This window comes from Lytechinus pictus, chromosome 3, assembly GCF_037042905.1.
Source record: "Lytechinus pictus isolate F3 Inbred chromosome 3, Lp3.0, whole genome shotgun sequence".
Lineage (NCBI taxonomy): Eukaryota > Metazoa > Echinodermata > Echinoidea > Temnopleuroida > Toxopneustidae > Lytechinus > Lytechinus pictus.
Window position 1 is genome coordinate 43888000 of NC_087247.1, and position 144179 is coordinate 44032178.

At 35.4% G+C, this 144179-nt stretch overlaps 3 protein-coding genes across 4 annotated transcripts; all 3 read left to right on the top strand.

The window, feature by feature from the left end:
- The first annotated feature begins 13416 nt into the window (after window positions 1-13416).
- LOC129257172 (collagen alpha-1(I) chain-like) lies at window positions 13417-72608 on the top strand. Its single transcript, XM_054895441.2, has 71 exons — window positions 13417-13612; window positions 22279-22497; window positions 23290-23479; window positions 23842-24095; window positions 24473-24916; window positions 25525-25968; window positions 26683-27108; window positions 27576-27998; window positions 28841-29287; window positions 29727-30158; window positions 30390-30821; window positions 31663-32085; window positions 33017-33027; window positions 33998-34051; window positions 34479-34526; window positions 35081-35134; window positions 35616-35774; window positions 36281-36325; window positions 36796-36849; window positions 37123-37176; window positions 37844-37897; window positions 38473-38526; window positions 39232-39330; window positions 39535-39588; window positions 40078-40122; window positions 40544-40597; window positions 41612-41710; window positions 42741-42785; window positions 43160-43213; window positions 43806-43850; window positions 45434-45487; window positions 46036-46089; window positions 46833-46886; window positions 47252-47305; window positions 47689-47742; window positions 48392-48436; window positions 48859-48912; window positions 49440-49484; window positions 50214-50267; window positions 50722-50775; window positions 51221-51328; window positions 51849-51947; window positions 52407-52505; window positions 53182-53235; window positions 53543-53596; window positions 53944-53997; window positions 54417-54470; window positions 54832-54885; window positions 55195-55248; window positions 55915-56022; window positions 56463-56516; window positions 57486-57539; window positions 57848-57901; window positions 58421-58528; window positions 59107-59160; window positions 59688-59741; window positions 60332-60439; window positions 61870-61977; window positions 62499-62606; window positions 63029-63082; window positions 63596-63649; window positions 64156-64209; window positions 64476-64547; window positions 65171-65242; window positions 66196-66213; window positions 66534-66593; window positions 66915-67086; window positions 68135-68250; window positions 68928-68999; window positions 69712-69933; window positions 70503-72608. Exons 1-71 carry the CDS (start codon window positions 13519-13521, stop codon window positions 70647-70649), a joined length of 8385 nt encoding a protein of 2794 aa, XP_054751416.2. The 5' UTR covers window positions 13417-13518; the 3' UTR covers window positions 70650-72608.
- A 14795-nt stretch (window positions 72609-87403) lies between these two features.
- Window positions 87404-93411, top strand: LOC129257171 (uncharacterized). 2 transcript variants are annotated; one of them, XM_064097140.1, is made up of 2 exons: window positions 87404-87543; window positions 92032-93411. In XM_064097140.1, exons 1-2 carry the CDS (start codon window positions 87489-87491, stop codon window positions 92784-92786), a joined length of 810 nt encoding a protein of 269 aa, XP_063953210.1. In that variant the 5' UTR covers window positions 87404-87488; the 3' UTR covers window positions 92787-93411. The 2 variants fall into 2 exon arrangements, with proteins under 2 accessions (XP_063953210.1, XP_054751415.2); XM_054895440.2 differs by lacking the exon at window positions 87404-87543 and adding an exon at window positions 89687-90019.
- A 370-nt stretch (window positions 93412-93781) lies between these two features.
- Window positions 93782-119611, top strand: LOC129255582 (uncharacterized). Its single transcript, XM_054893927.2, has 20 exons — window positions 93782-93978; window positions 94553-94803; window positions 96386-96545; window positions 97276-97353; window positions 97675-97793; window positions 101005-101172; window positions 101523-101852; window positions 102141-102439; window positions 103050-103207; window positions 103874-104014; window positions 110161-110280; window positions 111035-111276; window positions 111639-111798; window positions 112547-112624; window positions 113612-113730; window positions 114535-114702; window positions 115074-115403; window positions 115797-116089; window positions 118617-118774; window positions 119477-119611. Exons 1-20 carry the CDS (start codon window positions 93879-93881, stop codon window positions 119524-119526), a joined length of 3522 nt encoding a protein of 1173 aa, XP_054749902.2. The 5' UTR covers window positions 93782-93878; the 3' UTR covers window positions 119527-119611.
- The last annotated feature ends 24568 nt before the right edge of the window (window positions 119612-144179 follow it).

A 144179-nucleotide genomic window follows, 5' to 3' on the forward strand; every position in this document is an offset into this window, starting at 1 on the left:
GCCCTCAAAAATGAAAAGTAAAGTCACACTCCTCGTCAGTGCCCAAGATGTGACCAAAAAAAAGAGAATTCAAAATACGTTTCTGAAACAGTGGTGAAAAACACGTCTGTTCATGGGCATACGGATTGAGAAACTCGCCTTTCAAAGATGGCACCTAAATATGTTCCATATATTCATTTAATACATTTCATTTATATATATATATATAGAGAGAGAGAGCTATGCTCCTTTTAAAATGTATGATTTTATTTATACGGCAATTACTAAACTATTTGTGATTATTTTATTCCATATGCCGAAGCTGACTATTTCTAAATTACGCACATACTTTTTACTGCTAAACTTCGACTGTTGGCGTTGAGGCCCTTTGTTTCCTGTTTTCCTGTTTTGGAGCCGGAGATTTGCCATTGTCATCTTGCAGTCATGGCAACGCGTCTTTAGATGCGTCTTTTACAGTGCGCTTCCTCCATCTCCAGCGCATTGATTTCTTTGAAAGGTGAGTTTCTCAATCCGTATGCCCATGAATAGACGTGTTTTTCACGACTGTTACAGAAACGGATTTTGAATTCTCTTTTTTTGTCACATCTTGGGCACTGACGAAGAGTGTGACTTTACCTTTCATTTTGAGAGCTATGCTCCTTTTAAATCTACGATTTTATTCCTACGGCATTTAGTATAAAAAAAAAAATATATATATATACACAACTAAAAAGTCCCCCATAAATCAAATTGCTGTAACTTTTGAACGGAATAATTTTGAAATATGATATTTCGTAGGTATTTTTTTACACTCATTAAGCAACTCCTGGCGAAAAATTGACCGGTTGGATCATGCATGAGTAATCAAATATTGAATTGAATTAAAAATTACCATTTTTGAAAGTCACAAGAGTCGTTTTACAAATTGTGTAAATACAAAGTTGGGCAAAGGTTGTTTTTAGGTGAATTCTATGGTGTTATTGCTGTTTAACTATCCATCATTTAGCCACCTCACACAAAATTTTGATATCGTATGTTTGTGGTTGAGTGAGCACAATGTTTTGTGACGTATCATCATAGGGGTTTATGGCAGTATCCCCTACAACTTGTTGAAACATGTTAATTTTGTTTGCTCCCCCAATTACACGGCCCCTCCCCGTTTTAAAATTCTGGATCCACCACTAATTCAACTGATCCTGAGAAATTGTTAGGAAAAGAATACATTTAGGCAGTAAAAAGGGTATTCATTCCCAAGTTTTTGAATGTGCTCGTTCAACCATGAAAATGTAAAAAGTTCAGAAAATATTCACTTTATTACCCCTCAAAATGAGTCTGTTACATTGAAAATGCCCCTTTTCCCACTTTGATGCATGCTCACCCATCCATAAATAAACATATCGTTTTCACTTTTGCACAGAATTCTGCCCGTAGGTTAATAAACATAACTGCCAAATGACATTGCTTAAGACAGCCTTGAGAAAAAGTTCCACCATAATGAATAAGGGGTCACCTATTCTTAAACATATGCAACCATAGTGTACACAATGTCTATGAGAGAGGAAGTCAAAAATGAAATGAGGGTTTGTTTCATGGACGGTTTTTGTTACTTCTGCCAACATTTTTTCATGAAACTTCGCACATGGCTTCAGATTAATACCATCCAAAAGGCGCGCACGCCAAAATAATCAATCGATATGGCAAAGAGTGGGGCCAAGGCCCTAAACTTTCTCCTCATTTGCAAAATTTTCGAATATTGTGTATTAAAAATATACTCACTGAAGCATTAGACATCAAATCAAATTAACTATGCAAGGAGGTTTGTGACAGATATCCATAGTTAGCAATTGCATTTTTTCCAATAACGTAAAAAAGAGCTGATCATATTCCACATGTTCATTCAAGCGTGAATGTTTAATTAAGCGCATTTGAATCATTGAAGCATGTTAATTGGTCATGAACACAACGAAAAAAAAGTTGAGAAAAGATCATTTCAGTTACCAAAATGAAACAATACTTGCTTATGATATTTGAAATTCGCATTTTTTGCTTTCATTAAATGTTCATTGATCCGTGAAACGATGAATATTGTTGAAGTAACTCTTCCCCAAAATAACTGTCATATTTGATCATTTTTATCGATAGAAATGTGTAAAAAATCAAATTATAGCAAATTTTAACTTGTGTTTATTCAACCGTGAAATTTAGCCGAAAAACTTGTATCGTCTTTTAGAAAGTACCTTTTACAAGCCTTCTGATTATTTTTCATGATGATAATGTGGAATTCGTTCCAATAAAGTGGAATCAAAATCATGATATTTGGCTTGTGACTTTTGAAAAGTAACAATTTTGCCTTCTGGCTGTGCTCACTGAAGCACGACATAAAATACGTTCATGACATTTACTCAGAGGGTAGCTTAGGAAATTACCTACACGCTCGTGTAAAAATATATTAAAAACTCGCTTTGGTTCGGAAGTTATGGATGTTTGTTTAAGGGGGGACTTACTTTTTTGTGTGTGTATATATATGTCAATATATAAAACCGAGATTTATGACCTATCATTGTAAAGCTTAGAGTCATTTGAAATAATTTGGCTTGAATTCCAATAATTTCTTAAAAATTGAGAAGTTTGACAGAATAGCTTTTAAACTTACTCGACACTCGGCACGTTTTGTTGACGATCAGCCATGCATTGAGTCTTTCGTTAACCGTGCGATAGCTTAGGTGGGAAACAGGTAAAAACATGTTTGTTTCATGGAAACAAGCATTGTTTCGAAGAAACATCACTTTGTTATTTCTTGACCATTTTCTGCGATTTAGCTATCAAATTAAAGAGCAGATATTGAACTTTTTAGGCGTGTGATTTACTTTTTGAAATTTTAATACCCCCGCCAATTGACTTTTTGCTATCATTTCTTAAATTTGTTGTTTCTCGCTCATGCGTGGATAAAAAATATTGTATGTCATACCAGCTGAAAGAAGAGATTCTAAGCTTTACAATGATTGGTCTTTTGTCTATTGTATTTTTGATTACGTTATGATAAATCATCGCTAAACCTCGGTTTCGTTTTTTTTGTGTGTGGGACGCACTGTATGTATATATGTATATATATATATTCGAGATCAAGTGTATGGAGAGGGCCGTAGCAAGGTCAATACCTGTCTTCATCAAGCTTTCGGGCACATGCCCTTCATCAGGATCTAAACCAATAAAATACAAAATATAGGCCTACTAATAACAATGGTAAATACAATACAATGCAATACATAACGGAGATAAGTAATTGTAGTCCATAAATAATAACCAATTATACATGCAAGGTAATGGTAAGTCAATATGTAACGAAGTATAGAATATATAGTTACCGTAGGGTCCGTAAGTATAGTGTGTTGTTTATAGTAAAGTTAAGTGTGAAGTGAGGTCAGGTGTGCGGGGGTGAGTTCATTAAAGGGTGAAGAGGGTCGTTTATTGGTCGGCGTTTATACCACGTGGTCTTAATGTTTTGAGTTTGTGTATCCAATGAGATTCCCTTTTCATGATGGTGTCGTGTTTCTTGTTTTTTACTATTTCGATGGCAGTGATGTTAATGTTGTGTACTGTATGCCCGGGAAGGTTGAAATGTATGGTGTACGGGAGGGTTTTGCTGTTGGGTTTGTTTTTGTTGTAATTGGTTACTTCTGATCTAGTGTTATTTAGTCGTGTGTATAGTGTTGTTTCAGTCTTTCCGACGTATTGCATGTTGCATTTAGTGCATGTTAGGAGGTAGATGACCCATGAGGATTTGCAGTTTATGTGATCGCGTATGTTGAATTTTTGTCCAGTGACTGAACTTGTGAATGTCGTTGTTTCTTGGATGTGATAGTGGAGTGAACATTTTTTTGCTTTGCATTTGTAGAACCCTAGTTCTAGTGTTGACATGTCTGTGATAAAGGTGCATGTCGTGTCACTGGTGTTATGATTATTTGTTTGGTTGTTTCTGTTGTGATTTTCTGTTTCCATTTGTGGTGATTTAGCGTTTACTAGTAAGTCGCGTAGTGATCTATTTCGGCGGAAGGATGTCATCGGGGCTCTGTGAAAGATGGTTTTCAGTGTGTCACTCTGTTCGATGAGTGGATAATGTTTATGGATGATGGAGGGTATTGTTGATGTGCCTGGTGTGTATGTGACAGAGAAGTGGATATTCGTAGAAGTTTGTTTCTTGTTTTTGATGAGAAGTTGTTCTCGAGGTATGATGGAGGCTTTTTGGATATGTTCCGTTACCAAAGTGGTGTCGTACTGACGGCGTGTGAGGTGTGTCTCTAGTTTGGTCAGATGGTACTTTGTACTGTCATCACCAGAGCAAATTCGTCTAACGCGGGTTGCTTGACTGAATGGTATACTGCGGAAGGTGTGTTTCGGGTGGCAAGAAGTTGGTAGAAGATAACTGTGTGAATCTGTCGGCTTGTTGTATAGTTCTGTATGAAGTGTGCCATTTTTTAGTTGAAGGAGTGTGTCGAGAAAGCAGACTTCTGAATTTGAGGATTCGAATGTGTATTTTATAGTGGAATGTCTAGTGTTGATGGTGTCCTGGAATTTCGCAAGAAGTCTAGGAGAGCCAGACCACATGAACTGTATATCGTCGATGTATCGTCTCCAGGAACCTGCAATGATAGCATGTCTTGAGTTGGTTAGTATATCCGTCTCAAGTTCGCCCATGAAGATGTTGGCATAGGATGGAGCGAGTGGTGTACCCACTGCAGTGCCCTGGATTTGGATGTAGTGTTGTTCCTGAAATTTGAAGTTGTTGAGTGTGAGGACAAGTTCAAGAAGGCGAATGAGTTGGTCTGTAGGTGGGTGTAGGTGTTGTCTCGAATTCAGTGCATTTTTGCATGCTTGTATTCCTTCATTGTGTGGGATGTTGGTGTAAAGGGATTTGACGTCAGCTGTTACTAGTATGGTGCGTTCTGGGAGTGGGGCGTGGGATTTGTTGAGGTTGTCTATGTGATTTAGGAAGTCTGTCGTGTCTTGGAGGTAGGAGGGTAGTCTTGTTACTAGTGGTCGGAGATGGAAGTCTAGGTATTTAGATATTTCAACAGTTGGGCAGGAGCATCCTGATACAATGGGTCGTCCGGGGTTGTTGGGTTTGTGGATTTTGGGCAGAAACTATGTTTGGGCAGGATGCATTGGTAGGGATAAGGTTACGTTTTACTTTTTTGTCTTCGTCCAGGGTGTCAATAGTCTGTTTAACGAGTTGTAGGTGTTGGTCAGTCAGGTCCTTGTCAAGTTTCTGGTAGGTGGTCACATCGGAGAGTTGGCGTATGCCTTCGGCAATATAGTCCTTGGATGACATTACTACGATTGCTGACCCTTTATCCGCAGGTTTAATGACAATGTTTGGGTTGGATCTGAGGGATTCAAGGGCTTGACGTTCTTGTCGACTCAAGTTGTCGTGATATCTATTGGTTTCGTATTTGGTTGCTGCTTCGTTTACATCTCTTTCCACATTTTCCATGAATAATTGAAGGCGAGGATTGTTGATATTAGGAATCCATTTATTTCTGCCTGATGGACAACGGTACGTCTGTTGACTATCCGAGGGAGCGTCCGTGTCTTGTGTAGGTATCATTTGTGAATGAGGGTCTTGTGTGTTATTGGAGTCTTTCGTGGGATGTATTGTTGTGTTGTTGAGTTGATCTGCCTGTGATTGTTTGGATGAATAGTAGACTTTCAGGTACATCTTTCTTTTTAGTTCGTTGAGGTCTGCTTGTAATTGAAAGTGGTCGATCTGTGATGGTGTTGGGCAAAAGGAAATGCCTTTTGAGAGCAGGGAGATTTCAGCATCTGACAGGTTGTGGTCTGACAAGTTTATTACCGTTGAGGGTTGACTCTGGTCTTCTTTTGAAGATGACGTAAGGCTGGAGGCTGTATTGTTTATGTGTTGTCTTCTCCGTGTTTTGTACTTGTTTCTGTTGTATCTTCTGTTGACCTTTTGTCTCGTGGTGTGATTAGTCATCATTTGTCCAACTTCATAGATTCCAGTTAAGTTCTTGATGTCTTTACAAAGAGTTTCATCCCGCTTGAGTTTCCGCTCTTTGTAAGTGTTAAGATCTTTGAACTTTCTTTCGATCTTGTCTTTAATAGAGTTCATTAGACCGTGATAGTGTTGTGGGGAAGTATTATCAAAAAGTTGGCTTTTCAAGTGAGCGATTTCCTTTTCTTTTCCATGGATCTGATCGATTAGGTTGTTGATTGTCATATCCCGGAGTTCACAAGAGGCTTTCCATAGAGCTATGGTCCATTGGCGGTTGAAGGCATCGCTGCACTTAAATGATTGCGTTTTGTCCAGTAAAAGTCCTTTTGGAACAAAACCTTTGTCTTGGTATATTGAAAGGTATTTTAAGTGTCCTCGAAGACGAAATAGGGACTCAGCTTTTCTGTGAATAGTATGTGATAATATGGAGGTGTCTTCGTCGTTAATTCCATTGTGATTGCTGTTACCATTGAAGATATTGGTTCCCTGGTCGATCATGTTGGTTGAGGTATCTCTGCCAGCCATGCCGCCACGGATCCGGGTGAGAGGACTCACAGGATGCACACCAAGAAGAAGGATGAATATAAGTGTGATCAATCTTGGCGATGTACGTGTACGGGTCTCCTTCATAATTATATTCGAGATCAAGTGTATGGAGAGGGCCGTAGCAAGGTCAATACCTGTCTTCATCAAGCTTTCGGGCACATGCCCTTCATCAGGATCTAAACCAATAAAATACAAAATATAGGCCTACTAATAACAATGGTAAATACAATACAATGCAATACATAACGGAGATAAGTAATTGTAGTCCATAGATAATAACCAATTATACATGCAAGGTAATGGTAAGTCAATATGTAACGAAGTATAGAATATATAGTTACCGTAGGGTCCGTAAGTATAGTGTGTTGTTTATAGTAAAGTTAAGTGTGAAGTGAGGTCAGGTGTGCGGGGGTGAGTTCATTAAAGGGTGAAGAGGGTCGTTTATTGGTCGGTGTTTATACCACGTGGTCTTAATGTTTTGAGTTTGTGTATCCAATGAGATTCCCTTTTCATGATGGTGTCGTGTTTCTTTTAGACATGCTATCATTGCAGGTTCCTGGAGACGATACATCGACGATATACAGTTCATGTGGTCTGGCTCTCCTAGACTTCTTGCGAAATTCCAGGACACCATCAACACTAGACATTCCACTATAAAATACACATTCGAATCCTCAAATTCAGAAGTCTGCTTTCTCGACACACTCCTTCAACTAAAAAATGGCACACTTCATACAGAACTATACAACAAGCCGACAGATTCACACAGTTATCTTCTACCAACTTCTTGCCACCCGAAACACACCTTCCGCAGTATACCATTCAGTCAAGCAACCCGCGTTAGACGAATTTGCTCTGGTGATGACAGTACAAAGTACCATCTGACCAAACTAGAGACACACCTCACACGCCGTCAGTACGACACCACTTTGGTAACGGAACAGATCCAAAAAGCCTCCATCATACCTCGAGAACAACTTCTCATCAAAAACAAGAAACAAACTTCTACGAATATCCACTTCTCTGTCACATACACACCAGGTACATCAACAATACCCTCAATCATCCATAAACATTATCCACTCATCGAACAGAGTGACACACTGAAAACCATCTTTCACAGAGCCCCGATGACACCCTTCCGCCGAAATAGATCACTACGCGACTTACTAGTAAACGCTAAATCACCACAAATGGAAACAGAAAATCACAACAGAAACAGCCAAACAAATAATCATAACACCAGTGACACGACATGCACCTTTATCACAGACATGTCAACACTAGAACTAGGGTTCTACAAATGCAAAGCAAAAAAACGTTCACTCCACTATCACATCCAAGAAACAACGACATTCACAAGTTCAGTCACTGGACAAAAATTCAACATACGCGATCACATAAACTGCAAATCCTCATGGGTCATCTACCTCCTAACATGCACTAAATGCAACATGCAATACGTCGGAAAGACTGAAACAACACTATACACACGACTAAATAACACTAGATCAGAAGTAACCAATTACAACAAAAACAAACCCAACAGCAAAACCCTCCCGTACACCATACATTTCAACCTTCCCGGGCATACAGTACACAACATTAACATCACTGCCATCGAAATAGTAAAAAACAAGAAACACGACACCATCATGAAAAGGGAATCTCATTGGATACACAAACTCAAAACATTAAGACCACGTGGTATAAACGCCGACCAATAAACGACCCTCTTCACCCTTTAATGAACTCACCCCCGCACACCTGACCTCACTTCACACTTAACTTTACTATAAACAACACACTATACTTACGGACCCTACGGTAACTATATATTCTATACTTCGTTACATACTGACTTACCATTACCTTGCATGTATAATTGGTTATTATTTATGGACTACAATTACTTATCTCCGTTATGTTTTGCATTGTATTGTATTTACCATTGTTATTAGGCTGCGTTTATGCGACCTCAAGCCAGAATCATGATTTGAATCATGATTTGAATCATGATTCAAAACACAAACATGAATCACAATATCACAGAATCAGCGTTTAGACGACCTTCATTCCAATGCTGTTTCTCCTCAGATTCGGGCCAATCCAGTGCGCATCACTAGTGCGCAGTTTGACAGAGGAAGTTTTTCGCACGTGTTTCGGCTCTCGAAAAATCTTTTGCTTCCAGAATTCAGTCTATACCTCATTTTGTTTACTTCTATCATATAGGGTCCATATGCTTCTATTCATCTTGTTAGTTTATCCAAAATGGTGTTCGGAAGTGAATTTCAGCGTAGATCCAATTTAGTATTGATACTGTATACTCAACAACTGAGATCATTGTCTGTCCAGTTAATTCATTTACTAGAACTTGAAGTTGAAGACATGACCAAAAAATGAAAAGTAGTGGACGATGCGATGACCAACACAGAGCTTGAACAAGACAAGAAATGCATGCGTAGTACATATTCATGAACATACAGCGCCTTGAGCTAGGCAAGAGCCCGGGGCAAGAGTCAAACCGAAAGTAGACCGACACAACAGTGAGGTCATATAATCATGATTCAAATCACGATATCGTTTATTCGAACATTGTCGTACGTGATTCTGCAGAAACGTCTTTCCAAACGCCCCTTTTTTCGTGTTTCATGTTTGTGATTCTAATCATGATTATATTCAATTTCGACTAAACGCAATCGTGATTCTGCAGCATCATGATTTGAATCATGATTCAGATCATGATTCTAGGGTAAAAAAGTGGCGGATAAACGCACCCTTAGTAGGCCTATATTTTGTATTTTATTGGTTTAGATCCTGATGAAGGGCATGTGCCCGAAAGCTTGATGAAGACAGGTATTGACCTTGCTACGGCCCTCTCCATACACTTGATCTCGAATATAATTATGAAGGAGACCCGTACACGTACATCGCCAAGATTGATCACACTTATATATATATATATATATATATATATATATATATATATTTATATATATACGTAGATTAAGGCTAAATTAAATTGTTAAAGTCAATTACGTTTTGGCAGGCGCTTTATGAAAATGTATAAACAGATTTTCTGTGAACGATTATGTAATTGTAATATACAGCATGAAAAATAGGTTTATTATTAAGGATATTGGTTTCTACTATGTAACGTTCATATCAAATTCACATAATATAAGTACGCACACTTGTGTAAGCACGTAGTTACTCTCGCGATCGCACATCACTCACCCTCGCGCACAATTTCACATACATATTAATGCACACAAACATACACACATACACGAAGTATCAATCCTAGATATACTTCGTAGAGCTTCATATCTAGTAAAACTCTGAAAAGAGTGAAACGCTAGATATACAAGATTTCAGTATTGGATTAAACAATGCTGTTATAAGAACAATTCATATTCAGACGATGGCTCAAAACTGCTTAATTTACAAAAATACTTTCGATTTTTTTGTTCATATTTTTCACTCTAAAATAGCCCATGATTTTCTTAACATAAATTTCAGCGTAAGTAATGCGCTTTAAACACAAATGTGCTTAAGACACATGAACTAAAAGTGCCTAACAATCAAATTTGGCTATAGGATCAAAGTAAAGTTGTTCCAAAACACTGTTTATACCTCAGAAACTGCTTTCTCACCCTTAGGGAATTTGGGTCACGATAATTTATGCTGAAAGAACAACATATCATTTTGATAGTCATGAGTAACTGCAGGGGGAAGTCAAGTGCCACTCTGCAGCAAAGAAATATCTTGAAATCATTCTTAAAGGTGAAGAGGTGATAGAGACAAACAGAGTTGAGACCAGCATGATCGATACGCAAAGAGAAATACAAACAAAATAGATACGAGAGGAAAGAAGAAATAAACAAAAGAGAAAACATAAAATAGCAGGATCAGCAGCCAGAGAATGAGTGGTGATGAAGAAATGCTGTTATGCTGAGTTCAGCTTCTCAAGTGACACAACGGCGCTTCGTTTTTCGTCTCAAGATGAAAAAAAACTCGATTACATGCAAAGTACATTAAAAATAAATCACCAGAACTTCGGAATGTCAACACAATCTTGATTTAGGGTTCCGAATATCTAAACATTAAATCTAAGCATAAAAATACATAGTTTTATAATACAAATTCGTAAATTTTGATTGATTTTAAACTTGGTTAAAAAAATGGAAAGAGAAATGTGTAACAAATAAACAAAAAGCTGAACACAGTCATCCGATACTGCTGCTACTGCTGCTGCTGCTGCTACTACTACTACTACTACTACTACTACTACTACTACTAGTAGTAGTATTACTGCTACTACTACTACTTCTACTGCTACTACTACTACTACTACTACTACTACTACTACTACTACTACTTCTACTACTATACTCCTACTACTTCTACTACTACTACTTCTACTACTATACTACTACTACTACTACTACTACTACTACTACTACTGGTTGATATTTGGGCCTGGGCTTATTTGACTTAATAGTTCAGCCATTCATTATCCATCCATGGTTCAATCATGCTTATTATGAATAGTTGGATTAGCTGTGTATAAATGGGAAGAACGATGACGAAATGAACCAACAATTTTGAGGGGGTCAAATATGGCAGATAGAGCAACATTTATTAAATTTCTACATTTTAAAACAAAAGTCTTATTTTTATATAATGTGCATAAAAAGTATAATATGCCACTCTTTCAATTTCCTTTTTCTCCCTTACTCAATTTTTGACTCGGTCATTAAACATTTAGGGGGCATGGCCCTCCAAGCCCCCTTTCTGTACGCCAGTGTTGAAGAATGATAAATCATACTAATAAAAATGAACAATGAATGCTAACAAACTAACGGTTTTATCTGCCAAGGTTATCCTGTCAGTATCAATTTATTTATTCAAACATAATCTTATAATTCATAAAGGATAAAAAATAATCAACACAGACCCTGTTTTACATCGCATCCCTGTGACGTAATACAATTGATAAAATAAAAATTGAAATCAGAGCTGATGGAATAATAGCAATTAAACAGAGCAGAACAAAACACGTATATAAAGGGAAATATTATTAAAATCTTTTTGATTCGACGGCTGAAATAAAAATTAATTTTACCCTGTGTGACAAGAAATTTTTAGTACTGTTATTGGTTATAAATACATCTTTAAGTATTTATAATACATCCATTTTACTGTCTATATATCTTGTACATGAATATTTCCTATTTGATAGATACGTCTTTTACTTAAACTTAATTCTAGTGATTATCTGTTTCAAGAGAGATAATTTGAATTTGGAATCAGTAGTTCCTTGGATTATAGCCCCATCACTTTTCTATTTGGCATATATAAACGCGTTATTTCCCTTCCTTTTCAAGGCGGGGAATCACGATAATGAAAAGATTGTGACGACAACTTAGCGCCCGCGGCAATCACATCTTCTGCGCATCAGATGATTTTCTTTGACTCCTAAACTCTTTAAAGTGACTGAGACGAATGAAAATCTTCTCAGTCAGCAGTGTCAATTCTATTCAGTATATGGACTTGACTCGTTGAACTTCACGCAGAACAACCTAAAGGAACATCTGCAATCCATGATTGCACACCAATGTCATTTTAATCACTTTGTTTTATTCCTTGAGTTTTTCCTCATCGAGAAACCAGCTAATATGCTGATCAAACCTCACGTTCTGAAGACTCACAAAGTTAAAGGGGAAATATATATGAGAGCGGTAAAAAAATATGAATACATTAAGAGAAATAGTGATAAAGTGATAATAGTGATAAAGAAATAATTTGATACAGATTTATAGTTAATAGTGATAGGTCCATTAACATAACGCAGCTACTAAATGCGTTTACTCTTACTACATAAAGGTACTATAGGCTACCATGTATACCCTGGCCATCGCTGAGCGATATACAACAATAAATATCATGCCGGGTATCCATTCACCTCATCTGGATTAAGTTCCGCGCAATGTGGATAAATTCATGCTGAATAAAAGCACGTCATTCGAACCAACGACCCTCTGTCTGAAAGAGGGGATTTAAAACCATCAGTTTATTCATTTCAATTTAACAGAAGTTTAGAAATGATAGATATACACACATTTCATCAAAACCTCATGAATCACGCATGACGTCCCCTGCAACCAAATTTTTTTTCCATAAAATCATTTAGGCCTATCTTCCATGTCATCCATTAATATCAAAATTCATATAATTTACAAGAAAGTTTAAGGGAATGCCAGCAAAATAAGATGTAGGCATGTTAGGTAGGGACAGATAGAGATAGATAGACAGACAGATAGATGGAGGGAGAGAGAGAGAGAGAATGAGTGATGGAGAGAAGAGAGAAGGGTGAGAGAAGGAGGAAGAGAGATGTGGAGAGAGGGGGGAGTGGGAAAGAGGGTCGGGGCTTAGTTACTTTACAATGATTTTAATCTGATTCTTTTTTTCATCTGGGTTTTGTCGAGTAATCTGGCTGATGTTACTTTTAACATGATCTCTCTTTCAAATAGCTAAAAATGACAGTGTTTTCTTTCCTAATGTGCTTCATCAGCTTCCCAAACCTAAGAGCAAGACAAAAACAATAGGAAAAGACAAGAAGATGGTGACTGAAAGGGAAAATCATCAAGGTGATACCAAGTGCGCCTCCTGTGCAGGTTGAAGAAATAGGGTGTATAGGTGGTAGGGTTAACGCTATTAGCGTAACTACTAACTCTAAGTGACAGCTGACACTGGACCAACAACCGTGTTTCATCCACCCATCTTTCCGTCTACGAAGTACTTTTTTCTAAAGGGACAGCAAAGCTCTTTAGCGATAAGAGTAAAAAATCAGGCAGGAAAAACTGAAGATTTGATTCAGTTGGGCTTGTACTGGTTGGAGAGAGCTGGTGTCCTAAAGTGCGTCCAGCTTTTTAAAGGCTCTCCTCATTTTACTCGGTCCTACACAAAGATTGTACACCATGTATAGCTTTGTTGACCAACTACGCCAGCATAGGCGGAAGCTTCTAGTATTGGTGGCCCTGGCAGCGTTTGCTGTATCATGTCAAGGACAAGGTAGGGTAAATCATAACTTGTGTAGGTGTGTTTTTAGTTAGACTTCGGGTTTTTGAGAAATAATAACAAATATGAAATAAATTTAATCAAAAAACAATAAGAAAATCACGAACCGATTTGATTAAGATTTACTTTGTGTTCGTGGTATTGCAAGTATTTTTTGGGTTTCACATGGATGATTATCTGTGGAGCTTTAGGGTTATGGTTTGTGTTATAAATTCGTAGGGGAAAAGAAACGAAACATATTGGTTACTAATTGGATCAATAATCTAGACCTGTTCTGTGCAGAAGCTTGCTTGTGTGTCCATGCAATCTCCCCTCTCTCTCTAAAACATCAACAAACATTGAAGTTATTATTTTATCTTGTTAATCAGTTGCCACATGGTGAAATTGAGACAATAATTCATGCAAGAAATGCGTCAACGTAGTACCGTCTCAGTTGCGTAAGAACGTTTTTCTTCACATACATCGCTCAACATCCATGTTTACAGTCTCCGATGTGTGTTTAAAATTTGTTCTGTATTTAAAAAAATCATGCAATCTACTGAATGCTATAAATAAAACAGCCACTTGTTAAGTAATACTTTTATGAGTATATCATAGGTTTCATACGTCTATGAATATACACTTGCTTTGATTTAATGTGAATTAGAACACTTCAGTCGTTATTTGTATAAATGGTACTCTAAGTTTCGATAGTGTGATAATAATTTCATAACTTGCTCGTTTCGAAAATTTATATTTCCTACCCATATTACCCATGGGTTGCAAAGTATGATGGAAATCCCTGAAGCATAGTAAAGACATCCTTCATTAAGTATAAATATGTTTTTTTTAAACATAATTCAAACGAGAGACATTCAAAGAGCATGGGTTAGTGATTAATGTATTTCGAAAAACTTGACCATTGAAAGCCATAACCCCTTGGCAATAGAAAAAAAAAATTCGTCAAATTGACCTAAAGAAATCATGACTTTTCATCAAACCATCGTTATATAAAAATATGAAATCAGATATGCAGGCCCTATATTGTGTTGTATTCAACACTGACATTGACTTAAATGGGATAAGGATGCCGACTTAAATCCCCAATGATTAATTCAAAATCTGACAGAAACATATGTAAAATATTTTCTATAATCATCGCTGTTTTGGGGATGTAGATATATTTGCTTGAAAGTAAATTCAGAGACTCGGCAATGTAGCTCTAAGACGAAAAAGAAAATTGTAAGGAATTATTGCATGCTGGATTGTATTCCAAATTATGAAAGACTTTCAACTGCTCCATAAAATATAATGATATGTATAGAGAAGGTCACTTTTACGATTACTAGTTAGATGTCAAAAGCTATCATCTATTTTGGGGTATTGGCCTGTAAGACGATTTCATGATAATATGTATTTAGGATAATGACTTGTACGCTAACTACTTAATATTTTTGTATCATTATACAGATAAATTCTAAAAATAAAAAGGATTTTTTTTCCAAATGACATTGAGGTATTTAAATTAATGTATTAGTTATGTGGATATTGTTCTGGATAGATTGAACTTCCTGTTTACAGTCAAACCAGTAAATGGTGGTAAAAGCCTTTCTGCAAATTCAGAAGTAAAACTTAAGTTATTTGGAATTTGATGTTGGGCCTTGGTTACAGTTTTAAAATCAAATACAAACACAAAATATGTTTGATAACCTTTTAAATATATCTTAAAAGACTAATATAAATGATCAAGAGTCATATATTATATTTACAGTCACTGTAGAAAGTGGTACGTGAGAGGCTGTTGTGCCTATGGTCAAAATATAAGATCAAAAGAGGTTACTTTACTTATACTACTACTAATAATAATAATACCCAATATTTATAACGCACTTTTCCCTAATGACCCAGAGCGCTCACAATTTCAATTTACCTAATACATATAAAAACAAATACGCAATAACAAACATACAAAATGAAGGCAGTTGCCTCACACAAACAAAAAGATTTTAGGGACTTTAATTCAATTGTTGGATATTGTCTTTTTGTGGGAGGGAGTTTGTTCCATTTCATTGAGGATGCAACAGTGAAGGTTCTATTTCCATCTGTTTTTGATAAGCTGGATATGTCAACTTAAGTGGGTCCTCAGAGGATCTATCAGACATATATTTTGGGGCTAGATTATTAAGTGATTTGTGTACCAAAAGAGGTAGCTTAAAATATTTCGTTTTCTAATATTTTTTCTTTGACTCAATTCTTTTTCAATATTAATGAATTAAAAATATCAAAAACACGGAATTAGCTGATTGGAATTCATATGCATGTCTACAAATAAAATGTATATGTTATTATTTGTAAATATCGAACTATTAGGTAGGTCTCTGTAGGAAAAATAATTTTAAAGCCAAAATTTTGTTAGCAGTCTTGAATTGCATTATATACACAATGACTTTAAATAGCACACTCAAACGTCTTATCAGCTCAAGAGTGGCGGCATCGAAATAGAATAAACTTGCTTCTCGCCAGGGGTACTAGGAAATACCTAAAATAAATTGATCACTTTTTCGACAATCTTCTTCGTAAGTAAAGTAAAGTTGGTAGTGATCTTTGTCAGTCCTGAATTGACACCATGTTATGGTTTGATAGAGTGAATCAAGCATGGCAATTTTCATTTTTATGACTTGAAGTGGGAAGGTGTATAATTTGACAATCAAAGAAAACATCCGCAAAAACGATTATTTCTATAGTGTAGTCTTCATGGAAGTGATGAAAAAGAATAACACAAAGTTTTCCCCTCACTCTACTGAATAGTTTTTCTATAATATATGAACATTTTATCTTTACATTTCCAGAGAACGCATACTTTTTTTTATCCGGTAATTGACTAATTTATAATTTTCTGAAATGATTCACAGTTTTTCATAAAATAAATAACCCGAATTGTATAGATACTGCCCGTAATCATAGTTGAAAATTGCTAATATTATTAAGCTGTTCTTTTACAGTACATTGCGAAAATGATAAAGTACACAAAATGTGCACAGTGATATTTATTTGTAATTCTTGCCATTCAAAAAGAGATAAATAACATTTTGTTATGTATGAGGAGACACAACTAGAATCTAGAATTCACAGGAAGATCGAAATTGTCGACGCAGCTTTTTTTTGGAGGTATTCGTTGGGAGAATTTTCTCTTGACTATTTTAAAAGATTAGGGTGGGTCTAGATTGTTGATAGGACATGGTGTTTTACTATTGATTCGCAGTGTGAACAAATTTTATTCTGTGAATGTCTCTTTTTGGTGTCCCTCGGGACGTCATGCTAGGACCACTCGTGGGATTGGACTTCTCGCTAACAAACACCCTGCGTTCTCTGTCAAGGCTATTACCAATTCTGTCAAATCCACAGATTCCGCATCTTTTCTTTTCTATCAAGCCAACAAGCTGTTTCGACAAATTAAATCAGTGTATTTGTCGGGGTATCGCGACGTCGAGTTAACTCATTATAACAGGACAATCGGATGACTTTTCCATTGTGTCTTAGACGTGCTGAGAATAAAAGTGATTACATTAGCATGCAACTTCAGTATGGAGTTAAGTGAAAATACTTTGACACATGCCTACCCAGATGTATTTCTGTCAAATTAAGATTTGTTGGATTAGATTTGATTTGATTACAATTGTCTTTTATTTGACACTCTTTAAGTTTATATCGTCATAAGCACGTGCAAGTTATATTACCTCATGCTGTAGATATATGTACATAATATATTCAATAAAACAGTTAAAATCGTCTTATCGTATTACATTAATCTAAGAAATATAAATGTGTTGTACTATGGCATAGTGACATCTTAAGTTGTCCATGGAAACCAACTGATGATTTTTTTCATCATTCACACTCTGATGAAAAATAAATTCAGACGGATTTCTGTAGAGAAGTGTAGAGTATGAAGGTCTTCTAGTTATTATTCACATTTAAGTCAATTTTGTTCGCAGATGTGTACCTAGGACGTAGGAAAACAATATATTCGGCCTGTTTAATATCGGACGAAAGTCATACGCTCATATAGACATGATAGATTTGGCGACTATTGGAATTATTTCCCTTGTGCAACCTAATGATCCCACACGCACATGCCAGATTTGATCATGGTATTTCCAAATGGATTTCTGTTGAGATCAATAATAAAGAAAATTATATTGTATTGACATTATTTTTGTGAGTAACGTAACGGAGTAAAATAACCACGGTGATCATTATCTACGATGGAGGCGATCAATTATGAACAAATATGAATAGGGTAATTTGATATGTTCAAGTTTCCTCTCCCTTTTAAGAAATACACATGGTAACAATTTCACTCTCTAACAAAACAGGGAAGTAGTCTGCATTGTAGATTGTAGCTGCTATTTACCTAGAATATATTTGCACGAGCATGCATGCCTTAAGACATACAAGTAAGCTTCGCACTAGTGGCAGAGTCTAAGATTTCAAAAGTTAAAAATACGGCACGAAGACACCGTCGTTTCAATAGCGCCATAAAAAAAGATTGTGTATTTTTTTTCACCAGTCACTGAACATTAGTTTCTGCAAAGAAGTTTCAAGATTCAATTGCAATCAATCAATAATCCATATTTTTACAGTCATCTTTAAGATAATTTTGTTTGTGCAACGTGCCATCAAATATCCTTTATTGGGCTGATTTTGCTGGAATATCCAGCGCAGTCATCCATGGCATTGCAGAGAATTCGATGTATTTTTCTTTTTATTTTTAGTAGAGAATTAGTAACAATCCAAGATGATGATACAACATTGACTTGTTTCTTTTATCTTCATTTTCCTGTATAACATCGTCTCATTTGCATGATTGTGCAAGTTGCATGAATAGTATTATAATGTTTAATGAAAGGCTGCCAAATCATGTATTATACGTGCTTAAATAATTAAAAAAGAGACTTAAACAGATCTTTCGTCGGTTTTCAAATTAGGGAAACAAAATTCCATTTGATGATAGGTACAAAAATTTAGACATAAATTCAGTAATACCACTTATTCAATGATATGATTCTCCTCAATTTGAAATCTAAAATATTTGTTGTGGGTAAAGATAACTTGAAAGGTAAAATAATAAAATACACGAAGGGTAATCAAATTAATGCCATGGGAGGCTACTTGGGACCCGAAACTTATATTCCTTTTACCAGTCCATTAAAATCATATCACTGCCTTCTGTTTCGAATATTACCATCTGCACTTCCCTCAAATTGAGGGGGGGGGGGGGGGCTCATGCAATCAAGGATTGAATCTTTACAAAACTCATGGAGTCAGGATATAAAAATGCAAAACGTCCTTTCTTTTGTAAATGGATATAAAGATACAAAAAAAATTGATAAAATAAACCCCAGTCACTTACATGATTTTGTGTATATGCATGATATACCATCAGCGTTTGCATGATCTTTCCCTCATTTACTAATCATCCCACTCACTAATCATGGAATGAATTTTCATCTCATTACTAATTGAGTAGAATTCCCAAGACCTTAATGATATATTGGCACTCGATAGATGGTTGAACATACCCATGGAATGGCTCCTCCCACGACTGTATCTTTAAACTTCAAAGCATGTTGCGCGGAAATTGAAGTGAGTATAAGTTTAGAACTTCTAATTATAATTTTTAATTTCCCTTCTATAAAAGGATGTGTGTATCATAGATCAGCAATAGCATTCAAGCAAATGCATTGAATAAACCCACTGTAAAAAAATATAATGCAAGTGATGCTGAACGTGAAATGTAATTTTTCACACAGAGAAAATTTTAGACATAATTATTTCAGTAAAACATTGATTTTACGTGATATCATATCCTTAAACGTCACGACGTTTGTTCTCCCACCTTAAACTTAGATAACGTATTTGTGTTTAGTAAATCGGATTATACTAAAGAAGATAATGAAGTGATATTGAACAAATAAAATTTATAAAGCAGAATGTGTTGCAATGCATGATTGTGTACACATTGTGTAGATAACCGAATAAGTCTCTATAAAAAATATATTTCCCGAGGGAAAACTCATACAAACCTTTCCGCTGATCAACCAGGTCTCTAAGTTACAAAAGAAAAAAAAGATAAAGCAAAATTGATTTCAAATGTAACGATTTGTCTTATGTACATGTATGTATGTAGATAAAACGATAATCTTCCTGTATGATTCCCTTAATCCAACTTGTTTTCGTTGTAGCGACACTGGGATGTACCCCAGTAATATAGTATACATGCATTCAGTAGAATTGCCTGTTCAGGGGTTTGTTGCATAAAGAGTTTAAACTCAGGTGAATGATTAGACGCAACTCCCATATATGCGAGCTTCTGATTGGTTGAATATCAGGTTGCGTTTAATATTTTGAGTTGCGTTTGATTTTACTTTGATAGTATAACTACTTTTGCAACGAGCCCGAGATTGCATGAAACCTGTTTTGAGAACGCATGGACAAATTTGCAAGAGAACACATCATATTCTGCACTTGACAGTTAAGTAATTATGTGAGATGGTTTTAAATTATTTGTGCATTAATAGAGGAGAAGGAAACTAAAAAGAATAACTTCGTACCATAGATTTCTGCAAGATTTCAACTACAGGGTGTTTCTAAAAAAGGGTAATCAATGTTCAAAGGTCAGCTTTATCAACAATACATGGTTTTATCATCTACATATCTGCTACAATACTTATTAAGTCATCAGCTTTAATTTGATACATTGCTTGCGTTAACACTGCCATAGTCCACGTAGTTATGGACCTTTGCAGGTAAAGGGTACAAACCTACCTTTTCCGATATGTTTTTTAATTGTAATTTTGGGGTTCATTAGGTTTTCAACACATCACAAGTTTCAATGAAATGTAATGCCCTCTACTAACTTTTTGCGATTGGATGTAATGTTACATAACCGGTGTTTAGCTGCAATTACTGCACTTGCAGGAGCATATTTGGCATGAGATCGATGTTTTCTATCATAATCTCACAATTGTCACAAAATCAATACAAGACATACAGGATCGACAGGGGAGGTAAACTCATTGAAAGTGTTGGTGCAAAAGATTGGGATAATAGTATGTTCACCAGAGATTAATCTAGAAGTGAACAATGTATATCACAATCACTAAAAGTTAACAGAGGGTATTGCCTTCATCAAACCAACGATGAAACAAAAAAAACTTTACAGAAAAGGTAGTTTCGTACTTTACAAACCAAAATCATGGGGGGAAAGTAGATTTGTACTCTCCACCCTCGGAGGAGTTTCATTTTGAAGTTGATAAGTTTTACAACTTGTAGTAAATATTCCAAAAGTATAACCCTTAATTAATGGCAAAGCTGACCTTTGATCTTCAGTTCCGTTTATTAAAAAAAAAAGAATAGAATATATTTATGTAAAGTAGTTCTGAAAAACTGTAAGAATATTATTTTGTGCATGACTCCCAAGTTCGATTTGCGTTTGAGTTCTGCGTCATATTTGTTATTTTCTAACTCCTACCAAGAAACTCAGAACGTAACAGTTTTCCCCGACTCAATTATTTACATTTAAACGTCACATCTTTAAGAAATTCCTGGATGGAAATAATTTCATACATCTATTACACTTTGCAAATTTTAGATTAGGAAGTGGATATCATCATCCATTGTAATGTCACACTCTTCACACAATATATTAGTATTTTAGTTGTCACGCATTCTGATTTGTAACATGTGAACGTTTATGTTCATATCTGGGCACATTACAAAACTATACTTAGTCATTAATTTGGAAATAATTGATAATTGTTTGTACAACGTATTACCATGGCTCATATTGGACACACAGCTCAGCGTCTTTTCGGTCACAATCAACCACTTTATGCAAAAAAAAAACAATGGGGATTCGGAAAGCCAATGACGAATAAATTATGATGGACACTACTTTTGTTGAGGTACCAAAAACGGTTTGTTGAAAAAGAAGAGAGCTTCTCCTAATACACACCCTCATACATACACACCCACAAAGAATTACTACAAGTCCTATCCAGTCTTCACTCATTGTATTATCAAATGCACCGTGTATTAAAGGGGGAGTTCATCCTGACCAAAAAATGAAATTGGCAAAAAAAACATAATACAATACTGGAGAAGGTTCGAGGAAAATCCATCAAGATTAACAACAAATATTATAATTTCATTATTTTTTTTGTCGTCATATGCGAGCAGCTTCCCCATTTATCTTCTGGTGAAAAAGTCAAAGAAATGTTATATTCTTAGCAAACGAAAATGTTTTATTGCACCTTCATTATATCAACATACAAGTTTTCACACCCGCCCCTAAAAGAAAAAAAATAGTCATCATGAAGCATTAAAACTGACATTTATGCATTTAATATCACATAACATTGTGTGATATAATCTTGGATGGATTTTCTTCAAAGCTTCACTAATACGTTTTACTATTTTTTCTGGTATTCTTACAACATACTTCCTTCAGAGTGAACTTCCCCGTCGATAATGTTAATTAATCAAGAAACTAAGTTAAACTGGTGTCTTTTTATCTACAAATTTCATCAATAGAGATAACTGTTAACTAACAATACCACGTTATTATTAGAAGAGGACTAAGTGATAATAACTGTATACAAATTTTGTATTTCTTCTAGTTTCATCAATTTCTGTGAGTTTTTCATCTTCGGAACCTTTGTTACCTTGCGTATACAGAGGAATCCCTTACCTTCACGGTGAAGAATGGAAAGTAGATGAATGTACGACGTGTAATTGCGACAATGCTACTACAACATGTGTGATTGAGAGTTGTCAGCCCGCCTTCTGCGCTGAGCCTATAAAGCCGGAAGGAGAATGTTGCTTTCTTTGTCCTTACAGTAAGTATCCAAACTTCATACGGTACTAAAATTTCGATATCCTGACATGGAAGAAACAAAGGGCCTTTACACACGTGAATCTTGAATCATAAATGTATTGATGATTTCAATTCGTATTTAGAATCATTGGACCTTTCACACGCTCACTCGAAAACTGTGATTTGAATTCGAATTCCCGAGCGAAGGGGTATGTGGCATTGGTGACTTGTCAATCAAAGCACTGCATCGATACGATGGGCGCATGACAATTGTATTATCTACGGAAGTGCTTGAAAGGACACGTAAGCTCCACCCCCAAAATATGTTTTAGAGGTCAAGTTTTTCACACGTTACATTCGTACCGTAATCTGAGTGAAACTTAATTGGAATTCACCTCCGGAGTAGAATTTGAATTCGTGATTGTGTTAAGCTTTCGTGATTCTAGTTTGGTTTCACACGTGCTAAAATTCGTCATTAGCCTTATTTTGCACTGGAATCATCATTCGAATTACAATTTTTCACCATGTGAAAGGGCGGAAAGTTATTCGAGTTACTATACTTCAAAACGACCGACACATCATTGAATATGTAAGGCAATATACAATTCCAAAAAAATTTAATCGCAGAGGCTATGATCGGGTTATATGGGTTACAAAGGATTTTTAAAAAATAGTAGGGAAATTACTCATTAACTACTGTTATTAGCATTTGACATCTGAGTAAGACAGATAGTCGAACTTTGCTATTCGCCTCCTCCCTCACCCCACCTATCTCTATTAAAACTTATACCCCTTTCATTCCCTATGATCCCAGATGTAAGGGTGAGGAAGGTCACTCCTGACATCACGAGTTCAAATACCATCGCAGAAGGAGGAGACAACAGCCTCGTTCTTGATATTCCTATCAAGTTCCAAGAAGCCCAGGATACTACAGGTGTCCTAGGAGAAGGTCTCTGGAGACTCAGTATGTGGGCTTCCGCGACTCCTGATGGCAGAGGAGCAAGGTAAGCCTTGATTACCAATTCTTTTTATGCCTTGATTAACGTCTTGAGGAGGCTATAAAGACTATGCGCACGCAATAATACGTAGTTGATGGGTATTTTGACGTTGACATTGGCCAACTTTAGGTGTCGTGGGAGGCATGTAGGGTGCCACAATAAAACTTAATATTGTAATGGTGCATGCAAACATAAACGAAAAATCGTTTTGTAGTTTCTTTCACCAATACAGAAATATATATTTTTTCCAAATAAACAGCTTACCTTACCTTTGAAAGTATATGAATTATTAAGATTATTCAACATGCTGATGATACAGGGTTAAGATCAATGATAATGGTTTTGTGTGTATGTTTCTCCAAATATAGGTTTGGGTATCAGAGAAATGTTATCGACGAAACCCAGATGGCACAGTATTACAAGAAGAAGGAACCTTTCTCTTTCCGCGATGTCGAGTTTAACTTCAATGATCCCTTGGCGGAATGTTCCGATATGGCATATATCTGCGCCCGTATCGACAGAGGAGACAACCCAATAACAAAGGGTGACTTGGGTTATGAGTTCTCAGGGTGGCCCGACGAATACGCCCAAGTCGGTTGCACCGGAGCGCCAGAGTGTAAAGGTATACAAACTTCCGATTATCCGAATTACAAATATTCTTCTTTGTAGCATGCGTGCTATTCACGCCAGCATACAAACGATAAGTTATCTGAGAACACTCTAGGCACGTTCTCCATATTAAACTGATAGCATATTTAAGATATAATTTATTTTATTTTATGGGTGTTAAACGTTGTTTTCTCTCCAAACGAACGTTCGGAACAAAAACATGAAACGTGCGGTAGAATGGACGTTACCACCAGTTAATTCGTTACAGTGATAAGGATAACGTTTTTAAATTCGTTAGCGATATTGTTTAACAAAATTGTTACAAACCCTTTTGTCGGCGTAGGACAAAGTTTGTTTAAATAGTTATTGTTTTGCCCTCACTATATATAGGAATTGTCGCTCAGGAAATGGATTGGTCATTGGAGCCTTTGGAGACAGTTGTTCCAGGACTGGCAACACCGGTCAGCATTAACAACAACATCATGTTCCGAGAGGGCAATCCTACTTTGTCCGGCAGCGGTTTGTGGCGAATGGGTGTCTTCGGCAGTAGAAACCTACAAGGTTCTGGCGATAAATTTGGTTACGTCTCTCAAACTCTCAGTTTACCTCAGCAAGGTATCACCTTGGAAGAGAATAGTTATCTGGAGGTCATGGATGCGGTTACCGATTTTGAAATTGGTTCTGTCGGTTGTAATGACTATGGGTATATCTGCGTGGAATTTACCGGTGGTGACTCTCCGAACCCCAACTACTTTTTCCGTGTAGCTGGAGCAATTGATTCATCTCGAGCGGCTAACACACTAGTAACGTGTAAAGAACAAGAGTGTCTTGCAAGTGAGTGTCTTTCGTTTTTTTAATTGATAAACTGAACGTTTTTTGTATCCTCAATTCAGATTATAGAAACAATGTTGTATTTTCAGAATGTTCAACCATGCCATAGGGATGGAAGTAGGATAAGAAAACGAAAGAGATTAGGGTATCAAAGAAATCAAATAATCAACAACATACAGCTGTTACAATATGAGTATCGATTGCCAGAGTAATAGTAAAAGGTAAACAAAATCAGAAGGGTCTTAGCTTGATGTTTTTTTTTTCGTTTAGCCATTCATACTGTCTTTCGATACAATTAACATAATTATATCTTGTAGATACATTTAGAGCATACCAGAAGTGTAAATAGGAGAGGAGTGGGACATGTTTACACACAACAAATGATTTCGTTATCAACCGGGATGGGTTGAACACACGACCCGATTGAACAAACTCGTTCTATTCACTTATCTCATAAGATTTCATATCTGCACTATTTCGTGTAAAATTAAGAATATCTGCACTTGTAGCATCAACAAAAAGGAAAACGTAGGTGAGAAAAAAATACGATAAACAAAAGCTTTAATCGCGACCTGCAGTGTGACCAAACTTGTATAATTCTTTTCCTCTAGATCTTTGGGCTGAATCTCTGGATTGGTCTATAACTCCTACGGGCACGGTTTTGCCCGGTCAAGAATCTGAGATCAGCATCGACAGCACTGTCATGTTTGAAATGGATAACAGACCCGTCGAAGGAGAGGGACTGTGGAGACAGGGAATTTATGGTAGCAGAAACCCCGACGGATCTGGAGAGAAGTTCAACTACAAGACCCAAACCCTTGACATGACTCAGGAAAACATCCCTTTGGAACAGGACAGTTCATTGGAGATTACCGGGGCAATGACGGAATTCGAGATTGGCACAGTTGGTTGCAATGATTTCGGATATGTTTGTGTAGAATTTACTGGTGGAGATGACCCAGAACCACTCTACTACTTCCGGGTAGTACGATCAGCAACAGCGAGGCCCGAGGACAATACACTCGTTCTTTGCAAAGAGCAGGAGTGTTTGTCTAGTGAGTATATCCATAGGATATATTTATTCATTGAAATAATGCCAGATAGCAGTCAGAAACACATTTTTAATTTCAAATAGGCAATAATGATTAGCCATGTATTACTTCTCTTCCTATTGCAAAAAATGGAAGAAAGTGAAATAAATAATCAACATACTGTAACTGTTCATTATTGCAATGATATTTTGGAAACAATTGGTAAGCATTAAGCTGTTGATTTGATACTAAGAAAGAAAAGAATCGCTACAACACAGCCTCATATTGATTATATAAAGGAAAACATTTAAGGAATATTCTAAATTTACATTTAGGCAAGCAGTGAAGTTTTGAGGAAAAGTGATGAAATCGTCCCACTTCCAATATATTAACGCCGGTACAAAAGCCAAGTCGACTTATTACTCCGGGCAAGCGCTAAAAGAGCAGCATCTTTTTCATACGTCTGTTACCTCTTTCAGCGTTCAACAAATTACAAGAAAAAGCTCTATGAGACTTGTGAATGTCCGCTAATTTTGCCCTTTTGCGCCCCTAGAGCAAACACGTTCTCTTTCTTCTTAAAGGAAAACGCCACTGTATACGTGTGCATTTTAATGAACCATGATAACATGACGTATTAATAATAGATATCTGGTTTTTTATGCAAGATTATTATACTACTTAATTCACTTGAAAATTGACACTAAAACATTCTCATTTTTATACGGATTTATCCTACAGGGGCTGTATTTACCGACTTAGAGGCTGATCTCGGTGACCAATTCATTGTAGAAAACAAGAACAACCCACTCACTGTGGACCTGACTGGAATAACGCACGACGATTCTACAAACGTTGTCGGAGAGGAACTCTGGTTGGTTGGTGCCTATGCCAGCATGAATCCTGATGGCTCTGGAACAAAGACTGGACATGTAGAACAAATTTTAGAGCTTGATGGGTCAGGTACACCTCTCATGGATGATGAAAATTTGGTTATGGATGGCCGAAACTTCGAATTTGATATGACGGGAATCCGTTGTGCACAGGCTCCTTACCTCTGTTTTGACCTGAATAAGAACCCCAGAGCCAGTGTGAGCTATATATTTGAAGCTCGTCCAGACGACTCAGCTACAACCACGTGTATTGACATGAGGGAACGTTGCAAAGGTAAGCTGGTAAGGGACTATACCGTCCATGAATATGCATATTATTTGATACACATGGCGATTATGAGTTGTTTTTATATTGATACTGCAGTAAGGACATACTACCAGTTACACATAACAAAAATTGGTTTCAGCATGTCAATCCTGTTTTTAATTGCATCCTTTTTTAAATTTAAATGCCAATAATGTACTATACATACCGAGTCAGATCTGGTTATTTTCAAAAGGGAAACTGCACACTGTCTTCTCCCCAATCCCTCAATCACTAAAAGTGACATAAGTAGAGTAATTTGAAATATAGGAAAGCTGCTGTGAGCGGCAATAGTGGATTCACGCGGAGCAGGACGCGGGAAAGGTTTTTTGTTGAAGTGCCTGATAATAGACCAATATCTAAACAAATTAAAAAAATAGATTACTGAAGAGATCTTAGTTGATTAATGATTTAATCCTATTTGTTCAATGGTACAGGTGCTGTTGCAACAGACATTGAATTCACGCCAACAATCGGAGATGCGCCGTTTGGACAACCATCTCCTCTGACCATCGACGCAGATGTATTGTTTGATCCAGACAGTCCTGACGTTGCCGGAGATGGTCTTTGGCAGTTGGGTGTCTTTGCGGCAAATGATCCCACTGGCTCCGGGCCACGTAGACATGAGGTTACACAAACACTTGATCCTTTCAACCAAGCCATGCCTCTAGAAGAAGGTGGTCCTTTGGAGTTTGGCGGCATCGACGTTCCCAATTTCCCTATCGACGATCTTGGTTGTGACGAATACAGATGGCTCTGTATTGAATTCAAGAAAGGTGTATCACCCAACCCTGATTTTGGATTCACAACCGAGGAAGGGGAAGACTCGATCATTAAGTGTGTAGAGCAACCGTGTAGAGGTATATATATATACAAATGTTTAACGTTTGGCTTACTCTTCTAGTAATTTTTCCCTTCATTCTGGTAATGAAACTTGGCCACCAGCAAAACTCAATACCCCGAAAGGCAATGGCTATAGTTTGTTCTTTTTTTTCTAACCAAATATTGCAATTTGAATGTATTCCCCCTAAATGACGTTATTGCAGCTTTAGGTTAGGTGTAAGGCGAACAAAGATTCCCGCCAGCATGGATTTGGACATTCCAATACAAGATCCGATGGTTGAGTCAGGTCAAAGGAGCCGTATGGCTGTCAACAAGAGTAAGGGGAGCAAAGTTTCATTCTGATGTATTTATGAACTAATAACATCATTCTATTTGCTTCTCTAACACCTTTCTCACCTTTCTCTACTTCTGCCTTTTTCGCACAGACTATGCCCTGTATTAGCGAGGTTAGTAGAGAAGGCTTTATAGATAGTTTGAATTACACATTATTAATATAGCTGCTTGATATGCTGTATCTCGGATTGTAGTTAACATTTCATTATTCTTAAGTTTGAAAATAAAAATTTCATTAAAGGAAAATACTAGTTTTTACTAAGCACGGTTGATCTTTCATGAATATTGTCGTTTTTTTTTGCTATGCAAAGTTTCAAATATATAGAACATCTTATTTTGAAAGAAAATATAGATATTGTCAATATTTTGAAATATTACAAGAATACTTGAAATTTCCTGAATTAAAAAACATGTCAAGTGAGTAGCTTCATTTATTGTGTAATCAAACTTCTTAAGGTCGTCTCTCAAGCTCTTGCAAAATGTGAATAAAAGTATAACGTTTAAATATCTATCCTTATTCTTACAGGTGTTGAAATTAATAGCCTGACATCCTCTCCAACTGATATCCTTACGGATCTGATGTTACGTGAAGGCAACCCAGAAAACCCTCTGACTTACAATTCCGTCGCTACCACCACCGATGAATCAGGTTTGGTGCGAGGTGTGGATCTCTGGACCCTTAGCCAATGGGGTAGCGAGAATGAAAATGGAGATGGGCCACAGAACAACTATCAGGAACAAGTCCTCTCTGGATACCACGCAGCTCTTCCTGTTATGATGTCAGGAGATACTCTCGATTTCGTCCCACTTGTCACAAACTTTGACATGACTGGACTCAAGTGTCCCCAAGTCAAATATATCTGTAACGAAGTCAACCGAGATCCAAACTCACAACCAGAGTTTCAATTTGCTGGGGTCCCAGATGAATCTGTGTTAAGAAGTTGCTTTGAAGTGCCAGACGATGCTTGCAAAGGTGAGAAATCAGTACACCAAAAGTGTCCTCTTCAGATTTACATGAATATTGCATTAAGTAAATATAAAATACATATTTGATTAAAACTCTCTGTGTTTTTGAAGAAAAATGCTATCAAAAATAACCTCGTAGTATTCTGGACGAGGATGTAGTAGGGTTGTAGTGTAGTTAGCACACAAGGTGATCGAATCACTTACAGAGAGCTCAAAGTGCGCTCACTAGGCCAGAGGCCCAATAACACACAATACCATTTTAGGGACCATATTTTTGCATAATATTCGGCTTTTCAAAACTTATGTGTCTAATCTGGCTGTATCCGCGCTTGGCAACTGCCACATAACCCGTGACTATGCGGGTCTTTCAGCATATTTTAATAACAAAATATGAAATTGTTCTCAAAGTGCTTTAAAACATGTTGACGTATGTATTTTTTTTACAGGAGTTATATTTGACGATTTGGATTGGGACATGATTCCCGTCGGACCAGTCAGGGCTGATGAACCTGATGATATAATCCTCAATGTTGACCTCAGTACGTTGCCGGACAGTGGATCAGCCGATGGGGATGGACTCTGGCGAATCGGAGTCTTTGGCGCTCAGAACGTCGACGGTAACGGACCCCGTCTTGGCTACCTCCGTCAAGTCTTGGATCGTAGCGAAGCCTCTACCCCTGCGGCAGGAGGTGGAGAACCGCTTCAGCTGACGAATCTAGCCACAGAATTTGATCTCTCACAGATTGGCTGTGACTCAGATTATCGCTTCCTGTGCCTTGAGTTCTCCAAGGGAATGCGTGCAAATCCCGACTTTGAGTTTGAGGTGCAAGGTGGTGGCGATGTCATAATCAAATGCAAAGAACAGCCTTGTCGCAGACGTAAGTATATATATATATATATATATATATATGACATTTCTTATATTCGCAGCAGATTGATCACTGTCAGATTGATTACATTCTTAACATGAGAAACACTGTTTCTAAATAAACAAATGAATAATTTTCAGAATGATAATGCTCATGTATAGGCCTCTTAAAACATGAAGTATTTTGAGGACTATCGAAATAGTAATTAATTGTGTTTGATCGTTTCTCACGCATGTTCAGCTGTCATTGTAACTGACGTAGAAACCGATCCTATTGGCAATCGCGTGAAAGAAGGTACTCGCACCAATCGTATCCTGTACGACATGACTGCCATCGCCGACCCTTCAAGCGGTAAGGCCATCGGACAGGATCTCTGGGAAATGACTACTTTCGGAAGCACGTTCCCAGATGGCCGTGGTCAACAATTCAACCCTCAGACGGCGTACACGTTCAGCCAGTACCAAAAAGATAGACCGGCTTTCCCTGGCGAGAACATCAATTACGGCGCTGTGGATACCAACTTCGACATGACTGGACTGACTTGCAATCAGGTTCAGTACTTTTGCTCTGAACTAAGAAAGGGTGAAAACCCTCCTCCCTTTCCTGATTTTGAGTTTATTGCCAAACCAGATGAAGACGTGCTCCTCTCTTGTTTTGAACTCGACTGTGAAGGTTAGTTTCAAATTACATTATTCTTGAGAATACCATGTTTAATTTGTCTTCAAGAGATTGTCAATAGAGGCGGAGATACGGGGGCGCGGAAATGTTGTTATAACACCTTTTCTCTCCAGTTATGAATGTGTTTACAGGTCAATACTGTTTATCTAGTAATTTTTAATTTTATGACTGATGTTGTAACATAATATGTCAGGAGTTAATAGCGATCCTTACTGTTATCTATCTAATCATTTTGTTCTTTTGAAATGGATTCTTGATATAGATACAATGAAAATATTTATCATAACCCGACCCCGTCAAAGAAAATCATTCATGTCGTAACACATTTGACCTGCCACCCCAAATCAACAATAAGTCATCAACATTGATATTTAAGTACTTTTCAAAAACACATTTTAAGCTTTAGAATTATACATAATTTGTCAAATGTAGATCAACCCACACAATTACCTGATAGATTGTGGAAGAAATAAAGAGCTCCAAACATAATGGAGAAAACAAGCTTGAAGGTTTGGGATTCACTAAAGCATGAAATGTGCTTTCTGTGCAAGTTCAGGGAGACTTCCAAGAAGTCCAGAAAAATCGGTGTCAAAGAAACTCTTTATCTCTTCTTTTATTTAACTTTACACCTTCGAATTCTGACAGTACAAAGAATAAGAATTATTCATAAGCTAATTTCATAATGTATACTTTTTGATGATCAAAATGCAATTTTGGCTATTTACCATGTTTACAGTAAACCATTCCTGGCGACTAGTCACAAATAATGTTAGGTTGTTTGATCTGTTCAAGATAGTTTACAAAGATAATCTGTTGATTTTTTTTCTATTCGCAGGTGTGGTGATTGACAATACACGTATGACCCTAAATCAAGATAATGAGCTTGAAGATGGGCCCAACGAATTGAGCTTTGACTTCCGTGTTGACTCCAATCCCAATGGTGGCGACGCAGATGGAAGCAATCTGTGGCGTCTGGAGACATTTACCTCCAACAGCCCAGATGGAATAGGCCGCCGGGATATTCTTAAGCAGCAGACGCTTGATCCCGTAGATGCTAGTCAAGACCTCAGGGGTGGCAACAGCATGGTGTTCCGCAACCTTAACGCCATGGTTGACTCCGCTGACGTCAACTGCGATGAGCCCTCTTACCTTTGCGCCGAACTCAGAAGGCATGAGAGCTCTAATCCAGAGTTCTCTATGTCAGGCTCAAGAGAAGATTCGCTTACAAGTTGTAAATTAATAGACTGTAAGAAAGCAGGTAAGCCTTTTTAAGCAAGAAAAATGTGTCTTGCTTCTTAGCATATGTTAGTAGCTACCAGGTATGTAGTGTGCGCCAGATATATCCACATGAAATTGTGTATGGCGAGTCCTTGCTTATGAGTTATAATTCATAATCTACTCCGAATAGATCATTGTTATTATTAATTGCATATTATCGACGTACATGTAGAACAAAAACCCTTAGAAAATGTAGTTAAAATTAGTCGATTTTATATTAACTTGCCTTTCAATAACTCTTGATAACATTTTTTCACATTTGTTTGTTTACTTGCAGGTTGAGCATCCCGTGTGGTAGATAGAACCATCTTCGACGATGTGTTTGCTCCAAGCATGTAAAGTAGTGTACAGACTAGAACATTCCATACTACCCTGTATGTGTTAGACTGACCTCTCTATTCAAGTATATTACGACCCTTTGATCATGGATCATGCATGCCACCAAAATTCACCCGTTCTTATTTTCACTCCCCCACATCCCAAGTTACCCTTGTTATAGAATAGACCATCTTAATCATCTTCCAACTACATGTAGGTCTTCTTCATGTTATACTAACATCTACTCAACCCACACCATCTTTAATCAACTAAACCACAAAGTAAAACAGCATGATTATCGCATTGAAGACTTGGCTCTATATTCTTCTCTTGTTCTATGTTTTTTGTGGCAAGTCTCCAATGAATTCATATCTTGATGTTAAAAGTTTCTGTTCGGTCATGGATTTCAAACTGAATGGATAGGATGTAGATTTGAGTAAGTATGATATAATTATTTCGTTTTTCATTCGTGAATACCATTATATTCTTTGAAAACGTTGGAAGATAAAAATTAAAGTACTTTTGTTGCATTCTTTTATTTCATCTCTTCTGCTGCACGATGGACACTAACCTTGATTGATGATCAATTCCAGAGGCTCCTCCTGTGAGTTTACCTCTTCATTCTCAATGAAAAACTCTATCCCAATACCACAGCCACACAATCGAAACCGTCTCCCTCATTACAATCAGAGTTGATGCATTATTTTCAATGGCATACCATTCTTCACTCTTAAAGTCAAATTGACTAGACCAGTAGTCAGCTGGGTGGAACTGACATAGCAATCACTGATAATCACATTTCTGACATATATTATAGTCAGAAATAACTCTGTTCTAGTAAAATACGACTAGAAAATATGACTAGAATAACAGTTGAACCAAGCTGACCCTATCAACCAGTGATTTTTACTGATTTGTTTGGAATGGTTTGTACTCTGTTTCATTGGTGTGACTGCAGCGGAAAGTATAGTTAGTTTTGATGAAAGCAAACAAAATGGGGGGAAAGAAGTTGTAAATTAAGAAATTTCTCTTTAAAAATTATTTGTAACATCACGCACATCTCTAATATGCAATACAATAGAAACTTTATAAAAAGTCACTTTCACAGGTTCATGACTGACATGACTGATCTATGACTAGATTTATTCAGATATTATTATTTATTCAAAATATTCACAAGTCTCGGCTTGGAAATAAATATTAAGGAAACCCATACAAGTTGATATCCATTGTATAAACGGTTAAAAATATATGGCAAAATTTAGACAAGAAAATAAAAAGGTGAAATATCAAAGGCAGGTCGTAGATTTGAGTTAAATGTGATGAGTATTTCAGGATAGCATATATATAAGAAGTATCGTAACACGGTGTGTGTTTCACAAAGAATTGTTTGAATGTCCATATTCACGGTATTCATGATATCTGTAAATTCATTGGTATGTGGCACCGAGTGTTACACCGTGAACATGCTGAAACGTTATAATTATACAATATAATTTCCAACGGCTCTTCGTTAATCATTATCCTATATATCAAAGACTAAACTTTCCATTATTCCTTTTGTTCTCGATCAGGCCAAAGGCCGACCTGGACCCAAAGGTGCTAAGGGAGACCCCTTCGAGATCCCAGTAAGTAATTTCTCTCAATATTTCAATTGACAATTTGTCCGTACTAAAAAAAAAATGAATGCAAATCTACCTAAAACTGATTGAAAAGTGAACATGTTTGAAGATGAATCATAATTTTGTCCAATATTATGGTTATATGTGTTTTATTGGTACTTATCGCAAAACAGCTAAAAGCCTACACTGCATGTGGTATTCATAATCATCTTTCTTCCATGATTTTTTCTAATTGTTTCAAGTGTGTGTAATTGATGATAATAACAGTTGCAGTAAATGTGGTGCAGTAATAACCACTGTAACTATTTTAGCATAGTGAGAGTAAACATTATAACATAGTGAGAACTTGTACTCATACGTGGAGATGTATTACATGCATCATTATCGTTAACAAAACTGTTGAAAATATTATTTGGTTTTCTTTTCAAACTAGCCTGGTATGGTCGGACCTCCTGGACGCCCTGGACTACCCGGAAACACTGTAAGTCATCAATATCACTATTATTATTATTATAATCATCATCATCATCATTATCATCATCATCATCATCACGTTCATCATCAGTGTGAATTTCAAGATCAGTAATGTAGCGATTAAATCATTAGCTTTTTAATATATAATTAAATGTTTTGTATTTTGGTCAATTAATAAATGTCACAGCTAAACGGTGGCAAGGTATTATCATGTCCATCCACCCCGTGTGAAAAAGGCCCAGAGCCATTTAAGGTGTGAGATATAAGTGACGTACAATTAATGTAATGCTTACCGTAGCATTGGGAAAATTTAATCATTACCATGAATTGGAAAAGAGAAGAGAATTATACTGATTGGTTTGAAAGTGGTGGGCTTGCTTTATTCCGGACCCTGTAAAAGAAATAACCCTTTTAATTTTGATTAAATTTTATTTCATTAGAATTCATCTTGAACTCCCATCTTATGCTCACATCATAGAGATGTTATAAATTTCTACGTTTCACATTAGTATTTAGGGCCTTTCCTATTCGTAATATTTCATTTTGATTCGTTTCATTCAGGGATACCGTGGACGCCGTGGACCCAATGGACTTGGTGGACCCCCCGGGTTCCGAGTATGCAATTACATGCTTTATATCTTCAAATTTTAGCAAGTCAAGCAATTAGTCTAAAAGCTTGGTATCATATTGGTAGACACAAACAATGTAGGTAGGAGTTTGGGAATACAAATACTAAATATGATCAAAAATTTTCAATGAAGTTTGTTCTTTTTTAATGATTACAGAGTAAGACAAAACAAGATTGAAAGTTTATGGTAATTGTGAGACTTAATTGACTATACTTGAATGCAATTTGAAAAGTGATTTGTAGTTTTGTCTTCTCTGTCTTCGTTACTTTCCCTTTCTTAGTTTCTTTACTAGTTATCATCCTTAATTGTTTACAATAGTTTGTTCATGTTCTTCTCCTCGATATCTTTCTTTCCCTCTTTCCTCTCATTTTATTCTTTCTACATGCATGTATCACAATTACCATGTCTACGTCAATTTGTTATCTATATTTTCATTTACAATGGAATCTCTACCCCTTATTCCGTAGGGAGGAGATGGTCGTGATGGTAACTCTGGAGGACGTGGACGCCCTGGACCCCCTGGACCCCCCGGACCACCTGGTGAAGTAGCTGCTCCTGCCCAAACATCAAAGGGACCAAGCTGGAACGCAGCCGCCTTCCCCTACATGCAAGGCAGTATGGCACAGGTAAAGAATGCTGATTGTTTGAAATAATGATTTTGAGAATTGGGGGGGGGGGGTGGTTATAGCGTAGAAATCAAATACATCTTCTTTACGTTTAACCCTATCTTTGATTTTCATTTAAAGCAATTTTATGATTTCACTTTTATTTGGTTATGCATTCTAGTATATTATCTATGTAACAAAATATTTACAAGTCATACTTTACCATGTTTACTCGGCTATCTGATGCCTTTGACCACAATAAAAATGAATGAAACAATTATAAATTATTTTTGTAAATCTTACTACTAAGCAGAGTTTCGCTGTCGTATTCAGAACAGTGAACCGTTATTTTCTTCCTACAAGCAAAGTGATGAACGTAAACAAATACCCTTCATTGAGATTCTCTGTTACATCCTATCGAATAGAACTGTCGTCTGTGTTTTTTTTACTTGGCTAACCTTTAAAACATTTCCTTTTTTCCTGAGTAAATATTCTAAATTTTAATCTTTTCTTCTGCGTATTTTCAGGGCCCACCCGGTTCACCTGGTTACGCCGGTACCCGTGGATCTCGCGTGAGTAACATAAACTACCCTCTCTATTCTATTTGATAAGACAAATATATTTAGGTTATTTATGATCACAGTTTTTATTCAAAAAAAGTGTCCATGTAATTCTTAGCAAAAAAATAGCAAAAGCAATTTTGCAACTTTTTGACAAGCTAATCATTATGTCATATATCAAGTTAACGGAATGAGATAATGTTGCTTCTATTTAGCCATCCGAGAGGAACTTTTCATAAGTGATTGGTTGTATGAACTATTTAAATGTATTATCGCATGCAAATCAATACAGGAGTATTTGAAAATTATAAGCAAAAGGCTCATTTGTTACCGCACAAAACGAGGTCGGATTGGTCAATATTGTTTTTCAGATTTCTAATTTCGCAGTCAGCATTAATATAAAGGTCGACATAATGAGAGGGCGCGATATCATGTCTTGGTCTTTGATTTTAATATCGAATGCAACATTTCTTTTCTAACAGGGCCCTGCAGGTATGCGTGGACCCCCTGGACCAGTAGGACCCACTGGACAAATTGTAAGTATTCATTTATTTATTAGTGTCGTGTCTTCTGTTTATTTATTAAAAGTTGATATCCAAATTAATAAAGTAACAATGATCTGGGATTCGTTTTTAAAGGGATATTACTGAATGGCAGACACAAACCGCACATCGCGATAAAGATCAGAATTAAATCAATCTATAGTACCTTAATTTTGATAATACACTTGATGTTGAGCATGCAAAGACTTTCAATATCACCCTCACTGATGAATGCTATTATTACTGTTGTTTTCTATATTTGTATAGGGATCAGCCGGAGGTCGTGGACCACGTGGTGGAGACGGCCCCGATGGAAACGATGTAAGTACCAAATAAAAATCATTTTGATATTATAGTCTTCACAAACAATCTGGAGAGCGTTTCATCAACATTTCTGTCCGACAAGTTGTCAGGTCTGACAAATTTCCTTGATTATGATTGGCTGAGAGCCACTGTTACCATAGTTACTGTCGGACAAAACAATACTTGTCGGATAAAACATCTGAAATGTACTTTCATAAAATGCTCCCAAGATGTTCACTAAAACGTTCAATATTCCAAATGTTTTTCCACATTGATTGAGTGGACCTCGTTATCTTTATATTTTTTTTCTCCTTGACCCACCGTCCCTCTCCTTAGACTCTCTTCTATCTCTCCCTCAATTTCCTTAAGAACTATGTTACATTTAATTCAAATTCCAATTGCAGCACCTATCGTTTTATCAAGATGAAAGAATGTGGATCAATTAATAACTTGGCCATTCGATGAAAATGATAAATATCAACAAGATTTCATGAGAAAATATAAATGCTATCATTCACTTCTTGCACCACCTTATTACTCTCCATGAATCAAAATATGCAATTTCTCGTACGATACATCATGTAGATTAAACATGGGCAGTAAAGTGTGAACGGGAGTTTATATTCTGTGAAGGTAGTATTGCACTTATTTTCAAACTCTTGTATTATTTTTGCTCGCCCAACAGGGAAAGAATGGATCACCTGGACAAATTGGATTCCCTGGCGAGCCTGGTAGAAATGTAAGTTTTATGTCTATATCAATAATTTTGAACGTAACAAATGGAATAACCCGTGCAATATACCAATCATCATCGTATGACAGATCAGATGTTGATAGGTAGTGCTAATGTTCTCATGCAAAGTCTATTTTTGTTAAGTATTGGGAAGCATCCACCTGTTTATAATATTTATCAAGGTAATCATATCGTGACTTAACAATATACATGTATATTATTTCGTTTTAATCTTTTTAAATTTAATCTATGTATTCGTAGATAGTGATATATTTTATGTAATTGACAGTTAAAAGTGTATGTATTAATTTGTTTCTTCACTCTTTGCCTTTATCTTCCGTAAATCTATTAGCTTAGAATATTGATTTATTATTCTAAATTACTTATCTGATTGTTTATCTATTTTGAATTTCGTGAAGTTCTTATCTATTAAGTCATTTTATTCATTTATTGATCTACTTACTCATTTTCTAAGTAACTTACTTATTGAATAATTAATGTGTGTACATTGGTAGATTGGTTATTCATTGACTTTCATATCTATCAAAGTAATCAGAAACTTGACCTTTATTTATCTATAGGGAGCTGCTGGAACGCCTGGAAGAAATGGAGCTGTTGGACACAAAGGATGGACCGTAAGTAGAATCTAATGAAGATATGAAATAAGTTTTCTTTTCCGAATTCACTAAAGGCGCTTGCATTTTGTAACCTCAACAAAAAGTTTCTCAAAGTTTTTGAATGCTCGTTTAGGTGTTGCAGACAGAGATAGAGTATGAATTGACAATTACTCATTGCCGTTAACATCAAGTTTTTCCTCGAAAAGGAAAAGGGCTGGGGTGAAAACTCATATAGGTATAATGCTTGTATATCCGGATTGGGGTAATATGAATATAGAGTCATTATTTGGTCTGTTTTGTTATACATCTCAACATTTCTCTAATGTTCAAAATATATATTTTATGTTAAACTTAGCTTGATTAAACACAAACTATCACTCTAAATGAATAAGATGAATATTAAACTTGGATTGATTAAGCACAGACTTTTACCTGAAATGAATGATATAGATATAAATATATGATAACATCACAAAGATGAATACCTCACTGAGGAAAATGAAATTATAAAAGCCAAAGCGTTTGTTAATACACAATAAAAATAAAATGCGCCAAATAATAATGAAGAATTGTTCAGTTTTCAGAAGTATAGAGATCTACATTAATGAAGATTGGTAAGCAACTTCGATTTTTGAAGTTTTTTTTTCTCAAGATTATAGTGCTCACTGTGACAAATCATATTTGGCTTTGGAATATTTAATCACATGATTTATTTTTTTCAAGGGTACATTTGGAAGGAAGGGTGCCCGTGGAGACAGGGGTACAGCTGGTACAGCTGGACTCGATGGAATAGGAGGAGCAGTTGGAGCAGTTGGAAATACTGTAAGTATATATTTCGTCACAAATAATTACAAATCACCGATCTGTCTATTAGCATATCAGATCAGATATTTGTTGTAAAATAATGCAAATAAACGCGATTGAAACTAGGATGATTAGTCAATAAACATTTAATGAGTTTATCAATACATTTTTGTAAGTTGCATGATCTTGATGTATTTTGCGTGTTTTTCATTCATAACGCAGGGTGCTCGTGGACTTCCTGGAGCAACCGGACAGACTGGAGCGAAGGGACCTGTCGTAAGTTTCCATTCTATCTCATTTACATATTCAACTCATTCAATTTAGATGGGTAGAAGTCCTGAGATCCAATGACAGGTTCTCTCCATATTCTTTACGAGGAAGCTTTTGAGAGAAGTGAATGAGGTGGTAGATTCGTATAAATAGCGAGGTTTACGCATGTTTAGTACTATTGATGTGATTGAGCATTAGTAGTTCTTCGTCCAAATGTTGCCCTCGTTCGTGTGTGGGGGAAATAATGATAGTTTGGGCAATATATTTTCGTCATTGATGGAGATGATCTGTATATACGAGGGAAGGACAGTTTGTTTTTATAATCTATGTGGAGTGAGGTGAATGAAATCTTTCAAAATCGACCAGCAGTTGCGGACTTGCGGCATAATATAGTTATACTTACAAGTCTGTACGTCAGTGTCGATAAATGGGTTCACCCTAATGTCAGGTAATAATCTTGTTTTGATCTATTTTCTATCTTTTTTATTTGCACAGGGAGAACGCGGTAGCACTGGTGAAGTTGGAGACAAAGGACCTTTTGTAAGTATCCGTTAACATAATGTGTCATCTTTGTCGCTCTATAATTATTCGTGCTCATGACAACATTGCGGTAGTTATGGATAATGAGATTCGTGCATCTTGAAATATAATAGCTTGCATCAAAAACAGCTCCAAAAAATCTAATATAGTTGGCTTTATTTTTTTTTTATTCTGGAAGTTTTTATGTCAGCATATAAATTGCAACAACTTTAAAATATGTATTGATTTTAAGTTAAGTTAATCCTTGTTTAATGCTCTGCGTTCAGTCACATTTCATATCATAAATCGCCATATGGACTTGATAAATTGACATGTACACTTCCCGAATATCACATTATTTTCACATCTGAGCCCCAAACTATCTACCATTTTTTGGGTCATATGATTATCCTTCTCCACTCCTCTCTTTTCCTTCTATCAGGGAAATACCGGACCTATGGGTGTTCCAGGAGCAGTTGGATTAACTGGAGCTAAGGTAGTATTCTAATCCCTTAACAAAAGGAATCGAAAACATATATTTTGGGAATTCTTGTTCCAATACGAAATATGTTCATTCTAAAGAAAATGGAATAATAATATGATTTAAACAGATGAAGAAAAATCAGACAAACAAAACACTGAAAATTTGATCAAAATCGGACAACGAATAACAAAGTTATTTTAAAGATTTGCATTATTCCGGTGAAACAGTTATAGGTATGTCTTCATGAATATTCAATGAACAAATTGATGATGTCATATCCCCACTTATTCTTTTGTATTTTATTATATGAAATTAGGTTTATTCATTTTTTTCTACCAAGAACTGAACAAATTGGATTGACAACTGATTAGTACATTTGATATTAATTGCTGCAACTTATTTCATTATAGAGGAGACACATGATTCACACATGTATGAAAAAATGAAACAATTATGATTTCATGAAATAACATAAGAAAAAGGAAAGTGGGGATGTGACATCATCAGCCCACCTAATGAATATTCATGATGACGTGCATATGACTATTTTCACAAAATGATGCTAAATTTTAAAATTCAATAACTTCGTTATTTGTTATCCGATTCTGATGAATTTTTCAACACTTTGCTCTGTGAATTATACTTTATTTATTAAGATATGAATGTTTTCAGCCTGGAGTATCCCTTTAAGTACATTGAAATTTGAGTAAGAAAGACTTAATTCGAATAAGTAAAGGAAAATATTACTTTTGAAATAAAATCTAAATAAAGTAAAATAAAATCACAAATGTTGTTGTTGGAGCAGTAGTAGGAGTAAAAGTAATGGGAGTGATGCTCTTATCAGTCTTATTATCTAAAATAAATTTTGGATGAATGATACTCGATTTGACTATTCAACCCGTATTTATTTTTACCTAACTACTGTACACATTTTATATTATTATATGAATCTGGATGTGATTCGATCAGCAGTGGTATCAATTATGTATCTTAATCATATAATAATATATTTGTGTTCGATTGCAGGGACATGTTGGAATTTCTGGTGAGCAGGGAACCCCTGGTGCAGTTGGTATGATTGGTGAGACTGGAAAACGTGGAGCTGCTGGAGCTGGTGGAGCACCAGTAAGTACTACTACATAATACTCCTGGTGGGTGTTTTATAAAGCTGTTCGTTAAAGTTATGAGCGACTTTAAGAACGACTGGTGATCCTTTCTTGTGGAAAATGGTATATTCATTGGCGATGGTTTAGCGCGTAAGAAAGGTTCACCAGTCGTTCTTAAAGTCGCTCTTAACTTACGAACAGCTTTATGAAACGGCCCCCTGACCTGGTCGGTTTTTATAAATTATTTTGTTTACTTGCGCATGACGATATGAGAGCGTGAAGTGTAATGTACCAGAATTTGAGGCCTATGCATTGTGAAATTTTGATAAATTATGGCTCTATATCAAAGGGAATCATTTAGATTGTGGCAGATGTAGCCTGATTTGTAATCAAAATCTTGTATCATCATTATAATCATGTTAAATACTAATTGACCTTAAACGCACCTAGCAATCCATTTTGATTTATTAAAAAAGAAAATAAAGTCAAACACACACACACACCCTCACACACAGTGAAAATTGATTAGTATCCATTCCAGACAACGACGATAACCTCCCCATTTACAATGAATGTGAGTTGTGACAAAATGAAACGAGGAACAGACAATTTATCTAGTAGGACACAGAGCAGTCTTGGAGGCGCATAAGGCATTTTAGGCTCTATATTCGTTGTTCCTTTTTTTTACATTGCCATATGATCATTTTAATCCAAAAGAGCTATCACCGACAGACTTCGAGGTTTCGCCAGCCCGTCTAATCTCTTAAATTAATGTTATTTTGTATTTTTGTAATTTGCGTTATAATTAAATTCAGTTCATGTAATATCCTCCCTTTTGTCTCAAGATTATTTAATGTTTGTGTATTGTATCACAACATTATTTGTTTTACTTCATATATTTATTGCTGTAACTCCCTACACGTGAATGTAAGCATTTACTTGTATTGTATCGTTGTTTATTCTGTTTTCACCGAATCTTGATCACTTTTTCAAAAATTGATATTCTAAATGAGATTTTTCGTACTATTTTTCCCCTCAATTCTTTTTAGGGAGTACCCGGAGTAAATGGAGATAGTGGAGCAACAGGAGAAATTGTAAGTTGTTAGTATATATATGTTTCGTGATCTATTATCAAAGAGAGAGTAGGCCTAATGTATGTACAGATTTTTCACAAAATCAGACATTGCATTAACATGCTTGCAATAACAGTTATCACGTGATTTTTTTTTCTCTTCCAAGACGTGGAACCAATTTATGTAATGATATTAACATTTAAACTATTTCACAGAACAAATGATATAAACCAATTGATTATTACGTCAGACCTACCGCCTGATAATAAAAAAGATTATAATTGGTTTTAAAGTTTTGAATGCTTGCAAGAATAAATCATAATAACAAGCCAGGTACATTCCATCATAGTTTCTCAATTTGAAATTCATGTTGTTTTTCTTGTGTTTGATTGCAGGGACCTGCAGGAGATATTGGTTTGCCAGGTCGAGGTGGTGCACCCGGAATCCAGGTGAGGCTGGGGATCATTCTCCCACTTGCTTCAGACTTGAACATTTCTGTGTTCAATTTTTAATCTATAAAAAGTTTACCCAATATTGGGTAAAATGGGAACATGCATGTTTGCTGGATAAAATGATACCAAATACTTTGTAAATTTTACGCAATGTTGCGCTGAAATTTACCTTTAGAACATTACATGCATTTCACCCAGTATGGGGGGGGGGGGGAATTGCACAGAAAACATGCAAAATCCCATTCTACACAATATTGGGTAAATTTTTACTCAATCCTTTTTAGTTTCTGAAATTAATACATGTTGTATAGTGACACTGAAAAAGATAAATTTGGCAAAGATAAAACAAATGAATGAAAGACTGAGATAGAGGTGTTTTTAAAATGTTGTTGGGGGGATGCTCGATACATAACATGGATAGAATAGGGTCTAAGGATTTTTTACGTGATTAAGTTATTGTCGTATAGAAATGGTGAAATAAACACAAGGCGTTGGGTTATAATATTTTGCATTTCGGTGGTTAAGTAATTAATCAATATCGGCTCTCACTATATATTGTTATAAGAGTATACAACATTCTGTCTTCTAGGGCCCAACTGGTACCGAAGGAATCGCAGGTGAACGTGGAAATCCAGTAAGTACTAATAATTTGATAATGAATTGACTTAGGTGAAGCCTGGAATTCAAATTTACATGTAGCATCACATTTATCCGATATACTAGAATATATATAATCGTATTGCCTCACAAATTGGTGAATGAAACAGTACAACGTATTCCAGGTCCCTAGATACTGTATGAATACGCAGTATAATGCACTGTAAAATATATCGGGTGAAATTTTAACCAGCACGAGGGTAATTATGTGTCCAACCAATTTTGGGCAGTATTTTACCCAATGCAGGAAGCATATTGTCCAGTAATGTTAAAAAATAAGCAGCAATTACTTTAGAATTGGCAAAATTTTCATCACATTTGATAAATACAGATGCCCAAAAGAAATGCCCATGTTGGTTGGACACATAATTACCCTCATGAAGCATTTTTACCCAATATTTTTTAGAGTGTACAGCCACTTTGAATACCTCCAGCCCAATACAAAAATAAGGATCTGTTCACAGGATACAACACGTTTTACCCACCACAAAAATAGGAAATATCAGCTTCTCTTTACAATATTCATATCAAACTATTTTTAAGAAATGAAATATTTACATTAACATCGAGTTTTCAATTAAGATCAAATTAACATCATAATTTCTAAAGCATTTTTCACGATAAAATATTTTGTAAATGTACGAAGACTGTCATAATGCATGCGACCATATATGACAAGATTTTTGTTGTGTACTAGATCGTCATGTTCGTTTCCCTTAAAAGAAATTGACTGTATTTGTGGAAGCTTTTTTATAAAGGGTTTCCTTTTTTTACATTTTCGTATTAGTAAAAATGCATTTTTTTTTTATTATGAAGTTACCAATACTATCGAGACATACATGATGAAATATCGCCTAAATTAAATTATTTAGAATGTATGCACTGCGGATTGCCTGGGATGAAGAGCAATATCAATATCTTGTTCAGTCATAAATTGATCATATATTATGCATGTCAACAATACGCTAATATGAAATTTTGAAAAATAACATGATTAATAGAAGACTGTAAAATAAAGAAAATTTTTGTTTTCATCTCAAGAATGATAATTGACGTACTTGGTGAAAATTGTTTTATTTCTTCGTTGAAGAGTGAATGAAATGTATTAAGCAATGGACAATAGGATTTAGAATTCAATCACTCTAATGTCTAGTATTTAATGCAAAAAAAATCAGATTCCGGTGTTTGAAAACCAACCATTTTCAGATGTTTTATGATAAGCGCCAGGGTAGTTTAAATGGGGCAAGGCGGTCTAAAAGTGATGTCATTCTTTTTTTCTTCCTGGAATTATAGGATTGTATTATAGTTTTACTTTTTATCACCCTTGTTTATTTTTAAAATTTTCCTTTCTTCATGCTCTTTATTTCTTCCCTTTATCTTTTGATTTTCTCCTCCATTTGAATTTGTTAACAAATCTTTTTTTTTTGGGGGGGGGCGGTCACCCCCGCGTGGCATTGCTGACTGCGTGTACACGTACGAAATAAACACACTTTGTAAGAAAACATAGGAGGGAACCTAAGTAGAGCACTGGACTTACTTTTCTATTATTTTTCTTGAAAGGGGTTGATCGGATTTGTTGGTACTCCTGGTAACCGTGGACTTGCAGGATCTAGAGTAAGTACACTCCAAATTGTTTTCCGTCTGTTCGATTGGCAGTTTGAATAATGAATGATAATTCTTCAAAATAGTTCATTATACATGCCTATATTGACATTATCTATTATATATTTCCATTGAAAGTCATGTTCATTGTGATTTTAGCATGATGATAATTATAAGCTCAATTTCAACATTAGATAATTATTTGATATATAAGACTATAATATTTATTCATTCAAACATTAATTGTCATTTATTTGGTAATAGATTATTCAGTTGAAAAAATGTGAAAACTTTGATTACATAAAGGGAGAATGATCCCGCGATGTCTAACCAAGTTTTTATTATTTTCACGCATTTCATGAAATATAGGCCTATGTCCTCCAAAGAATAAAAAAAAATCACACTTGATGTTCGATTTTTTTTGTGTGTGTCTCTTTACGACTACAATAATAATAGCCTACACACGTATATTATTGTGAGATTGTGGGAGAAAATATACAATAATATACGATAAGCTAGAATGGTAAGAAGTTAATTGGTATATTTTATTTGTTATACAGGGTCAGCCTGGACCAGTCGGAGAACCTGGACGTGTAGGAAGCCAGGGAGAAGCAGTGAGTATAACAGAGGCCAATGAATAAAAATAGATTATGATATTGAATCCATAGGGAGTTTAATGGAATCATTAAAAATAAAGATCAGTCAGTCATTAAGTAACTTCTAATATACAGTATATCTTTACATAGTTGTCAGTAAACTATAAGCGAATTGATATTTCATCATGGTATCCATTAATGATTCATGCAAAATGCTTTTTTTTTTTTTAAAGATTAAAACATGTTAAATATTGTTCTCTTGTCACTCATTTCAGATTCATACAAAATGTTAGGTATGAACATGAAGAATTAGATTTTTCCCAGGTGTAAAATTTTAAGAAATATTGATTCCCATGCCATAGTCATCATTTTATACAGATATGAAAATTCCTTGTGCTTTCGTTTAAAACGCAAATCTTGTGAAAAATTTGATATCTTCCCAGAAATTCTGCATAAGTTAAGTCATATTATTGGACGAATTATGCTTTTGTTTTCTAACAAAACGATATATTTATTATCTGATTATTTTTTCTCTCATTATACATTGCAAATTATTTTTCATACAAATAACAAACGCTTAGATATGAAATATAGGCCTAATTGTTTAGGCCTATCTATGAAATGTCCCATTACGAAAGGGTTTATATTTTGATACATGGATTTATCAATTTTCAATTTGCTTGTAATGTGTAGAGTTTATGATATAAACAACGTTTTTTGCCTTTTTTAAAGAAAAAATTATATATTTTCATTTTCTACAGGGAGAGCAAGGTGTAACCGGACAAAGTGGATCTCGTGGACTTATGGGAGAACCTGTAAGTTCTGCAATTTAATATAATAAGAATAATACAATTGATAAAAAAAATGCAATGATAATTATAATGATAATTATTATTTTGACATTTAATCACTGAATGAACAAAACAGTTTATCAGGCCCCCCCCCCCAAGAAAAAATACTGACTTTGACGTTTTCTGGCGAACAAACTTTTTAGCGTAGACATTTTGCTTAAACCTTCAAAAAGGGTAAGATAGCTCTGGGAACTTTTATTCAATTTATATGTAAATCCATACTCGATTTACCTTCAATACCTTTATCATACTCGACAACAACTCTATTAAAAATATTTTAAAAAACACAAAAAAATTATATCTAACAATTGATTTTTCTTCACTTTCAGGGACCAAGTGGTGGTCCAGGTCTTCTCGGTGCTGGTGGTTTGAAGGGACCTTTGGTAAGCATTCTAATACATCATAGTTTCTATTTAAATCAATATGAATTGAACTGTTAATATGAATCAAATACAAAAACATGGTGAATCTAAAATTAGCTGAGGGACGAATATCTCCTCTTTTCTGGTTTGAAAAGATAAATTAATATATATATTATTAATAGCTTCTATGAAGCGTTTGTAAATCAACGAACATTTTCACTTTTTGTATGATATTGCATGGTATCACAGTGTAAACCACATAATTATACTAAAACAAATACCGTACCATCATAACCAGAATAACTGCGGTGCCCTGTATATTCTATCTACACTTCACTAAACTATCAAGAGAAAATATGAAATGTTATGAACGTTGCTTAACAATGATGTTTTTATTTTTTTAGGGAGACAATGGTGAAGCAGGAGCTCCCGGTACTCCCGGAGAGGCAGGAACTAGGGTGAGAATCATTTATGATCAGTGTTATCCATTCATTGATCCGCCCTTCTATCCGTCTTTCTATCCATCTATTGACCCATCCTTTATGTCAATCCACCCAATTCTATATACACCTATCTATTCATACATCCTCCATCCATTCATCTATAATCAATCCATCTGTTTTACCTTCATCCATTAATCGAGCCTATGATCAACATCTCTCTCTCTCCCTCTCTGTCTGTCATCGTCTCATGCAATTTAACATTTTCATAATCATCTGTAGTTTGTAATATATATCTTTTCAAATTATGAATTGTACTGATTTTAACACCTTTCAGAAGAATCATGCAATGAAATTAATGGGTACATGCTATAAAAAATTACACTTTGTGAAGCTTAAAAATGTTGAACATATTTAAATAATGCAGTTCTCGACAGTAGGCCTAATGATAAACGAAACATTTTATTTTTGCTTTGTATCTTTAGCATGGAAATCTCTCATTATCATGATTATGCTAAAATGTTTCTTTTAAAAGCATTGGTGAACCTAACGATTGACTCTAGGCATATTTTAGGCATATCTAAGATTCTTGCAACACATTTACTTTAGTTATATATTGGAAATATGAACTTGTTCACTGTAATTAATGTTTACTTGATCTCTTCAGGGAACACCAGGTACACCCGGAACCCCAGGATCAACAGGAGAGAATGTAAGTACTATGTTTATTCATTTTTAAAACTATATTTTGCTCTATTTTTTGGTAAAATATATCAACATAACACAGAAGCAATGTCTCAGTTGAGATACATCTGTACTGTGATCAATATAGTATTATGAAAAGGGGTAAATAATATGGCCAATTAGACAAATTTAAACGAGTCACATTTTAGCTATTTATTTTTGCGATATGTCTGCCCCAGAATATAGGAAAGCACAAGTGATGGAATATTAACTCTTTAGGATCTTTAAAATTCAACATGACCTATATGTTAATACATCGTTAATATCAAATTCAAATTTGTTACTCAATAACCAATAAGATAATTCTAAGGAGAAATTTCACTTTAATAAGCAATTATTTTAAACATTATATTAAATCATGAGTATGATTCTTGTTTTTTCTTTATATAGGGTGCCCCAGGAGAACCTGGTTTGTCTGGCAGTGATGGAAAGACTGGATCAACTGTAAGTGGATAAGTGGATTCTATATACTTTTTTTTTGGTGGGGGGGGGTATTATTGACGAAAATGATAAAGAATTTAGTAAATGAAGACTATCATGGCGGAAAATAAATCAAAATGGAATACATGATTATGTAACACCATCTTAAAACAAACATTTAATTTCAAATACATGAAGAGTATTTTCCTGATACCACTATTGCTGAAGGATTTACATGTCACATGATCGATTACAGATTTGATTATGGATTTATTGTATGATTTATAATCATGTTTCAAATAATTTGTACAACTTGTTTATTAAATTTGAATGTGTATTTTGATTTGAGAGAACACAATAAAAAACATCCTTAAAAATATCTAATCAAAGCTTTGGTAATGTAACGATTATTACTATGTCTTATGTTATAATGTCGAGAACGTGTATGTAGTCACGATCAATTTCGTTACAGGACTTTTTTCATCAAAATTTCTCGTTGCAAACCTCTCCCCTAACATGCCTAAACTTTCGTTTTTTAAATCTCATTGTAGGGCTCACAAGGAAAGGATGGAACACCTGGCGCGACCGGAGAAAGGGTAAGTTATTTCAGATGTAACCAAGTCAAACTTCATTTTATTATTTAACAAAGCATGGAAGGTCCCCCTCCAAAATTAAAATAAAGACAAAAGCAAAAACAAAAGAAATTCAGTAAATGCATGCCTGCCCTCTATAATGTGACTTTAATCATACTGTAATTTATGATTTCTATAATTTATGAAAGTTTGTAATGCTTTCAAAGGGGCCGCTAACGGGTCTGAAGGGGGTGGGCAGAGCCAAACATTGGGCGGAACATGCACGAAACCACAAATTTATTACCATTTTCACATTAATGTACATGGTTAAAAAAAGTGGGGAGGGGTCGCCCCAGTCCCAGATCGGCGGCCTTGTACCATATGAAGCTCGTAATTGATTGAAATCAGCCCATATATGGAAACGTGCCAAAGTCAAAGGGAGCGAAACTAATAGATGAATTAAAAATTACATAAATCTACTGGAAGTGTAAGAACTGTAAAAAGATCATTGGTGTCTTTGGTGAGACCGTGATTTCGAGAAATTTGCAAGCAATATTTCATAAAATGTTTGAAGACTATCAATTACAAAGCACAAACCTTCGCAGTATTTGGCGCTATCTGAATCATACATGCAAGTCGAGAAAACTTAGAGACAAAGATGATGTATTATCTGTTTTATGTACCCTGACATCGGACGGTCCATCATCCCAAGTACGGTCAATTGAGTTCTTGTTCTTTCCTTTCATAAAACAGGGAGCTGTTGGTCCACCAGGTCAACAGGGACCACCTGGATTGAATGGAGAAAATGTAAGTATTTTTTTTTTGCTTTAGCAATACATCTTAAAGGACAAGTCCACCCCCCTAAAAATTGTTTATTTGAATAAAAAGAGACAAATCGAATAAGCATAACACTGAAAATTTCATCAAAATCGGATGTAAAATATAAAGAAAGTTATGACATTTTTAAATTTCGCTTAATTTCACAAAACAGTTATATGCACATTCCGGTCTGTATGCAAATGAGGGAATTAATGACATCACTCACTATTATTTCTTTTGCATTTTATTATGTGAAATATCCTAATTTTCTCCTCATTATCCCGTGAAACAAAGTTTTATTTCTCCCGGAACATGTGGAATTACAATGAAATGTAATTCAATGCATATTGCCATGAAAATGTGACTTTTCATAGAGTTGATAACATTGTGTGTACTTACAATGACTTATGTGAACTATTTGAATCAATATTTTTTCTTGCAGGGCTTTAGTGGATCCCGTGGTGCCCCTGGAACCCCTGGTGCCCGTGGGGATGCTGTAAGTTTTGCCTTTAATTTCAATAAAAAAGCAAGTTTAGCATTGTCACACTTGGAGCACATCTTTCATATCTTTCTAGTCATATACATACAAAGTGTCACACCTATTAGGTGTTTCATGCAGTGTGCCATTGTGTACCATTTAGATTGAACATTATTTAAGTGCCAAGTTCAACAGCATTTAGGATGTATCAATAACCATCATAAAAATCATTTTTCTTTCAGAACCAATATTGACACTGGTAAAAAAAAAGGATTATGCTTTTGCACGTATACAGTTTGCCTTACAATTCTCTATCACGATAATTATATTCCCTATTCTCCATTTAACATCAAAGTCCCATCCATCTTCCTTTCTGTACTCTGATATTTTCTCAATTTCTCTTTTGCCAAGTTTCCTATCTCTCATATATCTTTTTTTTTTTTTTCCATTTTGAATCTACCAGGGAGAAGAAGGTGAACCAGGAGCAGCCGGACAGGCTGGACTTCCCGGAGCCCCAGGAAGGCGTGGAGATGACGGGGACCAGGGACCAGCTGGCACTCCAGGACTCCAGGTACGTGACATGCTCCTCACATTTACATTTCACGTTATCTTGCTGCACGATTGGTCAAAAGTTAGTCACGTGATAAAACCTAGATCAATCTCCAAGATGGGTTTGATGCAATGTGGCGTTTGTTGCCTTAACCGTGTGTTAAACGGCAAAAAGTACAAGCACTTGCGAAACAGAATTGCATTGAACCAAAGTCACTGTTCAAAAAAATATGCAAATGTGTTTCCACACGAGCTAGTAAAATCAAACTAAAACAAACAAGAACAAGGGAAAAAGTTATCTCTTCTAAAAGGATTAAAGATTTTATGCTTCTGTATGCTTTACTCTTAAAAATCATAACAATATCGTTTGATAAACATTGAAAGGAAAGTAGGGCCAATACCAACAAATGATCACAAATTGTCTGAGAAAGTTCATGTTTATTTCTTGAGTCGACATACAACATATACTAATGATAAATGTCCAAGGCTTGTCAAATCACATCGGATGTCATACTGTAATTTATTTTACAATGACATAACAGGGATCACCTGGAATGGACGGTAATACTGGAGCCCGTGGAGCTCGTGGTGACCGTGGACTCCCTGGACCTACTGGCATGATGGGACTTACTGGAGAAGTTGTGAGTATCAAGAGATCCTTTGATTTCTTGATGAGTCCCTTTTATCTTTCATTGTAAAATTATATTGAATTACAGATAAACAATCTAGTTGTGACCTCTGGATTAAAAAGAAAATCACGTCCGCTCCTAGAGTCTTGGATAATGATATTTGCCAGTCAGTCTCCGAATCATACATGTGATGAAAAATCTGGGATCTTGTAACATGAAAATTAATGACTGTTGTGATTGATTGCATTGACCGTCACGTGGGATCAACCGAATATAGCAAGTGATCAATTTTGAAGCTTGACTCTCTAGCATACGAAAAGGGAAAAACTAATGTGTGCTTGGAACATGTTAAAAGTGTATTTTCATACATATACGCTGATTTCGAAAAATGAAATGACTTTAAAATGATGATTACTTGAATGTTTGAAATTGGTATTATTGTTTCTTACTACTTTCACCAACCATTTGTAGGGAGAGCAAGGACTTCGAGGAGCTGCTGGACTCCAGGGCCCCAGCGGTCTTGTAGGAGAACGTGGAGTTGATGGACGCGCCGGACGACAGGGAGAAGTTGTGAGTACAAACATGACTGCATGATGAAGACATAATTTCACATTTACCAGAAGAGCGTGATTATTTTGTAACTGCCCAAGAGGCAGGCAAGGTAACAACACTTAAGGAAATTAAAAAAGTTGAGAGCAGTTCTATTTAATAATATAGGGTATTTATATTGCGCACATATCCACCTTGTTAGGTGCTCAAGGCGCTCCTATATTACCCGGCTAAGCTAGGCGTTCATAGCGCACACAGCTTTTTAAGGAATTACTTCCTACCGGTACCCATTTACCTCACCTGGGTTGAGTGCAGCACACTGTGGATCAGTTTCTTGCTGAAGGAAATTAACCCATGGCTGGGATTCGAACCCACGACCCTCTGTTTCAAAGTCCGAAGACTAATCCACTGGGCCACAACGCTCCACTTTAGTATTATTTAGTATTCATCATCATGATCATGTAGGCCTTTTTAGCTGTTACTCGTTCAATAGTTAGAGACGAAAATGCTCTAATGGCATTGCTCACTGAAATGATAAAGAAATACCTTTAAGCCTTCCAAAATTTGTTTATTCTGAAACCGTTTCACTTACTTTTATAAATCCTTTCCGCCTTGGAGAAAAAAGATACGTATTTCATCTGTTAAAAAAGTGGAATTCAGTATCTTTACCTGTTGTTATTTTCTCCCACCTTGACAGGGACCCACTGGTTCAAGTGGTGTAATGGGACCTCCTGGACTTCGCGGACTGCAGGTAAGTTAGCCGATGCTTTTTTCATTAAAAACATGATATTAGGAAAAAACATAAAATACTTTTTGGCGAGTAAACGTAGTACCAGAATGAAGTTTAGAAGGAATATACACAGTCCATCCATTTTTGCTGTACGAAGACTACATGTATGTGAATTACAGAATCGGGGCATAGGGGGTAGTGAAAAGGGTTAGCTAGGAACCTGAGTAGCTACTATACAGTTCTCTCCATCGCTGAATATTTCAATGTCTTGTTATTTTTTTTTCTGCCTAACTTGATGATGTGCTTTGTTTCATGATTATTTTTCCAGGGACCTCCTGGACTTCGTGGAGGAGTTGGACCTGGTGGATCAATGGGAGAAGATGTACGTATTTTTAACTTGGTGTTGTGATTAATTCAGTTTTCAGAAGATATTTTCACTGACAGTTCTAATTCTAGAAGTGATCAGTTAATGCATGGAGGTGAAAGATAACTTTCCTACTTGTTATATTATGTATAATGAACACTATGTTGATTTACCATTCACCGTAATAATTCGTTTTAAAATGGTAGAAGCTTGCCACCCTATGGTTCGAAAATGGTAAATGGGATGCGGTCAGTCGTATTAATAAGACACCCCAAAACGTCATCTTGATATTATGTTTCTTTAGTTTATGCGTAAGATACTGCTAAAAATCTAAGTTTGAACAATTTTCCTTGCTTACACCGTAGGGTGATACAGGTGTTTCTGGAGTTCAAGGATCGCCAGGAAGGACTGGAGAGCGAGTAAGTTCGATTATCATCACTATCGATATTTATGTTTTCATAATGAAGCGTGGTTTCTCCTAAATGTTCATAAATTAATTGTGATGGTGATCATAACTAAAAGATATCATAGACCTAAGGGATAGGATGACGATAAGTTATTCTTAAAATGATAACGACAACAAAATAAAAAATGATTGAAATGAACTGTTATTTCATATGTAATTTTGGTATTGACGATTATTGGATTGCATGTTGCAAGAAGAAGAATGAGAAGGCGAAAGAGGAGGAGGAGGAGAAGAAAAAGAGGAAGAAAAAGATGATGATGATATTGTTGTTGTAATTTGTAATGACAATATTAATAATCATGATGGCGCGATGATCCACTTTTTTGTAGCGATTAAAATAATCATTCACTAATCTATTCTTATTGCGTTTAGGGAAGCCAAGGACCACCTGGACCAATCGGACCTTCTGGAATGCGAGGACAAAATGTAAGAGAAAAGTTATAATTTCTGGACCTTTTTCCTTTATATGTAAAATCTTGACATGATTGGTATGCCGAATGGTTTCTTACCAAACACTTATAGTTAATGATTCATGTGTTATGCACATAATGAATTTGATTGGGAAATACTTTTCAGATGGATAAATCAAATCAAAGAAGAAGAAGCTTCTAGGAACCCCGGACAAGACATGAACATTGTGCCTTGAACATAAAAACAATCACATCCTCAACCGAAGCCTGCACGAATTTAAAATAGATTTGATGCTTAATAGTTAAGTTAGTATAAGATTGAAACTATGATGTGCTCTTTCACAGATTCCATTAATTTTATTTTCCCCGTATTGTAGGGAGATGCTGGAGGACCTGGACCCAATGGACCAGATGGGGCTACGGGAACACGGGTAAGTTTCTAATAAAATCGTTTGTATTCGACAGAAATTATCAGAAGCAAATGACAATCAATTGCAAATTATTAGTCTTTATACCCCCTTAAATTAGAATTTGCGACTAATTTTGAGCTTTACCACTGGCAATTGTAGGAGTAGTTAGTAAGAGTAGTTGAATATGATGGCACTCATCCAAAGCTCCTCTTTTGTCACGTAGAGGTCGCTCTTACTTGAAAGGAAACCAGAGCCATTGAAACCTTTGAGCAAAACCAGTGTTAAATTCAATGAAGACATTTTCTAAAATTATTGCTTTCTGTTTTCTAGGGAGCCCTCGGAGAGAAAGGATCAATGGGACCACGCGGAATTCCTGGAAATCCTGTAAGTCTTTCTGCATCATTTCGAAGGGAAATGGTTAATATATGCAGCACTTTATAAATGTTGCATATAATTGCAATTATTATTATTAATCAAAATGTTTAGATCTATGTGACGAAAAATAATTATTTTTAAATGTTTAATGCATTCGGTAAGGATCTTGAGTATTGCCTCTACATGTATAATGGAAAGAAATGAATATGATAAAGCCCATTTACCTGAACAGTTTTAAAGTCATTCCTATGACAGATTTTCTTAATGAGGGTAAGGATACATACATGTACTTGGATTATTGCAACAACAAAAATCGTTGGTGGAAAACTAGTAATTTGTGATTATTACTTCTCTTAGTAGTATTCTCCATTGGTTTGCTTATCATATCCTAACATACTATATTTTAAAGTGCTTAGAATTTAACGAATTCTTAAAAAAGTAACAAATTTGTCCCATATCATGGTCATCATCAAAGGACGTAAAATGCTAGTATTTGAGAAAGAAAAATCCGTAGTATCAGTTCTGAATCGAATACATTGTGACTTATTTTGTCGTAAACCCTTATCATGCAAGAGAAAACGTGGTAATATATATTTCATGTTCATTACGTGGTGGTAATTGCAAACGTTAGCATGCTAGTAAAGTACTTAATTATTATTATTTTATATGACGTAGGGTGCTGGCGGAGCCCCCGGTGAACGTGGACCTGCTGGTAACCAAGGAGAGAAGGGCGAGGCCGGACCCTCAGGCGCTCAGGGACGTGTTGGTCGTGTTGGAGGAGTGGTAGGTTTGATATTCTCGAGAATTATGATTTCACTTGAACACAATTTAGTTGCAACTACGTAGAGAAATCATTTTAATTGCATTTGTATCTACGATAGTCATCTGCCAATGGGTAAAGGTTTTACCTCACACTAGAGAAACAGTGTTTCTTCCAGGTTTCTATGCCTTTTCGCATTCTGCCAATTACTAATGAAATCAACATTAAAAAATATAAGATTCCCGAGGCCAAAATCAAACACAGCAGTAACAAATTAATAAACAATTTAAATTCTTTAATAGCGTACGTGATTAACTTGTTTCTTAATGATATACTGATGACGATATTAGCAATATGAAAATAACTTGGCTACTCAAAATGCTTGTCTTCTAATTTCCCACAATTAGAAATCCCTTTTAAAACTTTGAAAAAAATCTATCAATCTTATAACATTTTTTTCTAGGGTCTCCCCGGTGCCCGTGGATCTCGTGGAGAAACTGGTCTTGGAGGAGCAGTTGTAAGTATCGTGGTTCTTAAATTGTTGGTTTCCTCCAAATATTCCCTAAAGAATTTAAATGGAGGTATCGACTATAGTGAGTGAACTGTAAAGGAAAAGTGTATGTATAAGTCAGCAGCATCTTGATGTGTGAATATGATAAGAAACATGGAAAAAAGGAATCGCGAACATCGAAAAACAAACAATCACTTTGTGTCATCCTGAATGTATAATGCGATGACTACATTACACGAACGGTATTGTATTTGTTTCAAAAATCGTACCTCATTTACAATGTTCATCACTTTTATGTAGGATTCTATGACAAATTGATGACAAAACTTGTATACAATAATTGTAAGTTGAGGGTTCCAAGTTCTACAAGAATTGTATTTTGGTGGATCCCTCCATTTATACAAACGCACAGGAAAAATATAGCTTTATTCCATGGGCCTATTTCAAACATCCTGCTATTGTACGAAAATGTTAATACTTATACTCACCTACACACTCATGTCAGTTTTCATTTGTTTTCTGAAAAAAAAAACTCTTGAAATCTCTCTTGAACTTCAAAATATGATTAGATCTATGAACACTAATTTCTCTATTTTGCATCACGTATGTGTAAAAAAGCCAATTTTGATCATAAGGAAAACAAATCTGTCAATACTTCTTAGTTGTTATTTTTTGTTTACTTAATAACACAGTAATTCTCTAATTCTAATATTCTCAATGCACCAAAAAATGAGTGGAATGAATTTTCAGGAAATTTAATTATTTTAGAAAATTGACTAGCAAGCAGGCCCCAAAATGTATATTTTGTAAATCAATGATTAGTTACATAGATAATTCGATGTGCAAAAAGCAATGATTTTGTCAAAATGAGAGTGTTTGGCGGGAGGGGGAGGTGGAAAATAGCCCTTCAACCAAACCAGTACACCAATGTTTGCCTGTTTACTAAATTCGTTTTTTATTTTGTTACAATTCAAGGGACCTCTAGGAAGCCCAGGTATGAATGGACCCACAGGACCACGTGGTGAACAGGTAGGGTATCATCATAATTATTGCCATCAATAAATCAGGAATTTAACGAGAGTTTGTTAGTTTTAAGCTTACAACGTTCAAACATAACTTAGTTAAAATCTTATTTAATTCGTTTGTTTTAATAAAAGAAAATACATTTTGTTAGAATAATTGTTTCAATAACGTCATTTTCCATGAAGCATAAAACTGACTTTATCTCATTTAGTTTTCGTTTGTCAATTAATTTAGTTGATACTAATATAAACAATTTATCTATCTTATCTCGTGTATTTTGTATTGTGGGTATTTTTCTTTCTTTCTATTTTTAGGGACCACCTGGAAACGCTGGTAATAATGGAAAAACCGGAGATATTGGACAACAGGTAAACAACTCTTACGATTCAGTTACTGTCCCGTTCTGAATATTAATATCATGTTAAACAACAATGAAAATGTTTTAACATCATTGACGAATTTGGTTACACATTTAGAAGAGTCTGCAAATCATAGCTGATAGCTTTCGTCACTAGTTTAACGGGCTTATACATCTTTAAATTATCATTTTCCCTTTCTATTTCTTTCTCCTTTATTTTTTTTTTCGTCGTCCTCGAACAGCATTTCTCTTTAAAAATTATGGCAATATGTTTTTTGTATTTGCAATAAGAACAGCGTAAATCCTTATTGCTTCAAAATTATGTTTTAATTACATCACGAATATGAATGTCATCAAGATTGATCATCTTCATCATCCATGTTATCCAATTTACTGTGGCTTTAATCTGTTAAACCGTAAGAAATGATGCAATCAAAATGAGTGTAAGTACGGTGATTATCATCATCGCCACCATGATCATAATCATCATCGTAATCATCCACCTTTTGCTTGCTCATATTTTGTGTAGGGAGCTAGAGGACCCCAGGGTAATCCAGGATTGATGGGAGATCGTGGAATCGAAGGACGCCAAGGACCACAGGGCGCCCAAGGAGAAACTGGCCGCGATGGTCATATGGTACGTGGTCGTTGTCCATTTATTTCCGAAACGATTCTTGGGCGAGGCGGGTGGAAATTTAGGGGGGGGGGGTTGACGTATATCAAAGTTACAATGACAGTGTGCCATTTGCTTCTTCTATTTCCTAAATGATTGATTGATAGATACTAGTCATGCTAGTAGATGTTGGCGAAGGATCGAGTTGTAGGTACAGATTGTAAGTCGAGTAAAGTAGTTAGTAACGCGTTTATAAACTCGAGCTAGGATGAATTAAAACAAAAATGTTACTCCCATTTAGGGGATCCGTTTTCAGATGATGCTCGATTATTAATACAACGTTCATTCTTTTATAAAGTTTTACAATTTTCATGTACGAGCAATATGTTGGTGAATCTATATGGAATACTCGATTGTATCCTACATCAATATAGTACTTAAAATGTAAATTCGGATTCGCCCCGAATCAACACACAATACCTGTGGACAAGGAATGTTCAATCTAAGCAAACTCTGCTGCGATGCCTTTGGGATTTTTACTTATTTTTAAATTGATGAAACAAATTAATATTTGGGCTTATCATATGTTGTTTCCTCCCCAGGGAGCTCGCGGACCTGTCGGACCCGCTGGTTCTCCCGGTGTTCTCGGATCAGGCGTAAGTAACTTCATCCACAATTACTCACCCCCAAAATAACTCAAATTGATGGAATATTTTGCATTAATCTCTTTAATTTGGTAATATATACAAATGTTTCCTCTGAATCGGATCGAATAATGATGTAATCACGAATTCGTGAAAGGATGTGCTTACTGGAATTAACATAGTGCTGCAGTTAACGATTTGAAATAATCAATATGTATTATTACATAGGATGGATTTGTATTGGCTTCGACGAAATGTCATATATATATAATACTACATTAACACATTCATGTTTGGAACAGATTTACATTAAGGCTCAAATCAACTCTATCAAATCGCATCGTCGTAAGTTTCTTTTTTTTTACGTGAGTTATCGCATGGCTAGCCTTATGCGCACGTCTATAACTTAAAACGATTAATGCTTGCAAATTCAACACCAAGAACGTGAAAGGGACTCGCATTTTTACGTAAGGGTTCAGTGTAGGTGTCGGTTTAGTATTTTCTTTCTATTGTATTTGCTTGAACTTTATATTTCCTAGGGTATTGCTGGATTGACCGGACCCCCTGGACCAGCTGGACCTTCTGGAAGACCTGTAAGTAATTTTATTTTTCGGTTTCACGATGTAAGAAAGACTAGGCCTACTACACAACACATCTTAAAGCCTTTATTACCTCTTTCTGCATGTTCTGTCAACATGGTCAAGGAAACCTGGAATGTCACATTTGTCCTCGTGCATTGAATATCCTTGGTTACACATTACTTAACGTTATTAACGTTTTGATTGAAATTAATAGTGAGGTAGTCCCTATATGGAAAATAAAACAAGTATCCATCAAAATGTAAAGAAAATTGTACAAGAGTCATCAATGTAGGCCTATAATAATATTATGTCTGTATTATAAAATAAACATGTTGACAGCCTGTTTTGGTGTGGGTTACTTTCCTTTTTAAATTAAAAAATAGTGACCTAGAATTGTTCATATTAGCATAATACCACAGTGGAGATATGAAATATTCCAAAAAATAAAATTGCACGTAGGACTGCTGTACAAATCCAAAGTCGCCCCAACAAAGGCCATTGGGAACTAATCAGTTTCTTTAGGGAATCTTCTCCAAACTCTATAGCGTTACCAACAAAATCTAGAGCAAGCCAATATATATATATATATTTTGTATACACAGGGAGCAGAGGGAGCCTCAGGTATCGACGGTACCCCAGGACTTCGAGGAGATACTGGACCCAAAGGACCACCAGGTGCCCAGGGAGCTCGTGGACTTCCTGGAGCCAATGTAAGTATCCAGAAAACCGATGGCCTAATTTTGGTCGGGAGGGTCGAGTGAATGGTAGCCATATACGTCTATTGAGCTGAATTTTCATGGTATCATTTCATTTGTAACAAACAAATTGGCATCGTACTATTACACATGATATACATGTAAGTGGGTTAGGTATTTCTCATTTTGATATGGAGTTTAGGTGAGGTGGTTTTCGATTGATCTCGATTGCTGCATGACGAAATACTAATAATCCTTCATACTTTACAATTGGGTTGGTAACCATTGCATATCAGGGTGTGAGCGAACAATTTTTAGCAGATTGAAGGCTGCATGGTGTCAAATAATGTATTTTGAGGGGGAAACTATGGGATAATGAAAGACGCTAAAATGTTATTTCATCTAATATTATTCCGATGTATACTTGTTGAAAATATTGGGGTTAGTGGCCAGGGGGAGCAGAGCGACAGAGATAAAGGTTTTCGCACTCTAAGTATTCTAAATTACAGAATTCAACGGTGGAGCCATATCTCAAGTCTTTCTTGTAAAGGGTGTTTATGTGTACAATATGAGGTTGTGTGTGCACGGTTGATGAGAGATTTTGTACAGGCCACCCCCCCCCCTCCTCCGCGAGAAGTGCGGTCAATGTACCACGACATCGATATTAATGCCCGTTTAGCCATCAAGGGGTATCTTTAGATGGAGATCTACGACAGTAAGGATGACACAACGATCACAATAATTACATTTGGGCCTACCATTTATTGGGGAAACATTGTCTTTACAACACGGCGCCGAAAAAGGGGCGAGGAATAATATTTTGGTAACGAACTAGCTAGCTAGTGTCACAAGGTGGCGCTATAACACATCATATAATGGCGCTACATCATCTACACTGGCGTGTAAAATTGTAAAATTGCCATTAAAACAGAAGTGTGCCAGCCTCTTTTGAAAGTGAAGATATTTTTTTTGGCTAGTCAATTTTTTGCGGGGATTATATATCCTTCATTGTTTGTTAACATCCTTTTTTCTTAAATTTTTTTGTTAGTCTTTGGAAAATCCTGGATCCGCCCCTGATTCATCTACTCTATGTTTGTCCGTATCATCATAAAACATCATAAAAGGGTTTCATAATCAAACACTTTCCTTCACGATAGAAAATAATCTGAAATTCATCATTGCTGAATGCATTGTTTTTATGACAGAAGTGGTATACATCTGACACAAGAGATTGTATACCATGAAAAGTAAAAATTGCAATACGTCCAGTGCTTTTGGGTCGATTCAAACTATGACAGTTTAAATTACGAGTTCAGCAATTAGTACTTAAAAGTGGGCTTTTCTGTCGTTTCTAAATCATACAACGCCTCACATCCCCACACGAAGTTGTCAGAGAGAGAGAGAAGAATTAGTTTTTAAATGGGTTTGTTTATGTTCCTTTGCAGGGACGTGATGGTAAAGATGGTAAGCTTGGACTGACGGGACTCAAAGGATCAAGGGGAGACGCTGGAGCTAGAGGAACAGAAGGCATACCTGGCATTTCTGGACCAAGGGTATATAAACAACCCCCTTACCCAACCAAGAATTGTTTAGATTTTTATTGTTTATTGAATAAAAGCTTACGAACACCCCATATTTGTCTTTCAATATCATCCTTAGCTTAGGTTATCTGTCCCGTGAATCCAGTATTTTCATTTTTTTTACGTTTCACATTCCACAGAATTTCCAATTTATATATTTTTTTTCTTCAAAAGGCCAATAAGATAAAGCAAAGCGGCATAAGAAATTATGATACAGTAAAATGACACAATATTGACATGAGAGAAACTTATTCAAAATGAATACCTGTATGATATAGGTTGCCGATGCTTGTAAATGATCATTCATGCTTGTTTTTAGGGTTACCTCTAAGATTTTTTTTAAATGTTGCTCTGAGTTTCTCCTCGTTAAAGTAGATATAACATTGTAAGGGAAACATTCACTATACAAGACATTTACTTATATCTGTTTAAATATAAAATATATTTTCCTGCTATTGTAATCGAGAATCATTTATTGTGTACCTTGCTGTCAGGGAGCCCTCGGAGCCGTCGGAGCTCAGGGAGAACGCGGTCATCGTGGCAAGATCGGATCCCAAGGACCCGTTGGATCTGCTGGAGAAGATGGATCATCTGGCCCAATGGTAAAGAATTCTTTTTCCTATCCACATTTAGTCTGGATTCTGAACATCTTTTGCATTGAATTTCCTATAGGCCTACACATTTTACTCTTGTCTATTTTCACCTTTGAGCTACCGTATTGCTGCAAATCCAAGATTGCGTTCTATGCATGGGCAAGCTCTCGACATTGAATTTTAAATATCATACGCTACTTCTTGGAAAGAACTTTTTTGCAGTTTTACCGTTCTACCGTATACACACACCCCTCCATCCACACCAACACACACAAAACGAAAATAACAATTGTCACATAAAATATGAAAATGAAAGATCAGATAATAGTGCCAGCAGAGACTTTAACACACTGATCATGTAATTTGTCTTCCTGTTAATGATGGCCATGAATAAACCTCTTATATTTCGTTTGTTTTGTTTTTTACTCTAGGGTCCAGTTGGACCTGCTGGACCTCGCGGAGAGACCGGTTCTGCTGGAGCCCCGGTAAGAATATTATCATCCTTGAAATACAGTATTCAGATATTTCATTTTATACTTGATATTTCTCCTTCAAGAATAGGCATAAAGTTTAAAGTGACATTGCTAGTGAAATCATTGAAGACACTCTTGTACATGCGCTTATTTCTCTGTAATCGTACACAGTTGTTAACTAAAACGAAATGTTTCACGAATGGAAAGGTCATAATTCGCCTTCCTATGCCACGGAAACCTTTCAAGGTAATTTAGGCATATAATATACTAGTTTGAACAATCGTACAGATTTGTTGATTTGGTTAAAGGAATTCTCTTGTATTTCAAAACGATGAAATAGCATAATGTAAAGTCACAAGAAGAATGTACTAACTTTGTGAAGCTGAATTATTGTAGATGTATTATTATAGTGTACATGGTATTGTCACATTTATTCTTTATAAAAAAAAAACATATTTTGAAATAATGTTTATATTTATCAATGAAAATAATTTAATTTGTTGTTTTCATTTTCTCTATATCTAGGGACACAAAGGACAATCCGGTAGGCCTGGAGCACCCGGTGCTGGCGGAAAAGCTGTAAGTAATCTTTTGTGATCATAAGACGTTTTATGCAATTCTTACAAATTGATGTAGATGACGTATTGAAATTTTTTAATGCCAAAAAAAAAAAATTGATATACCTCAGCACTATAAATTCAGTCCTCAAATGAGGCCCATATAATTTTTTTTTCATACCCTCCTTAATAACCTAATTTCAAGGAACTACAGTTGTGATTTTCCTACCCCTTCCATCCGATTATCTTAAATAAAGAATTAGATAGCGCATGACTTGCAATTTTTTTTCTTTTTCACTGCATGAAATGCGAAACCAGTATTTTGAGGAATGGGTTTTATCACGTATCAAGCTAATCTCTTGAGTTATTCCCAGATGTCCCAAAACATTGAAAACATTATTTCACTGAAAATTGATTCTTATCTGGATTTTTTTCTTGTTGGAGTGAAATATCGCAACATATTATCTTATATTAAAAAAAGATTATTCTATTTTTTGCTCAAATTGACATGTTCCTTTCTTTTTGCAGGGAGAGCCTGGATCACGTGGAGATCAAGGATCTGATGGAGTTCGTGGTCTCCCAGTAAGTAGTGAATTCAAAGAATGGTCCATCTTTCTTTTGGCATAAAATGTAACGATTTCATTTTAAATTTAACCTCCTCTCCGAAATTCATGCATTGAAGTATTAACATGATGATTCTAGAGGTGCTTCATCTTAATATCATTCTTCACAATAACAAATGCCCATCTTTTACAAAAACACATGTCCGGCCGATCATTATATAAACAAAAATACACACACACAAATCCATGAATATAGGAATAATTTGTTTTCTTTTATTTTTTTAGGGAAACAATGGAGCAAATGGAAAGAATGGAAAGGAAGGACCCCGTGGACCCCCAGGACTTCATGGAACACATGTAAGTTTTTTTTCCTGTCTTCAATACATATTAACTGCCAATATTACTCTGCGATTTTACTTTTAATCTGAAACTCCAAGTTTTTAAATTGTGAAATTATTAAATGAATAACTCAATGTCTCCCATATATAATATGTAAAAATAAAGAATATTGAGTGCCTCCAAGTAATTTAGGTAGCTATATATTAACGATCTGAAAAGAATGAAGTGAAATATATTGCAGCCCCTATGAAAAACTGGAAGTATTTGTAATTGTTCATTTACTTGATGCAAAAAACATAACAATATCGGGAACAATATTCGTGATATTAGATCGATTTATTCTGTACTTGTTTTTTTTTTCTACGAACAATTTCGATAGGCAAAAACAGTTATCCATTTTGAAATAATATTGTCATATCAACATAATTTATTATACCGCCACTATATGTAGTACATATCATAATATTGAGCTATCAGTCAGTATTTTATTTTTAGTCATGCCCTAGAATGTAATCGTATTGTCTCACATTGTGTCATTCACAAACAACCAATGAGTGAATATATTTTATTTGCCGCGAAGTTGACCTGACCCTATCATCAAATCACGAAGATCTAATATCTTTCTTTTCCATATCGTGTAGGGTATGCGCGGAGAACGTGGAAATATTGGAACCGCAGGACAGCCTGGACCCCCAGGACCACCCGGACCTCCTGTAAGTAGACCATAAGAACAAATTCTGGTGCTTCTTTTAAAAAATAAAAATGCTTCATGAGGTTTAAAGACAATACAATTGTAAGAATTTAAATAATTCATGACAACAAATGGTATGTAATAGATCATACCGATTCTTAACGTTTCCAACAGTCCAAAAATGTACACAAACAGTCATACGTGTATGAAATCCAGCAAAAAAATTATTTATTGATGACGTCTCGAAAATGTTGCTGATATTGATAGTAATTGGCAGTCAAAGCAATAATGTCAAAGTCCAGATAATTTGATTCAATATTCAAACTAGTAGTGTTAAAAATATTCACACGATATGAAGAGCATTAAGAAGGGCGTCTTTCCAATGTATTATTTAATTGTGTTTAATATTTTAGCTTGTAAAGTGGGAACATATTATATAGTACAGGGGTCGCGGGAAAGTTTCGAAAATGAGGCAGGGGGTGGCCATGCCAGAGTCGCAGTTAGATGTTGATTTTTTTTTACACAATAGCCCCTCCCCCCGGTTTTGCGGCCCTTGTAGTTTATAATTAAATGCCTTTGAAATTCAAGAAAGCTTTCAAGGACTGATATTCATGTACATAGGTTATTCAAATACGACTTAATAACGTCACAGAATATACATTTATAGGTCTATTGTTTTCTATCGAGTATAGTACTTTTTTTTACTTTTAACTGCATTATATTTGAAACTCTTGAATAAAATTTACTACATCAGGAGATGTAACATAATACAGAATTCAGCTTACGAATGTTTTAGATGATCATTCGTTCTCATGTGATTTTTTGTAGGAAAGAAAACTCAACAGGTTCAAATTTTATCCTTTTGCGTATGAGTTTTTGAGTTCCGTGAAATTAATGACAAATTCATTTTTTTTAGCTGCTGTTTAACAGAAACAAATTACATCATGTTTTTTTTTCATTCCAATTTTGCTACAGGGTGAAGTCCAAGTTATGGTGAGTTGATATTATTTTGTATTAGTAATCGTTTCGAATTTATGTTTGAATTGTTCAGGTAATAGAAAACAAGTCTTACTGAGATATTAGAAGAACGAGCCTAATTATTTATTGGGTTGAGTGGCCTTTTTCTAAGCAATAACATTCACGTTTTCATATCTGTTGGTGACTGTCAGCGTACTAAGTTTTAGTCTAAATTCAATTATTTAACATAATTCGGCTTATGTAAACTATGTCAAAACTCACTAAATATTGCATTTGAAATCAATAGACCATAATTTATAAGCATTCATCTGCTATTATTCTATTTCATGCCACAGGGATTTGCCTACCAACCACCATCGCAGGCATCAAAGGGACCAAGCCAGTATTCTCATTACGTAAGTAATACACTGAAGTGGTATTCAGATCAATTTAGTTGGAGTCGTTATTTAAACTTTACTTATCCAAATGGTGGTCATTTGTATATCTGATGGAATGAAGACATCCAATGTCAATAGCATAGAATTAGATAATTGGAATATATTTCAGAACTAGGCATTTAGAAACTCAACAAGCATGTGGAAACTGTTGGGATAACTCTGTATCTCATTAATACTTTAAGGACCTTAAGCGCCCATCTTGGGTAGATTTCCGTGCTCATTATTTCGTTGTTGCCTTTTTCTTTTATATCATTTTTTGTGGCATTCATTTATATTTAGTACCGTGACGAGATCCCCAAGACAGTGGAAGAGCTGGATCGTACTAAGTTTGAGATGTATCTCGCCAAGTTTGAATTCCAAATCCAAAGCATGTACGCCCCCATCGGCAGCCGTGAGATGCCAGCACGTAGCTGCAAAGATCTATTCAAATGCTTCCCAGATGCTGTCGATGGTAAGGGTGATGATTTTACCATCATTCATCATACAAACATGGTATCAAGTTCAACAACATGTTCTATTTTATTGCAGATATCGTGCGAATAAATCTTCCTTCATAATTTCGAATGAAGATAGGATCATTGCATGGGCAATTTTATTGATTTATTCAAAGTTCTGACACCAACAATTAGTTTTGAAAAAAATGCAGATCGATTACAAAAACATTTTGAGTATTTTGTTATGATATGGAGAGATATTAAGGTTTAAGATTAAGAACTTATGTAGTTAGACGTCGTAAGCCTTCGTGTTTTTAAAACACACTGGCTGAACTTATTCATCATTTCAATACTCGCCACTGATCTTTAAATCTAAGACATTTAGAGTAGCTTTATAGACTATGACTTAGCATTAAAAGTTACAAATTTCAAATACCGACCATTAACAATCGTTTGTAACAGTTTTTTCCAAATATTGTCTCGCCCCGATAAAATATATGCATTTCAATTATGCCATATAAGACTTTCAGATTAACATTTTTTATTAAAATTATTTGAAATCATAACATGAAATGATTCGGTTTTTTCAAAAAAAATTTCTTGCTGTTTGAGCTGAAACAAAATTTCCATTCGATATTTTTTTGCCAAAATTGTTAAAATAAAAATAACTTTCAAAATGAAATATGCAAATTTTAACATAGTAATAATGTTGTGTGTAGTTATTAGATCCTGAAAAGGGATTAGTCATGAATTGATTGCTTAGATATAACATGAAATTTAATTTTGACAATCGTTAGGCCTACTGAACAAAAGATTATGCTTACAACTTTATTATAAGTGAAACGCTTCCCAGCAAAACATGTATTGCCTGTCACATTGGTCACATTGGTTTAAGAAATCAACTAGATACATCATCTATTGGGGAGAAAAACATTAATATTCTGTAAAATAATGTATCATCAGTGGTATAGAGCGTGTCACTTTCATGGTTATTCACTGGAGGATTTAATTGAATGCATATTTAAAGAAAACGTAATCAAAATGGTTGTGTGATTATACACCTAGGTGATTATTGGATCGATTCTAATGAGGGATCTGTGAAGGATGCTTACCTTGCTAGGTGTATCAAATCAGGAGAAGATGGAAACCCAGAGACTTGCATCCAACCAAAATCAGCTACAGTAAGTTATTTCCCACAATTTCCACTTGAGTAACCATGAGAACCTGAAAATTACGACATGATAATTCAAATTTTAGTAGGAAAGTTACCATAACTTTGTCACCAAATCAGCCACAGTATGTAATTTTTTAATGTTTCAACAGCAACAATTTAAGTAGGGAAGGTAGCGCAACTTCATCAAACCAAAGATAGTCACATTAAATCGCTTTTGAATTATACACAGTAATCAATACAATCAATAACATGAGGATCAATGCAAATAGAATTACTATAAGAGGTGCAACAAGTGCATCAAACAAAGATCAGCCACAGTAATTCATTTTCCAGAGTGTTCGCAGTAACCAAATAGTTGAGAACAAGAAAAAACTATAAACGAAACCACATAAGTAGCAACTTCCCTTCAAAACATGAAAAAGGGAGAAGAATGATGAAGCAGGTCGACTGATGACGACTTTGCCGAGGTTCCAGACTACATGTGTGCTTCTAGTTTTGTTGAGTTCAACAGCGTCTTTTTAAAATGGACCCCCAAAATAACCTCACAAAATTATGAATACGTTTCATCTCGAGTGATTATGGTTGAATGAAAAATAAATGTTTGTACAAAATGTATAGATTACATGGACTTCCAAAGTTTGAGGCAAATTATATAAATGGTATTTTTAATTTCTTTATTCGCAGATCTCTGGTGCCCCATGGTATCATGGTGACTCAGGACACCACTACATAAGCCAGATGGATGGAATCGACAAGGTATGGTTTATCAACAAGGAAAAGTTTGGATATGTAAAAATGCAGATGCAAATATTACATTAGAATAAGCATAAAACACAATGAAACAAATGAGAAATATCCCATAGAAACTTGTAAGATTAAGTAATGATTAATTTATTAATTACATATTTCCGGATAGTATAGTTAATCACATGGACTAAACCAGACAGGGCTTGGATACAAATTGAAAAAAGAAGAAGTGTGTGATGTTCATCAATACTAATTTCCATACAAACATCACAAGGTTTGCATCGTTCCATCCTTTAAGGGTCCTCTGATGATGCTGCAATCGGGTTAGGTAATGGCTTAGTAAAAGACTTGCTAGCGTTGTATTGGACATAATAGAAATTGAATTCATGGATTATCACTTGGGCTGTGGTAATGCAACTTTTGGGCACAGGGAACTTGTGAAAATGAAAATCAAAATCCATATTTTTGTTTTCCTGAACAGAAATCTGCATTAGAAATCAATCGAAAAATCATTTTGCCCGATTGATCTTGGGCCCGGCAGCCACTGCGCAGCGCCAGATCGACGTTGCTCTATCTCTTAAATTATTGAACGCCAAAACAGGGTAGCAGCAACTCTAATTTCTTTTCGTCTTTGTGAGGCGGACACTCTACCAACTGAGCCAATACCCCGTTTCCGTCTTGTAGCATGGTCCTAACATAATTTCACTGTTTTGATTTGCAGTTTTCATATGGCGCCAGCGAGGTACAGATGACCTTCCTGCGTCTGTTGTCTAACAAGGCCCATCAGAACGTGACCTACCACTGTATGAACTCTGTAGCTGTAACTGACAGAACTACTGGATCCACAGAGCAGGCTCTGAAACTCATGACCACATCAGATGTAGAGTTATCATACGATGCACCAAGTCAGGAACAATATCAGGTTATCGAAGATGGATGTCAAGTAAGTTGATATAGTTGACATATTCCACTTATCAAGAAATCATTTTTGTGCACTTAATGAGCGAAATTATATAATTCCAGTTGTTTTTAACTATTTCAATACTTTGGTAAATTCTTCCATTAATTTTGTTGATTGGTCAGTCCAGCAATCTAAACGTTATCCTTTTATTGCTTTATTCCGTTTTCGCTTTCCAGTCTTAAACAAAGGAGTACTTGTTCAAGTGGGCCTATATTACGTCCTTAAGGTTGCATTATGAGTTAGGAACATGGCAATATTTCAGTAGTTCAGGACTAGAGGTGGCGCCTTACTAAACTGATGATTCTTATTTGCCTTTCCCTGGGCTAAGAAAAATATGTGTTATCCATAATTTATATATGGCAATAACGGATGATATGCATGAATTATCATGCTCATGTGCTAAATATATTTGGTTTGAAGATGAGATCTTAGTCTTACAAAGCAAGATTAATAGATGTTTATCGCCTAATTGTTTTAAACACATTCATCATGATAACATCCTTCTTATGTAAACCTTCATCCGTTACCTTATTTTCTTCTCTTTTACACAGCTCCCAACAGGAGAATGGGGGCAGACGGTTATAAAGTATTCCACCAGGAGAAACACCCGTCTTCCAATTATTGATGTTGCTCCTTCAGATATTGGAAGAGCTGACCAAGAATTTGGTATCACTCTGGGGCCCGTCTGTTTCTCATAATTTAAGTCTCCCTTCTTCATTGACAACATTCTTTAATCTTGTGTGAATCCCCATCCAAAGAAATCATGAAACGAAAATCTACTGAGACTGATGAATTATCTGGCGATAGCGCCAAATTTCTGCTGACAGCCTGCCATTTGGATACGAACTTGATAACATTATGGAGATGACCTTATTTTAAAATCTACACGAAGCAATATGAATTTTGTAGGGAAGCTTCTATTCTAAAAATTAGTCTCCTAAGAATAAAAAATCCTACATTCAACGGGCTGCTCAGTATGATAAAACCAGCAATATTTCAAAGTGCCTTCTGTGATTGACATTAAAATGATCATGAATATTTTTAGGTTTGCTTGAAAGAATGTTTGCCGCCCTCTAAGACAATGTTTGTTGATATACCCATTCGACTAATTGAGCATCCTCCGTTATGTTTTGTGTTTCATTTGGGTCTATGTGTGTGATTTTAAGTCATTCCTGTAGTATGTAGTCATCACCCTTCTTCAGATACCCCCGTTTTCCCTATGATTTCATGTAGATATTCATTTCCAGATATAGGCTTAATCATTATGACCATTCCATATACACAATGTAGATAACAGTGCTATGCCCATTAGATGACATAGTATTACTCTAGATTTGAACATTTCCGCATGCCATTAAAAATGATTTAGATGAGAAAATCATTTAGATTCCCCTAGTTTTGCATGTATATACCAGCAAGATGTTAAGGAAGTAGGCTACCCTGTCATGCCCATTGTTACGTCTTGTGTAGTACCCCTCCCGTGTTCTGTAGAATCTTACCAATTGCATACAATACGCACGATTGATTCTCTATTTGTTGATATTGTACATAGTATAGGAAACATTATTATCGAAATCGATGATCACACTATCGGGTCTCAAATATGAGAAGTGCATGATGGGTTAAGTAACCATAGCAACAACAGATTGATGAAATACAGTACTGGGACTGGCGTGGAATGCTGATGTAAGAAAGTTTTTTGGATTGTTTGCAATATTGCGATTTCTAATGTTGATGATCATTTTAAAAATATAAGAAGAAATTATATATTATTGATGAATGTATTAAACAAGGTCAGAGCTTCCCTACAAAATAACCAGTGTCGAGTCTTTATTCAATAAATGTGTTATTATTACATTATTATATATGTATAAAATAGCCGCTTCTATAAGAAAAAAAAATAGTCATCAAGAACTATTTGAATAAATGGAATTTATGGATATGCTCGTAAAAGACATCACAAATCAAAAACATACAAAAAATAAACTTATTATTTGATTGATTTTGATTGAAACATTCATTAATATATTCTATTTTTCTGCGTTTCGGCAGGGGGATTTGAACTTCATTTTAAGTGTAACACATATTAAATTGGTGATGATAGGGATTACTTTGTAATCATGATTGAGATGGAGATGTAAAAATCCACCCACAGTCAATTTCCTCTCATGAATTTTAAATGTTGATTTAAGTTGCTAACTTTTTCATAGGAATAAAATAACATACATAAAAGCAGAAAAAGAGAGAGTGATTGGGGATAAAGATAAGGAATAAGAGGCAGATAAAAAAGAGATATAGTAGATGAATAGACAGTGAAAAGAGAAAAAAGAGAATGATGTGTTTGTTAAGGTGTATGTGTGTGTATGTTGAGAGGGTTTGTGTGAATGTGTGTGTGTGCGTGCGAGAGAGAGAGAAAAGGATATACATGTACTGAAAACAAAACCAAGGTCGGAATGAATCCCAGAAAGTATAAGAAAGGATAAAATCAATTTCCACAACAATGCAAGAAAGAAATGGGAGAATAAGAAAAGCTATTATGAAGTAATGATATGGCTTTTGAGCAATAAAAACTAAACGGATTTTACTTTAACACTCCTCTAGCATGTCTAGTATGTAAATATCCATTGCCTGTAATAAATGATTCATTGAAACTGTCAGTCTTATTGCCTTCCTCCAGTCTGTATCAAGGTTCATATAAAAAGAACAATTTAATTTCATTAATCAATTAATTTTTTTTATGTATTTATACATTATGTATCAGAACATAAAATTATTTCAAAAGAAATTGAATTTTATGAATTAATTGGTAAATAGACCAAAACATATTATTATATCCGGATATAATTAGCCAATTTCATGTCCACTTGATGGTAAATGTTTATTTATACCATTCAACAAAGAACACCTCATATGAGAAAACACTGTGCCTGTAACTTCTGATTTCCTCTTACACTCTTCTACTCTTTCTCTCTGTCACGCAATTATAAAAACAATAAGATAAATGTTACACATAGTATTACAGTATTACTATAATTACTCTAATAACAAATAAATAAACGGTTTCATTATATTAATTTATACAGATATATACAATTATAAGATTACATAATCAAAAGTACACATGTATTAATTCCATTCCCAACTGGTCAAAGCGAAAAGAAATTTACCGGATTGTGACCACTGGTCGAAGCAGAAAGAAATTTACCGGATTTTGATCACTGGTCAAAGCGGAAAGAAATTTACCAGATTTTGATCACTGGTCAAAGCGGAACTTAGTGGATTGTGACCACTGGTCGAAGCGGAAAGAAATTTACCGGATTTTGATCACTGCTTGAAGCGGAAAGAAATTTACCGGATTGTGACCACTGGTCAAAGCGGAAAGAAATTTACCGGATTTTGATCACTGGTCAAAGCGGAAAGAAATTCACCGGATTATAATCACTGGTCAAAGCAGAAAAAAAATTATCGGATTTTGATCACTGGTCAAAGCGGAAAGAAATTCACCGGATTGTAATCACTGGTCAAAGCAGAAAAAAAATTACAGGATTTTGATCACTGGTCAAAGCGGAAAGAAATTTACCGGATTGTGATCACTGGTCAAAGCGGAAAGACATTTACCAGTTTGTGATCACTGTTCAAAGAGTCAAACGTTTACAGTATATATACCGGTTGTCGTAGATATTTGCAAAAGGCAGTCGGATGTCGGACGATAAACACTTAAGGTTAAATTCAAATTCTGCAGACAAACAAAAAATAAGACTGGATGGATCCTGAATTAGTGTTCATTCGATCGATACAAAGCTGAGATGATTCTGATAAATCGAGCGAGCGAGGCAATAATAAATTTCACGCACTTTTTCAGTTTTGGCGCCGGGCGCCGCCTGTGTGTATTTCTGTGTGTGTGTGTGTGTGGCCATGCAGTGGGCTGCGCGTGCGGTGCACGGTATATCGCACGTGTACCGGGCCGAGGGGCGGTAGTTCCGGTGTGCCCCCCATCCCCAGCCCCCCGCCCAATACCCTACACACACGCTCACATCATTCCTCCTGGATCACGTGCACTTCCGGGTCCATTTAACCACCAGCCAATTACGTAATCCCTTGCAAGGGGTGTACATCTACCCTATAGGGCGCTTTTGCGTCTACCCGAGGGTACCCGAGGGTTTTCGAGGGGAGAGGACGGGGGTGTCTGCCCGTACCCTCAATCACCCGCGTCCCAATAATATTGGCCGTGCCCGCATTTACCCTAGGGTACACTAGCATTAGGTCTACATGTACTTCGTTTTCTTGTGATAAACCATTATGTTTTCAAAACTAGCGTGATCGGAAAATGTTGTAGATTTCATTTTGAGTTTTAAATATATAGATGTTTTCTTTTCTCTCATTCTTTAGTTTCTTTTTCCCTTTTAATTCTTTTCCTTATTTTTTATTTTCCTCCCTTCCTTCATGTTTTTCTTGTTGTATGAAATAATTGTGGTTTAAAGTAATGTAGTCAACGATACATTCTTTATCTTTTTTAGATAAGTTTTTTCTCCATACGTACACATCCCCCTCCCTTCAGCGTGAACTATACACCTACAATCTCATCTCAATAAAGGAAACAACTAAATATGACAAACTTAGGATAAAACTGAATTATGAACATTATAGGCATTTGCGAATTCACATTATGCGAAAACGTGCAATCAATTGAGATCATCAATTCTTTGATAAAAACAGTTATTTAAAAACCTAATGAGGGGAATGAAAGGTTGAAATGAATACTACTTGACCAAGATCATACAAAGTAGACGTGCTACAAAGCGAACACCTGCAAACTGGCTGTACTCATCGATTTTTTGTGTTCTTTTGTTATTGTTAACAGTCTGGGATTGTCTTGCTCCTCGTTCACCCACCCATCTCCTTTGATCACATCCGCCTCCCAAATCATTACAGGATAGAAATGGAGGGGGTCATTAATTTGCTGATGGGTGAACAACAATAAGGATGGTGCCGGGTAAAAATGGCAGAGGTAATAATGGCAAAGGTAAAAATGACAGAGGTAAAAATGGCAGAGGTAAAAATGACAGAGGTAAAAATGGCAGAGGGAATAATGGCAGAGGTGAAAATTGCAGAGGTAATAATGGCAGAGGCAAAAATGACAGAGGATCAGCAAGGAAAAGATAGAGCCTTTCCAGTTAATATCAGTCGTAATCATTGACCTTGAATGGACTCCTATTATATCGACAAAGGAGTATTATGAACTGATGAGATATTATTTGGATCTTTAAAAATCATTTTAGGTCTATACTTTATCGTTGATATGATTAAACTCAAACATTTTCATGCCAAAATGATTTCAATTAGTTAGTGATAAAAGGATTTATCTTGGCCAGTTCGTATAGTAGAACAGCACTTCATCACATACATACCAAACGAATTGTAATTTAAACACCAATGTGTGCTACCATTAACACACTGAAATAGACGAGTTCGGGATTTCTTTGAACCACTTGCATAACTTGGATAACAGAAAAATAACTAAATGTTCTGTAATAAAAGTAATTTTTCATATTTCAACATCATAATGGATCCGAATAGATATTAATATGATACGTATATAGTTTGATGTAAATGATATATTAATAGCAACTAGTGTTCACTTTATTCAGAGTAATACCTCATTGCAGCTAGTCCAAGTGGATATCAGGTTCCTTAACTTGTTTCTATGGTAACGGTTACCGCATGAATTTTGAAATATGTAGCGAATCAGGGATTTAAATTTATAGATGTTTCTTAGGTACCATTCTATCGACCTGGTTTGAAGGGGAAATTCACCCTGGCAAATGGTTTACTGTGAAAATAGCAGAAAAAAATATACTGGTGAAGGTTTGCGGAAAACCCATCAAAGATTAAGAAAGTTATTAGAAGTTTGAGTTTTCGATCTGTGACGTCATATACTAGTAACTACCCCGTATTTTATGCACCAAAATGTCTACTTTTCAAATTGTTTAATCAGTGGTTCATGATTGCTAATAAAAAATCTTTCAGGAGCCGCTTTTGTATGTTAATATACTTAAGGTACAATTAAAACCATTTTCATTTTTTTCTAGAAAATGACATTTCATTAATATTTTTTATCAGACCATATATGGGGAAAACTGCTCGCAAATGACGTCCCCATTAACGTAAAATATTAGTAGCTTTTAAAATCTTTGATGGATTCCCTAAAACCCTCACCAATATCATTTTAATAAACTTTATGTCAGTGTGAATTTCCCCTTTAATGAATCAAGTACAATTTTTGGGATTCAAATTGTTCTTCAAATTTGAATATTAGAAAAGCGATTTGACATGAGAAGGTCGTGCATGTAAGTCCAGGAAAAAAATAAGAAATACCAACTCAAGTGTTATCATTTTTACCCCAGCCATTATTACCTCTGCCATTTTTACCTCTGCCATTTTTACCTTTGCCATTTTTACCTCTGCCATTTTTACCTCTGCCATTTTACCTCTGCTATTTTTACCTTTGCCATTTTTACCTCTGCCATTTTTACCTTTGCCATTTTTACCTCTGCCATTTTTACCTTTGCCATTTTTACCTCTGCCATTTTTACACCGAGCCATAAGGATATTCTTTTCATTACCGTTCAAAGCGGGTCTCTAACAACCCCTCCCTTTGAAACCTTTAAAAAGAAAATAGGGAATGGAAGAGAGAGAATTAAAAGAAATAGAAGAAAGGAAATATAAAAATGGAGAAGGAAAAGATAGGTAGGGATCGAGACAAGAAAAGAAAGGGAAGAAAGGAAATGGAGAGGGGTGAAGAACGGAGGAGGATAAATGAGAGAGAAAATGGGAACGGGAGAAATGAAGGATAGGAAGGGAAAGAGAGATGAAGTAAAGATTGAAAAGAGGGAAAGATAAGTAGAAGAAGGAACAGGGAGAGGGGAAGAAAAGAAAGGTTAAACTGTTAAAAGGAAGAAGAGAGAGAAGATCAAGAATGGAAAGGGACGAATGGAAAACATATTAAAGAATAGCTCGAGAGAGAAAGTAAACGATGAATTAAGAGAAGGGTATAATATACAGTATAATATATATAAAATGACGGATAATGAAAAAAGATCGTGAAGAGATGAGAGTAGTGGACAGATAGGGGAAAGGAGGGAGGGGGAAGAGATGAACAAAATTTAAGAGGGTTCCAGCATTTTGATGAGAATAGGAATAATAAATATATTCAAAATAAATATTACTTTCACAACGAAAGTATAACTCGGAATATTCTCTAATTATATACATCTAAACATGGGGCATGGGTAAAGACGAGTAAAAATGAAGTTAATTAGTTACAAATTAATTAGCATTTGTACTAACTATTGCTCATGCCAACACATAAGCATTGTTATATGTCTTTTAATACCAATGTAAAGGGCATTGATAAAATTTAGACTCTCATACATATATATTTATGTGGAGGAGCTTCGAATATATGTATTTGTATTTGATGTAATTTGGTAACAGTTAGTGGTGTATTATTATCTTTTAATTTCTTAAATATTATAATCTATAATATCTATGAACATGGTTTTTGACTGCTAACTCTTCTAAACATTTATCGTAAACAAGTGAGGCACTTGAGAAAGAAAATAAATGAATTCATTGTAAATGATGATGAATCACATAAAAAACATTGATCTGTACAAATTAGCAGATAATATGCAAATTAACGACTGGTTTCAATTGGATCCAGTTGGGTAACTGGAAAATTTTCCAGTTGGAAACCAATTGGAAGTTATTTCCAGTTACCCAACTGGATCCAGTTAGGATTTTCAGTTACCCAACTGGTTCCAGTTAGAAGTAATTTCTAGTTGGAAGTCATTTCCAGTTACCCAACTGGTTCCAGTTAGAAGTTCATTTCCAGTTGAAAGACATTTCCAGTTACTCAACTGGTTTCATATAGGATTTCCAGTTGCCCAACTGGTTCCAGTTAGAAGTCCATTTCCAGTTGAAAGACATTTCCAATTACCCAACTGGTTCCAGTTAGGATTTCCAGTTACCGTAACTGGTTCCAGTTAGAAGTCATTTCCAGTTGGATGACATTTCCAGTTACTCAACTGGTTCCATTTAGGATTTCCAGTTGCCCAACTGGTTCCAATTGGTTTCAATTGGAAATTGTTACATTCCAATCAAGACCAATTGAAACCAGTTGAAAATCCAGCTGGTTTCAATTGGATTTTAGTCCTGGGTGTGGATTTGATGAAATGAGAGGGGAGCTCAATAAATAAAAAAATAATAAAACCAAGTTACCATGGTTCCAACTTGTTATGATATAGAAGACAGCGTTTTGCGGCAAATCGAAATATGACAACTATTGAACATTTTCTTGATATGTTTTGCTTTCAACGCTTAAAGGGATCGTTTAACTTTGTGAGCAGCTGATTTAAAAAATTCACAAACTGAGTTGAAACGTGCGTATGAGTGCCTGTATTTGTCCTCAAAAACCCTGAAACAGACCACAATATAGGATGAAAAACTCTAATTTAGACACAAGTTGCAATTTATTAGCCTGATTTTGAGAACCGTCTAGTAGACGGGTTCAGCTTATGACCAGTTTTCTCCAATTCAAAAAGTCCGTTGGCTATTTTGACTGCCTTCTGTTGTGTGTATCTCCTATACACACACTATTAGCTGCACTGTACATTCAGTGTATACCTTATACACACTGTATGTAGGTCATGCTGTGTTCATCTAGAATTAATGTGTTGTGCACAGATTCCCTGTATACACATAGTCATTGAAACCAACTCCCAATTATTTCAAACTTTGGTTTACATCTCCAAGGTTTTAAAATTGATCCTGTAAATATAATACTTTGAAACTTTTGGGTTGGTATTTTTACACTATAAGCCTAATGTTTAGCCCATTTTCAGGAACCAAAAGGAGAATTTTTTAAATCAGAACAAAGTGAAATGATCACTTTAAACGTACTATAGTGTTTTGGAAAGCTACTATATCGAATGGGTACTTACGACATACCCCGAGTCGAAATAACGCATGTCAATTATCATGCGTGTGCCTAACTGAGTAAAAATCCCTGAGATTGGAGAAACTGTAATGTAGGCGGATACTGAAAATATAAATAAGTTCTTCCTATCAATAAGAGTTTAATTCAGTGGCGTAATGAGCCAAAAACATTTGAGGGGGCCAAATATGGCGGATGCAATAACAGTTCTAAAAAGCCGAGAGCGAGCAAAGCGAACGAGCAAAATTTTTGGCATTTTTAATACAGAAATCGAATATTTGGAAAGATTTTGACATAACTTGCACAAAATAATAAACTATTTCACCGTTTCCCTTTCCTTTCCTTTCTTTTTCTCTTTTTTTTTTTCTTGGTCGTGAAACATTTGGGGGCCATGGCCCCAAGCCCCCCCTATCCTATAATTTGCCCTAAAGTTACGAACAACTTGACCGGTGAACCTAATTTATTATGAGTTCCCCCTGGCGAGTTCCCCAATTATTCCCTGCTTTTTTTAAATATGAATATAGGATTACTTTCGATAGACTCTAACTTAGCGAGATCTAGTTCTAATCAAATCCATTCTTGACAAAATGTATTCAAATACTCGTTAAGAAAATAAAAAATTGAGATCAGAGGATCGGATACTAGTAGCTAATTTTGGACAATTTCATGTTGGATGATCATCGGCTCGATCGCTATATGCGCTTGCAGAGATACATTACGTAATAAAAGCTAAACGGTGATTGGCCGGTGTTTGAGTGCATGCGATCCTGGTGTGATGATGTGAACGTAAATGTTGTATGGTAAACGTGTGTGGGGGGTTTGGACGGGGGGGGGAGGGGGTGATTGGAGGTTCGATCAACAAGGTACGTACGCCTATCGTCCGCCGGTGTACCGGCGGATACTGTTCTAGGCACCAAATCCGCCGGCGGATCGTGTTCTACTCCGGCAGATTCAGTACCAAAAAGGCCACTCTCTTCGGAAGATATCGTTCTTGCGCTATCGCGATATCCTTCCTTCACATGCTCAATATACATTAATTCTTTCAGTTTGCGTAGCTGTTAGTGTTACGTCTTTGTTATTATTTGCTTTAGCTGCATTTTTGCATGATTTCGGATTATGTCTCTGTTCTGATACAATTTGTCTGCTATATGTTACAGTGTTATTTGATTTGAGTATTCACAGCTGCAATTATCATTTTGTTTTTTATATTTCCTTAATTATGTATGTATGAAATTTATTTGAATGAATAATAAAGATCACTACAAAACAAAAAAAAAAGGTCGCGAGGTACTTGAAAACTATATAGTCAAAAGCGATAGATTTCATCAATTAAAGCTTGCAGAAAAAGATATTTATGATATCTCTATATGTGATAGAAGTGAAGAAATAAAATGCGTAATCTGAAAGGGGAAAATAACCCATTTTCTTGTAACAACTCTATGGAATTACACCACTTCTAACACTACATGACGTCACGGTCTCGGTGCGAGGCCGGTGAAAGCATTTACAAGAAAGAATATTTTCGAAACCCGATAATTGGAGTTATTCTTAAGCAAAATATTCAGCTGTAAGCGATGACTGCATACAACCTGCATTTCTGTTTTTAGTTTAAATTAATAGCTTTCGTCGGATTTGTCTGATTGGTCAATTCAATTTTGGGGTCTGGTCTGGGTCTTTAAATAGTCCACATTTAGTCTTCATTCAACTGTCAATGTCTGCTGCACTATAGTATACAAATAATTTACCCCAAGATGTGATCATAATGCTTGTAATCAAATAACATGCATTTGTTAATTTATTTTATACCTATTAATTTATTGCAGTATGAAAAATTCTTCTTATCACAATTTTAGGGATAAATTGGGCACAATATGCATCAATTATGATTAATACAGAGTATTGAATAAAGGCAAACAATGGCAGTTTCGATACTTAAAATCAGTATTTTGTAATAAGCTTTCTAAAGTGAAGTATAAATAATGATCACTGCAAATGAAATTTCTGATTTACGAAATTCCAATGTATTACTATTATTTTCTCCACATTTTCTCGTATATTTTTTATATTTTCTCTCCCTCCCCTTCCTCGTTCTATTTCTCCTTTTTAGTGCTATATCACCCACGCGTATACACCCCAGATATATTCATAATGTGCCAGGTTAGGAAACTGGGAAAGAGGCGAAAGGGGCGAAATGAGCAGGGACAGAAAGAAAGGCAAAAAAAAAGAGATGAAAATCAGGAGGGGGTATAGTGAGAGAAACAAAAGATCAGTAAAGGAGAAATTATATTTCACTAAAGATCCCATATTGATCTTAAAATTAGATGACTGAGAGGTAAATTAGGGAGCACCAAATAGTACGTGGCGTATCTAAAGTCTGTCAGGGTGAACTTCCGGTCCCCTTTAATTAATTCAGATTCCTTAACACTGAAAAAAAATATATAAAAAAACTAATAAAATAAAATACATGAAAAATTAAAAATGGGCCTACAATAAACTACATCATGTTTTGACATTCTTTTTTTTAATGTTTGTTAGAAATATAAAATTTATGTTTTCACCAAAAACTTAGCATTCTACAAGTAATAATATGAGTTAACAGCAAAACATATTTTCATACACAAAAATTATTTGCATAATTTATTTTGAAATATGAAGTTTTAACTTGTTGAATTTTTTCTAAACATTTGTAGTTTCAAAAACCTATAGGCCTATATGGGGGTGCAAATTTTCGCCAACCGTCTGGCAAACTGACATTAACATGGTGTGAAAAAGCACAGTTAAAGAGATCGATGCATATACTGCGGACTGAGAATAGTATAAAAATTCACAAAACAAAATGATGAAAATTTCATTAAAATCTTATAATTATATTTAGTTTTAATTGGCGTATGTGCCAGGTCTATGTAATACATGAAATATCGAGACATAATTTATCCTATTAATCCTCACCCCATCGAGCCCTTTGTCAAAAGCTGTATGGATCCGCCCCTGAATAAAAATTCACTAAAGGCGGACGAAAATCCCACCCCCCCCCCTTTGCGTTCGACATTGCCAGAGCCGCGCATGCGCGCCCTGCCGAGGTTGTCTGTCCAAATCAATATTACACGTATAGTCAATAGAACCAAATCCGCCGAGGAACCAAATCTGCAAACATCAAGCCGCGTCAAACCCGGCGAATATGGTTCCGATTAAAAACGATATCGGCCATTTAGAACGATATATGCCGGCGGATACGGTATCCGCCGGTGGAACCGAATCCGCCGCTACACCGGTCCTATATTCGCGTCGAAGTACGATATATAGCGGGCATCGCACCACGCTAACTGGGCGTTGTGGCGTGCGCCTGTAATCCAAGCTATGCGGGGAAGTTACAAATTGATGCAGAGGTTCGAGCCCTGGTCACGTCTTTCGGATGGTGACGTTAAAGGTCGGTCCCAGACGTAAATAATCATATCTGATTGATACACGTCTGACAAAACTCAAATACACACACACACACGCTGATCCCACTGACCACACACACCCACACACACCACATAGATCGATGTACACCCCTTGCAAGATATACATTACGTAATACAACTAAACGATAATTGGCTGGTGGTTAAGTGGACCCGGAAGTGCACGTGATTCACGAGGGATGATGTGAGCGGAGGTGTACATACGTGTGTGTATGGTATTGGTCGGGGGGGGGGGGGGCAGGGGTGGGGGGCACACCGGAACTACCGCCCCTCGGCCCGGTACACGTGCGATATAGCGTGCACCGGCCCACTGGCCACACACACACACACAGGCGGCGCCCGGCGCCAAAACTGAAAAAGTGCGCGAAATCTATTATTGCCTTGCTCGCTCGCTTTATCAGAATCATCTCGGCTTTTTATCGATCGAATTAACGCTAATTTCTTATTTTTTGTTTGTCTGCAGAATTAAAATTTAACTTTAAGTGTTTATCGTCCGACATCTGACTGCCTTTTGCAAATATCTACGACAACCGGTATATATACTGTAAACGTTTGACTCTTTGAACAGTGATCGCAAACTCATAAATGTCTTTCCGCTTTGAACAGTGATCAAAATCCTGTAAATTTCTTTCCGCTTTGACCAGTGATCACAAACTAGTAAATTTCTTTCTGCGTTGAACAGTGATCACAAACCGGTAAATTTCTTTTCGCTTTGAAAAGTGATCACAAACCGGTTAAGTTCTTTCCGCTTTAACCAGTGATCAAAATCCAGTAAATTTCTTCCCACTTTGACCAGTGATCAAAATCCGATAATTTTTTTTCTGCTTTGACCAGTGATTACAATACGGTAAATTTCTTTCCGCTTTGAACAGTGATCACAAACTGGTAAATTCTTTCCGCTTTGACCAGTGATCAAAATCCGGTAAATTTCTTTCCGCTTTGATCAGTGATCAAAATCCGGTAAATTTCTTTCCGCTTTTGACCATGTGATCAAAATCCGGTAAGTTTCTTTCCGCTTTGACCAGTGGTCAAAATCCGGTAAATTTGTTTCCGCTTTTGACCAGTGGTCAAAATCCGGTAAAATTTCTTTCCGCTTTGACCAGTGGTCAAAAAAAGATCCGGTAAATTTCTTTTCGCTTTGAAAAGTGATCACAAACCGGTTAAGTTCTTTCCGCTTTAACCAGTGATCACAATCCAGTAAATTTCTTTCCACTTTGACTAGTGATCAAAATCCGATAATTTTTTTTCTGCTTTGACCAGTGATTACAATACGGTAAATTTCTTTCCGCTTTGAACAGTGATCACAAACTGGTAAATTCTTTCCGCTTTGACCAGTGATCAAATTCCGTTAAATTTCTTTCCGCTTTGATCAGTGATCACAATCCGGTAAATTTATTTCCGCTTTGATCAGTGATCAAAATCCGGTAAATTTCTTTCCGCTTTTGACCATGTGATCAAAATCCGGTAAATTTCTTTCTGCTTTGACCAGTGCTCAAAATCCGGTAAATTTCTTTCCGCTTCAAGCAGTGATCAATATCCGGTAAATTTCTGTCCGCTTTGATCAGTGATCACAATCCGGTAAATTTCTTTCCGCTTTGACCAGTTGTCAAAATCCGGTAAATTTCTTTCCGTTTTTGACCAGTGATCAAAATCCGGTAAATTTCTTTCCGCTTTGAACAGTGATCACAAATTGGTAAATTCTTTCCGCTTTGACCAGTGATCAAAATCCGGTAAATTTCTTTCCGCTTTGATCAGTGATCAAAATCCGGTAAATTTCTTTCCGCTTTTGACCATGTGATCAAAATCCGGTAAGTTTCTTTCCGCTTTGACCAGTGGTCAAAATCCGGTAAATTTGTTTCCGCTTTTGACCAGTGATCAAAATCCGGTAAATTTCTTTCCGCTTTGACCAGTGGTCAAAATCCGGTAAATTTGTTTCCGCTTTTGACCAGTGATCAAAATCCGGTAAATTTCTTTCCGCTTTGACCAGTGGTCAAAATCTGGTAAATTTCTTTCCGCTTTGACCAGTGGTCAAAATCCGGTAAATTTCTTTTCGCTTTGAAAAGTGATCACAAACCGGTTAAGTTCTTTCCGCTTTAACCAGTGATCACAATCCAGTAAATTTCTTTCCACTTTGACTAGTGATCAAAATCCGATAATTTTTTTTCTGCTTTGACCAGTGATTACAATACGGTAAATTTCTTTCCGCTTTGAACAGTGATCACAAACTGGTAAATTCTTTCCGCTTTGACCTGTGATCAAAATCCGGTAAATTTCTTTCCGCTTTGATCAGTGATCACAATCCGGTAAATTTCTTTCCGCTTTGATCAGTGATCAAAATCCGGTAAATTTCTTTCCGCTTTTGACCATGTGATCAAAATCCGGTAAATTTCTTTCCGCTTTGACCAGTGCTCAAAATCCGGTAAATTTCTTTCCGCTTCAAGCAGTGATCAATATCCGGTAAATTTCTTTCCGCTTTGATCAGTGATCACAATCCGGTAAATTTCTTTCCGCTTTGACCAGTTGTCAAAATCCGGTAAATTTCTTTCCGTTTTTGACCAGTGATCAAAATCCGGTAAATTCATTTCCGCTTTGAACAGTGATCACAAACTGGTAAATTCTTTCCGCTTTGACCAGTGATCAAAATCCGGTAAATTTCTTTCCGCTTTGATCAGTGATCAAAATCCGGTAAATTTCTTTCCGCTTTTGACCATGTGATCAAAATCCGGTAAATTTCTTTCCGCTTTGACCAGTGGTCAAAATCCGGTAAATTTCTTTCCGCTTTTGACCAGTGATCAAAATCCGGTAAATTTTTTTCCCCTTTGACCAGTGGTCAAAATCCGGTAAATTTCTTTCCGCTTTGATCAGTGGTCAAAATCCGGTAAATTTCTTTCCGCTTTGACCAGTGCTCAAAATCCGGTAAATTTCTTTCCGCTTCAGGCAGTGATCAAAATCCGGTAAATTTCTTTCCGCTTAAATTTGATCAGTGATCACAATCCGGTAAATTTCTTTCCCCTTTGACCAGTTGAGAATGCAATTAATACACTGGTACTTTTGATTATGTAATCTTATAATTGTATATATCAGTACAACCTAATTAAATGAAACCTCTTTATTATTTGTAATTAAAGTAATTATAGTAATACTGTAATACTATGCGTGACATTTGTCTTATTGTTTTTATAATTGCGTGACAGAGAGAAAGAGTAGAAGAGTGTAAGAGGAAATCAGAAGTTACAGGCACAGTGTTTTCTCATATGAGGTGTTCTTTGTTGAATGGCATAAATAAACATTTACCATCAAATGGACATGAAAATGGCTAATTATATCCGGATATAATAATATGTTTTGGTCTATTTACCACTTAATTCATAAAATTCAATTTCTTTTAAAATAATTTTCCGTTGTTCAATCTATTTCGTTATTTATTTATTAATTTTTATTGATTTTCATATATATATATATTTGTTTATATATATATCTATTTATTAATTTATTTATTAACTTATTTATTTATTTATTTATCTATTTATTCATTTATCTATTTATTCATTTATTCAAATCAGTTTAAACACTTGCTTCCAATGGGACCCTTATCAGAATTGAATTCCAGCTTGTGTGCACAGTTTTCAATCTTACATGTACCTTCCGTTGTACAATTTGATTTCATTTGATTTTTATCTCTACATTCCAATAAAAACAGTTTATACAAATAAAATCATGTTTAAACATTACATAACAAAAAGTAAATGACATTATGATTAACATACATAATAGTATTTTTATTAAAATATGAATTATACTTAGCAATTTTCTCTTTTTTAATCATTTAAACATTTATGTATACTTGGAACAAATATATTTATATATAAAAAAAAATCGTCAATTGAAATATGGGAGACCACTATCTCAAGTCCGGAAATACTAATCAGAATAATGATTTAATGCCCTGAAATATTTGTTTTAATAAACATCCGAACTTTTTCATCAGTCAAACGATTTTCAATTTACTTATATGACAATGATGTATTTAAGAATTACACAGTAGTCAATAGAACATACCCAGCAAAGGGTCTTATAATTCAAGCGTGTATTATACCGGTATTTTCTACCACTGCCTTGTGAGATTTTATGTTCGTTTAATTTTGGTCATTCAAGACTGCCATATATGTTGTTAATCTGACAACGAATATAGAGAAAACTGATTGCTTTTTCATTTGGAATAGCTATTAACTAATCTACTTTCCAATCAATCATATCGAAAGGACAGAATAAGAGGAGAAACTCAAATTTCTATACTATATAAATCTATAAGAGATGGGGATAAATGCATCGCATTAATTTGGTTGATTTAGTCGACATGAACCCTCGTGCGATGATCAGGATGCAACTAAACCTCAATCTTTTGATTGCAGAAATGGCATTAGGGCCTACCAATAATTGGTACATGCTGCATCGATCGATGTCAAACTTGTGGTAAAACTATGCAAGCAAGAAGCAAACACTTGTAAGCAAACGAAGTCCTCGTATTTTAAGACAACTCCTTTCCAATAATATTTCGTTCATCACTCGAAGGTCCATGGTCATCAACTTGAGATGACGTCTCAAATTTCAAGTCACATCAATACGATTTATGTCAGACTTTGGAAAACAAAACATTAAAATGAATGGCCGATAGCGAATCTCTTTAGAATCTACTTTTGATGTGATTGGGTTTTTTTAGGACGGTTGATGTGTATGTTACCTTGAGCATGACAGTAACCTAGGATCAAGAATGTAGGATGATAGATCGTTGAGGTCAAACCATCGGGTCATATCCAGGGTTATTATCTGACTGAGGAAATATAATGTGAATCCCCTGTTTTACGAGATGACGTAGGCATCCGAGGGATACAAAATCCACGTAGCAGTTGGTTTAAGACGTTATTGATGTCCATAGACATGATAGAGGAATTATTTGGTGGCTTCTTCATGCTGTGCCCGAGAAAATACAGTGTCACAGTCTTGGCCCTTGGTTCCTGTTTAAACAACGAAGTAATATATAAGATTTACCCACACACTAGAACTGGATGAACTAGAAAGAGATGGATTATTTTGAAAGATGCCGGCCACCCAATAAAGTTTTAACAAAGAAACAGAGTAAGTAGAGATCAAAAGAGGGCAATATAGAGTATCGCTATGTGTATTGGTGCAGAACAATGCAATGATTGTTATTTTACATGTTAATATTTCATTTCAAACAGGAAGAATAATGGATATTTTAATCGATATTTAGTTTACAATTGATAAATATCCAAAATGTAAATCAATATGAGATTAAAAAAAAACACTAGGACCAGCATAATGGAAAAAATGTTACACGAAATGTGCCCTATATGGCTTTTCATGTACTTGTAAATATATTTGTCTCAGACAAAAACCAAACAATTATAATAAAAATCTAGATAATTATATAAATGGAGGCATTGTACAAGAATGTAAGGTTTAATTGTCCAATATAAATATAAGTGACATACAAGTCTAAATTGGGTACACACAAAATAAATATTGGAAGAAAATAAATGTAATCAAATGAAAATAGAGGGTAAAGCATGCCCCTACCTCGTTTTTCGTCTATTGATCGGCAAATGTACGTTTTTTTTTGCTCGGTGCATGTACCCCCATTTCAACTGACTTTCTGCTAAAAGACGAAGTCATTTCTAATTAATCATTAAGCTCATATAATTGCATTAAACAAATCAACTGCTTTACTTCACTGTTGCTCGGATACCAGTTTGTAACACTCTGCCCATTCGAACCTGTTAATTAGGAAATGGCTTAGTCCCTCACCTCTTTTATTACGTGAATATAATAGTCAAATTTTTGTTATCAAAATTTGTAGATTCTGTTTTGGTAAATTGCCAACAAAGATGCATGTCACTGTTCCATTTTATCACTAAATACTACTTATTTTATCAATACATGTGCCCGAATGTATAAATTTACTGAATTTACGTCGGGATTAAATTTGATCGGCTGTGCCCGATCAAAATAAAATATCTGCGTATTTTTGTCTTGTTTATATAAAACACTGCAGGGCATGATATTCGTCATTAACTTTATAATATTCAATTAGGGGACGGCCCTTCATTTGGGGTAGGGGCAACGGCCCTTATGATTTTTACGAAGTTAAAAAAGAAACAAAAAAGAGACGAAACAACGAGAGCATTTCAAAATAATTTTAAAGTTGGTGTAACTCTATATTTCCCCTTTGATAAATAAGAACAAAAGTAAGTCGCTTGTCCTCTGCCTGAGTATAATTATGATATAAATCCTTTCGTACCTAACCTAACCTACCTAACCCAATGTAGTCGACGGTCTGATTTTCCTAAAAGACAGACATCTACTGTACCCCTAAAAGCGTCATTTTATTGACATGGACCACTTCAGAAACAGTGCTCAGCAAACATGGTTCAGTCCGATATTTAGACGCTTTGACTTTGCTAGAGACTCGTAACTGTGGTAAATAAAAAGTCAATAACTTTGTTGCTCCGAAGGCGAGTACACTTTGTAAATAGACACAACAGATGCAAATATATAGAACGGTCAAGAAATACTCTGACGATATCAAGTGCTCTTTCACTTTTAATTTGTACTTACATGTATCTATGTTATCGAAATACATAAAGATAACGACTAGATTCACTCGAACATGCTGAATGGCGTCTCTCTTTATTTCTACTCATCTTCAAGAAAAAAAAACTTACACCCTATAATCACCTATAATCTTACTAATGAATATCAGCACGACAATGATATGATTTATTTCATTAAAAATGACATATCGTGGACTATGATTGTATCAGACTGAAGTTATTTTTACCTAGAGAAAGATACAAAAAAAATGATACCATTGTTGCTATGGTGACAGACTTACAACGATGAAAGTCCCGATTTGTTTCAAACAAATTGTTTCTTGTATATTTATACCGAGCACGGTACATGTAGCTATTAATATAGCGATGGTGTATCATGGTAAGTGAAATGATATGAACGAGGAGAGAAAAAACATATCTGACGACTATCATCGTGATCATGTATAACCCTACACACAGTCCAAAGAGATCTTTCTTACCTGCGACAAGGACTGTCGCACTTTCTCTTCACTCAGCGGGCATCGTAACATTTTAATCAAGGCTGCCAATCTTCCCCCATTAGTGCCTTGTTATGAATCCATTGGTTCCCTAAACTAGGCACACAAACAAATCAAAGTCTGCTCCATTTCGATCGATATTTTGCTCTTTATTCGAGTGCTTTGATTGACCCAAGCAGTATCCCATGCTATTGTCATCAAGAGGGATTCTCAGACCTTTGAAGAGAATGAAAAGATCTGACTATGCGATAGGGCGACGTAGACAATCAAGGGTGTATCAGACATAAGACAACGTTGAGAAAGGATTCCATGAGTTGTTAAACTAGTTGTGGCGTTAACTCATCATCTTTATTACCATCATCATCAATGTATCAAAGCACACGCGATTCCATTTCTAAGGATGTGAATATTTTCTAAAGTTTTACGGAGATGATTAAATAATCATGTTTGGTGGGAGAAATATCAAACTGGGAGAAGAAGAAAGTAAGTAGAACGCGAATTACTATTTAAGATTATTATTAAACAATCTGGACTTTGGGGCCCATCTGACATTGCCCCAACATCTGTTCTTAACTGGTTGAGCGCATATTTGAATGTAACAGAATTTCTACATTAAAAAAATATATTAACATTGATATCAATATAGGCCTAATTCCAGTTATATGCAGAATGGAAAGTATACATAATTTGTTTGTAACAAAAATATAACATTTCTTTTAGCACCTTCACTCTTTAGTTTATCAAAAAATATATAATTTCGTGGTAAAACTATAGAAAACTGTTTAAAACATGACTATGGTCAATAGATATGCCAGTATTTATATAAATGGTAAAATTATGCTGTGGTGAAATTTGTAGAAAATTATTTTATATGGTTGATTCCGAAAAACCAATTATTCAGTTTTATATTGTTGTTTATTTCAAAATTCGTTTTTTTTTTTTTTTTTTTTTTTGGGGGGGGGGTATCTAAAGCTATCATGATATTTTTGTTTTGTCATCCATCTTTCTTTTTGTTATGATATTTGTAGGGCCCCGGCTATAAGCACTTTTGCTTCTTAGGGGTCCTGACCATTAAGTAATTTGTAACCTGTTTTATTTTGTATTAGTTTGTTTGTATCATGTTATTTTTGTAAATATTTTGATGTATTTTTAATGGTCAATAAATTGAAATTGAATTGAATTTAAAACATTTAGACTCATGGTTACTACACATGGTATATAAGCCTACCTCTTGTTAAACATTATGATTGGTTTACCAGTTACTTAATTTGTTCTTGGTCAGCATTATAATTCACACGGATTACCGTGCGGGACTGCACTGTCAAGGGCAATAATAATAAAAACAACATATTACTTGCTATAGGGAAGTAACTTTCTGGACACTTACAGGACATGGTTTCACTATTTGTATTGAATGATTAGTCTACATGTATGTGACTAATGGTGCTTGAAATATCCTAATCCTATCACTCCAAGACGACAGTCATTAGTGCAAACACTATTGTCTGAGGACGCCCTCAAGCCCGTTTGCTTGGTCCTATGTTATTTTGTATTTGTTTAAAAGAGTCTATTTAGATGTGTTCATGTAGATACATCAAGGACGATACTGAGATTGCAATGGAACAGAGGAACAGTCTCGCATAAAGCAAATAGTAGCGGAGACGCGAATTCTCCCCCATCACTTTTCGTCGTTGCCATCTTGAATATCGTCGAAGGATGAGATACTTTCCTTCCAAAAAAAACCACAATAATAATAATTAAGAAGGCCGATGGCAATGATACATATATATATATATTACTTAGAAAGTTGATCATGAGAATAAAGTTCACTGTTATTTGTCCTCCTCATCTTGTGCACATTCTAAACAATCACGTGGTTCATTAGATTCCCTTCTTTATTGCAGAAGAGAAGCACATTTTCTCGACATACTCTTACTATGTGAGATGTAAATTAATGTAAATACGTGCAAGAGAAAAGTGATTGTCATAACCATAATAACAAATTGACAACACAACTTATATGAATCCAATATAGCTCCTTACTGTTTAAAATTATGCACGTTCTTTTACATTGTAATTTTCAATTAGGTCTCAATCGACGCATGAATGTAAAGAAGGATGGTAGGAAAATTACATACTGCAGCATGGCCGTATATGCAGAACATTTTTTGGAGGTGGGGGCAGGACGTGTATCTTTTTAAAAAGAAACTGAAAAAAAGTGAGAGAGCGAAGCGACTGAGCATGTCATATAGAAGCGCTTGGTAATTTCTGCAGTGAAGTTGAAAGATTTCGTGCGCACTTTTGGGTGAATTTTGCGAAAATTTTCAGTGAAAAATGCAAGTTTTGACAATTTAAGGGGGCCAACTGCCCCCTTGCCCCCCGTACGACAATGTAACGAATTGCTTTTAGAAAATCATTATGAGGCAGCATGCACTTGATGAATTAAACAAAAACGCTTGCTGTTTTATTGTCCTGTAATTCTTTTTTTTTTGCAGTCATGGCGGAGGAAAGGAAGAAGTTCTTCACCCTGGTAAAGAAGCTTCATGTATATTACCGTGATCAACTGAGTGCAGCACTCATCTCCATCAGCAAGTTTGAGAAAGGTAGGAAATATTTCATCCGAGCTCTGAAGGTAATCTTCCCGGTAAGCTATGACGATATCCCGGTACTGACACTCAAGAACATGGAAGATGATCTTGCACTTTATAAAGAGAAAAGTCCAGAGAACAGCGTGATAGATAGCGCCGTTACCTCTGGAACAAGATCCGCAGCTGGACTAAGGCCTGAAGTAATTGGAAATCGACTAGAATCGATACCTGTAAGTACCAGAGCATCGTCTTCAAGGAGGGAGGATCCGGCTATCAGCCAACACAAAGCTCACTGTCAAATCATTGAAACGTTCTTGAAAAATATCCACAACTTTCGACTTTTTCGGCAACACGTAAAAATGAACATCGTCACGAAGCTTCAGAAAATACCGAAGAATGTTGTGGAAACCGATATGCAAAAGAGAGCGCTGGGGGAGATAGAGGCCTTACTTGGAGCCTGGACTATACTTCTGGACCGGAATAACAACCTTGTCAGACTTGTCCATCCGGAGGTCGGGGAGCAGGCCAATAAGATATTTGAGACTGAACAAGAGATGGCGTACTATACGGGCATACTAAGCGTATTGCCGAAACTTAATGACATTGCCAACAAAATCGAATTTGCTCTGACGAAATATGAAATGAGTGCAGAGAGAGTTTAAAAATGCAACTGTGGGCTATCTGACAACTATTTACAAAGTAATAAGGGTACTTTTTTTCAATTTTTAACTACTGTAAGTCTTACTTGTTTTCGTCTCATTTAGAGAAATTGACAAAAAATGTTAAGACCATTCACTATATCGACGAACAGCTTCTTGGGTAAGCTTTTACTATACCTAAAGAACCATTATGCAAAAAAGTGGTCAAAGCAAATAGCAGGCGGTTCGACAGCAGTACGTTATGTCAACGCTACCTCTTGAGTAAGATGAAGGACGATTTGTCTCTATGGAATAAATGGATGTTGTGCGCTCCAAACCTTTGATTTTTGTATCTATATAAATTTTAAAACTTCCTAAGTGTGCCGCCTGTAATTCTGAAATAAATATTCATAAAGGAAATTAGAAAGCCCCGTAGCTTTTATTGTGGATACAATTCCAATTTGATTGTGCCGTCGAAGTAACGATTAATTATTCATAATTGTTTTGAGGCATAGGGCGTCTACGTGAGAATGTGCATAGCTACGTACATAGGCTAATTGCGCATGGATACATTGTAGTTTGTCAATCAAAACGATAAAGAATTGTCGAAAACTTGTTAACTATAATAAATTTGTTCGAAAACACTTGACAGCTTGGACTCCTTATTATGATTTTGTTTAATTCGGCACCTCCATTGTCACAATTAATGGGAGCACCTTTAAAGTGTCATTTTAAACCTGTAAATGGGGCTTCAGTTGAGGCATTGCTAATATGCAAAGTTGCACTTGTTTTTGCCCCTTGAGTCGGTTTTTTTTCGAATCCAAGTATATATCTGTCAGCTATTTGAACAAAAACAAACCAATCGCAATCACACAAATAAATTGATAACATATCTTTTAATTGAGGGATTAACGTATTGATTATCATCCCCACCTCCTTATGCCTATGGTATCGAAGTCATTGTTTCTCTTTCGTAAATAGCGATGTTTTATTACGTAACATTAGCAGAGTGTCCTAGATATTAACATAAGCAGTCACCGTCTGTCTACTATTCTGTATTTGTAAATTCATACAAATTTACCAGTTTCTCCTCACTCGATCATAATACCATTTAACATGGATGTACCCGAAATTCTGGCTGTCATGTGGACTCTTTGTCTCTTCACCCGAGCCAAGGCGGGCCCCATCGTGGAGACTGCAGGTGGACCGGTAGAAGGTGAGATATTCTATAGAAGAGTATTCATTCTATGAACTTTTCCATTGGCAAATCTGCAAGAATACGTGTTCCACTGCAGTCAAGACCACTGTGGTTGTGGAAATACTGTCCCTAATGGTATTTTAGAAAGATTCGTTGTCTTAATTAACAAGATACATTTAACATATATATAACATCTCTCCCCACTTTCCATGCCTCGCAAACATGGACACACTTAATGGAACTTTGAAAAAAAAAAATGCGCGTTCAATTTTTTTACATTCCATCATGACTGTGTAGGCCAATCTTTTTCCTGATTCATATAACAACCCCCTTTATCAAGTATTCCTGTAATTACTTTTTACTTGAGGACTCTTTTAGTATATTCAATTACTTTTAAAATGAGGATTGCTATTAAATTGAGGATTACTTTTTAACTGAGGACTCTTTTATTATATTAAAATACTGTTTAAAATGAGGATTACTTTTTGATTGAGGATTCTTTTAGCATATTCCCTATGTTCTTGTGTTACTATCGAAATAGATGCAAGTAAATGCCATATGTGAAACAATTGTTTAACATTTCGTTTATTAGGCTTCACTGACCACCTCACGGATAACGTATATCTACGGATCTACAAGGATGTCGACGTCTTTCTCGGCATTCCGTTCGCCGAACCGCCCACGGGCCAACTTCGCTTCGCCAACCCAGAACCGAAGAAACTATGGGAAGGGACGTGGAACGCTACGTACTTCAGACCGATATGTCCCCAAATATTGCCCGGACGACGGTCTGGGAAGGACGAGGACTGCTTGTACCTCAATGTTTACGCGGCCCACCCAATGGTATGTTAAGGATTATCTTACTTGCCTTCTTGTTTGATTCATATTTTACATTTATTCATACTTCGTTGGCTGCGTATATATCTTTTTGCTATGCTCTTTGTTATTTTTTTTTCTAAATCATAGTTCTGTTTTATTTTTTTAATACCATAATATATGTAGTTCATTTCATTTTCTTCTATAGATTTACAATTATGTATTAAACAAATGATTTGAAATATCGAAAAGGGGATCGATTGATGTCCGTGTAGGCTCCAGTCAACATGAAGGTGAATATTAGTAATTTTTACGGAGTTAACGCCGAAATCTTAAAGTCTTTGTCATAAACCACTATTGAAAGCTCGCTTCTTGGGTAAGAAAGGCCCCATACTATAGTATGGGGTCTTTTCGTCGTCCTGTTTTTGTTTTTGCTTTCGTTTTATTTTACTCTTTTTAGTTCTGTCTTGTTCTGTGGGTTATCTTGTTCTTTTTAATCTATTCAGTAAGTCTCCGTAGGCAAATAGGTAAATATAAATGTATGAAAATGATTTGTATCAATATTTATGTCATTTCTGTTGGAAATGAAATCTGAATCTGAATATGAATCTGAAAAGAGGGAAATTAAAAAAGACCATCGTTTGGTGAACGGACAATAACAATGTTATATAATATAAGTGGATAACAAAATAATGTCACTATGCTTGTAATTGCTCTCATATTTTTATCATTTTAAATTCGTTGTAGAATATAATGCATAATATTTTACATGTTGGAAAGGGTCTTCCCGATATCATCCAGAAATCGTAGTGTGATTTGGGTCAAATTTAAATCCCACACATTACAAATTGCCGATACGGCATCATCAGCAGTAGCATGATAACCATGATAACTGTCTTTGTATATCAGTTTGTAAACTGGACACATATAATAACATGCTCTATTTTTTACTAACCCTGAAAAAAGGCAGAATTGTCAAAACATTCTTATCAATAACAAATATTGATCAAGATCTGTACTATTTTGTAGGAAAGTCGGATAGCTTTAATTAGAGATACATCGAACATCTGGTAAATCAGTGCTACCAGTTTGAAATGATCCTTCAACGCAAATGACTTTCTGAGTAAAGAACGTGCGATCAATCTACAAGGGGGGGGGGGCTACTTAAAATATGTTTATTTTTCACCATTCGACACCATCTCAACCAAATTTAGATTATATTTTGTATTTCGCAATAAAATGGTAAACAGAAGACTTTATGCATGGTTGATCTCCAACAAAACGGATTGTTGACTTTTAAAGTTTGACACGTAATAATTGTCTGCTAAGTGATTTTCGGGTATCCTTTCTTCGAATTATTTATACTCAATCGTGCGTGAAGTGGGTATCACACGAATTACTTAAGATGAGAAATGAAGCTCTGAGCTTAACATAACATTTGTCAATCATTGTGATTAATAAATAAAACATTGAATATTCTCCTCTTTTTTTTTTTATAGAAACGCTGTGTACGCCATAATATGTGTATGTATATGTCTCACCCCTTACCCCTCTATCTCTTTCCTTCTGTTTCATTTCATATGATATAATTTTACTCTTTGACCTGTAGTCCGATTTAAAGCCCGTCATGGCTTGGATTCATGGAGGAGCTTACAACGCAGGCGCAGGTGGGCGTCTCTGGTATGGCGGCACCCCATTGGCTGCTTTCGGTGACGTCATTGTGGTAACACTCAACTATCGGCTGGGCCCGTTTGGCTTTCTTAGTACAGGTATCTTCCTCCATCAAACGATGATGATAATAGTGATGCAGTTTTGGTGCCATTTATTTGTCGAAATACAACACAGTATAGCAAGATATATATATATATATATATATATATATATATATATATATATATATATATATATATATAAAATAATATATATTTTGTTATATATATAACAAAATAAAATCTACGATTTTATTTTTACGGCATTTACTAAACCTTTTGTGATTATTTTATTCCTTATGCCGAAGCAGACTATTTCTCTCTCTCTCTCTCTCTCTCCCTCTATATATATATATATAAGAGAGAGAGAGAGAGAGAGAGAAGAGAGATAATTAGTGCAACAGTGCACAGTAATTACAGTTTAATGATTTTTTTAAGGTGATGTGACAAACAACAAGATCAAAGGGTAAACGAAAAAAAATACAATCCTGGAAACAACTTTTTCAGTGATCAAAACATAAACATTTGAAGTTATAACTTGTTATCAGTTGTAAAGCACGATACAGGATGATTTGATTCTCTCGCTTTGATAAATAATGTGACTTATAAAGTGCCAAATCTTTTGTAAAGTGCTTTGTATTCTTTATGACAAACATATTTTCTATGAATATATGTTAATAAAATATGAAGGTAAAAAAAAATATTTATATGAAATGAGATGAAATGAAATGAAAGACGCATGAATAATTAACCAAAATGAAATAAAATGGTTCGTATTGTATTTTAACAGGTGATCAATCGGCTCCAGGAAATTTTGGAATGATGGACCAGATCATGGCATTGCAGTGGATCCAAGACAATATTTCAAGTAAGTGAGAACAAATGGAGTAACCGCCGGGTATTTAGAATTGGCATACTGTCTAATCTAGCCGAGTATATTTTATACCTGAATTCCCCCAAATGGTTCGCGCTAAGAATGAAAATTTCCTCTCTTTGTAATCAATAAAAGCATATTGCCATATCAATGATGTTCAAACGTAAAAAAACTCTGATAACAATTTTGTTTCAACTATTGCCTCACCATTGTTTAGCAGCAAATATTTTTAAATCACTGGTCATTTTAACATTTTTAGCTTGTCATTCAGATGATTCAGTATGTCCATAATGAGGGTGATGTTTTTTTATGTAGACTTTGGTGGAGACCCAACTCAAGTTACCATATTTGGGCAGAGTGCTGGAGCAACAAGCATAGGACTTCATCTCCTTTCACCTCTCAGCCAACGCCTCTATAAATACGCCATCATGCAGGTAAATTACTGATATATATATTTTTTTTTCTGTATATTCCATTTACAAGAACGATAGTCTAGACAACATCATGTAGATAGGATAAAGAAAATGGAATGAAATAAGGAAAGGGATAGAAAGTAGAAAAAAAATCACGTCACTACAACAATTTGCTAGCGTTTCGAATTCCCATTGCCTGTTTAATCGCTGATACTGACTTTATATAGGAATGGTCCGGTTCCAGTCGGCAGTGAACTATACTGTATATCATGTTCAAGATAAATGAATGGTGCTTAAAATGTCCTGTTTGAAGTCGATATACAAACACATTTCTGTTCGCATTTCGAACTTTTCATTATTTTGTTTGGTGATACGTACCCTCTTCATCGTTACAAACAAGGGATTAAAATGCCCCATTTTCATATCCAGCGCCCAATTTCCCATTTATAACTAACACAGTTATATTGTCATATTGCAATTATATATCAAAGAAAATAAACTTAAACTTGAGAGAATATTGTATACAAAGAGACAAATAACCCGATAGAGAGGGAGGGAGAGAGAGAGAGAGAGAGGGGGGGGGGGGCTGGAATTGCAAATTTGAAACTTGTCTTTTTCCGCAACATTAGAAATTAATAGTGTGTAGTGTAATATATGATCTACAGCGGCGTACCGTGGGTCACGGCATTGAAGGGGCAAAAAAAAAATGAGTTTAAGTGGGCACGCGAAGGGCGCTCAATTGCCAGGTATACTGACCCAATAAGAATTTTTTTAAGGACTGTGCCATTAAACGGATATATATCTCAGTGATCAAATACTGCGAGCGCGAAGCGCGTGCTGAAATATGTTGATATTCAGACCTAAAAAGGGACATTATAAACAAATTTTGTAATCATGATACGTATCTGTCTCGCTAAACAAACAATGCGAGCGCGAAGCGCGAACTGAAATGTGTGTGCATATTGACCCCAAACAGAGGCATCTTAAGGACTATGTTTTAGGAATCCATTAAGAGTATACATATCTCACCTCACCATAGTCATCCAATGCGAATACCAAGCGCTTGCTCATTTTGTTAGAATTACATGTAAAAACCTGAAGCATTTTTTGTAGTCACTGTATTCATGGTTAACATACGCATCTCACTCATCAAATATTGCGAGCGCGAAACGCGAGCTGAAAATTTAGGAAATTCAGACTTGAAAAGGGGCATTTTAAGGATGTTTGTAGGAATTCATGAAGACCATACGCATTTCATTAACCATGCTAACCAAAATTAATGATGCAAGCGCAAGCTGTTTTTTTTTTTTTTTTTTTTAATATATATTGACCCCAAACAGGGACATTTTAAGGAATCCATTAAGAGTATACATATCTCAACTCACCATAGTCATCTAATGCGAGTGCCAAGCGCTTGCTGATTTTGTTAGAATTAGATCTAAGCACATGAAACACTTTTTGTAGTCATTGCAGTCATGAGTATTATACGCATCTCACTAATCAAATACTGTGAGCGCGAAGCGCGAGCTGAAAATTTAGGAAATTCAGATTAGAAAAAGGGTCATTTTAAGGACTGATTTTAGGAATTCATGAAGAGCAGACATATCTCACTAATCCACTAATGCAAACGTAAGCACGGACTGGAAATGTTTTATATTCAGACCTCAAAACTGCGTAATCACTTTGAGCAGTCATGAACAATAAGCATATGCCACTACATAAAACAACTCGAAGTGCAAGGAAATATATTTGGTGTATATTGACTTAAACACGGGATGTTTTAGTACAACAGGATTATATATCTCGTTAAACAAACAATGCGAGCACCAGGAACGATGAACACATAGGCCCTGAGCAAATTATGTTTCATAAAGTTATGAATAAAATATTTCTTATTGTAACACGCGGAAACTGATGTAGAAAGATGACACACGACACCATTCCTTGTGTTTCGGTTCGTTTAATATCGATGGATCGTTACATACAAAATTCCAAGTACAAGAACACAAGATAGAAAAAACCCTGACAATCTGGCCTAGAGGACCATATTTCCTCTGGTGAGAGCCTCACCCGCTACACGAATGTCATGTCAAATACCTTTAAAAGGAAAGTAACAATTATTACACATAGTAAGCAATCATCGTGACCCTTTACTCTGAAAACACTAAACTGAAACATTGAATTAACAATTCAATAACCAAAATCAATTTAACCAAAATCTTTCACTCTAAAGATCATTTTACTAAATTGTTTCACTATAAGATTAGAACCGACCACATTCTGTTTTATAACTACATACTACGATCAAGTATATACGTACAAGTAATTATACAAAATATAACAAAATGACATACTGTAAGAATAATCTGAAGTAACGAAGACAGATGCATAACTAATGAATTATTTAATTTACAAACCCCTTTAAAATAAGACAGATAACATGCTATGCTAGCAAATATAGCTCTTTAATATAACCTAACGTATTATTTAAAACAATAGAAAATGCATTGCGAACCAACTTTATAAACTATTATTCAAAACTAACAGAATCGACAAAATAAGATAATTATCTTACCTTTAATTCTGACCCGAAAAGGAAGAAGCCTCTCTGCCTGCCCCATGAATGGGGTGCAGTGCAGGAGTGAATTGGAGCAAAATCCTCTCTCCTTTTTATGCAGTTATCACTCTCCATTCACAGATGCTAAGCCTTGACCATAATTATCTACGTCATACAAGCTCATAGCTCTGGAATGTGATGTTTTGACCCAAAGACCATTCAGCATCACTCTTACCCAGAAAGAGTGTGAATCATACTTCTTCAAAAGCATGAAGATTGTTAAATATTTCTACTTTCTACTACTTCCTGTGCACTTCCTGTGAAGGCATCTATCACTTACAGACAAATGATTAAGAGTTATGAAAATATATGAATTTCCATTAAACAGTTCATTTTGACCTGTTACATTATCTAATATAACATAATGTATATAATACAATATGAAATATTATCATGTACAATGAATTCTTCTTTCCCACTACGTTTCTCTTCCTTTCTCCCTCTTTTTTCTTCTTTTCCCCGGTTTTTTTTTGGGGGCCAGCTGGTGGGAGGGGGGGTAGGAAGGGGCCCCCGTAGTTGCGCCTCTGATGATCTAGATTCTAGAATTCTTGTAAATTGTTTTCAGAGCATTTGAAATTATTTTTAATTATTTTCCATAATTTCTTTATATTTCAGAGTGGAAGTACATTAACCCCTTTTGCTTACACAGATGATAAAGAAAGATCCCGCGCGGAGGCCTATCTGGTTGGGGAGAAGCTCGGATGCGCAACAACATCAAGTAGAGTTCTTATTTCTTGCTTGAGGACCAAATCAACCTCTCAGATCCTAGCTAGTTCATTGTCCGTAAGTGGATGTACTCTACTCTAATAGTATATGGAATAAATAATTTTGTGTTTTATTCAATCTCAAGAGATGCATCAGCTCCCATGTTATTAACCAGCCTGTATGTCTTTAATAAGTCCGATTTTGCCCCGTACTTGGCCCCACAATGTCCCAATTAAACCCAATAATTGTGGTACCGTCACTGCCACCAAACATTTGTCAATTCCTTACTTCTGTAATAGGTGTCTATTCTTCATTAATATATTATATATATATATATATACTGTGAAGTTTTTAAGCCTATCAAGGCTGCTGAACATTGCGAAAGGGTCGTGGAATCATATAACTGCCTTCGTTGCTCTTGTTCCTAGATGATTTTCCTCTCGGCGCCAGTGATAGATGGTGTCTTTCTCCCAGATCATCCTGAGCTCCTGGTTCAAACGGGACAGTTCAAAAGGACAAACATCATCATCGGAACGAACCACGATGAGGGCACTGCCTGGGCCTTGGCTGCGTTTCCCCAACATATCAACAACAACGAAAAACCACACATGTACCGTGATTTGTATGACACGTGGCATGGGAGGTACACGTACGGGCCAACTAATGACGTCATTTTAAAGTCGATTGATCAAGAGTATCTCAATTGGAAAGAGGTAGATAACCCGGAAGCAGATTACCTTGACGCATTTGTTGCAGAGGTATGACTGTTTTCATTATAATCTAAATGTTGACCGCCATTAAGGCTATTTTAATCTCTATCATTACCGTTGACACATGCAGATAACATAGCTACGACCATGAACTGGCCCTACACTCTTTAGTGATCCTATACCTTTTCACCCCTCTGGTTATCATCCTAAAGTAAGAGTGGTAATTAACCTTTACATAACCATGACTTCATAAGACTGTATTGGATGTACATGTCTTTGAAAAAACGGTAAAAATGTGATTTTTGTTTTTAATTATGTTTTATGAATATGGCGAAGATCACAGACCAAACCTTTGTAGCACCAGCCGACACGCTCAGTCGTGCCTTTGTGACATATAATGGTGGGGATGTTTACCTCTACCGCATGACACATGTCCCATCCGCCTCTGTATACGAGCTTACCTCAAGAGATATCGGACCTGGATGGCTTGGCGTCACACATGGAGAGGAATTCCAGTTCATCTTTGGTTGGTCGTTTATACCCGACATCAGCGACAGCCGTCCTCAACTTCCTCCGATAGAAAAATCATTCACGGCTGATGTCATGAGCTACTGGATCAACTTCGCAAAGACAGGGTGAGAAAACAAAAACAACAATATTTTTGGTATGTTTGGTATGCGCACACTTACGCCGAAAGGTTATAGTTTCCATTCCGTTCAGTATCACGAAATTGGGGGCGTGATTCCTCGAGAACTGATGTGTAAGCTCGAGGCTCTTTGGACGCCATTCCGAATCCGAGCATTGAGATGGTCACCATGAGTGTTTACTGTACCTTTATTCGCCAGGGTCTGACAGTCTATCCCTTTGATTCTGAATAGTGATCTCGAATACCGTGCATGCCGCATAGACTTCTAACAATTCTTAGAATAAGGCTATTATAATTGATATTTATGTGTGTCAGGGTAGTTGATGAGTCTTATCAAAATTAATAAATGGGTTTCGTTATCCACTTTGTAAAAGGTGATTACAATATTATTTATTGATTTCTAAATACCGGGAAGAGTGTATAGAAACACAATTGTTTCAGATTCATAAATAATTACAGCCATTTGGCATGTTTGCCATAGATTGCTCCCAAATTTTTTTATCACAAACCCACCCTGTTTTTCTATTACATTTGTATTTAAATTCATATATTTTTTTAATTTTCATATTTATTTTGTCTTCTTCCTGAACACTCTATAGAAATCCAAACACAGCAGGCAAACCTAACTGGTCTAGGTTCACCCTGCCCGATATGGAATACCTGAAGCTGGAACCAGGTTTCCCTTCTGATCGAGCCCTCAGAGCAGACACGTGTAATTTCTGGAACTCTTATCTTCCTGCTTTAGTCCAGTTTTCAGGTTAGAGCCCCAGCGTTCATGAACTGCACAATAATATCTTTAAAACACTAAGTATATGTATACCAAAGAAAAGGAATTTAGATGGCACAATGCACCAGCGTGAATGTTATGTTTAGAACTTTGAAGGCAAGGGAAAGGTAAAAAAATGAAGCAAATAATTAATTTAGTGAGCGTAAGAATTATCTTAAGCTCAAACCTTGGGTTGGCCTCGAATAAATTAGCATTTTGGTTATCCTTTCAACGCTTGAATCACTTTGGTGCGAAAAGGAAAAAAAATACCAAATGCTACAAAAATACTTCTAGTCCATGATGCTCAGGTTGCAAAGACAAAAATCATGTTTTAAAAGACTTTTTTGTATCGAAAAAAATAAACATATTGCGATATACATGTATTAAAGGGTTTATTTCTTCCCAACCTATTCACTCTTGTCTAAATTCAATTTTCAACTTTAAGTGTTCTGTAAATCAGACATGTAAGTTGCATTTAGTCCATATACCTAGAGCTCCAGGTCGCACTTCTTGATCAGCTTAAGCAACTCCTGCTTCCTTCACACATTGTTGATGGGGAAATGGTCATATATTTTTATCAAAATTGTTATTTTAAGGTGTTAACCCCTATCTCCTAATCATCTCACAATCCGTTCATGTTATTTTATCTGTTCATAGGGGACGTTTCTTCGGCAAGCGTGAGTTCTTCAGTTCGTCGACATGGTCGATATCGTCGCCAAAATCACACCTCATGGTCGACATCAAGCTGGATTACAGAGAGTATTAGACGATCTCATCCGCAAATATGGTGGAATGAAAGATGATTTGCTTAGTGAAATTGATATTTTGTAGTATAATTAAACAGACATTTAAGTTTTAGGCCACTGACCTTTGATATTATGCTTATTCATTTTGCAAAAGGAATCATGGTTGTAAACCATTCTTTATTTTTTATTTCAATGCTTTGAAGCAAATTATTGTTACACTGCTATGCATACCTGCCATTGGAATTGTATGGTAACAGAACAGAAAGAAAGATATTAATCATTTCAAATTTTCAACATTTTGATGAAAATTATTTAAAATAATTAATTGCATTGGTAGAACAATGGTTAAAATATCATTATGCGAATGCAATTAAAATAATAAATCTTGGTATTCTTTCTATTGTTTCAGTTAAAATTGTAAATAGTTTTGTAGGCCTAAACAAATGTTTATTATCATCGTGTATATAATATCTATATTATATGTATAAAACGCTAGAATCATGGAGGTTTGACTATTGATAAGACAAGTGACGTCCAACAATAAAGTATGCCAAAGGACTGTGGATCACAACTGAGAGATAATGTTGACTGCATTGCAGTGAATGTTCATAAAGTCATAATGAAAATTGTATGAATTAATAATGGTGAATAATTAAATATGAGTGCTTTCACAAAAAAAATCAAGCGCTTAGAAAATACAGAAACTCTTAGAACATGTGTGATTTTACATGTGGAAAGTCAAGTTTTATTCCTATTCAAATGCGGAATGTTATACAAAAACTAATTCACTGATTAGGTCCTTTTAAGGTTATGTTGTATTCCGATTGACTCTGGAATTATTTGCTATAATGTCATAAGACAAATATTGGGTTTCCACGTTCCCTGTTGCCCGATTTTAGTTATTTTGGGGAAACTAACCCTTATCACTCACAAAACACAAATAGTCAGGCAGCATATGTAATTTACTTCGACAAATTGGCTAAGTCTGATTTTTCACTTGTATGTGATTGGTGACATCACAAGGAACAACTTTCAACTTGGTGACAAAATTCTAATGGTCATCTTGACCATGTTAGGGGTCAAAATGGGGTCAATAGGGGTCAATTTTTTAAATTGCCCCGATTCTGTCGAGTGACACATCAAATTGTTTGTCTTGTTATACTTAACAAGAAAGTGTACACAACTATATACTCTTGACCTTCCGTTAAAAAGTTATGACCGGAAATGTCAAAAGGTCAACGAACTTTCGTTAAATGGCAAATTACACTGAAGGTGTGAAGAAAGCTCATTTTTCCGTGTTTTTATGCATATGTGCATTTAATTTTCGATTTTGATAAGTCCATCGTCAGAAGTCCTTATCCAGAAGATATAAAGGGTCAATACAAGGTCAGGGAAAGGTCAAAAGGTCGACAAACTTTCATTGGAAGCCAAATTACACGTCTAAAAGCTGTTAGCAGTTTAGAAGTCTTATTTTTTCGTGGGTTCTTTATTTTGAAAAGTCTATATCTAAGAAGACATTATATACAAAGGGGTCAAATTTGCTTATTTAGGAACAAAATAGATAAACAGAGATAGACGTCGAATACATTCAGTGTGGTATCATGGTATTGCAGGAATGCCTTGAAATGACTTGACAAACCCTAATGCCCTTAAAAGTCGTATCATCTTCATGATGTTATAATTGCAACCAGCTCTTTCCGAGTTTCTTGATTTAGAAATTCAATTCAAGTTCAATTCATTTTCAATTTACTAGTCTTTGATTTGTAAAGATACATTTCATCCATTTGCTTTGTACATAATATTTTAATCAACAGAAAGTATTGTAATGTATTGGGGTATATATGTGCACTATATATTAACAGACACATCGATTGATCAGTGCTCCCAGCTGCTAAGAAAGATGCCTAACATCTTATTTGGATTAACTTACGAATAAGATAATGAGGTTAGGATTGAGGATGATATGATAAGTTGGACTCCAATTGTTCCTCAATTAATTCTAATGTGTGACGGTTATATTATTTCTATTATTTCTGACAAAGAGGCAACATCGTGCAAGCATGCTGTTTGTAGTCAGTCATGTGTGTCTATCATGCTGATGTGATATATTCTGACCATTACTCGATCTCTGGAGCCACGAAGGACTACACATTCCTGATTATGTGCTGACAATAACACGGCTTGTACTATTTTATCAATTGTGTTTTTTTCCAGAGAAACTAAACTTAATACCAGTTCTCACGATAGTGATGTGCATAGATGCTAGATGCAGATTTTGTTTTTGTTCTTTTATCGTTCTTGTTTTTTTTCCTACTTGCTTTTCCTCCTTAAACTACCTGGATGTTACTAGAAAGAATAATCACATATGTCATTGAAGTAAAGCACGGCCATACCGCAGCGGGAAGGGGGCAGCTGCCCCCAGAAATTGTGAAAACTTGCATTTTTACTGAAAAATAAATAAAATTGACCAAAAGTATGCACGAAATCCTTAAATTTCACTTTACAAAATGCAAAAGGGCCCCAATGGTAAGCTCAGAACAGCACATGCGCCAGAAATGTGTAGTCCTTCGATCTTGGCTCCAGAGATCGAGCATCTTATTCGCAAGATAATCCAAATGAAATGTTAGGCAACTTTCTTAGGAGCTGGGAGCACTGATCAATCGATGTGTTTATTTTGTTAACATAGTATTATACTTATACCTCAATACATTACAATAATTTATGTTAATTAGAATATTCTGTACAAAGCAAATGAAGGAAATACTTCTTTACATATCAAAGACTAGTAAATTGAGAATGAATTGAACTTGAATCGAATTCTTAAATTAAAAACTCCCTGGTTGCACTTAATTATCACACCATGAAAATGATAAGATTTTAAGAGCATAAGGGTTTGTCAAGTCGTTTCAGGGTATTCCTGCAATACGATGATACCACACTGAATGTATTCGACGTCTTTCTCTGTTTATCTATTTTGTTCCTAAATAAGCACATTGACCCGTTTATATATAATGTCTTCTTAGATATAGTCTTTTCAAAATAAAGAACCCACGAAAAATAAGACTTCTAAACTTCTAACCGCTTTTAGACGTGTATTTTGGCTTCCAATGAAAGTTTGTTGACCTTATGACCTTTCCCTGACCTTGTATTGACCCTTTATATCTTCTGAATAAGGAATTTTGACGATGGACTTATCAAAATGGATAAAAAAGAAGTACACACATGCATAAAAACACGGAAAAAATGAGCTTCCTTAACACCTTCAGTGTAATTTGCCATTTAACGAAAGTTCGTTGACCTTTGACATTTCCGGTCATAACTTTTTAACGGAAGGTCAAGAGTATATAGTTGTGTGCATTTTTTTGTTTAGTATAATAAGACAAACAATTTGATGTGTCACTCGACAGAATCGGGGCAATTAAAAAAATTGACCCCTATTGACCTTATTTTGACCCTTAACATGGTCAAGATGACCATTATAAATTTGTCACCAAGTTGAAAGTTGTTCCTTGTGATGTCACCAATCACATAAAAGTGAAAAATCAGACTTAGCCAATTTGTCGAAGTAGCCGGTAAATCATGACATATGCTGCCTGACTAAAAGGTTCACTGTAAAAACGCTATTAAAACATTTTAAGCACGTTGTTAAACCCGTCACTCTCACAACTTTTGTTTAATCTTTTTAAAGTTTAAATTACAAAAAAAGTTTAAACAACTTGTTGTTAAAGTGACAGGCTTAAACAACGTGCACTTTTTGGTATTCTTTTATTGAGATGACCCTATACTATACCATACCTTCATTGCCTGCATGTTCCAACACATTAATGGAAAATATGATATCATGTGCTTAAAAAATTATTATAAATTCATTTGATTCTTAGGTATCACCAGTATTAATAGTGGATAATGGAGAAGAATTCTCGATCTGTTTTAAGAAGTATGGGGCACAATTCTTGTATGGTCTGGACCTAAGCCATGCATACAAACTTCTGAGAATTTCATTAAATATAATTGTTGTTTTATTCCGTCAAGAAACTACGTATTGAAGCTAAATCAACATCATTATATTTAGTAATTTACACATGGTCCTATTTAAAAATTATGTAAATTTGAAATGAGTATGTTTATCGTACAATGAAGTTTATCTCTTAACGCTGAGAAGTAGCAATATGTGTCTGCTTCACCTATGATAAGAAGATAACTTACGATTCTCTCCGTTTATATGGGGCAAATAGTCGTAGACAAAAATTGTTGAACGATTATTTGTTTGACATTATTATTTGACATAAATGCCTTATTTGGATTACTAAACATTGAGTTTTGAACAATATTGATAATGATAATTATAATGATTCTCATCGACCCAGCCACTTCAGTTCTTATAATTCTTCTCCCATCCGCTCCTGCACAACACGATAATGTTATCATTACACTTCTGTATTCTTAGAAGGCTTTGAATCTGCCTGCCTGGGATCGAATCCACTACTTCTTCTTCGCGAGGCGGGCGCTTTACCGCTGAACCACTATGTCTGGCCCAATGAATGATAACAGGCATGGCGGATGTGTTGACATTATGAAGTAAACAAGCAGATACCAAATCATAAGAAGTTAATGTTCAACGGAGAATGTGTGATTGTGAAGAAAAAAATAAACATGCTGCGGTCCAGGAGTAATATGAACATGATAATGAGAGAGCAATACAGAGGGTAGTGAGAGAGAGAGAGAGAGAGAGAGCGAGAGAGAGAGAGAGAGAGCGAGGGAGAGGCAGGGGTGAGATTAAGACAGAATGGAAGAGAAGTGAAAGGGAGAGAATACAAAATATAAAATGTTTATTAACGTGTGAATACTAAGATAATAATGTCCTAATCATTCTTTGAGCTGCTAGGGGCTCTTAAATACCGTTTTCTCTCTTCAAAACTCACTTGTTGCTATAGATCCCTCGAATACGAACTTCCTGCTTTCAGCTCGATTTCACAAGCAAGATTTTTCATGTCAGCCTCCATGATGCAAACATTTTCTTTCGCCCCCGCTTGCTCCTACTTTAAAACTTTCAAGTCATTAAATCAATTTATAATGCCCCTTTTCTAAGGAAGGAGCTTGAAGAAACAACGTCCCAATTATATACTGGCTACAAATTATTTCATAGCCAACGAACTCTTCTAAAGATATACAATTGCACATTATCATCCAATGTCTGATGGATAATGCCACCATTTTAATTGGTTGTCTCCATCAGTAGCTCATCACTTTGTTGCCTTATATTAATTTACAATGATTTTCAGATTTATATTTCTACATGTATAATCTCCGATATAGAAGCCCAACCTCACATAATCTACTACATATCTCTATTTTTGTCTGTTAATCTTACTATAATTTTTATCATTCGTACATTCCCCTATGGTACATTTTGTATGCTCACTTATAATTTGATAATCTTGAAAGGATTTTTGAATATAAAGCTACCAACAAAAATTTATAGACAACATGAACACGGTAACATTTATGCAATATTCACAGCTCTAAACTACACAGAAAAAATCCTGATGATTTTTAATGCACTATCCACTATCTCGCCGACAACAGACGTTACAATTCTCACAGTATCGTTATCATATCTTGCAAATATTACAAAACAAATAAATGCCTGATTATTAATGTACAAAAAGGTACACAAGGCATCTCATGATGACAATTCACAATTGTGCTGCTATGAAGGAAAGGTTTGAAAGAAGTGTGATGACCCAAATACTTACAGGATTGAGATTCAGGGTTCGAATCCCGCAGCGACACTAAATGTCTTTTCGCGCGAAGTTTAATGCACTGCGCTAAAAACACGGTATTGTGATGTTGTCTATGTTGTTGGCTTAGTCGGCTTAGTCATTAAAACGCCCTTGCCCATGCGTTACTCCATCGTCATCATCACCATCATTATCTTCATCTTCACCAACACCATCATCAACGATGATATCACATTTTGTCAAGAGAGAACATATAATATGAATGTAAAATGTTTCATATACTGAAAAAAAGAGAGAATGGGCGACGATCTTACACGTCTAAAACAATAATTATAATTTCTTCAAATGATATAACCAGCATCCCCATCCCTCTTGCATGATTTGTTTACCTATGCCCCTTTTTTAACAATCCACCCAAAGTTGACAGTGAGAACCTTTGATTGGTGATTCATTTTTATTCTCGAGCGTTGCTGTGAAAGGGACATGATGATACTTTCTGCATTGCTTGTCTTCTGTTTGGTGTCATTCAGCTGGGCCACTGGTCCAATAGTAATGACAGCATCTGGACCTGTCCAAGGTAAATAATTCAAATATTTATCACAATATATGAATTTGTATGTCCTTTTGATAACATTTTCCTTAATAGAGTGGTTTCTTTCTTACATAAAATAATGTATACAGTCATTCAATTTTATAGACGGATGAATTAAATTCCATTGGTACCAATGTTGCGGATAGTTCATTTTACTAATCGAGATCACCCTTTTTTATATGCCCGTCCTAGTCGGGACGTATTATGGTATCACGCTCGATGTCCGTCCGTCCGTCAGTCCGCCTATCGGTCCGTCCGTTAACTTTTCTTTGTAAACGCGATAAGTTCAGTTTAACTTAACCTAGACTCAAATAATTTGGTGTGTTTCATACTAGCACGGATTCCATGAATTCTATTGATTCTGAGGTCAGAAGGTCAAAGGTGAAGTCGCCACCTTCCACCTTTTTGTTTGACCAATAACATGAATAACTCTATTTTCCGCGCTACAGCGCAACGGGCGTATAATGTGCTCGCCTTAACGACACTCATGTTAGCATTTGCTCTATGAAATATCAAGTGCTATATTTAAGGTTGAATCTGAATCCTATTTCGATAACATTTGTTTCCATGTCCTTTGTTTCAGTTGAAAAATGAATTTTGCTATACAACATTCAAGTTAGGGTGAATTTTTAATAGAATATCAGTCTAGGACCATTTTACATTTAATAGCACTTAATTAAAAGAAATCGATTTAATAGTTATTTAATCAATCATTTTGAATTTTATCTCCATTGACAAGGATTCGTTGACCATTTGAAGGAAAGTACATACATCGGAGTCGATAAAGACTTTGACGTCTTCTTAGGAATCCCATTCGCCAAGCCTCCCGTGGGCGACCTCCGTTTCGCCAACCCCGAGCAACCTGATCCATGGATTGATACATACGAGGCAACGGCATTTCGCCCAAGCTGCCCGCAGCCGATGTTTGGTACCAAGGATGAAGATTGTCTCTATCTAAATGTATACGCACCTTCTCCAAAGGTTAGATCAGTTTGTCTATTTTCGCACTCTCGCATTTTTATCTGAATCACATTTCCTTAAGCTATGATTACGAACATAAACTGAGTTTGAATCGAATAAAGTTGAGCTGAACTGAACACAGCATCCCTTGATTGCCGTAGATCCGCTTTGCAAGAGAGTGGGGAATAGAATACGCGTATGTCAAAATAGAAATTGCGCCATCTCTTGTCTCTTTTATGAATAAGAATCTGACTGTATGATACGATCGAGAATTTAAAAGTTGCCTCAACATCATGAACATACTAAAAACCATGAGGGCTGTAATGAAGGGGGTTGACTGAGGTACAGCATACTGGTTGTCTTTGATCTATCTTTAATTTTAGCCCCAGAATGCAGCCGTAATGGTCTGGTTTCACGGAGGAGCTTACAATGCTGGAAGTAGTGGTCGATACATGTATAGTGGAATCCCTCTTGCTGCTGTCGGCAATGTTATCGTCGTCACAGTCAACTATCGTTTGGGTTCCCTCGGTTTCCTTAGTACCGGTAGGTAGGGATTCATCGGCTTCTGGCCCGAATAGTCCATAATTCATTACCCTATGAATATAAAATTCCAAATGACAAGACGATGAAATTAATAATGATGAATTTTAACTGTAATGCACTTAAAACCATGCTTACTTTATCAGAAATCTCTATGTGTTCGTAATGATGCAGCATAATTACTTTCGATGTCTCAAAGCAGATGCTACACTCTAATAAATATTCGGTAAAAGTGCTCCATGAGGGTAGTAATGTGTCCAACCAACATTGGGCATTTTTTCTGGGCATTTTTATTTATCCTGTGTGATGAAAATTTTGCCCATTCTCTCACTTTTTTAACCTTACTGGACAATATGCTTCCCGCATTGGGTAAACTGTCCCAAATTGGTTGGACACATAATTACCCTGTTGCTGGTTAAATTTTACCCAATATTTTTACAGAGTACAAAAAATTGAATTTTCTAAGAATTCGGGTCCGGTCCAAGTTTACTTCTCCTGAGTTGACTGATACACAGTGGAGATAAATATCTTAGGCTGAAGAACATAACCCCCTGGCGGGAATTCGAACCCAACAACCTGTGATTGAAATGGGAGAATCAGACCAAATCAGTGCCGGATCCAGGATTGACCGGTTGGGTGGTTTTAGTGTCGTATACAAATATTTGAATGTTACGTTATCTTTGTAATTAGATAATCATATTTCATACTCTTGATGTAAAACGATAATTTTCTTTCGCTTCCAATCTATTAGGGGACAACGCAGCGCCTGGAAACTTTGGCTCCCTCGACCAAGTGATGGCGCTTCGCTGGGTGCAGGATAATATCGCATGTGAGCCTTTTAAATTTTAAAACATATCTAAAATAAAAATTACACCAATGTTGTGTTTCTGTATGGCATTTAGGTATGCCGAACATGTTTGCCGTAAATGTTTTTGTGCATCCATATTTGAACTTGGTACTATTGTCCATCATGCCCATTGTGACCCTGAAGAACCGATGTGTATCAGTTGATCATTTTGTGAAAATAATTTTACCATACGATGTTTAGCGCCTCTCCCGGCAGCATTTCCTTTTTTTTAGAAGGGAATTTCTAATTTCTAATCAACACAGCGATTGCATATCGAAAACCTACCTAAAAAACTGCATTCTTATTTAGAAATAAATAAACAAATAAATAAATGAACAAATGAATGAATAAATGAATATACATATATATATAAATACATATATATATATAGTGTGTGAAAGAAATGGATGAAGAGAACAATGTTAGGCGTAGCTTAAATCAAGGTTCCCCAGAGCTATCTACCCTTATATATATATTATATATACCCTTATATATATATATATATATATATATATATATATATATATAAATGTGTGAAGTTATACATGTACTACAGCTTTGGCAACTCTTTTATATTTAAATATTGTGTGAAAGAAATGGATGAAGAGAACAATGGTAGGCGTAGCATAAATCAAGGTTCCCCAGAGCTATCTACCCTTTTTGGAAAAATTGGTGATATATATATATATATATATATATATAATCATTTTAACCCATTAAATTAAAGGGGGTTTTGACTTTTTCAATTTGGAATTTTCAAAAGTAAATTCTACCCATGTAAATATACAAAACATGGAGAAACCAACAGTCATATTCGATTGTAGCATCTCTCTCAGTCCCAAACATTTGGTTAATGACACATTATTTTATTTTACCTAGCAATTAATTGGAACTTGAAAAGAGAATCATATTCCGTTTCAACAAACTTAATACAGTCTTCTATTCATATGGCATCGAGACATTATTTAGATTTCGGTGGAGATCCAACTCGAGTGACTATCTTTGGAGAGAGTGCAGGCGCCACAAGCGTGGGATTGCATATAGTGTCAAGGTCAAGTCAAGATTTGTTTACCTGGGCTATCATGCAGGTATATTTGGGAACTGACGTATTTAATTTCTCTTTCTATCAATAAAATATTTGGTAACAATAAGTGAAACAATCCATAACTAGACATCTAAATAAAACAAAACCTCGATTAAGGCTGGAATGGAATCTTTCATATATTAACAATATTGATCCTTTCTTTCTTTAGTCATTATTTTTTAAATACAAAATAATTTAACTTGTTGGTAAATTTTCTTTGATCAGATGGTATGATTGTAAAGAAAAATGTAAGTCTGATATTCATTAGGAAATCCCCTTATGTCTTGTGTGGACATTTTCTTCCTCATTCAAATCAATCAATGTACTTGACTTAAATCTTGAACTACATGTTCAGCATTGTACACATATTAACCTTCTTCCAGTTTTTAATGATTATTATCTTGAGAAAAAATGTAAATCTATCGATGTATCGTGTGAAGAAAAGCGATATGATTGGTACTAATGTTTTACATATTGCATTTCTTTAAATCTATAGTAGATTTGAAAATTTTATTACCATGATTACAGAGCATATGTTTTACTTATGGTTCCTTCTAAAGTCATGTTTTTTTAATAAATAGTATACCCTCCATATTTTTTTGTATACACACACACACACCCTCACACACACACAATCACTCACACACCGAACTATATGTATATATCACGCTGGCATTCTTTTTTCCAAACTTGTTTCTTTGTAGACTCAATTCTAATAGGTCAATATGATTATACGTGTAAGAAAATAATTGTTGCTTCCAAATGCAAAGATAAAACACAGACATCATCTCTCGCGTCCTTTTTTAAGAGTGGAAGCACAAAGACTCCTTTTGCTTACAATTCTGATTCGACTGCTGCCCGAAACGAAGCCTTTCAGCTTGGTGGCAATGTCGGATGCGACGCGGTGGATAGCCAGGAACTCATCGCATGTCTCAGAACCAAATCTGCTGATGAGATCTTGATAGGTGGACTTCGGGTAAGCATCCCTGTCAATCATGTTAGTCTTGTCTGAATGTTCAATTGTACTAATTGATCATATTTGGATGAATTACGGCGGTCATATGACCCATATCAATTATAACCCTCTATATTCATTATATTCTTAGTTATATTCGTTAGCATAATTTAATGCAACCATGCCAACTACGACAGCCAACCAAATTCAAAATGGTAGCTAAAAATGATATATAGTCGTACTCACCGACTCTACAACATTCGCAAGTTCAGCCATTGTTTAATTGAATTTCATGAAATTAATCAATCTCTCTGAAGTGATATTTCACTAACATGTTCGATCGACCGATTAATCAATACGGTTTATATCTATCTACTTTTTTATAATCGCAGTTTGGCTTTCTGTCCGCACCTGTAGTCGATGGCAACTTCCTTACTGCAGACCCCTTAGAAATTTTAGAGAGGGGTGACTTCAAGCACCGGAACATCCTGCTTGGTACAAACCACGACGAAGGCACCTTGTGGGCATTAGGCATCTACCCCGACTACACAATGTCGAAGTCGGCTCCGTTTATGAGCAAAGAAGCATACGACGAACATCGGGATGACTTCCTAACAGGGTACCTCGATGATATCACTCTGAAGGCTATGGATCAGCAATACATTGACTGGAGCAAGGCTGACGACATGGACACCGACTACCTTGATCTCGTCGTCAGACAGGTAATCGATAACTTTGGGAAAACATACATCCATTCTGACGGATGGGTATATCACGGTCTTTTAGGATGCATGTAGGCCCTATATGTTTCAGAGTGGTAACAAAAAGTTAAACCTAACAGAAAATTGAAATCCTTTTTAATATAAATTCAGACTTAAGGTAGAGTTGACTATCAATGAATGTTGGTGTACCGAAATCAAACCTACAACTGACTTTGTAACCAACACTGAGTATCCACAGCGTTTTAAAGTGGGAATATTAATATTATGAAGTGATAGTAAATGCTTCTAAATGACATTCCTACTGAAAATGATTCTAAAGTATTTCATGTAAAAAACAAAATATGCTGATCATCACTAGCTGTAGAAATGCAGAATATTTTCATTTTGACACAGATCACTGACGAAACATTCACTGCGCCTGCCGATGGCACAGCTCGGGCCTTCTATCAACATGGCGCCGGCGATGTATACATGTATGAGTTGACCCACGTACCATCTGTACCGGCCTACAGCTACAAATTACTTGGGCCTGGCTGGCTTGGCGTCACTCACGGCGAGGATCTCCAGTTCATCTTTGGATGGTCCTTCATTCCCCGAATGAAGGAATTACGACGCAACCTTCGCTCCGACGAATTGACCTTCATGGTCAACATGATGACATACTGGACCAACTTTGCTAAGACTGGGTTTGTACACTAACATTGCTCTAAGTAGACCAAGAACTGAGAACACTTACGATGACCGAACCTGCCAAACTTTATATTTAAGAGATATTGAAGTGGCTCGTATATTAAGATTGAAGAAAAGGACAACTGACGTACAGATGGGAGGCTTGGGGGTCATGGTCCCTGAAAGTTCCAAGACCAAGAAAAATGAAGGGAAAATATGGAAGAAAATAAAAGCAAGAGAATGAAGGGGGGGGGGATGATATGCGATTTTCCAAAAAAATATTATGTCAATATCTATCACAAATTTAGATTTCTTTAATTTTAATAAACTCTTCTTTTTTTTGGCTCGCTTGCAACTTTTAAGAATGGCCCATTAAGCTACTGGATATGTCAACAAATAATTTGCAAAGCAGACCTTATTTAAAATTATGCCGTGCAAAAAAACAGAAGAAATCAATTAACATGCACCTCTAACATTTATACCATGTCTACATTGTATACAGGTATTGTGTGGAACTTTATTTGCTTCTTCAAGTTTAGCTCTGCGCCTCAGAATAGCGTACTATATATAGATAGATAATTAATGCTGTGTTTAGTAAGATAATAATTGATGAACAGTAGTGGGCAGTATGATTGGTCACTGTGGGTTACATTTAACACACATTTGCAAAGTGTGTTTCATACCACCAGACTAACCAAAAGTTTCAGTGTGTTTCTGATAGAAAAATGACTTTTTGACTCAGTAAAATACTGAAGAAATTATATAATTTCCAGTTTGATTTTTGCGATTGAAGAATTTTGCAAAGTGATTGATTGATTGTATTGTCAGGGGATTACTACAAATAAAGATAATAATTTGAAAGGTTTCTATAACCAGTGAAAAGAATTTTAAGAATTCAGTGACAGTATTAAATAAAATATCAATTTCGCTCTGATAAATAATATTACTGAATTATTATCAATTGAAAATAATTATGATTTCAAGGATCTGAATTTACATATATGCACTAAGGGAATACTAATTACATCTATGATACTGACCCAAAATTATATATTTTTTTCTCAGTAGTTGACTGATACTCATTTGCGAAGTAGATGTTCATATCATTATGCAAATAGGAAATTGTTTAATATTAAAATAATTCAATTCAATTCAATTCAATTCAATTCAAGTTTATTTTGCTCTCTGCATAAAAATGAACACAAGTGTGGTAAAATACATAGGAACAAAGTTTACATAACATCAAAGACATAAAAAAGCATTGAGAGGGAAGCAGCCAAAAAGGAAAAGAATATCCTTATAAAAAGGCCGACCCAACTTACTTTAAAAAGAATAATAATTATTGACAATATCAAAAGTAAAAAAAAACAATTAGAAGACAATACAAAGGCATAGATACACAAATGGTAAGATTTAGATTATATATATATATAAATATTTACAAACAGGTTTAATTATCAAATATAAAGTTTCTGAAGTTACGTTTGAAAATATTAAATGAACAAGATGTTTTCAAATTAACCGGCAAAGAATTCCAAAGTAGTGGGCCACGAAAGAAAATAGATTTATGAGAAAGGCAAGTTCTTATTTTAGGAAGGTGGAAGTTTGCAGCATTTCTAGTAGGGTATTCATGAATATTATAATTTAATTTAAAACAGTTCAATAAAAAAGAAGGTAAAAGTCCTTTAGAACATAGATACATAAAAAGTCCCATTTCATACTTGTACATATCATAAATATTTAAAATTTTAAGTGAATGAAAAATAGGATAAGAATGGGCGTAAAAAGGGGAGTTGTTTATAATTCTGACTGCACGTTTTTGAAGTTTATGTAATCTGTCTAAATAAATATTCGCAGCACTTCCCCAGGCAAGAATGCCATAATTTAAAAATGGTGAAATAATAGCATAATACAGCATCTTTAAAATATTTGGTGGAAAATTATGCAATTTGCACATTATGCCTATGTTCTTAGATATCTTATTGCAGAATGGCATCAATATGATTTAACCACGTTAATTTATTATCGATTATGACACCAAGAAATTTTAAAGATGAAACTTCTTTTATCATTGAACCACACAATTTTATATCAATTTCATTGGAGTTTATTTTCTTATTTGTAAATATCATAAAGTTAGTTTTAGAAACATTGAGGGATAACTTGTTCAAGTATAACCAATCGGTAACCTTCTGTAATTCCTCATTAAATTCTGTTTGTAACGTCTGTAAATCTTTGTGGGACATGAATATACTGGTGTCATCTGCGAATAAGATAAATTTAAGTTTACTGGATACATTGCACATGTCATTAATATATAAAAGTGTGGTAAAATACATAGGAACAAAGTTTACATAACATCAAAGACATAAAAAAGCATTGAGAGGGAAGCAGCCAAAAAGGAAAAGAATATCCTTATAAAAAGGCCGACCCAACTTACTTTAAAAAGTAAATAATGCCTGGAAATTTATTTGTTGTCATTTTTTGTACTCTCCATGATATCTACCAATCGTTTTCTAACCCACCTTCTATCACTCCATCCAGCACGCCTAATTCAGCTGAGCTGCCAACATGGCCAACTTATACGGTTCCAGAACTCGAATACATGGTCCTGGACCCAGACCTTATCCCATCTCGAGCTCTACGTGCCGATGATGTAGCATTCTGGAATACGTTGGTCCCAGAGTTGCTTCAGACTTCTGGTAAGTGTTGGAACGTCATAAGGCCATGTCAACTGGATAACCTCTATTTCCGATTTATAGAACGTGACATATAGGTCCTATACCTCCTTCTCTACCAACCGTTGATTAAGAAAAATCTCCATTCATTTTGCATGCAAATTTCCTTTAACCAACAGTTAATTATGTTAACAACCTAACTTTTTTTTCTGAGAATGTATTATGTCGACTTTATAGCGAGATTATCTCGCCATCTCCACAATTCCATGGCACTTTGTACATTCCGTATGAATGGGCAATGTCAAGGCAAGAATTCAAGGATGGTTCGTTTACTGAAAAAGAAAGAAAGTCATATAAAAATTCACACTTTAGTACCGATCTATTTACTTCGCATATTCGGGAAAAAAAATTATCAATAATTTTTTTTAGTTTTTAAACAACTACGCTTAATTTATTTTAAAAATTGTATATTAGGTTTAAAATCTGTTGTATATAATTGTAAACACTTGTTTAAACTATTTAAACAGCTTGGTTCATATAGAAAACAGTGTTTTTTTCTGTGTAGGATAACTGAGTTTCCTGCTTGAAAAAAAAAATCAAAATTGCTCAGAATCTGATCTATTTATTGACGTGTCTTTAGAAAGTCCTGACCAGAATAATATATTACCGATGACATATTTTGTTGCCATATTCCTGTTATTTTTACTCTTTCCACTTCCTATATAGGCTTGAGCAAAGTGAAGAATGTTTGGTCTGCTCCATGGAAAACTTTCTAATCAGATAATTAGAAAGAGTCATAATAGGTGGCTGTTCCTATCATCCATACTGTAGCAACCACGAATAAAGCGGTGATCAGCACATAAAAACACATAACATTATTTGCTTGTTACTGTTGTTGTGAATTGTTGTCAACTGCCTTTACTGTGAGAGAGAAAATGCGTGCTTGATTTAAATTGAGTGAATTTTTGAGAAATACCGCACCGACTTGACCACGATACCATTGTTCTAAAGACCACTGAATCTTTGTGATTGCAATATTACAACAATGTGTTTTAATTGTTTGTTTTCTTTCAGTTCAACTCGTAAACCACTTTAAGAGTGGTAAACCCCCACATATGCAGTAGGCACTGTCTTATCCTTAATATGCTAATGAAGATAAAAGCAACCGGCCCGAACCCATTAAGGGTCTTAATTGTTCCTGTCTACTGTTTGCTATGCAAAATCCATTTCCTAATAGCGGGATTTCACCGGGAAAGAGCTATCGCCGGCAAACCATTTTGAGACTCTTTATGGTCAAAACCCTTGAACAATCCTCATCAATCTTTCGGCAACGAAACACACCAGATTTCCCAAGTTTAAATCTCTTATTTTCCATTTTGACTTTGATCTTGTGCGTTGCTTATAATCTGTTTAATCGTAACTTGTTCTCGAACATAATCTATAGAAAAAAATGTACAGATCTTTGCAGTAATTCTGATATTTATGGGCAGATGAGCGCCATCTTCTCCTTAGTAAATCAGCATTAATGCGTAGATAATCGTGATGATGAATGAATTTAAAATGAATTTCTGTGTAGAGCATTATTTGACTTGTCTTACCAAGCCTTACCCCCTCTCTCTTTATCTCTATTATGTTTTACTGCGGTAAGCGATATTAATGCTAAGAAAACATATGCATGTACATGATGTAAATCAGCTTATCAGGGGAGATTTTACACAAGACGTATTTCATAATGATCCTTTTGTTGCGCACAAAAAAAACAAGAATGCGACTAATGATTATCATTGTATTTGTTATTGATATTAGTATTATTATTTCATTATCATTATTATCAATATTGTTATCATTGTTGTCATTATGATTATCTATTCATTTTTTTATTTTCATGTTTTATTTTGGAGGGGTATGGTGATAGGTTTCTTATCCAGTCCATACATTGTGATATTTTTAGAAAAGTAAACATGAAATGAAAACATACTCTCTATCCATCTTGATTATTACCCTTCGTCTGCCATGGAGACCCATAAAGGGTTGCATATATGAAATTGTCTATTAAATAGTTAGAAAATACAAAGATGTCAAAGAAAACCTCCACGAAATGCCACAAGCAATATAAAACGGCTCTCTCGAGCCCCGATAATAGGCCAAAATTCATTTACCATTATAGGCATATATTCACGGTACCGCTATCACTGTCAAATATTGGGTCTCAAGCAATAAGTTTTCTTTAATCGGCAGCACGTGGATTGGGCTGAGAGAACGATCGAAAGCAAAACAAATGCAACACGGTGGCGGATTTACAGCAGCGTGTAAACGGCATCTTGGGCTGAAAATAAAGACGCCGTGAGTGTGAGGAACAACATTGTGGTATGATGAAGTCATCTACTGACGATAGAGGGAGTGAGCGAGAAAAGCCACTGACTGTTAGATGGACGTGGAGCCATCCCTTAATAGATTGGATTTAACATCTTCGGAGTATCAATCCTCGCCATTTCATTGTTTCCTTTATGATATCGCATCTTGGTTCAATCTCATATCTCTTTTATTTAGATGTCACATCGCCTCTTTTTTTCGTTCCCAGTGGATTGTGTCTTGTGGTTTTATTGACGTCCGAGTCAAATAAGAAATTTTCTTCCTAGCAAAGTGGTCAAGATTTAAATGGAATCGAAAGGCCTAAATCTTCTTCTGCACTCAAACAAATCTGTGTAGCAAACATGAAACACATCGGAGGTCATTTTCACTTGACAGCTTTGACGAATTTTTGTAAGGATGTGAAAACAAAGTGACGAGTGTGAAATAATAGAAATACAAAGAAAACACATATTGATATTGGGGAAAAGGAAAAAAGGTGGCATGTTTACCAATAATTTTAGAAAAAATAAAATAAACCAATTCAACTTAGGCCTATGAAGAGGTTTGGTCAAAGTTACATACCTCCCTACAAAACAGTAATAAAAAACTTATTGCATGATTGTGAGAAGGATATATTGTATATGGAATAGCTAAAGAAGCAAAAATAAGAACTTAAAATAGTAAACTTCTAAGGGTAAAATTTAATAATAATAACTCACAAACATGCTCGCTCGCGCACACATGCATCATGGACCCTACTACGACAGATCAAACATATCGGGGAGAGGGAGATTACCCAAGAGATTAGAATTTCTTAAAAGTCTAAAGGGTCATGATTTAGATTATCTGCCCAAATCTAGCCAATGATTATTTTTTGTAAACAAGAGAAAATCACCACTCGTGATAGGAAATGTATTTTTTTCTGTAAAATTATTTGTACTATTTAATTTTGATGAAATTCAATCTCGTACTTAATGGACATTGCAAAAAATAACAGTTTTTTCGGGATGTCGGTGCAAGAAAATACGAAATACATGACGTAATAAAGGTTATTGAGATAAAGCTTCCATAAAATTAAAACCGATTTCCCTCCACCCCCTGTTTCTTTATTCCACTTCTCCAAACGAAATAAGTTTTTTTTACACTATAGCGCTTAGACTCGCACGACCCCAAACACCGGAAACCATTTCTCATCAAGACTCGAGACCTCACACCCTAACAAAAACGTGTCGCCCATTTTCGTTCCTACTTCTCGGTCTTGCCGTCCACAGTCACTCCGTTTATTTGATCGATGGGCTGACAGATTAGTTCCGTTTTTATTCTTTTAAAGCCTTCTCACCATCTTTATTTATTGAGCTGAATTATTACTCGTTGTATCAATGATTTGGTAAAGACCAGTAAAGAACGTGTGGTACCTCACGGCATCTCCTCCAAACCGATCTTACTTCCACATCAAACACAGATAAGAGCAAAAAAAAAAAAAACAACGAAAAGGACTGTTCTGGTAAAGCATAATGTTAGTTAACATGATAGTCATGTAAGTGTAAATTATACTCTTTTCAACTTTGGAAGATATAAATACATCCATCAACGACAATGTTGTAAACTATTACATGATAAATTTGCATATTCGGCTTCAACATGTTTAATACACAATGCATCAATCGAACAATGTTGCAATTCAAGAGTGGTAAAATCTGTAAATCAATATTTTTCTTTTTACATAATTAACATAACATAATACAGGGATTTAACAGAAATCGTTGTTTGAAGTTTTATTTCATTATAGATAGCCCAAAATATGAAAAAGGGATCGATTACAGTATTAGCTTTTGGACTTCCACGCAGTGGATAAGGAACATCGATACTCCATCATGTTGAAAATAATGAGAGTACTGTAACACAGAACTATAATTGATATCAGTATATATCAGTATAATATAGGACATCGGTATATGGTTGTGGCATTTTATCCTGCCCATAAACGGAGATTAAATCTAATCCAATGTTAGACTGGAATCTTGTTCAAGAATACCGCCCATCTATACTGAACTCCATTTCTCTCTCCCCCGTTCCATCAATGATCAAAAGCAAAAAAAAAAGAATGTAAAAGAATCAGATAATTCACTTTGCAGTTAACGTTTGCAAAAAAATAATGATAATAAAAATAAATATTAAAATATTTCAAAATCTACTACTTGACAGTGAGTAGGTCATTTATCATAATAAGAACCTTCCTTAATCCCACTATTTGAAGGGGAATGTACATACTGAAAAAGTCTTTGATATAGAATATAAAGGTATTAAAATGTAAAGTAAAAATACATAGATAATATATATAGATATATGTATAAATTATATATATAATTATGTATATAATTTATGTATTTATACTTTACATTTTTATATATTTATATTCTATATCAAATACTTTTTTTCAGATAAGAAAGTCTGATTTTGTTCTGATGATTACGGTGACCACTGTCTTGGTCTATTGCAAAATATCTGAAATGTTTTAAAACGTAATGCAACCCTTTTGTTCCTGGGCAATCTATTTTGGTGTAAATTTTGAAGCGAGTAGCAGATATTGTTTTTTTTTTCATTTATTTTTTTATATTAAGACTACGTGATATCAATATTAGATTCTGGGAAAGGACAATTTAAATTTGAGCCTTTCAGAGCAGGAGCTGAAAAGTAATTCCTCAGACGTAGGGCATAGCTTAATAAAGTCCTTTCACAAAAAACAAACACATTTTTATACTTTTTAACAGTTAAGACATTTTGATTTACAGATGAAGTGACTTTCTAGGAGTGTATGCTTGGATTAATTTAGAAAGATATTTTGGAGAATGACCATGGGATGATATAAAGAGAATAACTTTGGACTGTATACGCGACATTTTTATTGGGAGCCAGTGCAACGGTGTAATTATAGTCATGTTTTTTACTGCTATACAGAGATTTGAAAATATTTTTTTAATTACATGGAGTATGAAATTGCGAAGTGAACTAACAAATGTATGGATGAGATAAGGGCCCCTTAATTCCTGAAAGGTCCGGTCCAGTTTGCTCTACCTTTTGTATACCATAAGGGCACTAGTATTCAACCCGTTTGGAGAGTTTCCTCAAATATATAGAAATATAGAATTTACCTGAATTTCAGACCCGTCTTATTTCCAAGAGCAAATGCTGGTTATTCTTTTTCCGTTAGTTTCTTCTTCAACCAGTTGACTGTGTGCGCGGGCGATCGAATTATACGGCGACGGATTTTGGTACTAGTATTCAACCCGTCGGCACTAGTATTCAACCTAGCGATTAAAGATGGCCCTGTCTCTCAATCTACCCTTGTCCCATCAGACTATGGACTAGACCATTTGAGATGAGACCAAACAGGGAATTAATCAAAGCCAGAGACTTACATAGATCTAGATCTAATTTAGCAATCTAAACCCTTTTGAGATTTGCTATCAATCCTCACTAGGTTGAATACTAGTACCATTCAGTGCAAAAGGCCATCGCCGCATAATTCGATCCTCCGCGCATACAGTCGACAGATTGGCAAAGAAAATATCGACAACAGATTACCCTGGAAATAACAAAGGTATGAAATTAAGATAAATTCCCTATTTCTAAATATTTTGGGAAATATGTCAAAATCTTTGAATTATGCCGGGTTGAATACTAGTACCCATACGGTACGTGGTTTGGTATTATTTTGTCACTACTTATTAAGAAATAGTTTACCAGTTTGATTACACGTCAGGTGAATACAAATGTTGCGATTGCCTGATTTTCCATTGCTTGCCAAATTGTAAGCAATGTAATAAAATGATTATCTGCAGAATAACTGAAGGAAGTGTACTATTGAATTTTCTTTGGAAGAAATCGACAATATTGGTTTATAGATTTATCTCATACATAAAATGAAATAAAAGAATAGAATGATTATTGCAGTGGAAATGTACTTAATCGACCCCATTTCACAATTCTTTCATCTCACAACTAGTAGGGCCATGACACCATCTAGCTCAACACTTGTATATCCTTACCTCCGTTTCAGGAAAGTACAGGCTCACCCTAAAACAAAAGTTGTTTGGATGAAGGTGATGAATTTTTAATTGGCGCGGCGGCCGCCTGGTCCCATGGTAGCGATTAACAGTTACTAGCGTATACCAAGCGATATAGGGCTCAAGAGATATTCACACGTCTGCCATTCCACCCATCATTTTTCACTTTATTTTCAATTATATGATTGGAAAAATTGGGCCCTATTGGAATGATGCAATTGCATCCAACGGTGAGAAGGATATCACCAACAATAACAACAAAAGCGGCAATATCATAATGGATTCATGGATCTCCCGTTTTGTGATATTGATTGATACAGCTATAATAAGAAAAGGTATATGAATGAAAAGTTGCTTGGATGATGATGTTGGTAGCAAGTGATTTTGGAAATGGTTTGATGACAAAGTTTACTGCAAATGAGGTTGATATTTTTAGATAGATCTATTATGCAAATATGGTTGATATTTTCAAAAATACCTATTTCAGAAATGTATTTATTTATTTATTTAATTATTCATTCATTCATCCATTCATTTATCTAATATTCAATCACGTTTTATTTCCACAGGCCTGGGTAGCCCTGTCAGTAAGCAAACTGATTTACAAACGGGCCCCGCAACAACAAAACATCACCAATTTTATATTACAATATATACACTAAACATGAAATAAAATGGAAATTCAAATAAACATTTAAATAAACATTTATTCTCTCCATTTCACAAATTTCTACATTTTTCGTAAACATAAATTCATACAAACATCAGTTAGTCACGAAGAATATAAATATGTACATGTAAGGTTTATGAAATAATACATGCACTAACAAATATTCATTGAATATAGTTTTTAAAAGAACAGAAAAATAAGTCTCCAAGCAATTAAAAAATGTACGAAAAAAAAATCAATATTATATTTTTTTAAGTACAGAAAAAAGAGTCTCAAAGCAATTACAAAATGTACACAAAAAAATCAATGTTACATTAATTATTCATAGGAATGGCATTTAAAAATGTCATGATCATACTTCTAATTATCGATTCATATGCCCCTGAATCACCCATGCACTAACGCACACCACACATATCCATTCTCTCCCCCTCTCTCTCACACACACGCACCCAACAGTGCTCACATGCTCATTCCGTTTCATATTAATGTTCCCTTACTCGCACACTCACAGCCATGTTCGAGACCACTCTGCAAATTTTATAGGGCGTGTCTGAATAAATACAGCAACAAAAATAACGACGAGCAAAGTATGAAAATCAATCAAAATCTGATCAAACAATGAAAATATTTACTTTTAAAGTTTGGCAGTGCTTTGTAGAAACGTGTATATGCATGTCGCCATAAATATACCATAGTATAAGGGTGGTGATGCCATGTCATAACTTTGTTGTTATATCAAAACAAAAGGATTCTTCATATATGTGTGTAAAAAAACCCACAAAAAACACATGTCTCCTTGTTACAAAAAAAAAAACTTTCAGTAATGATTATCTTACACAGAAAGTCAGTAGTCAATCATATATTTATCTATTCGTGGAGGAGAAAGTTTAAAGAAACATTATTGCATAAAATTATGATAAAATACAAAACAATAATTTGGTAGATGCCACCATCAGCTCGCTCATTGCATACTTCATGAAGACATGCATACAACTGTTTTATCAATGATCAACATTTAATTGTCATAACTTTGTCATTCCTGGTCGGATTTTGATAAAATTTTCAATTTGCTGTTTTTCTTATATTATTTTACTCTGTTTAAATCTGTTTAAATCACACAATCTTCAGTCTCTTGAATTTCCATTTTACTGCCTTTTAACTTTACTCTTGCAAATTATCCACCCCTTTTGAAGTGATTGGATAAAAACAATCGAACACTTTTAAACAGAATGATCTAAATAATGTGTCAATTCCAACATAATTATAGCTATAGGTGCTTCTCCACCTTGAAGTCGTATAGTACATCTAGTACATTGTGGGGGTGTGGTTGAAATCAGGCCTATACCAGTGTTATATCTTTCCATTTGTATTTTTTAAACCAAGCCTTGTAAGGCTCAAGTACCGACATACGGCGTATTTGAATGACATAATGATCACTTAAACATATGAAACTCCCATGAGGAGGATTAAATCCAAACCATTCCCAACCACAAACACCTACATAGCAGTATTATCTGCTTATCTAGTCACCTGATAATGATGTATGGGTAGACTCCTGTAGTAATTAACAGAATGAATTCTAAATCATTTTGCACTATCAGATTCCGATTTATTAGTTGGATAAACATTGTAATATAGATTTATATGCCGTTCATCATTTCAATTTCTCTGTCGATTTCATTGAACGAGTTAGAAAGAACTCTCATTGCCATTAGACGGCAATTGTCAAACTATTGCTGTACACACTAAAATCACACTCAATCACAGTCATGATCTCTTAAACATAATGTATCGTACCACCGTGTAAAACATAAAAATTCGATCATTGAAATTATTCTTTTTTATAAAATGGTTATCATGTATGAATGAATACGACATTTAATTCGACAACTGAAGCATTTTCATAAAATAACGTTTATGCTACACGAATGAATGTGATATTATTTTTTTCAATTATAATCTTCCTCCAACACATCCAAAAGTAAATATATCGTATTGATAATTTGTCATACAATCATGACACCTAAAAACAATAAATTAAAGGGCACAACTTTCTACGCCTTTCGCGATTTTTTTTACTCTTAAGCCAGCTTGGATAGTGATATGCAAATGTGCTATTTAAAAAAAAGAAAAGAATCCCTCCAACCAACTAGCTTCTTACACGATCATGCCATGTGTACAGGCATGTAACCATGTTAACAGTCATGACTTTGTTTCTAGGCAGGTTTTTGTTGTTGATAAATCCATCTGCATGTAGGTCCATGCATACAGGAGAACGGATCATATCAACCACACTCCAACGTTTATCCGTTTCGAAGATACACCTTAATTCCGGGCCTAAATTCCATAGCGATGTCCACTTCTTTCATATTCTCCTTCAGTCTCCCCGGCCAAGGGCAGTACTATATGTTGTAAATCAAATAGAAATCTATCCAAAAATAAATACAAGAGCGACCATAAGCACTCAATAGCTTCATAAAACTGCCAGGGAATATCCTCATCATCATTCACAGGCGTGGCAGTTCGGTACTAAATCTAACCTCTCATTCTAACGTCATTTTACTGTCATCTATTACTAGTATAAGGGCGAGTAAAGACATCGTCAACATAAAAAAGAATAGGCCATATGATTATTGTAAAGTATAGAAATGTATAGATCATATAATAAAGATATGGTAAAGCAAAGCACCGAAATAACAATAGATTCCTGACTTATCATTTACCAATAAACATTGCAGAATAACTAGTAATCTTATCAACTAATGGTTAACGATTAATATTTATAATCTGAAACAACGATTATTACATCATGCAGGCCTAAAACGAACATGACTTGGGCTTACTACGGTAACATTTTTTATAACACTTTAAACATGATTATATGAATAGCCTTTCATATTGTCAGTGTAGAAGCGATAATCGAGGCCTGAAATGCACTTAAATGTCAATAAAAATAGTATTCCATGGACCTTTTTATACTGATGGTCAGTTCAACAACCAACTAGCATGACAAAGTCAAGTATCAAGCCTTTAATAAAGCAAGAGCTGTTCGTTATACCTCAAAAGAATTTGCTTCAAATTGAATGTGACCATACACCTTACAACATGAACAAATAGTTTATTCATAAAAATCGTGAAATCTTATTTTGTTTTGTTAATATTATAAATTTGGCATTAAAAACCTCTGACCATTGATTAACAGTGCAATAGCGCGGGGGTCGCGACGCCCCTGGACAATTCCACCCTGTATACTTTTGTATGTGGACATACAACAATAAATTGACCAGTATCAGCTCTGTTGCTGTGGCAGACTCTATGATTTAATGATGAATGTCTCCTTGCAGGGTGTTCAAGAGCTCAAGGCTAACGCAGGAATGAATTATGAACAAATTGCCTGGAACATTTATCCGTTCAAGGACTTCATGAGATCGTGTGTGCGGGCCACTATTGATGGCAAACGCTTAATAGTTCACCTCATTCTCAGCCAAATGAACCATTCCATAGTTTGGGTGGAGTACAGATGTGGGGAGGGGGGCTTGGGCATCATGGATCCCCCCCCTCCAATTTTTTCACGACCAAGGGGAAAAAAAGAAGAAAAGAAAAGGAAAAGAATGAAATACATCGTTTCCTGAATAAGCCTATTATGTCCAAATTTATCACTTAAGTATTTTTTTAAATGGTCACAGTTTTGCTAGCTCGCTTCGCTTACCCGCAGTTTTTATAAATGTTGCCCCATATGCCATGCCTGATCCCCTCAAAATGTTTGGCTTATTACACCACTGGTGTGTAGAGGCAAAGTCGGAGACCAGAAGCAAAACCTGCCACTGTTCACTCTTTAATATGACAGTCACACCAACCAAAGAAATCTTTAACCGATTAACTAACTTGTTTTGATCAGTTCGGGGCTGATGTGACTGAGGCATAGCGATTACTTTTTTGCGAAAGCTTGAGTGAAAACCTTGTTACGACTTGGAAAAAAGATTGTGTTCAGACGGATAAATTAAGAAACCAGTCTAATATAATTAATATGACGGTATAGCCTTAACTTCTATCTTATTAAAGTAAAACCAACATTCTTGGCATAATCACACAGCATTCTATTTATATACTTTAACAGTTTTTGAAGTAGGCCTTCCTAAATAGATATATTTTAAACAGCTACAAGGGTATAAGATACAGCAGTTATATCTTCAGGTTTTATCATTGGTTCACAAATCATGTCTCCATATAAAACTTATCCTTGTCACCATAGTGCGCCCGAAATACAATAACTCCAAAAGTTTATGAATGTCTCACAGCTGGTGCATATAAGTCGCGAAACTGAGAGTAATCGTTTGAAAGAGACTATAAAATATGGTTTTAGGATCCTGCTTAATATTTTGTTACCCCCCTTTTTTTAGAAGTAACAACTTTCTCGATGCCACAATGAACGCAATCACTTGGAACGTCACGTCACATCGGTGACATCTTTGACAAAAGACATTTTACTAGACCCATGTTTAGAATAAAACGAGAGGTGGAAATATTAGAAAAGTGTTGCAAATAAAGAAAGAAAGAGAGAGAGACAAATAGGAAGATGGGGCGAGAGAAAGACCGAGGAAATGTATGAAACGAGGAGTACTGTTTTTTGGCAGTAGGCACTAGCGTACCTACGGGGGGGGGGGGGCAGAGGGGGCAGTCTGCCCCCTGACGAGCCACAACCCATGCAAAGGACTATCCCTGCCCCCCCTGATGAGCTTGAAAGACCTTTTTTGCCCCCCTGACGAGCTTGAAGACCTTTATTGCCCCCCCCCCTGACGAGCCTGAAGATCTTTTTTTTTTTTTTTTTTCTTCTTTTTTTTGCTTGTCAAATTTTTTGGCGGACGGTTTTGCCCCCCCCCCCCCTGTGAAAAATCCTAGGTACGCCACTGGCAGTAGGGTTGGACCAAAGATTCTCGAAGATATTTGGCTCTTGGCAGACGGTAAATTAGAATGTATATGTTGGTGTTCATACTAAAAATTGGGTGATGCCTTCGCTTTCAATGTAATACATCGGATAACAGTGATCTCCCTGCGTGTGGGAGAAATGCCACTTTGTATTGCCATCCATAAAGCCACCTATGGTGTCTAAACTGTCTCCATGATGAATTCATGTTTCATGCTGTCTCGTGGTATCATATACAACGTGATAATTGTTTCTTGAACTTTAACCTCTGGTCGCAGGGACTGGTCGTGAATCATGAGGGAAGGGTGTCGGACATTGTAAATCAAGAGACCAATGACAGAGATCAAGATACAGGCAAGGACGATTCTGCCTCCATGGCGAAACGCTTGCCCATGTGCTCGTGCACAATTGATGATGATACGATATTTTGATTTGAAATGAAATGAGATGATTTATACATTGTCTTTTCCAGAGGATACAAAGCGCGTCATTATCATCCCGGATTCAGCTGCCGCTGTTCACGCTCGGCACAACCCTGCCAGGGACACACTCACCTCACCTGGGTTGAGTGCAGCACAAAATGAATAAATCACTTTAAAAAAGGGAAATACAACATTGCTGGGATTCATACCCGCGACCCTTATTTGAAAATCAGAAGTTTAAACCACAAGACGACGAATATGGATGACAAGCGCAATGTTAACCTGCTCGAATAATTATGCAACGCCAATCCCAAACCAATGCTTGCAATTCTTATATTCAACGCAAACAATAATAAATGGAAAAGTAGAATATGGAGCGCGATGTTTTCCGGCATTCAGGCGCCCGAGTAGTAGACTAGATGTGCAAGCAATGTCCTCCAAGCTACATTATTGAGCTATTTAACGTTTTAATTCATTAGCCTCACACAATGTTAAACAAAGCTCACGTTACATGTGTTATTAAATAAATGTTTTTACCTTTTATAGTACAAAACTGGATCATGGCAATAAATAAATAAAATCAGTCAGCGACTGCATGCACATTAACGACCTGATCATAATTTAGTGATTTGTTCAATATCATATTACATAAATATCACAAAGAGTGAGGTATGGTATTATTATTACACAGGTCATACATGAATGTACACACATACAGAATTGTGCATGCCCTATATGAAACAGTAAGAATATTTAATTGCTCCTACAATGTGAATAGGAGCTTACCGGCGACTAACAGTGATTGCAAGCTTCTTCTTCTTCTTTTTTTTTATCTTGTTAAATGATTGTGCAATTAGTTTACCCGTTGGTAATATCGTAACCTCCATCCAGTCTCGATTTATGTCACGAAAAAATAGACATGTAAACAATGAAATAAAAAAGGGTCTTCACTTGCGTACGCAAATGGAAATGAAAAATAAATAAAAAAAGGTGTTCACTTGCGCATGCCCGACATTTTTCACTACAAATATTTTTATGACTCTCAAGGGGGGGGGGGGTGGCACTGGCCGGATGTGCCCCCTGGATCCGCCACTGATACGTAATTTATGTGTTTTTATATGTTTAGTCTCCAGTTGAGACTTCTCTTCGATTTTTCAATGTGTGTGATCAGAAAATAAAACTTTTTATTAAAGGTAATGTTTATTCAATATTTCATAGGAAACTAGAATAAATGGATGTCACTTATCATTATGAAGTAAACACACACACATTTTGATTGCTAAATTTTACGTTTAAATCTTGCGGAATTGATAATGATATATACTTGGCAATCATGATTTAATTAATCTGAATAAATAAGTTGATACTACAATCTTCAGAAGACAGCGGTCCATGAGAGGGTGTCAGAGACATTACAAATATTTCATAAATCGCACAGGCCCTCGGAGAAATCGAAAGAGGGCAGGTTGAGTAATGTGTTTGGAATAACGCCATGTTTACAAAGCATGTAGACTGCTATTCGCCGGCAGTCCGGTATGGTAATTGTGAGCCGAGCTGGTGGTGTCACGTACGCCGCCTTGGCCGCCGCACGACAGCCTCTCCCCTCATCCGTTAGAAGCAGCGCCCGATGACAACCCAACCGCTGGCTTTTAATTGTACAAAAATAAATATCGCTTAAAAACACCAACCGATGAAACAGACAGCATTTTAAGACAAGGTGACGATGTTCACCCTGATAAATAAAAATCCCTGGAAAGTAAATTTTGTTGTAAATATTAGATGTGGTTCGATTAAGAACTCAGTCACCACCCATTTAAATAGGTGTAATATATGGAAGGCGTACACATTTGTGATGATTAGGTCTAGTATAAGACCACATCAAATCAATTTGAATTTTCAGAATATATATAGAAATGTTCGGCTATAGACTTATTGTATTATCTGTTTTGCATTAAGACACGACTTGAAGGTTCGAATCTTAGATGGGTGGACTATATTCATCAAAGAACGTAGCAATGTAGGAAGTTAATATCCGTTCTCAATGTACGGAGTTCTTTTCATTCAACGATCATCGTAGCGAGCAACTTGGTCATAACAAAAACTCAGTGAGATTTTACTGATTCATTTCCAAGAACAGTTCAACTGAAGCCTGTTTCGGTGAGATATTTTATTTTTATTTGTTAGAGGCCTTTTTTTTAAATCCTGGTCAAGTTTATCATGGTTGGTACAAGCATAGTCATGTCAAGATAGTAATACCAAAGCATTATACGTGTATTCATATTACGCCCAAAACTAAATTCGCATTTGTTAAGGTACCGCTTGATGTGAAGTTTCATTTTCTGAAAACATATAATTATATTAGTTAATGCATCTTTCAGAGAGAAAGAAAAAAAAAATTCGTTAGTTGTTGACAAGCAATATCCGTCATGTTTGATGCTCCACATTATCATGAGTTTAGTCATGTGAGTATTGACATTCTTTTGTATTGAGGAATTCATGATTCATACCAGGTATAAATTTACCTCACCTGTGTGGAGTGTGGCGATTGTAGATTGACGATCTGCAATGCAAGTTAAGCATCGCGACGGGATTCTAATCCCGGAACTGTTCTGTACAATCTGGAGCTTTATTTGTTTCCACAAAAATGTGCTTATATCTTGCATAGAAACGGAACTATCATGACTGTAATACCAATAGTAACCAGATACCAATAAAATATTGTTTAAAAAATACAATGCATATACAATTTTCCACTCCATATAGTTGCTATGCAAAAACGAATACAAGAATAAATTAATTAGCCTGATGTATTTCTTTAAATAGTTATTTGGACACAGGATATCTGATTGCGAAATGTAGGTGTATAGGCCTAATCATTGATACTCAAACCATATGTTGCTGTCTCATTTTTTATAATATTGATAGTATGTAGCGCAGCTACTGTACTACTCTAATTACATATACTCTACTGCGTTTGATACTTGGTATCATATTATTACCCCGGCTGTAGCTGAGCCGCGATATAGGTGCTAAAGCTTTCAAGGAATAAATCCTACCGGGTGGCCGTTTCATAAAGCTGTTCGTAATTTAAGAGCGAATTTATGAACGACTGGTGATCCTTCTTGTGGTAAATTATATATTCATTGGCGATGGTTAAGCGCGTAAGAAAGGTTCGTTCTTAACTTACGAACAGCTTTATGAAACGCCCCCCCCCCCTGGTGGGCGTTTCATAAAAGCTGTTCGTAAGTTATGAGAAACTTTACGAACGACTGGTGATCCTTTTTTGTGCTGAATGATATCCCTGTATAATTGATATATGACCTAAGAACATGTTCCAGTCGTGCATAAAGTTGTGCGTAACTTTACGAACAGCTTTGTGAAACTCCCACCGGGTACCCATTCACCTAACCTGGGTCGAGTGCAGCATAATGTGAGTAAAGTTCTTGCTGAAGGAAAACACGCCATGGCTGGGATTCGAACCCACGTCCCTCTGACTGAATGACGTGAGTCGTAACCACTAGACCACGACACCTCCATCCTATGTTATATCCTATCATTGCAATCTTCGTATTCGATAGAGTGGAGAACTATTTTATATTTATGTATTACAACCAGGGTAACCCAGCAGTCTTATTGAAGAAAAAAAGTTGTTTCGTTTTTTCTCAATTTTTGTGTAAACATGTGGAAAGAGGATTTTGTTTTGTATTATTTGTTTTAATATAGGTTTAATATTAATATTTTAATTATATGTTCTGTCATTTTTTTTTCAGAGATTAAGCTTTTTTAACAAATATAAATTTTAAAACACTGGAGTGTGAATTAACTAAAATTAGAATTAATACGTGGATGTTGGTGAAGTGAGCGTGACAGCTTTGTTGCATATACACAAAAAACATTATTAATCAAGTCTATCTATGCGTAAACACTGTGATATTGAACTCAGAGTGATTATTTCCTATGTTCTATAAATAAGTTGAGTCGAAATGAAAAACTTGAACTTGAAACTTTAACTTTTTGGACGGAACTGGTACTCCATTTGGGTTAATATTAAAAGTTGTATGCAGCTTTTGAGCCTTTTCACTTTCACATAATCCCATTTCATTATTCATTTCTGATTGGTAAAACAATATATTTTGATTACTAATAACGATGCTAGGTATCGAAATTGGCAACAAATGAAATGAGACAATCATTTTTGCCGTAAAATGTTAGATACTTTCAATTTTATGAAGCAAACAATGTATTTCAATAAAAAAAAGATCATTTGGAGGTAGTTCTGATAGTGTCCAGTATCTTGCAATCATAAACTTAACAGTACGTGTATTTATATAGAATGATATATAGAATATATATTGTATGTGGTATACCCTGGTTACAATACTAACAGGATTTTTTTTCTTTCATTTTTTCATGTTTGAATTTGTATTATCATAATGCTGTTTGAAATTTACACTCATTTTAAAATAAATGTTTAAGAATTCGGTTACATGTATCTATTATGTCTATGTATCTAAATGCAGCCATTTTTTTCATATAAACGAAATGCCCGTTGTTCAATCATTTTCAGGAATGGTTAATGGCTCTAATTGCCTCTATAATTAATTGCAGTTTGTTTTGACTGATGATATACCCGTTAATGACTCAATTGGCACAAATTTAGCTCATTATGAAAATAAGAGAGTTAAATTGCATAAAATTGCAATTTTCTGATTGCATGCGTTCGGTGAATAAATAATAATTCTGTAATAGAATGCTTGGTTTAAAAAGTATATGCCACGCAAGTAAGATAGTGTGTGTGAAAATGTGCACACCTACTTCTGTTCAACTGATGGTCTTTGTGTATATCAGACTTTTGATAACTGTGTGACAGTCAGAGAGAAAGAAAGAGAAAGAAAGATCATGAAGATAGGAAGATAGGGGGAGAGAGACAAAGGATAAAAGGAGAATATGCTACAATGCCAACGAAAACAACGATGAACGAATTGACGTGAGCGATCTGAATGAAGAAAGAAATGATTATCTTGATGTGAATGTGTAATGATGGTGTGACTTTATTGACGAATCTTTCGTTGGTAAATCCACGATTTAGTTGGTGAAGTCATCGACGATGACGATAATGCCATTAACGACATTTAACGACACAACAACCATCGGGGTAAATGTGATAAAAGTGAATAGATTATGATAATGAAAATAATGGTGATGATGATGATAATGATGATGGTGGTGATGAAGATGATGATAATGATGATGATGATGATGGTGACGATGATGTTGTTGCTGTTTTCGTCGTTGTTGTTGTTGATGATGGTGCTATTTTTATGATCGTGGTGGAAGTGGACAGTATATAGGAGGACGAATTGAGGTAGCGATGATGATGAGTATCATGATGACCACATGTGACGAGGATTATGGTGATGATGTTGATGCTGCTAGTGGTAGCAATGTGATGCTGATGAGAAAGACGTTAAAGACGATAAATTTGGAAATCAATTATATAAAATGGCGCATACATTGAAAAGTGAATGGAAATTGTAATATATTAATTTCAACTCTATGTAAGCCAAAAACGTTACAAATGATCACATTTTAAACAAATAAGATCAATTTACAATTAGGAAATAAATCATTTGTGTGTACCAAAGCTGTTTCCTGCAAACAAGCAACCAAGTAGGCCTATAAGCTCGACCTTATCATATTTGTATGAGGTTGTAGATAGGGCTATGCGTCCACTACTACAACTCAATGTTATCACATCAGGTTAATGTGTATGCATGAGTCATTGATTGATGACGTTGATTATAAACATAATAAAAAAACACTGGGTTAACACTTTATATTTTACGTTCTATCATAAGACATTAATTAGACTTCTGAACAAATGATTAAATGCTATATATTTGGAAAAGCTTGTAAGAACTAAAATCAGTTCCGATGAAACCCCCCAAACCACAAAATCCTGATGAAGGTGTTTTCTTCTATTTATGTTAATGAAATTGTACATGAGAGTTAGTACGAGAGGCGTTATACCTCCGATATAATCATATTTTTTAGCCAAATCACTTAATAGATCATTCACGGTTTATATCCTAAAAATAGCCTGTTTTTCGCCAAATATATATTGAATATGTTTGGTAATATAATTAATCTGATATAGACCCTATATAGTATTAACAAGTGCATAGAGATATTCGGTTTGAATAAGAGAGAATGGAAGTGAAAGTTGGTGCGTTGGTGCCAGTGTGGGATGTCTACTTCAGGAAATCAAATTATGGCCCATAGATTTTGATATTTATATTTCATCTGTATGATTCATTGTAACACTCCTTTGTTTATTAAGAAGAAACCATCGTCATTAAAAAAATCAAATGCGTGGGTGTATATGGAGTGCATTTTTTCTTTTAGTTTTTTTTTACTAGTTCTTTTATTTTTCCCTTCTCTCGTAACAATCTGATTTGCAGATTCTTTGTTTTCTGTGCAATATGTTCCGCAAAATTAAATATTCATGAACACATTTGTACATATGTTTATTTATGTATGTGGGTGTGTGTGGTTTTCCTTGTATGTTTGGAGCTTGATGAAAAATGGAATTAGGGATGCGTTCTTAATAATTTTTTCTTCAAATCAATCATGAGTATTAATTTTCATATATTATTAGATCTACATGAAGAGGGACGGGGCTCAGTTCATTTTATTCCATCATTATTTGCTTCAGTTTTGGTAAATATTTTGGTACATTCTTGTTGAAATAAAATGAAGATTTGTAAATTTTTTTGTAACTATTTATCTTGAGTTTATGTTAATTATTTGAATGAAATCCCATGTTGGACAAGAAATATGTGTGTGCGCACACGCGCGATTGCGTGAGTGTCTGGATGTGGGTGAGTGTATGCTATTATAGAGAACAAGGAACGTGTGAGGGTGTATTGGTGCGTGTGCGTGACTGATGAACTTTGATCAGTTTACGTTATCAAGATCCTGGCACTATTCTTTTTTTCTAAAAAAAAATTATTGTAATTCAGCAAGATCAAAAAGACTTAATATTTTTTTTTCAACCACTCATTAGGATCATCTAATATAATTCATGCATAATTCATCGTGTGACAATGCAATACAGGTCTATAAATGACTTGTTCAAAAGTTCGAACTTAGAAATTGGAAGAATGAACAAAACACAAACGCTTTACTTGAATAGCAGGAATGAATATATTGACGAACTTATCATCTATACTGTTCCCGGGTGCCCCGTCGATAAAGTGGATTGAAGTGAATATAAATACATATTTTGTAAATCACGGGCAAAGAAGGGTGGTATGTTTTATTTTTACCCCTCTCTTTTACGTGTGAATACTTTGAGCCGTTTCCAATCCATCTGGTAATACATCACCGCCATCACATCTTCCTTCTTTAGATGTCGGCTGGCAGCATTATTGTACCAAATTTCTGTTCTTTCAATCCTTAATAGCCCGATTTTCATAAAAGCCCTAACTTTTCAAAAGGAAAGGAAACAATAAAGATTGCTCCCAGCAAAATTTTTTGAGGGGGTTGTTGTCAAAAATCAAGGTCAGAGAATGAAATGGTTTGGATATATCGCCGAAGATCGCTCCAGATTTGACACAAAGCAGATTGATGCTATAATATGATTCACTCTTTCAATTCAGACTGCCTTATTATGATAGTAAATTCTTTTTGAAAGCTAGATGTTTTTGAAATGGATGCTTGTAAAAGACAACATATAATATTTTGAAATGTTTGATTTGCACGATACATCAGACATATAGGACAAAACAATTTGAGTACCCAGTAATTTGTTGGAAGGGGCGGGGCGCCATCGGTATTTATGTGACAAAACGCAGACTTCACCTTTGTAATATCAATAATTGATTCTTGATTAAATACATTTATCTTTTAGAAAGGTATCTAAAAAAATATTTCAAATTAAAATAGGAATGGCAAGCTCGTGGCAAAGCTGGATGAGGTATTTGGGTGTGTGTATGTGGGGTTGTGGGGTGAGATAGTCCACATGGAATTTCCCTCTATATACATGTACATGATATACAAAGCATTCATTTAAATAGTTTGAAAATCTGGTGGGCCAGAATCGCAGCATTCGTTATTCTTGCGATGTACTTTTTACTTGGTGTAGTGAACCTTAGGGAGAGCTTTCCTCCTTTTTTTTTATTTGCATTTTTAACACATGTACATGTATCTATTTGGATTATGTTTAATGCAATTTGATGGTAACAAAATATATATATTTATTGAATTAATCAACTTGAGATTCCTCATTATATTACATTCAGAAATTGATTTACCATTAAAGTACTGTAAAAGCTTGAATACATAGAGCTCTTGACTCATGAATGGAAGGTCATGGGTTCAATCCTCGGTCGAGACATACAACAGACTTAAAACTTGAGACTTTCTGTCAGGCTCTCGGTGTATACTAGAATGAAGAATGGTGATTTATTTAAAAAAAATAGATATTAAAAAAATGATAATTATTTTGTTATGCAGGGTCGGATGGAAGACCAAGTCACTACTGAAATAAGTTATAATTGTTATCTATTATTATGAAAAAGGGGCGGCAGGATATGACATATTGGAAAATCACCAGTACGAAATATTTGTGTTGGTATATGCAATAGGTATTACCCAAAATTGTGTAATAATCTCATCGACATTCCGTCAAGCTTTTATATGGTTATCATTTTCTATAAACAATTGGAAGCCAAGTCAACTTTATGAGGAAATTCGGCATTACTGAAAATTTAAAAAAATATTGGACCCTTTCTCCGAGTTCATAAACTTTCTTTGTAACATAAACAAACAAAATCACCAATCTCATTCACCAGTCACTTCGGTAATGTCATGTCAGTCCAACCCAACAGTAAGCTGATTTGAATACGTTCATGTACATGTACATAAAAAGCAATAAACAGTAAACATGTTTAAAGTTTCATAGAAATAAGAAAATAATGCCATTTTACATTTCTGTTTAATTTGACAAGCTTGCTTTGATATACTGAGGGCATTAATGGCGTAAATAAAAACCTTTTAATGAGATGTATAAATTCATGACCGACCTTTTTACTTACCTAACTTTTGGAATAGCTACGCTTGTTCTTTTTTTTCTTCCCGTTTCTTCCTTGTAATTGTTTTTGTCTTCTCAAAAGTTATTCTGTGTTATTGTATGTGCCATTTCGTACTGCTTAATTGATTTTTATTTCTGTATAAAAACTCTGACTTTATTGACTCCCCACATCCAAAATTGATTAATACTTTATGATAGACCTATGTGTTAGTAATGATGTGGATTTTTAAAAAGAAGATATTGTTTTATTTGTAAATTTAACGAATGAATAAAATGAATGTAATGATACAAACTAAATAACATTTGTTATTTTGTTTGAACGCTGCCAATGTTGAGCTTACAACTGACTTATGAAACGAGGCAAAATTTTAAAAAGTCACGACTTTCTTATTTATCATCAGATTTTTATTGCATTTCAGTGGTATGTTTGTAAACTGTTCTGTCTTTATCTAAATCACTTGTTCTTCACTCGGACATAGATACACACCCACGCAAACTCACAAAAATTCCGCAATATCACCTTTCCGGAAAAGCATTCCTATAGGAACGTACATCTTATTCCTTCATTGGAAATAATCTTGCGCATCTTCTTATTTTTACATTCTTTTCAGGGCTAAAACTGCCCAAATAATCCAATATGTCTTTCCCATCATCAATTGAAAATGTTAGTGATTTAATTTTCAATTATCTTCGTTATTTCCCTTCTTCTTGTTTATTTTCAATAATATATTCTGTAGAGGTTTAAGTATTACCTGAAACCATGCTGGAATTATCAAGCCTTTTCATTAAGTGGAAACGGTTAATATTCCAGGTATTTCTTGCCAATCGTGTGCCGTTGAAATGAGATTAGATCAAAGTGCTCTAGGAGATGTAGAAAGGTAAAAGTATCGACTTCACGTAGTGCGTTTGTTACGGGTGCGTCTCGCTTGATTCATCACAAATATTGTTTCGCACCCTTGTGTTAAACGTGATAAAAAGAGGCAATTTTTCATTTCTACTCTCTCTCCCATTAATTTCCGATCTCCAAGTGACTGAATATTTACTTGCGAAATTACCCCCCCCCCTACACACTCGCTTTCAGGCTTCAATCAAGATCTTCGAAATTCGGATGGCCGATAGAAATGATAGCAGGATAGGATGTGGAGGGAAATGGGGAGGAGAGAGAGAGAGAGAGGTGGGGGAGACAGAGAGGGAAAAATATAAAAAGAGAAGGAGCTAAAATTAATGAATCGCCGATCAGATTTTATGTATTTGCTGTTATTCGAAGTTGTTTAAAGCTGAATCGGATTTTTTTTTTCCTGATATGTTTCCAATTCTTCATATTTTCACCTCTTTCTTTTCGATTACTCAATATTTGTTTATTTCAAAATTTTCATGTCTCAAAATTAATGTCTCCTTTTCGCCTTTCTTCATACCTCTCCCTTTCCCATCATACCTCATCCATCCAACAACGTGAAAGACTTCTGTATGTCCTCCATATATTTTCACCATTCATCCTCTTTCGTTTACATTCACTCCTCGATCTTTCTTTTTGGAATCTATTCTCCAGTTGACACCTCCATAAATTGAATATCGCAACCAGAGTTGGCAAAATAATAAGACATTCATTATTTCCCCCCACTGCCGTTCCGTCCTAGCAAAGAGTAACATATATTACATATTTAAACCTTTCTCTGCGCGAACGCTAAGTGTTAAAAGTGGAGGTTTGTCTTCTTTCAGCCGTTCAACCATTTCCGCAGTTGGCGAGATATCACTGGACTCTATTTATTTGATGAAAAGGTCATTTAACTATTATATTCCTCGTAGTGTTTACATCCCGGTTTACATACGTTATTCTTACTTTGAAGAAGACGTAATTAGAAAATCTGTAGAAAATATCTCGAGAGTGAAGACAATGATTATAGTTAAAATGTTATCTGTGTTCTTGGACCAAACTAGTCGCAGAGATAGTTCTCACCAAAGCCGAGGTGTGAAGTCAACGTGATTTGGCTGGAATGAATCTGGGAGTGCGCGTCGCTGTCCTCCACCACCCTGCCGCCCTCCGCATCGGCCATCGCCCTGGCATCTTGCAAGGGTTCGAGCTAAAGTATGGCTTGGTAGAGACCGTGCGCGACGAATCGGGACGCAGGGCAATGGTTCGTAACCGTCATGCTTACTGATGCAATAGTGACGGACTGGGTATTTTTGCTTACTGAATAAGAAGAAGAGAGAGAGTGAGAAAAAGAGATTGAAAGATGAACATACAAATGCATTGGATCATTCCTTACTTGTAAAAATCATCAATATCTATGCTATATATCCCTCTTCCAGAATCCCTTAATTTATTTGGTAATGCAAAGGTGACATGAAAGACATTAACAACTGCTTTACCATACAATCTTATATTTTCTTATTCATACATTCCAGAAAAAAGGAACTCTTCTCTCCTTTCAGTCCTTGATATTGTCTCGTTCGTCGTCCGTTTTTCTTATTTGCTTCTTTTGAAAAATCTATTGCTCTGTCAATTATTTTGACATAATTTGAGATTAATTGAGTAGAAGTGATCAAGTGGAACAGTCAATGATTCAAACTTTCAAATCCATCAACATATGGATGTATTTTTATTCACTAGACCATGATTCACCATCTCAAGTCATTTCTTCAGTATATGTCTATACTGTCTATATCGCTGACGTTAAGAAAACACAGACTTTGTGTTGGCTGTCTTTCCGGGTGCACGGTATGTAATTTGTTACTAATATTACTCTGAAAAGTTTAAGGTGTCGATTTTTTTTGGTAATGTTAGTCAAACCAAGCACAACATCCATTAACGCAAAAAGAAATCTACCCAATCTTCGGTTTGCATGGTCATATGCAACGGTACGGGGCATCTCCGTCTTGCCCTGCCCCCTTGAACCAATTAATTCAAAGCATAAACACAAAAATCAACGCCTACTTTGTAACTGGAAATTGTTTCACATGAGGCTATCCAAAATATTACCAGGGCAGTCTTTTATCATTGACCATGCTTTCATGAAACGACTTTAATGTCGGATACTTTATCCGCCAAGTCTAGTTTTCTCGTATAGTAATAATTAAAGTAACAATGTTTCCGAGCCCATCAGTTGTCAGATCCGGCAACCTGTCAGACAAATACGTTGATGAAATATAATAGAATGAAATATCTTTATTGTACGTAAAATGTTTTTTTTTTTACATATATACATCTACAAAACATAAACTGACATGGCAACATAAATTATTTTATCCCAGGCTAACATCATTCACGTAAAATACACAATACACAATAATTAACAAGCTATTAATTAATTCTGCTTAAGTATAGAACTATTTATGGTTATACAATTTATTGTTGTTTGTTGTAGTTGTCAGATTGTAATATAGTGAAAGCTAGTATGCAAGTGCAATTGCAATCAAGAGTAAGGAGTGTCTGAGAGTGAGTGCATGAATACATGTAGGCGAGGGTGTGTGTGTGTGAGGGTGTGTGTGTGTGGGGGGTGTGAGGGAGGGAGGGTGTGTATGTGTGTGTTTTCCGAAGTGGGCCTGTAATAAATATACATAGTTACAAGTCATACATAAATTAAACAATTAAACAATCAGCAGTGAGCTTCTAGTAAATAAATATAGTCAGAATTTATACATAATAATCTGTACATAATTATTAAACAATTAAACAATTTCAATTTGTAAATCTAGAAACAACAGCAAAATATCCCCGTGGTAAGCTCGATCGCTTCGCCATTAGTCGGCCTACCTTTAACAAAATTATGCACAGTGCCACGGTCGTACGCCAATATGTAACACATCAATTAGGTTTGGGATTCGAAACCCTGTCATAAAGATGGCGGGCCAATAGGGAGGACTTTGGTGTACGTTATCCATAGTGCTCTAAAGTGC

Excerpts from the sequence above, each read along its gene's own strand:
- LOC129257171 (XM_064097140.1), top strand. The coding sequence starts at position 87,489 with ATGGATTATTTTGAAAGATGCCGGCCACCCAATAAAGTTTTAACAAAG. Across the intron at positions 87,544-92,031 it reads AGTTTTAACAAAGAAACAGA|TCATGGCGGAGGAAAGGAAG; the intron begins GTAAGTAGAGAT and ends TTTTTTTTGCAG.
- LOC129255582 (XM_054893927.2), top strand. The coding sequence starts at position 93,879 with ATGGATGTACCCGAAATTCTGGCTGTCATGTGGACTCTTTGTCTCTTC. Across the intron at positions 96,546-97,275 it reads GTTTGGCTTTCTTAGTACAG|GTGATCAATCGGCTCCAGGA; the intron begins GTATCTTCCTCC and ends GTATTTTAACAG. Across the intron at positions 110,281-111,034 it reads AGCATCTGGACCTGTCCAAG|GATTCGTTGACCATTTGAAG; the intron begins GTAAATAATTCA and ends TCCATTGACAAG.
- LOC129257172 (XM_054895441.2), top strand. The coding sequence starts at position 13,519 with ATGTATAGCTTTGTTGACCAACTACGCCAGCATAGGCGGAAGCTTCTA. Across the intron at positions 48,437-48,858 it reads CAGGATCAACAGGAGAGAAT|GGTGCCCCAGGAGAACCTGG; the intron begins GTAAGTACTATG and ends TTCTTTATATAG. Across the intron at positions 61,978-62,498 it reads CTGGCATTTCTGGACCAAGG|GGAGCCCTCGGAGCCGTCGG; the intron begins GTATATAAACAA and ends CCTTGCTGTCAG.